Source organism: Netta rufina (genome assembly GCF_964035555.1).
Source record: "Netta rufina genome assembly, chromosome: 2".
In the NCBI taxonomy this organism is placed as follows: Eukaryota; Metazoa; Chordata; class Aves; order Anseriformes; family Anatidae; genus Netta; species Netta rufina.
This window is the reverse complement of record NC_140124.1, coordinates 110,396,829-110,541,007: the sequence shown is the minus strand read 5'-3', so window position 1 is coordinate 110,541,007 and position 144,179 is coordinate 110,396,829. Positions and strand designations below refer to the sequence as shown.

The 144,179-nt window shown below is 39.4% G+C and overlaps 2 protein-coding genes across 2 annotated transcripts in view; both read right to left on the bottom strand.

Annotated features, from left to right (window-relative positions):
- TTC39C (tetratricopeptide repeat domain 39C) overlaps nt 1–8,738 on the bottom strand; it is a 32,535-nt gene extending 23,797 nt beyond the window's left edge. Inside the window, exon 1 of the mRNA XM_084281443.1 lies at nt 8,591–8,738. The gene's annotated coding sequence lies outside the window, so the exon portion shown is untranslated. The remainder of the gene's footprint in view (nt 1–8,590) is intronic.
- A 16,362-nt stretch (nt 8,739–25,100) lies between these two features.
- Nucleotides 25,101–136,166, bottom strand: LAMA3 (laminin subunit alpha 3). The gene is given in 78 exon segments (XM_084282759.1): nt 25,101–25,715; nt 25,899–26,018; nt 26,381–26,474; nt 28,017–28,144; nt 28,265–28,424; nt 29,228–29,368; nt 30,015–30,204; nt 30,607–30,770; nt 31,048–31,192; nt 32,713–32,844; nt 33,393–33,523; nt 34,018–34,158; nt 34,795–34,915; nt 35,279–35,403; nt 36,041–36,160; nt 36,904–37,054; nt 37,852–37,985; nt 38,472–38,634; nt 38,731–38,882; nt 40,299–40,475; nt 41,460–41,602; nt 41,771–41,950; nt 42,034–42,150; nt 42,511–42,610; nt 43,195–43,336; nt 44,390–44,544; nt 45,102–45,218; nt 46,177–46,373; nt 47,502–47,669; nt 48,250–48,361; nt 48,465–48,575; nt 49,107–49,258; nt 50,590–50,640; nt 53,244–53,350; nt 54,791–54,871; nt 56,955–57,064; nt 60,558–60,671; nt 64,401–64,631; nt 65,603–65,686; nt 66,726–66,827; nt 69,845–70,009; nt 71,458–71,598; nt 72,355–72,499; nt 75,420–75,624; nt 77,267–77,478; nt 77,994–78,109; nt 78,465–78,604; nt 78,692–78,818; nt 79,223–79,388; nt 81,595–81,692; nt 83,805–83,913; nt 85,544–85,704; nt 87,139–87,292; nt 87,401–87,501; nt 89,036–89,178; nt 90,667–90,805; nt 93,869–94,025; nt 94,787–94,886; nt 96,685–96,790; nt 97,159–97,211; nt 97,730–97,829; nt 99,469–99,515; nt 100,643–100,777; nt 103,513–103,647; nt 104,458–104,518; nt 104,522–104,589; nt 104,721–104,762; nt 106,054–106,116; nt 106,896–107,027; nt 108,006–108,096; nt 112,409–112,527; nt 115,503–115,618; nt 117,530–117,627; nt 120,051–120,221; nt 121,788–121,906; nt 122,513–122,630; nt 130,627–130,779; nt 136,053–136,166. Coding segments are annotated over 77 exon segments (9,810 nt in total). The 5' UTR covers nt 130,675–130,779; nt 136,053–136,166; the 3' UTR covers nt 25,101–25,569.
- Between the last annotated feature and the right edge of the window lie 8,013 nt (nt 136,167–144,179).

The window sequence follows — 144,179 nt, the reverse complement described above, 5'->3', positions numbered from 1 at the left end:
ATATATTTATTATTATTATCACAATGAGATGTCAGAGTCCTTATTCAGCATCTGTAGACAATGAATATTTCATACTGAAAACCATTCAGAACAGGATTTTTCTCCAGATTGTTTATCAGCGTGAATTAAAAGCAGTCAACCACAACAGCCTTCCAAAAAGAGGGGAAAATAAAAGAAAAACGCGTGACATAGAGAGCTAATTAGGTTTGCACTTTTCATTACAATCCCTGGAATGCACTGCTCAAATATTAAGCTCGCATCCACGCCGAAGATCTGCCTTTGCTATCAGGCACGGCTCTGGAGAGGGCATTCAAATGACGTAATTCAAATCCAAGCAGCTGAACACCTGGAGAAAAAATACCTGTAGATTTGGTTTTACACTCTTAATAAATCTTTGTGCAGCAAGACCAAGGTTTTGAGGGTTTGTTGACTTTTTTTTTTTTTTTTTTAAGCACGTAGAAGCCAATCAGATATGCTCAGCAGCACACATTTGGCTCTCAGAAGAAAGTAGCCTCCGCACATTCCTTAGGGCTTGGCAAGGAATACACGAATCTTTCCAGCAGAGCATAAATGAAAATTAAACATTGTGGAATTACAGACCAAACAGTAAAATTGTTGCCTGTGAAAATATTTTAAATTCGAGCCCGTTATTCATTTTCTATGAATATTTATAAACACGGATCCTTCTGTTGCAGAAGTAGTTACTGACGCTTTAAAAGCTTGAAATAAAACAGTTTTAGAGGTAAAGTGATCCCCTATCCATGGGAGCAATAGTGTCAAACAGAGCAGTGTGGACAAGGGCCACATTTAGGGGCAAAGCCATTAAAACAGAACAAACAGTGAGATACTGGAGAATGAAACTGCGTGATCTCTTATTCAGCAGCTCAATACATACACTACTTCAGGCACGCTGATCAAACATCTTGAAAAAAATCATTTTCCTTCAGGACTTCAGAACCTGTTCTTTACAGTGTATACGTATACCTGGAGGGATCAGTATTTAAATACACATTTTGAAAGCCTTTGTAATTTTTGTTTGGTGTATTTTAACACTACAGTGGTCCGATGGCTAGCTACAGTCGAGTCAGCTGCTTTTCCACGGTGACAAAAGATACTGATGTGTTTATAACAATTAATAAAGAAATATTTAGAATAGATAAATCTTCAAGTATAGCTGTTTAAGTAAAATTGAGAAGTTTTTCTCACAGCTCACTTCATGTACAATTCTTCCCCAGTGCTTCTGCCATATTCCTGCCCAGCCACTGGGCAGAAACCGTAGTCGCAGCTTCATGCAAAATCACCAGGGAATGCTAATTCAGCATCCTAAGGGCGTTTTCAACAACCCTGCTTAGTGCTCAATCTTCACAAATATTTTGTTGAAGGACAAATTCTTCACCAGCTTAGGATTATCTTCTCCTCGAGGGTTAGGAATGAGTCTGTAATGGCACCGTACAGCCGCAGCAGCCACTAACACATGACTAACGATGACAGGAAGTTTCTGAGAAGCGCACGCTTCCAAGAAAATAACCCTCAGCTCCAAACCTTTATCAATGCGTGCTGCAGTGACCTTCAGCGGCAGACGCGATTTTACGTCTTTCGCCCAAACCCCAAAGCTGTTAAGATTTACAAGAGGAAGCACTTGAGATAACACTGACAGCAAAACATCAGCCACGCTGACACCGACTGAGTTATACAACTGGATACAAGCAAATGCCAGGACATCATCACACTACTCAAGTTGCCTTCCCCACCGGAGGCAGCAATTATTACCTCCATCGAGTGAAGAGAAGTCCCTGGGCAACCAGCGGCCCTGCCTGAGCAGGAGGGTTGGACGAGACGACCTCCAGAGTTACCCTGTGATTCTCCACCTACCTCAAAGTACCTCCCGATGAGCACCTCAAACTATTTCAAAGTACCTTCCATGCCATAGTGCAACTTTTGGGAGTCCCAAGTGAGGTTAACCTATTTAAATTCACCCCAGTCTGGAAGAGCATTTAAGCTCAAGGCTCGTATCACCAACCTGCCAAAGCACTGCTCTCAAAAACTTCAGCATAAACACGATAAGCAGCAGTATGAGCAACTCCAAACCACTAAGACCTTAAAATATTAGATCTCCCTCTGCCACGATACTTTTATTCTTACCTGTGCCAGCATACAAGTGTTTACTCAGGAGCCACCTGCGCAGGGCAAACACTTTGCTTCTGGAACCAGCTGAGCTTATATCCACCACCTGGCTCCGCTTGGGCACCTGGTTAAATACTGTGTGACCATTTATTTCAACAAGGCCTTCTGCAAAGGCAATATTGGTCTTTGTAGCTACGCACCCACTCCACTGACATTTGAGCATCATAAAACCTTAATGATGTCTGTCACTGAGCTGGACGTTATCATTATTTTCTCTGCACATTTAAATGACATCACGTTATTTAAACATGTCATGGCCGTTCAGATGACAGAACGTGTAGCTGCCCTGTGAATGAACCAAATAAATAGCAATGAGCAAAGCTGGCTTTAATTACTAACTACTAATTCAAGACAAATTCATCACACTTTAGGGTTAAGAGAGATGCTACACAAAAAAAGTCCAAACCGAAATGCACGTTATTAAATGCCCTAAATATTTTACGTAATTGATTGCTTTTCTCCAGCTTCGAAAAGAGCTGAAGTACCCAAGCATTTTTAAAGGGCTGAAGCAGGCCAGATATACCCATCTCTTTTCAAGGCATAAGCGTCTGGAAGATCAAGTCTGTGCAATTTATGAGATGAATATAAAGCAAACAATACCAGATAAAGAGCAAACGCTACTTCAGCACTAAGATATTGTTCCCTTAAATCCCTCAAGTGCATTCAGCAGTAGGGATTAAGAAGTACAGTCATAGAAAGAAATAATTGAGATAACGTACCGATGCTGGGTGTTTGGTACGTTGTGGTACTTCAGCAGATGCTGATCCTGATCCAATGACAGGTAGGCTCTTTCATTGCTGTTAGCACCATTTGGGTTGTAAGCATTGGTATTATGGCCAAATTCCCACCTTGGCTTTCTGGGAATACTAGCAACTCAAATCCTAAGCTCTTCCTTTAGCATAGAGGTACCAACATCAATACTACGACACCAAGCCTTTTTCTTTCCTCCACGTGTTACCATACTGGGAAAATTGCTGAGTTTTCTACACAGAAAGGAGTGGCAAGTGAAGAGAGAAAGGGCCATAGCTCGGATGCACTTTTTGAGCAGATAATTCAACAGATACTATAACTTTTTTTTACTTTTTTTTTTACATTGAAATAAAAATTAGAAGCAAAATGTGACTTACTACAGAAATTCAGAAATATCTTTGAATATTGTATCACCCCTATTCTCTCCAGATGCATTTTGTAAAATAATGTTTGAACTTCACCTGTCAAACTATGGCTAGGAAGATACTTTTATAACTGAAAAGGGTGTGCTATGAACACTATTTTTACAAGATATCACAATAAAAGCTGCTAGACACAAAATCAAGTTGGTATGTACAGCAAAACTTAAGTCTGCCAAAGTAGATCTTTTTTCCAGCTATATAAAGTGTTGTTACATGAGGCAATGCTTCTCCCAACAAATCTCAGGTCAGTCACCTCATTTCGTGGCGTATCCTTAAGATGCCAATCCCCCTTCAGAAGAAAGGTGCTCCCCATGCCCCTTTTTCACGCGTGCTGATAACGTTCAGAAGTGTTAAGCCTCTGTTTAATAAGACTGAGATAAATGATAAAAGAGGGCTGTGCTAAAAATAATCAGAATTGAAGCACATCAAAAGAAAAATCAATTATTTCCCAGTATTTCCTTTTTTGTCAACATCTATTTCCATGATAGTATTTCACTTCAGAATATATCAGCTTCCAAAGCTACTATAGTCTAGCTCAGGTTTATATTTAAGCACTATATTATAATTAACCCACCAGAATAACCCCTGGCTTTTCTAGGCACTGCTGCTTCAGCCACGACCTGTTAAGAAATCCAGCCATCACGCACATGGGGATGCTCAAGATGGAACAAAACAAATCGTTTTTCTCCAAAGTGGGAGAGCAAAGCATAATGAAAAATTAAGCATCATGCAAGTTCATAGATAAATATAGAAGCAGCTAATGAATATTTTAAAACAAGCAGCAGCACAGCATACGCAAAAAGGTAAGGAATTCACTGCAAAAACATACAGATCTTCTGGTCATTATACCAAAAATTGTTTTAGAAGAGATTCCAGAAATGATGTGTGAGACTACAAAGGGTATGAGAAAACATTGAAGCCAACACTGGTATGTGAAATAGCTCATGCAACATAAGGGACATGAAAGAATTATAGCATTAAGATAGGTTGAGAACTGCAAACGTCAGATTTAGGTTTAGCTTGCATTTCGTAATTAGGATAACATTATATTTTTTCCCAAATTTTAAATGAACTTAAGATGTATTTCCACTTCCAGTAGAAATATCCAACCAGAAGAGAAATTCAGGAATACAAAAAGAATGATTCTGTGGCCCTGTCCTATCCATTTTTTTTTTCCACCTAATTTGTTTTGTCATTCTGTAAATTAATGGGTTGCTGTTTTGCTCTAACTCAGGCTGTTAAGCCTGGACGTACACGAACATTAAATCACTGGGAATTACGAGAAGCATTTTAAAATTCCACATTTGCTTTGAAAAGTAGTTACAGGGCTGAGAGACAAGCTGGTTTTATTAACTCACTTGTACCAACTGTCCAGCTACACGTGCTTAATCTGTAAGAACCACAGACTTCAAAATCTTTTTCCACTAGGTAGGTTCAACCAACCTGACCCGAATTCCTTTCGAGGACAAACCATAGCAGCTTAAGTGACATCAATCACATCACTTCTTAGCGTCTCTGATCCAAGCCATCACAACAGGCTGAAATAATTCATCAGGACAGCAGACCAAAGAGTGGTTATACTAGCAAGAGCGCAGATTCCTTGTGCTACCCGTCTTTTGCAAAGTTAGCGTCTTGGGTTTTAAAATAAGATCCACCTACTACACCTCTTCTGCAGTCTCCACCAGCTCTGCCTTCTAACGCCCGAGCTACGCACTCGGGTTTTCATGTAGCTTTCTGTCATCTTCCCATGAACTTCCAGCCACCAGTTTTTTTCTCTGTAAGGCACACGGGTCTGTTTCCCTCCCTCCACCCTTTTCACCACTTGTTTTGGCAACACCACCCGTTGCCACTCTGAAGGCCACAGAGCTGTCACCTTCAACGTGGTCATCTCCACGCCTGCAGGTTTAAAATGCACAACACGAAGGTTTTTGTAACCCAACCACAACGTGAGAAAACCAATCCTAGTTTTATGCGCCTTGTTTACTGCAATGCACTCTGGCTGACCTCAAGAAACGACACGGTACCTCGTTAAGGCACACGTTTACTACACACATATGTTGCTGCAAATGGCTTCCCCCACACAGAGCCCTTTTTCTGTCACCCTCACGAACGACGGCTCCCAGGGTTGCTATCAGGGCACTCGTGACTGGTTTTCGTGTTGTCAGTCAAGATGCCATCATCCTTCCCCAAGCGACCGACCTCGGCGCCCGCCCTTATCTTTAGAGATGCTGCTGAAATCTCCACAGGCTCGTTCCGCTTCTGCCCTTCAGGTTTCCTTTGTAACACACGCTTCAACAACAGCTACCCCATATCCTACCTGCTGAGCGGTGCTGGCTTAACTGCACCTTGTATTCCCATTATCTGTTTTCATCTCTTGTCTTTGGATCAAAACTATCTCAAGCCACGTGTTCTACCTCAGTGACATTAGTTTCAAGCACCTCTCACAACGGAATTTCTGGTCACTGCTGGAGGTTGTGTGGCTGTCAGTAAGCCGACCACAAAACATCATTTTAAAAAATCCACCTTGTCAAAATATACGTGCTAAGTATCTCTCTCATTTTCCGCTTCATTCCTTCCATTTTTCTTCATGTTCTCCTTTACCACAACAGGTCACAAAGTGTGTTTTCCTACCCCAGTCCCATTCTTTAAACCTGTACGCATTTCGTCGCAGAATCATGTTTCCTTTCCTGTTTTTTGTCCTCATTTTCTTCTTCTGAGAAGACCTTAGCATATACTTATCCACCTCGCACCATTTCTCCTTCTGTTTACACACAGGTTGAAAGCTTTCCTAAGCCTTCTCAGAAGCAAGAGTCGCTCATGCAAGAAGACAAAAGGTTCTGCAGTCGGAGACAGAAGGCTGCTGGATTTGTAATATCGCTAATCTTACGCTTTACGCTGTGAGTCAACATCCAGCTAAAAGGCTTCTGATTATATTTGACACAATCCTCTCTCCTCTTAGCTGAGGGAAGTTTTTAAACCATTTTTGAATTGCAAATGCACCTAAAAAAGCCAAGAATCAGCAAAAATAAATGCTTTTTGACAGCTTCTTCCTTTCTGAAGCGTTGAGGAATCCACAAAGCCAGAAAGCAGAAAGAAAAACTCCCTGCCAGCTTTCTCGCCAGCGTGGCCCACCAAAACGCCATCCCACGGGCCGACTGCAGGCTCCATCCCCAGTGGCTTTGTCCTTGGCCAACCTTCACGTCTCTTGCAACTTTCACAGGCTCAAGCTTAACCCGATCACGACTCGGATGCCATCGGTACTGTCCAAAATGAACAGAAATTGAACAGAAAGGTTAATACCTGGCAACTTCAGCTATCAGCTGGCACTGCGGTGACCTGGCAAAGCTGCGAGCACCGAAGGCAGTGCTGCTGTCTGTTGCAGGTTTATGAAAATACTTGTTTACTTTTGACTGATGTTCAGATGGGTCTCGCTACTAGCAGGTGGGGAATCGAGATTTCCTGAAAACAGCTCACAAAAAACCTTACGCAGATGCTTTTTCAAACCCTGTTACCTTTTCTCAAGTATAATCCAACAAAAATACAAGTCACAAGCTACTCCTGACAAAAGAGTAATGGCTTTGCAGTGGCCATCAGTGCAGCTCTAACTACATGTTGCATCTGACACAAGAGACACGTTCATCTTCTTTAGTTTCTAAATCAATACATATCAGCTGTAAACACCAAAAACCTCCATATTTTCTTAACTATGCCTCAGCATGACAGGGAAACATTGATTCTGTAAACAAACAACCCAAAGTACCACCACTCTTCAAAGGCACGACTTCACTGTTGCAGTAAAACAAAAACCAGCTGCAATTTCTACCTTTGCTGCATCGAGGCCTGCATTACGACCAGTTTTCAGCTTTGGGGTTTGGACAGCTTTCTGCACAATCTGAAGACGTAGAGGAGCAAAGAAAACAGACTTAGCCCACTCTGGAACAACAGCTGTCCTTAGGCTCCTCAAGGTTGTCTGCCCACTGTCCCATGGCAGCATCGATTGGAATTGATTTTTCACAAGATCGTTCAGGTGGCAAGTGAAGGAGTAACGAAAGCAATAGTGAAATAAGTAATAAAAAGCAGAAGCAAAAATAGTAGTTTCTAGGGAACGATTTTAACTGTTCAAATGATGTGGCTAACGGAACTGAAGTTTTGCTGTGTAATTGAGTTTCCAAATAAATAACCTCATAGGGTCTTGAGGAGTTTCCAAAAGGCATTTTTTTTCCACCCCTCCCTTCACTTCTAAGAGTCATTTGCTAACTGTTAACCTTCTGAAACGGAGCTACACGATCTGCAAAGACAGCAGTCTCTAATAAACGCTTTCAATGACAAAGGTCACTAGAAAAACAGACAACACGCACGTGGAGTTAAGCTCAAAAAGCTGCGCTTCTTCACACAGCTTTGAGCTCTAATGCTGCAAATGACAGCCATTCATACTGCACTACGGAGAGCTCCCAGAAGCTGCTCACTCAGCCTGCTAGTCCCATTTAGGATGGGTTCTACTTCGTAAGTTCGAGCACACACCAGCAAAACCATACTCACTTGAGGGCACATGCAAATAAACATATAACAGCATTACTTAAGTCCCACAAGGACTTAAAGATGCATCCAAAACCAAGTATTGGACTGAGAGCTGTTGACAAAAGTGACCTTCCCCACGTCACCAAAATCCAAATTTACAGGACACGAAGCACATTTTGCTGCGTTTTCTTTCCTACCTGTACACGAAATTGCAGCACACACCTCACCTGCAATTCAATAAAGGCCTGCTGGTTCTCAGTAAGCGGATCCCTGCTACAAATTCCGGGATAAGGCAGGCAGGGCTAGAGATCTTCACAGTCACTTAAAAACCAAGGCAGTGATTATTAATTTATGAATCGCAAAACCACTTAACCTTACGAAGGAATTCCTATTTACTCTCCGCGGCTAGCGTTTGAAGGCCAAGATCAAACAGCACACTCAACCTAAAGGCACCTCTGGATAAAAACCAAACACAAAGTCTGGACCTGAAAAAAAAAGATAAGTTTCTGCGCTTATGAGGTAAGATTTATATGGGTAAGAAAAGGAACAATTTGCAGAGCGTATTCGCTCCTCCTCCGTAGGGAGGACTAAACAGCACTCTGAGAGCAGGAATCTGAACAATTTTACTCCCTGGCACTGCTCTGCAGTGTAAAAGCACCGCATGTTTAGCTAGGAAGATGGCAGCCGGCGGCAGGTGCCCGCCGCCCCTACCCTACCGGTGCTGCTTGAAGAGGCGGTCGGACTCGCGGAAGCCGTTGTTGAGCAGCAGGTTGATGCCGGCCAGCGCCAGCTCCGCGTCCTCCGCGGGCAGCGGCGAGTCCCCGTCCTCCCGCCCAGGCGGCGGGGGCTGCTCCGAGCCGGCCATGGCGATGAGGAGGAGGAGGAAGGAGGAAGAAGAAGAGGAGGAGGAGGAGGAGGAGGAGGAGGAGGAGGAGGAGGGAGCGGCTCCCCCTGCCCCTCAGGGGTACAACGGAGGCGCCGGGTGCCCGCGGCCGGGCCCCGTCCCCGCAGCCGCCCGCCCGCCCTCAGCAGCGGCGCAGGCGCTGAGGCGGCCACGCATGCGCGGGGCGGGCCGGGAGTTCGTACCTCAAGCTCTAATTGTTATTATTTTTTGTTATTATTTTATTTTTTTTTCCTTCTTTTCTCCTCAGTCTGCGCGGGGTGTTGCGTCATTTCGCATCACCGCGCCGGGGTGTGTGTGCCCGCTGCCCTCCCTCCCTCCCTCCCTCCCTCCCTCCCTCCCAGCAGCCAAGCGACTGGGGCTGTGCACAAAGCCCGCTGTTTCTTTTCTTTCTAGCAGAAAAATAAATAAATAAATAAATAATAAAAATATGTTTGCCATGCCGGTCTTAGCTGGTGGCAGAGCTCACTCCTGCAGAGACCGGAGCCGCTTATTTCTAGAGCAGGGACTTGGTGACTTCCCCAGTGCAAGCCCAGCAGGGTCTAAAAACCCGTGTTTATGCCCTGCCCCTCAACACCCCTAGTAACTATAACGTGAATTTGTCTGTGAAACAGACAGACAGCCTTTTCCAAGCCCTGTTGGGATACAGCCCGGTCTTGCTTCTTGTTCCAAACACTGGATGTATGAGAAAGTACACTTGCATAAATGTACCCGTTCTGAGCAAACAGCCGAGTATTGCAGTCTGAAAATATACCCACAATGTTTTCACCCCCACCCCACCCAACCCCCTTTTGAAGGAAGAGGTTTTATTTGTTGTGCTTAAATTTGGGTAGAGACAGAGGCTATTACAACCTGGTCTGGTTTCCTGTCAGCTAGGGCAGTGCCACAGATGCTCTTGTGAAAATTTCAGGATCAGTTTTTTTTTTTTTTTTTTTTTTTTTTTCCCCTCACTAATATGCAAAAGAATGGGACCACAGTCTGCTTTTAGAACCAGCCCCTGTTCCCCATCTAGAAAAAAAAAAAAATCCATCTTCCTGTGAATCAAGGAGCAATATTTCGATAGTATACATCCTACAGGAATACCTACCACCACCTAAGGAAATACTCTGTACCAAGAACATCTTGAAACAATTCTCTTTGAAAAGCAAGCATCGTCTGATGCTGGCAGCCTTCTCAAATCTTCCAGGTATGGTTCAGATGCTTTTGCTGATTCCCAGTCTCTCTGTCTTACCCAGCAAAGCTTGATACTCAGGTGGATGTTTAAAGAGAATGCGCCTTCTGTTACAGTGCACATCTCCAAAACAGCGTGATCTGCAGAGTCTCTGAATCTTCAGGGACTTTTAGGAAGTCAGTGCAGACGGAACTACATGTTCTCCAACGTACTCACTGCTTTACATGTGAAATTTGGACTCCACAAATTCAAACAGCCTCGAAAAAAAGGAAGTTGCAGCTTGCAGTAGCACCGCCTTTATTCTGTTTCAGTTGTGTTCAGCACACTGCCTTCCAGATAACCTTATAGCAATAATTTTTTATTATTATTATTTTTATCACCCATGCAGGTTTCTGTGGGCAGGAGTTCATGGTGAAGTGGTTTATATTACAATTTCTCTTAGCCATATGTAACCAATTTGATCAAGAGGCAATGAATCATGGATTCCTTGAGAACCAGGGACAGCGAAGGCAAACTCCTACCTCTGAGTACCAGCGAAGAGCCAAGTCCTTTGTGAAACACCTACTCCTTTTCCAAAGCTAGACTCCGTTTCCTAGCCCCTGTGGTTGGATAATAGTGTAGCAGGGCTGTGTGCTCTCTACAGCTTTTTGGCCCCATGTATAAGGAGCTAGAATTCCTTGAGGTCTTCTTTCTAGCTCCCTTTTTCTCCAGGCTCTGCTCAGGGCTGGCACTGACGATCTGTTTTCTGTAACAAATGCTTTTACAGCTCCCCGGTAGCTAGTTATTAATTTTGAAACACAAGGCGTGAATAGCTAAATCAAGTCTCCAGATACATGGCTATAAATCCATGGAAAAATCTTGGCAGAGCAAATCTGCACTTCAGCTGCTCAAGCAGGAAAATAACACATTTGAACACCAATAATGAAGCAGCATGACACCTGCAGTTTGCCTCCAACAGCTTAGCAGCAGCAGTTTTACAGTGCCCATAGTTATGCACTGCATCCGAGCTGCGTTCTTTCTGAAGAACTCGATCAGAAATCAGCAGGGCTGTAAGTTTCCCTGCCTGCACGTAAGGGCAGATGAGGTCTTGTGATGGGTCACTCTTCGTTTGATTTAAATGGAGGATGTGGTATTGCTGATTCAGCCTACTAAATATGGTTGGGAAGTGAGGAAACAAAGTGAACAGAGCTATGTGAATGACTTGTAATGGCTAATCTGAGCTAGTATGTACTTCTCATTTCACCAACACTCTGGACATCTTTCTTGTTATATATATATATATATATATATATATATAATTCCTGAGAGCACACTATCATGCTACTATTATCTTTCTTGTGAAAAGAAATTGAGGAAACTGGTTTGTAATTAAGTAACTCAAGGCCAATAAAGTAAGTTACCAATGGGGAGCAAGAATTGTAATTTACATAAATCAAAGGGCCTAAAATTTCCAAGACTTTACTCTGGTTTCCCAGCAGTTGTTAAAATGATAAAAGACAAAGTGGCTACAATATTTGCATCCTGTAAGAGACCGAATGGTGGTGTTTTTACAGCTGCTTTGCAGGACACTGCTGTCATACTTCAATATAGTCTGTACCTTTGAATGATGAATTGCTCTTCCCTTTGACAAGCTTTCCAAGCTTCTGCCCTGCCTTTGTGCTTCTGAGAGGGAAAAGTCCTGCAGTTGTCATCCTCACAAAGTCCCTGAGTCAGTATTTCTTTTTCATTGGTAATTTTCCTCTGTAAGTCTAATAGGAATTTAGCTCTACTATAACCTCCATGAGCTACAAAGAATGGTAAAAATGATAGCAGGAGAGATTTAAAAAACAAACAAACAACAATAACAACAATAAAAACATATTGATTTAGCTAAAGGCTTGGAGAGAAGGAATTAAAAACAATAAAAGACCTATATTCTTATTTTTTGAGTATAATTTCTTTACTCTGTAAATTAGGTTTCAGTTGTCCCAAGGTCCCTTTCTGCTGTGTCTGGGTGAGGCAATCTAACCCCTTGCTTCTGCCTCAGAGTGCCCTAAATCTGATTTTGATGGGTTTCTTTTTACCTATTTTGTTCCAAAATTCTACCTCTGTCTTGGAATACCTCAATAAGCCGGGTGCAATTTGCACTTCTTAAGATGGAGATGAAATTTCAGCAGCGGATTTAGAGTATTTGATCACCAGCAATTAAGTTAGAGTCACTGCTCATTTAAGTAAAAAGAAGTAAAATCCTTCAGAATTGAATTAACTTTCTTTCCTGTGTTGCAGAAAGCCTGACTGTATTTGGAAACACCAGTAAAGATCATGACAATGTCTCCCACATTTTTCTGAGTTCAGATGTAAGCCTGCAGAGTCAGGTGTTGTAATTTTGAATTCCTTTCAGGGACTTGCCATTCTGGTTAAATACCAGGTGCAGCCCCATTGTGTGTTACATAGGGGTGTAAGAATCCAGGACGGAGCTCTCTGTTCCTCACCAGCTGTCAGAGGGACTTGCCCTGTGTCAGTGACTGCCAGTAACAGCGAGTGAATGCATAAATCTAAGTATCCTCCCTTCCTGAATATATTGTATTTTGAAGGGAAAAAAAAAAAAAGCCTAAATTCACAAGTACATTTCTAAGGAAATGTACATTATAAATAGCTAAAGCCACTTATTCTTGCGCTTTGTGCCTCGTAATGTACCAGTGACTCTTGCAACAATGAAGGTGCCTGCCTATTGTGTCTTATCACTTAAATATTAATGAATGGTGAGCTCTACATCTGTTATCATCATGTGTTTTCCATACGGCACAGCAACTAAGCGATATTACAAAACTAAGCTAATCTTCAGAGCTGGCTCTTCACATTTTCCTGTTAATATGCATGGTCATTTTAAGGGCTACACCCTGCCTAAGGACAGGCACGTGTGTTGAAATAACTATCCTCTCCTGTCAATAGACAGGGACTATGCATACACATTGTGGTAAAACAAAACACACTTCCTGAGCCTCTTCATCCAAAGTCTTCCAAGGGTACTGAAACTGAGTCTTTTGACTCTTTCCTCTGATTAAAGAGCTTTACAGTAATAACAGCTGGAAGAATAACCTACACTTGTGGCAGTGGGCTTTAGTTCAGAGTCTACCTCTCCTTCCTCTCACAAGCTTTCTGTTTTCTTTGCTTATTTTTCACAGGTAGCCTTTCCTGTATGGAGAGCTATTGGTTGGAAAGTGATTGATTCCTCTGTCCTGGTCTCTTGAGCATTCATTTGCAGATGCTCTTTTCTGTTTCCTTGGTATTTCCAGTCTGTAACTGTGGCTTTTCTACACAGACAAACCATGGGGATGGCTGGGGCCGAGCAGGTGAAGTTCCTGTAAAGTCTAAAAGGAAAGTGAAAGGTGAGACAGAGCAAGTAAAACAATTTCTAAGCATTCTTACCTGGTGCTGATCTCTTCCAATAGCTTTTTAAAATATTTTGGTTATATTTAATAATGTTTGGTTTTATCTACACGTATAATTGCTCTGGACCCAGTATACACTCAGTCACATAATGGGATAAATTCACAGGCAGAGACACAGTTATTTTTACTCAGGCATATGAAGGTGTGCAATTTTTGCTATATAAAGCATGCTAAATGACACAGCACTTCGGTGGTGGTGGTTTGTTGTGTTTTTTTTTTTTTTCTTCAGAACTTGCTAATGGCCAAACATATGCACACAGAGTTTCAGAGAAAACAAAGCAATGCAAAACTATTAAAGACTAGCAGCTGCTCTGCTCAGGCGGCAGCCACATGCTGGCCTGCTCAATGAAAATTAATTGGAAAAGCTTCCACACAAAACAATCATCATCCTACTTGAATTTTTAAGAGCCAATTTAGAATGTTTTACTTTTAGAAGAATAATTTCTTACAGAGGTCATTTGATTGCAAAAATATGTGCTTAACCTAATTGTATGGGCAGTGAGTGTGAAATGCAAAGCAAGAAGTGATTGCCAGAACTGAGCTAGTTCTAGTCCTGTCCTTTCTGGGGAGTCAGGATGAATTCCTCTAGATCATAATAGACAAATCTTTGCCTAAATGTCCTTAAAATATTTTCACTATGGAGAGTCTGCAAATTTCCTACTTCTTGTTTCAGTGAGCAGTGAAAACAATTGATTGCATCTTAGTTACAGAAAGAGAGGGATAACAGCAAATTGAAACCAGTGAGCTCAATGGCTTCGTGTGTGAGGGAGTGAGGTAGGCCATCTTGCCCAAACAGGAGTATATAAACACTATTTGTCCCACATAATACACTTGTTTTTGTCCTATGGGATCTTGTTTGGGTCCCTATTAATAGTTCACATTGTAGAACAAATAACAACACATAACCCCATTCACTTTGACCTTTCAGGAGCAGGCCATGTATTTTAAACCTCAAATATTCTTGCTGATCTGCTTTGGAGATTCCCTCTAGTTTTACTCTTTCTTTTTTTTTTTTCCTACATTTTTTTTTCTTGGTGCGCGCATGAAGCCATTTTAAAGACCTGATGCATCTGAGAAGGATTTAGCTCTATATATTCATCTGTATATGCATATACATTTCTAGCTCTATGTATATTATTATAGTATTCATGAACAAACCATTTGCCCAGTTACTGAGGATGTGCCTTTGTACTTCCAAGCTTATGATGAACAGTGAGTAGTCAGCAAGGCCACAGATAACCTGTGGCAAACATAACAGCTTTACTAGACACCCTTCATGTTAGTGCTCCCTCCTGGTCCTCATAATTTAAAATAATCAGAAACCCTTGTAGATTGGTGTATATTTAAATGTTTAGAATGGAATAAATATAATATCTTGCTAAGGTATATTTTCCTTTTACTAGTTTAGCAGTAAATATTTTCTTGCAGGTGTCATGCGGCTTGATGCATAATGCAGTTTGAAATGAGATTAAGTAAAGATTACTGGTCAGAAACATTCTTATTTTTCTACTTTCATTTGGAACTTTTGTCATTGTATATATTTTATATGCAGCATTTTAATACTTTTCACTAGCTTATTCCTCTAGAAAAATAGATTGTCCAGTACTGGATTACAGAGGTTTTATTTTGGCCATGTTGGTCTTAAGGTTTGTTCTTCAGTTTTGAAACCTGCACTCCTTGTACCTCATCTTTCTGAGAGTGGGAAATATTTTGTTAAAAATTCTAGTGACAAAAAAAAATCAGTAGACCCCATTGACAGGATTTTTGTGACACAAAACACGGGATTATGTAGACGCTTTGCTATTTCCTATGTTCAGGTTAATTGTCTGAGTCTTTTTCATGAAAGGTAGTCACAACTGCAATGACCAGTACTTGAAGTAAAGAGAAAGGAAGGCATGAAAGAGAGATGGGCTGCTATTTGGGTGTGAAAGGCACCAAGAGCTCAACTTGAGAAGGAGAGGAAGGCTCGAATCAGCTGTGGTAAAACCATGAGTCTCCTGACATTAGTAAAAGTTGCAAGCAGTAATTTCCACACATATGTCCTTGTCCCATTTTCACAGTTTCTTGTTGATGTAGGTTTGTAGGTGTACAATACATCTGCACCTGTCTGTGCATTGACATGGGTGGCTATGCTACACCACAGCATTCAGCAGTCTACAACCACCTCAGACTAAAGCATCTTGACTTTCTATAACTGGAATAGACCACACAAATTACTTTTGTTTGAGCAGCCCTGTCAGCAGTGTATATGCCTACAAAGATGGTGAGCTTCTTCCCCTGCATATATGCTGTGGTAGCTACTGATATCTCTGTCCCTGATTATTTCAGTTCCTTATGTTTTCGGAGTTTAATCCTGTCTCCTGGAACATAGTGCTCTGTTCTTTACAAAACTCTTCTCTGAGGCTTGCACACACAGACATGGCAAGTGGCTTTTAAAAGAAGCAGTATGATCTGCAGCATATATCATAAGACAGAAAAGAAGCCTAAAAAACATATTGAGAGACAGATGCTACCCCAGACATCGAAGTTTTTATTTCTGGATGCTAGCTTTTCATCTGTGAAACTTGTGCTTTGGTCTGAACACTTTTGCTGCACTCTAAGCAATATAACTAATTGTGCCATTTAATTTAGAGGATGTAAGGAAAGTCATCTCGTCTATCTGTATAAACTTGAAAGGATCATCTTCTATTACGTGTGTATTCAAGCCTTATGTATATTTATATTCACTCAGGCTACAGGATTATCTAGAGGCAACAGCTAGACAGATCCTTATGCTTATGTCATCTTTATTCTAGTAGTTGTTCCATAGTCATAAGTGTTTGGTCGAGTCCATACAACATTCTTCACATTTTGACGTGTAAAATTATAAAGCAGACATTAAAAGTATGTATTTGTAATTTGATGGCGTTATTTTCCATAGCTGACATTTAATTTAAAATGCAGTTTAAGAAACTGGTAGCTGATGTTTGACTGGCTAGAATGTGAATTGACAGCTCCAAAAAGGAAATTAAGCAGAACCAAGAATGTACGGTACCTCCTGGTACTTAATGAAATAAGCAGCAGCATACAGTTATAAGGTTCAGTTCTCTAAAATAAATAATGTTAATGCTCACCAGCAGGTTTTCCCACTTTTCCACTTTTGGAAACCTATGCCATTTTTTTGGAACGCATGCTCTGTCCAACTGTTTTGTAACATGTTTTTATTGGGGCACTCGGCAGTCCAGGTATGTGAATTAGGAAACGCTCTTGAGAATTAAACATTCTCCTGAACAGTGCCTATCAGAACTTGTTCCCGCTATCAGACGTGGCAGACAGCATTTGCCCAACGGGTGAAAGGCTGCATTGCAGATGACGGGAAATGGCAAGCCGAGATTCTGTGTGCATCTAATGATAATCGCAGGAGCAACTTACAAATCTTACCATGCATCAAAGTTCCTATGGAAATAACTGCAGGATGACAAATCTAATAGCCCTCTTTTTTTTAAAATAAGTGTGTTTGGATTCTGAAAGCATTCCTGCCCTTAAACAGCACCGTGCCTTTTAAAACCACACATCAGGTGAATTTTTCTGTATTGACTCACTATTTATTGTTCTACCAACAGGGTTTCCATGAAGCTGAGAGCTATGTACCACGTAAGCATCTTCAATTGAGTTGTGTAATTTCAGCCATTATGAGTTATGCACAGCAATAACAGGATAATACAGTGAGAAAAGCTGTGCTTTTACTGCAGGCCATTTCTTCAGAGTTCCTCTTCCAGACATAGCACAAGGAGAAATCATCTTTTATTTTCTCAGTGCACTCTCCCATTTTTCATTCCATTAGCATTTTTCTCCAATGCTCTTTTTCTTTCTGCTGCAGTTCATTTACCAAGAGTTCCTCTCTTTTTCCTTCTATTCCTTCTATTTTATTAACAGTTTCACTTACCTATTTTTGAGGGTTGTAAGCACAAATAAATACGCTTCTATCTCACATCTCTTTATTTTATATGCCTTTCACTTGGGGTTCGTCCTACATTGCCCTAGGTTCAAGCTTCGAACCATATAAAGCACAGAAAAAACAGTTCATATATATGAATTTCTTTGGTGTAAGGTAGAAATGGATAAGATGCATATGAACCCACCAGTGTGCCTGGCTCATTGTGAAAACAGTGAGTTCAATAGAGATTTCTTCCAGTTATCACCAAGACACTGAAAGCTAAGCAGGTGGAGAGATGCTGGCAGATCTACTGCCATGGATCCAAGCGCCGTACTATCATCACGATGAGTCAGAGTATCGTAATACGGAGATGCCAGGAGCTAACCATGCTGTATCTGGGTAACTCAGCTCTGAAAAGGATGAGTGACAGAAGCAGTTATAATGACATATCTTCCCTGTAATTGGAAGCAGGAGATAATTCCCTCTGGCTTGTTCCTTTTTTCAGGGAGGCCTGTTGACAACTCTGTACGATGGCTTTTGTAAAGCTAGGTCGTAAGGCAGTCTAATTAGTCCGTAGGACTGTAATCAAGTGCTGCATTCATCTTCAGGGAATTTGTTCCGTGGGTTTCTTGCTGCTATTCCAGATGGTGCCTTGGGAACTTGGAGCTGAGTTGGCTGCTGCCATGTCCTCTTACAGCTTATGGTCAAGATGATGTATGGGTGTGCTTCTGTTAGGGAATAACTAACCCCCCTCCGCTGGTTATAGAAAGCATAGAGTAGGCTGATTACAGAGCCTGGAGTTAGATATCCAACTTTTATGTAGCTGAAATTGTGAGATGAGTCATTACTATTATGGTAACAAACGTTGTGGGCCTTATTATTTAGGCAGATGTTACATAGCCAGTCCCAATGCTACTGGACAGTCTCAGATACACACAGGTCCATGTCTGGCCATTCTACTTGCTTAAAATCAAGTATCGTTGAACTTTCCGTGGACCCCAAATCAAAAATAATGAGTTCACCTATGCTAACAGTAAAAGCCTTAACATTTTTCTCTGGATTTGGTGGTGGAATGTGCTCCCATAAGCACAGCTGTGCCTGAATTGCAGGTGCATGTGACAGTGCTTGGTGGTGCCAGCCCGGCTTGTTTTCTGCATTGCTGTTTGTTATAGGCCATTCACAAAAAAACTATATTAGCATTCCCCACTGAAACACAGGAGACTTCATTTAATCTATATGAAAAGCAAACTTGTTTTCAACCAGGTCTCTTGGGCCTGAATAAGTTCCTGAAGCTGCAGTTATATTTTTATAGTGTGAATTTATACTTTATACAGTGTGAATTTATCAAAGTTGGGAATGCCTGCTTACTGTTAACACACACAAGTCAATCCATGGAAATGTTACCCAAGAACATCGTTTCCAACACGTGCAGGAATCCTCCAGCAGGGTCATCATGTAGGTGTGAGACGCCCACTTCAACAAAAGCCTTGATTGGGTAGCAAACACGAAGGGCCACATGGAGTAATCCCTGTTGTCCAGGGATTATGAAGCCATTCCATATCTAATCATTGCTCAAGGCACAGTGGTCCATCCCTTTGATCACACTCCAGCCCTTTCTTCTCCTACTTGTGCCTGCCCTATTACTGTATTCCATTTTAGCACACGGATAAATTAAAAGATATGATGCCGGAGGGTAAAATCCAGGAATATGCAACGCAGTCTTGGGTTTTCCTTGAACCAGAAGTTTGACTCTAAGCTGTGTCTCTTGACACAGAGCAACATCTGTTTTACCTGTCTGGAGAATCTGACTCTGTTACAAGAGAAATGAGGACACCTATGCCACCTCTGCTAGGTGACAAAATGCTGTCCTTGACTCTGTTGCCAGGGGACTCTTACAGCTCATAAGACAGGCATAGGATATATGTCTTTACTCAATGTGATAGTTTTAAAGTATGCCTTCTGTGGGTCTGGAGTAGAAGCTGTAGGGCTTCTTCACAGCTGCAGGGAGTGGAGATCTCAGCTTTTGCCTTGGCTGTCTGCAGAGGCAAAGGTCAGGCAGAGAAGCCATTAGCAGTCAGAAATGACATTTGGCTTCCTCAGAGCTGAAAGGTGCAACTAGGAACAAAACCTAGTAGGGAGGCAGACACAGGTGCCTGGTTGCTTGTAGGACATCTTACACAAAGAGTAGTTTCTACTAGAAGGTGGTGTCTCGGAGGAGGTTCATCCTGGTCACTGCTGTGTTACAGGGTTGAAGCTCAGCCATACAACCGCCTTCACAAGCGTAAAGCTCTCAGTGCCTCTCAGAGATGCGTGCTCAAGAGGGCACTCGGAGGGAAACAGAAGAAAAGGAGAAAGGGGTGTGAAAAGCTCTCTTATGACTAATTGCTGTTTGCAGCTGCAGATAGACACGTGTTTAATTATCTGCTATATGCATGCAAATTGCAGCTGCTGTTGCGAGAGTCCAGATGTTCCCTTCCAAAATACAACGTACAACAAACAAAAGGAGAAGGGCCAGAGTGCGAAATAAAAGGGGCTAGGAGTGGTAGCTTCGTGCTGTTTTCCTTCCTGCCATAGGCTGGGCCTGTCCTACCCTTTTTCTGCGTTCCCTGTGCAGAGATTTGTAGGTTCACGGGGAGGACATCAGCTGCCTGGCAGGGCAGCACTGAGCCTCGGGCTGGAAGGGAGCAGCAGCTGGGCTCCTCGCTGCCACCACACAGCCCAAAATGGTCCAGTGAAGCTATTAGGTATCACAGTTCCTAGCTAGCTTCTTCCCTACAGACATCCCCCTTGGCAGGGGTAAGTCCTCTCCTAGCAGGATTAAGGCTTGCTTTTCCTCACTTACCTTTCCTCCTTTAGCTGTGAAGTCTTTTTCTTTGCACCCAGCCTCTAGGATGGCCTGAGTCCTTCCTGATTTTTTTTTTCCCTACTGATAGAAAATATTTTTTTTCGTAGAAACTAAATCGAAGCATTCTTCATTGGACTCTTTGTAACAATCTGCTTTCTGTAGGATCTACACATGGTGTTCCCAACATCTGAAAACAACAGGTCAGACAAACAAGACTACAGCTTTTCTCCTATCAGCTGTAATCAGGGAACAATAAAGCCATGCTGATTTATACCAACCACGCACCTGGCCTTTGTTCTGTTTAATGGCATTCAGTCTTTGGAAGATTTAACTGATTCACTCCCATTTAATGAAATAACGATGGTCATCAGTGTTTCTGCGGAGTCTGTTTTGAGTTAGATTTGTTCTGAGTGTATACGTCACGTTGAACTCATTTTATCTTTCATGATAAATGCAATACACGTGGACTCAGTGATCGCATCTTCTCAAGTAGTTTGGCAACAGGCACGTTTCCTTCCTTTAACGTGGCAATATAAAGTCACAGGATCCCCACCACTTACCTCTCCTATGTGCAAAATGCGGATTTTTCCTTTTCTTTGGGTCTGGTAAAGGCATAGCAGGACCCAAGTGGTTGCTTCTGATGGAGGGGAGGACAGGAGAGGATGGAGGCCAGGTGGGCTCTGTGGGTGCTCAGAGGATTTGGCTCACTGATGATGTCCTTAGACCACACATCACTGCCACCCCTGGTATGCATCAGTCACCATGGGCTCTTTCCTTGGACTTTTCCTTTCCACCCCTGCTGCTGCAAATGCTATTTGTATTTATCTGAAGTTTACATTTACGTATATTTGCGTAAAAAAAAGGTCATCTCAGGTTTTCTGGAGACTGTGTCCAGCCCTTTATTATGTAACTTTTAATCTGCAATAAAAATTCTCTGTAAAACTTGGCAATAACTTAAGAGCACATTTTTATAAACTGTATTTAGGGTTTTCGGCGTGTTTTAATAAAGCGTATGAGCCAAAGTCCTGTGAAGTGGTTAGATCCTTCCATTAAGCTACTGAACTTTGGATGGTGCCTATGTATTTTCTTGGAGAGCTGCCCAGAGTGCCTTTAGCTTCCTTTGTACTAGGTTACTCTGTCCCCAGGGGTACGACATTACCTTTGATTTAAGCGAGCAGTTAGACCCTTATTACTCACTTGACACCTTTGCTCTGAGGTAAATTTTATGGGTTGATACCTTTGCCTTAGCTGGAGGAATTGGTGACGGTTTATTACTAACCCCCGAGGTCTGCAGGATCCGGATGGATTTTCTCATCAGAAAATAATCAGAAGGGTCTAGAATTAAGATTTATGGCCGGTGCTGTCACCTAACAGTGTAAATCTTCTACCCAAAGTAGTGTCTCAGAGGGATAGATCTTGGCTCAGCATCACAGAGCTGTTGGGGCTGGGAGGGAGCTCTGGAGGCCGCCTGGTCCAACCCCCGGCTCAGGCAGGAGGACCTAGAGCCTCTTGCTCAGGATGACATCCAGGCAGCTCGTTCCATTACGAACACGTTGTTAATTAAAACTGTCTACGGGAGCTGGACGCAGAGCCATTTATTTCAGCATACTTGGAAAGTGTTTTCTTTGTTAGCGCTTCAAGCTTCAACAGCCAGATCTGGGCAGTTCTTTCAGGACTGAAATTCTGATAGTGACAGCTGTCTTTCATACGAATTTATGAAGCACTGAGCTTCCTATGCACATAATTATCCATTCTTACCAGCACACAGTCCTTCTGTGAGAGGGATCTTAGACAGAGGCTCCTGCACAACACAGAAATCTGTCGCTGTTCCAAGCTTAAATACAACTGAACAGAGACAAAACGATCACGATGCCCACCAACTGCCTTTTTATCCTGTGTAATCACGCTCAATCTTCATCAAGGAGCAAGAGACATCTTCACTGCAGCTCTGGCAGTGACCAGCCTCTTGCAGTTTTGGGATGTCTGGGCCAGCTACACAAACCTCCTTTGTGCTTATGCCTTGCAGTCCTAATGCCTCGAGTGAAGCTGTAAGATTGCATCATGGCCCTATCCCTTTTTAACATAAAGCAATTCCTTTTGCCAGGGACATCCATTTAACGTATTTTTAGAAAGTGCAGACAGATTTACAGGAGACTGGACCACTGTGCCCTAAATTTCCTTACCTCAGTGGAGAAAGATGCTGAACTTTTCAAATGAAGAAACCACAAAAAAAATGGTAGGAGGCAAAAAGCATGGTAAGAGTTCATTACAAAGCCATAATGCATTTATAGAGATTTCAGTGAGACCAAGTTTTCCAGGCTACTCCACTAATTTAATGAGGGACAAAAAGGAAGCAGAGGGGAGTTTAAAAAATAAAATTAAAAAAAAACAAAATAAAAAAGGAAAAAACAAAAACCACACACAACAAATAATTCACCAAGGACTCCAGAAGAGGCAAAGCTACTAGCAGGAGCATGGGCTAAGATGAAATGGCTCACAGGTGACTCCAAAGAAGTGGTTGCAAAACCAAAGAGAATTAATCCCCCCGATTCATATTGCTGCTGACTGCAGGGCTTAGGGCTCTGTATTTACACGAGAGCTCTGCAGTAGCAAAAGCACAGGCCTTCAAGGAGAGATAGAGGAAGTCTGTTAAGACATCTTAATTGGAAGCTTTTGTTAATTAGAGACTTAAATAACAGTGTCATTTATAAGCAGTGAAGTGAAGAATGTTTTCCTTATATATACACACCTTTTTCTACGGTAACTGCACTATTTTTTCCCTGACTGCCGTGTGATCTATTTCATTTTATTTGGCTGCACATCTCAGTGTTATGTCTGTTAACTGGCTTTCAGCTCTCACTATAATCTGGCCGCGTTTTGTAGTCATAATAAATGGGAGCTCATTGGACTTAGTGTCATCCACCCCCAGATAACATGCTTCTATTAAATCCAATCCAAATTAACTGGAGAAGAACCCCTTGCCCTTGACACAGCTAAGGGAGGGGCCTGGCACTAGCAAAATCAATGTGGTTTAATCTGGAGAGGAAATCTGCTCTCCTTATGTAATTGATCTGGGATCCAGATGAGCCCATAACATCAGTCTGTTAAAGTGCCTCTTTAGCTATGCACTCGCAGTGTACTGAGTGTATTTGATACTCTTTCAAAAATCAAATGCCAGCACTGGAATGATGAAAGCCTTGCAAATATTACTTATAACAATAAAAAAAAAAATTAAAAAAAAAAAACACCAAACCACCCTTAAAATCAGAGGCACTTTTCAACTTTATTTTTAATATATTAGGATTGTACTGGAATTAATACTTACCAGCTATTACAACATACATTTACATAAGTCTTTATACATTTTTCATTTCTTTCCTGTCAGCATTACAAATATTTCTGACAAAATAAAATGAGGTGGAAGGAACTGAAGTCCAGGACTGGCTCCAGACTGTGCGGCAAAGATCTTTGCCATATTTGCTTATTTGATGGGGGAAGGGAAGAAGGAAAAGGCTATCTTGGGGCTAGGGAAAACCTGCTTCAGTGAGCAGCCTGATGGGCATGAGACATTGAAATGTTACGAGAAAATATCCTGATAAAGTTTAACAGTTCTTCCTTTCTCCACACAGAAATTATCAGTGCCAGCTCATGCCAGTAAACCAATTGTGCATTTCCACAGTTTTGGTCACCTGTACACCTGACAATCTACGTCAAAGGCAAGGGTTACTTCAAAGGCGTTATGTATAGAAAGGATTCAAGTATTGCTATCTGAAAATTTCCAAATCCTACCACCCCTAGGCATGTGGGTAGTTCCTTCCCAACTGCAGGCAGCCATACAGGAGGAGCAGTTTTTGCAGAGCACCTCTAGAGAAAGGGCATTTACCCGTGGGTGCCAATCCTCTGCTCCCTCAGAGACATCAACCCTGGCATGCTTTCACCCCATCCCACTCCACAGAAGTAACTCCATCACTGAGAGCCCCCTGTATGGACAAAGATACAAAGCTCGTGTGAAAAAAAAAAAGCAATGCAAGATTGTGCATGAGCAGCTGTCTGACACTTTTGTCACCCCAAAGACCTGAAGCTGCAAGAATTTAATAAGGGATTAACAAGCACAGCTGTAAGGGCTATTGATCTGGGATCTCCTGTTAATCCAGGCAGTACTGTGAGGCCATACACACTGTGAGGACATCCTGCTGCACCTGGGGCAAGACGACAGTGGAAGGTGGGAGCAAACATTGCATGAGGTGGGAAGGAAGGTTTGTTTGTATCACTGTCTCCTCCCGCCTAGTGGCCAGCCTTAGAAAAAGTTTTAATTTAACAAAAAAGGGATGGCACCAGTGAACTGGGAAAAAAATAAAAGAGCATCAAAATGTTGCTTTTTGAAGGACAGTAGAGGGTGAAGCCAAGTCAAGTATTTATTAAAATAAAGCAAAGTCGGTCCCCTCACTCCACCATGGGTCATGATCAGGTACAAAGATTTGAATGCCAAAGAAAACAGTTTTGCTGGTTTAGTCCTGCAGTTCACACTACCTAACTGTGCCACATGCAGCTGCTGTTCCTAAACTAACTTGTCTTCATTTAATCAGGAAAAAAAAAAAAAAAAAAAAGGTCTATGGAGGAAACTATGGGGGAAACTCTCTGGCTCTGAAGCTTACAACAAAAAATACCCTGAGGTTTTTACACAACCAAATTCTAATAAGCAGAGATAATGGACTCCTGCTTATTCAGGCAAACCAGCTCCGTAAAGCTACAGAAATATTTGTGTTAAGCAAGCAGGATTGAGTTGTCTGTAAAAAGGACATCAAAGAAATACCAGATTGAAATAACCAAACAGGAAAATGGATGGTTTTAAAAACATACTGTATTTATTTGGCCCCAGAATTCCTCGCATTGTAACAAACTCCCAGAGTTTCACTCCTTAAAGTGCTTCAAACTCCATTTATATTATTATTACTTTTAACATTAATGTACATTTCTGTATAAACATTCTGTTCATCAGTCCAAAGATATTTATAGTTTTTATAGAATTCTTTATATTAGTGGATCAAATTTGCTCTCAAGATGACCAGCATTAAGGCAAATTTCTGAACTTAAGTCACCGGAGTTACTTAGTTCCATGCTGTTGTGGGTGAGAGCAGAATTTGGCCCAGTAGGGTATATACAATTATATTTTCTGCATATATTTCAGAAGACACAATGGATTACCTTGGAAATCAATAACATTTAATAGGGAGTTTATCAAAGTCCATACTTTAAATTTGCTTTGGCGCAGTCCGCATCCAGAGGATGCATTTGCTCACCAGCTCTTGTGAATAACCAGCCTGATGACAGTGAGCCAGCGATCAGCAGAAGTGGGACTCACGCTGCATGAATTCACGGAGTTCTTCAGCAGGCCCAACCTGATGAGTGTACAAATACTGCAACAGCACGGTTACGTAGCTGGGCAGCCATGCAAACTCACTGCACCATGAACCTCTGAAATTCTCCTGGTGGAGACAGGTTTGTCGTTGATGTTAATATTCCGAAGACAGCCAAAAAATGAGTCTTTAACTGGAAGCCACGGTGTGTCCAAATTTGCTGCAACAAGGTAGAAAGATCAAGTTTAATAAAATGAAAATTATTTAAAAGATGAACTACATCAAGGCTTTTGAAAGAGGGAAGAATGATATAGTTCTGCAAGCATGAACAAAACATTTGCTTTTGAAAGGAAAAAAAACAGTAGCTACACACAAAAAAAAAATAAAGCAACAATAATATTACCTGGAATTTTGCCAAAGTAGAGTGGCTGATGCAGGCGTCTAGGAGAAACGGATGGGTGTCCAGTGGTATAGTTACTCTGTGTGCCTACATCTAGCTGCACAGCATTCCCCTTCTGAGAGACTGCAAAGAAGCAGGTATATGAGTACTCTTTCTTAACTCTACTGAAGAACCAGCCAGATACAGCACTATTTTTAGACAGCATCTGTTTTGAAATTCAACTTTATCTTTTTTTTTTTTTTTTTTTAATATTTTTATATTGATTTTATCTTAATTCAAAGTCAGGTTGACACATGTAGGTACTCTGGTGCTAAATGCAGCCCAAAAAAAGCCATGTAATGCCTTGAATTAACACAAAACACATTGTTCTTAGGAGTATTCTCAGAATAAAAAGAAGTGAAATGATTAGTAAAAATCTGGGTCTGCAATGCTTCGTGCTCACCCTTCTTTCCAAGTTTCTCAAGAACTGGTGTGATACAACATACCTGCAATTGTATGCCACTGTCCATTATACAGAGATTGCCTGGATGTGACTGTTGTCTGGAATTCTCCAGCACCACTATTTCCAGCAGCAATGATCTGTAAAACAGTTATCTGTTAAGTTACCATGGCAAAGAAATGAGGAACAGAAAAATACAGTACTTCTAGTAATTTACTGAACTTGTGGAGGGCTGGGTTTCACCTATTTTTAAGGGTCACAGTCATTGTATACCTATTCCAGAAATGATCATCTCTGGGAAGAAAGTAAATTTCCCTAATCAAATCCCAGGAGATGTATTACAGACTTTACAAGAATACAAGCAAGACCTTTGTCTCTTATTCCCTCTCAATCTTACAAAATTATGATAATTCTTTTGACATAGTCTCTCTGAGACAAAGTCTTTCCTACTAGGCCTCCCTTTCCTTTTTGCAAAGCAGTCACCTACACGCTAGGCATCTCCAGGGAGAATCACGGCAATATGTTTCTCCAACCCTTCACGTAGCTTTGGTCTCCTTGTATTTCACTTGAGAAGCGTGTAGCTTGACTATTTACCGTGATATTTCAAACAAGAATCTGCTTGTGTTTTCTTACGTCTTGCTCCTCGGTCCTTGTAAACAGACTATTTTTCTGTGGTGGTTACAACAAACTTGGTAACGCTCTGGTAACTGTTGTAGCGAGTTCCCTTCCTATCAAGCTCTGATAGTGTCAGGATTGATGGTGTCCCTTTGACCTTTTATCATCCTGCCCACACTGACAGCCAGCATGAATCGAAGTTACTGCTGAAAAGAGTGGTCGATCTTGTCCCTAAAGACTCCCCAGCTATTGATGGCCCTGCTTCAACGTGCTAGCTGTGTCTTGAACCAGATCAGTGACCTGGGTGAAGCTAATCAATGACAAGAAGATAAATAATAAAAACAAATTCCTTAATCTGGTCAGCTGTTGACCTGCACTAGGGATGGCCGTGAATGGATAGCCATGCCTAGGGAGAAAAGAGCAAAGCTGACCCTTTCTGAAGTTAGGTAGACTTATGCTCCTTTAAACCATGCCAGACAACAGGTTCTGTTGAGCTGAGATGTATTTTTATTTGGTGTCTATCTGGAAGCAAGCACAATGGTTTTGGGGTCCAACATACATTCTAAAGCTGTTACATTATGAAAATACAAGTGATAAAAATCACCACCGTGACGCACCTGTCAACTAGAGTAAAAGGTGCTAACACAAAAAAAGACTGCTCAAGTTCTATAATGAACGTTGTTACAGAGCTGCATCAGTGCAGCCAAATGATGACTAAAATAGAAGTGGAAATAAGCCATGGAGTCCTATAGCCTCTGGCCAAAAGCCCAGCCAGTTTCTGTAAGGGCTATGAAGCCTGAGAAACTGGAGACTGTGCCCTTCTGCTGACGGCTGTGCAAAGAACACGTGCATGCTAGTGTTCACACAAGGGAAGCTCCTACTGTAGGCACAGAGACGCGTTAAATGCTCCATTTTCCATGCAATGGTTTTAAACCATTCTGAAGAAGTTGTTCAGTCTTAAACCTTCAGACAAATGTTGTAACACCTAAGTCCAGGGTTCAAGCTCAGAACTCCTCCCTGCTGAATAATGGTAACATACAGGCTGTGATTCCATTTCAGGTACTTACTTTTCCTTCTTCCATGTAAACAGTCAAGTAGTTGTCCGGCTTGTTTCCAGAATGGAGCAATACACCTGTTGAACTCCTTGGCCGAATGGTAAATACAATCCTAAAATCCAAGCCCATTCGCAAATTGTCTGTAGAGAATTAAAGAGTGTGTAGATGAATGATCGTTGGAAAACATCACAAAAGTAAGTACAAAAAATCCTTCTGTGTACATGTATATACATTTAAACCATAATCTCTACACAGCTTACCAATGGCAATATATCCTCCTTCCTTAAAGAAATAGATCCCCATCTCCATGGGAATATCCAGACATGGAAGCACACCATTTTTTTGCTGAGGTGCATTCATGATTTTTCCATTCATCTTAAAATTCCTCAGGCAACCCTTGAAACTCTTCACTGGTATACTCTGAAAGCATATTTCAAAACATGAATACCAAAGCACAATGACCATCTTTTTAGTAAGACTACCTGCTAGTTCTTTGTATTGTTGGACTGTAGACAGACAATATTTATTTAAGGGCACCTAAACTCCATCTCTTATGCAGTGAAAAGATATTCTGAAATTAAAAGAGCTGAAAACATTAAATTGCTGATTTCGAGTTAACAGAACTCCTGCTTGCAAAACAGATGCTCCCAATGATGTGTCAGAAGGACAACACAATGGGAGTTGTAAGACCTCAAATACACCCTTTCTTTCCTAAGAGGCTGTTTATTTTAACTTGCCTTTACAAAATGCCCTGCATTGTTAATTTTCTCATTCTTGAAGTAATAGGAACAACTTCTATTTCAGATTAAAATCAAGTTCTGCATCCATAATTCCTTAACTAAGAGGAGCCTTTGCTCTCTACAGATTATCACTTAGCCCACTGAGATAAACAGTCTGTGGGAAAACACTATCCCTGGAATTACAAATGTGACTTCAGGATTTTCTATTTCTTAAAGAACAGAAATGAAAGTGGCACATGACTGTCAGCTGTGCCTCAGTAGCACATGTGGGAAATATGGGTCCAGTTGAGAGCTGTGTGAACAGCTGAGGAAAAAGATTTGTAACGATCAACTGCAAGCATCGATTACAGACAGTGCTCACAGTCAGTGCTTGGAAATATCTGCCAGACCTTTTCAACACAGAAACCCTTCATATTAACACTTCCACGTGTAATTAGTGCAGCCTGGGGAGTATGTGGAAGTGGCTGCATCACAGTTATTTACCTGTCTTTTCAGTGATGGCAGGCCTCCCAGATAGATGGGTGGCTTAACGCTGACAGGGGAATTTCTTGCTAGTCTTCCATGCTGGGCCGCTAGACCATCCACAACAAGGAGTACGTTCTTCCCATCTCTGCTGATGACCACCTTTGCAGGGTGCAAACACAACAGAATGTGAAAACTCAAGGCCAATGAAAGCCACTGCAGCTAGAGCACCAAACAGCAAAAAAAATAGGTGTTTAAAAAAAATTAATCATATACAGCATAGTCTTAAAGTGAGAGTGTATTCTTCAGGCTGGTCTGAAACTAGCTGAAGTAGAAAGGGAAGAGGATAAATAAAATACTTGCATCAAATATCAAGATGGTTTTTAAAATGAGTAGCATCTTGCACACCAGCCACTCTGACTGTTGGAGACCCAGATTCTGGCCACCCTTGCTACAGCCTGTGATTGGAGTAATTCCATGCTTTCTGTGTGCACGTGACAAAAGTCAGAATTACTGCCTTTATTCTGTATCTTAGTGATCCCTTAGTGATATTTTTTTCTTTAACTTAAGCACCATGTTGAAATATTTAAACTGAAAATAACTGGGACTATTGGTTTCTGTAAGCTCTCATAACAGACACCTGTCAACCACATGAGCTTTCAAGCATATGAATTAACTTCAGATGGCCAAAAGGAACAATTTCATTTTCTTCTTCCCTGCCTCTGCCTAATTACTTAGAAGTTCAATAGACCGTGCATGCTGAATGTCTGCTGTGGTTTCACCACGGTTCCTGTGCCACAATACTTACAGTGTGCCATTGCCCATCATTGTATTTAGTACTGGTTTTAAGTTTGAATCGTTTTCCTCCAGAACTAAGTGAAAAGACAAAATGTCCTTTTGAAATGTGGAGAGAGATATAAGAATTCTCAGATGTTTCCTCCATGAAAATTATTAATCCTCTTGATGATCGAGTCCGTATATCTACAGAAAAATGGAACCTGTAGGGGAAAGTAAGCATATTCATGCATAGGTCTCTTTTGTGAGATGTTGTATTCTTTCTGTTCTCCAGAAAACTGGCAGTGAAACTCAATTTGTGAAATGCAGAATAGGGTTTGGGTGGAACCACAGTGTTCTGCATTTTCTGCATTTCTGAACATAAATGAAGGTTTACATATTCAGGCTTAGCAGTTGGCATCAATATACTCTGTAGTTGTCTACCACATCTGTCAACCTACACAGTTTGGGAAGATATTAACAAAGGGAAAAAAATCTTGAACCTTTAGAACCATTCTTCTGTTGTATCCAAAAGCATAAGCAGGAAAAAAAAAAATCCTAGCTTTTAGCACCCAAAGATTCAATCAGCTTTGAAGATTCAAATATTAGCATTACATTTGTATTACCTGTCTGTAGGCGAAGGTGGAGAAAACGTGTAGGATATAAAACTGTTGGGGGTGTTTCCAAGGAGATACGCTTCACTGTTGGCATTTAACCAAGTTGATAAAGTGTGGTTTTGCTGGTCATGCTGCTCGTTATAATCTGTCAAATGATCAACGTATTTTTCATTCTGTAAGACAGAATTGGAACTTTTATAGAAGGTAAAAGGATAATTCAGTCTACGTGTTTAAGACTTCCCACCTGAAGCAGTCAACACCCTTCTCTAAATGACAGAAGTTGGTGTCATTCTGGAGCAGGTATGCATTTCGCATGGAACTTCAACACAGAAAGAACATGCTTCAGACGTGAGATGAAAGTAAAACAGTTACACCTGGTTCCACAAACCATGGCCATGCGGGCAAATATGCATCAATATGGAGTGAAGATGACAGTAAAAATAGGCATACCTTGAGCATCTTAAACCTGAGTGGATTTTTGAATTCTTTCAGCAGCATTGGTTCAAGGTTCTCATGTTGGTGGCAAGCTCCAAGGGATACACCACTCTTTTCAGTATGGTGAGTGAGATTTTGAACCTCGGGGTACTGACCTGTCCTAGAGTGAAGAAAACAGTAAGTGCTGTGGCACAGCATGCCTTTTCTCTAGCACAATCACCAACGCACTGTAAAACTGTTCTGTACAAAATGGATTTCCCAGTGACCTGATGTTAAAATACCAATTTTCAGTTTTTCATGGAAAATGTACATTCAACACTGCAAATTCACGTTTGTCCTGATTCTGGCCTTTTTCTTTTAGCTTTGGGAAAAAAAAAAGAAAAAAAGAAAAAAAAAAAGTTTTATTCTCATCTTTTCTAAACAAAGTCTTTTGTGCTCTACTTTTATTAAAAAATATTACCATTGAAAAAAGTGGTAAAAGTGGCAGTAGCCTTGATTGAATAACAATTCTGGATCAGGCTACAAAACTTTTCTGGTTAATGTATGCATAGCCAGTGGCAGATCAAGAGAAAATGGAAACATCAGGTCCTGTTAGTTCAATCATTCACCTCCCCTGTAAGACATTCTAATCAGATCTATCAAGCAGTAAACCCCATGGCAACTTAATATGCAGTTCTGGGATTACAGTCAAATTATCAGAAAGACCGTCAACACCAATTTCCTTTGCATATAAAGAATATTATTAAGTAATACTATCATCCTGTAGGTCATACAGAGCACCTTTAATGAGTAAATTACAAAACACTTTACAACTAAGAAAAAGCGATGGAGCTCCTTGCCTATGGTTTTCTATGAGAAGAGTGCTAGGGTTGGGAGCAGAAATTGAACTTCCTCAATTTTAGTCTAGTTCTCCATTCACTTAACTAACTACAATATCAACTCTCCATCTATGTTGTATTAAAAGCAATTCTCCAGATCTGGCTTCTGATGGGGAGGTTAATACTTCATTGTCTTACACTATTTTTAAAAGAATATATAATCACAATACGCCTTTTTAAAGCTCTATACTTGTATAAACACTAATCAAAACTTAGCTAAAACAAAGCCACAGTGGTAGATCACTTGTGACTGAAGGTGTGCTTTTCTTAAAGAACATTTTTACATCACATTTCTCTCCTAAATTTTGTCTGTAAGGTACCTCTAATACTGAAAAACACAAATGAAAAAGAGAAACATAAATCAGGCACCTGATTTTTATACACATGCTCTCATATTTGTTTGTGTAACTGTTTTGGTTCTGCCAGCAAGCTTTGCTCACTTCATTACCAGGCTCCCTGTTTAAGCTATAAGGATAAAATCTAGCAGATATTTTTGGATGCCTTGTTGGGACACTTCCAATTCACTATGTTGCGTTTATTCTTTGATTAAAACACTACTAAATGGGTATGATTCAGACTAAAATTCCATTACATCTGAACAACAGATTTAATTGCGACTTGATACCATATGTAATCTGTCTGGATAGAAGAATATTTTGGAGCAGGAAAGTTATGCATTCATGAAGGTTTTAGACATGTAGGAAAAAAAAAAAAAGCAATTTAGGAAAAATCAGTTTTAATGTGATTAAAGAAGGATGACAGGCTGAAATGCATGACACTAAAATCCTTCTAGGCCAAATACCTTTCTATAAAGACGTTTGAGATGCAGCCTTCAAAATCACCTCCACCAAATATTATAGGCTGCATTGATATCTGTGATCTTGAAGAGTCAACCAATATCGATGTGGGCTTATCATCAACCAGTAGACTTACTCTGAAACAAGGTGAAGGAAAATGAGCATGAAATCTAAAGAAATACAGTTATGAATTTGAATGAAATATATTATTAAAAAAGAAACATTTGACAGCTGTGTTTTTTCATTAGCTTGTAATTACATTACAGCTTTGTTAGCTCACTCTTAGCATTTTTTTAGGTATGTGCTTATACTGAATTCCACTTCTGTGAAATTAACTCTGCTTTTCTTCTTCTCTGAATCCTTAATCACTTATGTTAGATAGATTTATAACTTACAGTGACATACATAAAGGCTATGGGAAGGGGAAGAACTCCATATCTCCTCCAGCTTGACAAATAGACAAAACTCAAACAGTGTGTGAGACATGCATAGTGATGTACAGCTGAAACATTACAGGTACTGACACACATCTTCCATAAACCAAAAATCTCCTTTTGCTTTATTATTTCAGTATTCTCTGCTAGCACAGGGCATTTTTATCTGTGTACCCAAAGAACAAGTCACACAAATTTTTAAGCTTTTACCAAGCACAACATAAAAGAATTGGATGAAAGACTCAACTCACCTGTTGGCTCTTCTTCTTACTGTCACATAATGCATTAACCCATCTTCATATGTCTTGTTTAGAGAGAGTTCCTTCTCTCCCATCTTTGCAAATACAAAGCCAGGACTCAGAAAGATGGTAAGAATATCAGGCTAAAAAAGAATTGCACAGTAAGAGGTTTAATGCAGGTGCTTTTAGTTCTCCCTGTGTTATTGCCATTAATACAGTTATTCCCTGTGGTCTCTTGTGGAAGAGAAATTTTCTTAGACTATAATTGCATTTATCTGTCATCTAGAGGGCCCATTTTTCCTCAGAAATTTTCCCCAGACCACTATATTAGGCAACAGTTATCTTACTGGGATGGTGGTTGTGTGGTGCATAAGCTACTCTGCAGAATGCTCAAGGTTAAAGATCAGTTTCTCATGAAACTAATTGTTGGTTGAGTGAAGAAATGCCAGGATGAGTTTCTCTGGCCTATGACATGCAAGATGGCATGCTCTAAAGATGATTATAGTAGCTATTTCTTGCCTTAAAATACAGGCATCTATGTGAGACTTGCTTGTGATGCCAAACTGACAGTCACAGACAAACATTCTAACCAAGAAATAAAAACAATTATATATTGTAAGTTGAACGTGTTTCATACCCTTAGATTGTAATATAAGAGTGTTCCAGTCGATGCCATCGTGCGAAAGCCAAAGCCAACTTGGAAATCTTGGGGAAATGGGAAACCCTCCGCACTCAGGCTCAGTGTGCCCTTCTTGGAGAAAGATGCAGATCTGATGAGCTGAAAGAGATAATTTCAGTGATTTTCCTTCTAATTTGAAGAAATGACAGTATGGACCAATAACTGCCCTACTCAATGTAATTGTGACCAACTGCAGTCCAAACTAAACACAGGGAAAACTGCACGTACAAAATTTCAGTACAGAACAGACTGAATTGGTTTCACTAGCATTAACTCTGATGTGAGAAGCTCTACAGGGAGATGAGGCCTGCTGAGCATAACGCATTGGTCATCTCTACTATTTGCAGGATGGTTTTGAAAGTTTTCACTTTGCGAAACAGTTGAGAGGTGATTTAATTATGAAGCATAAGCACCTTGACAAGAAGAAAGATCCTGAGCAGTATTAAATATTCTGGTCTAATCAACAACAGCAACTGGAAGTCAACAAATCTACATGGTAAATATGAATTCTTAATTATACCCTGTATTAATTAAGAGGGTGGACCATTCGCTGGAGCAAATTAATCACAGTAGGGGTGGAGTCTCCTTTCTTTCATCTTCATACTAAATTCAGCTTCTTGCATTACCATCACATGTAACCAAACCTAATTTTTGACCTAAGAAAAATATCACATCCAACAACAAAACAGAATCTATGAACTCTAGAAAATGTTTCAAAATACCACTCTTAGTTACCTTCCAGTCATCTGAACATTTCTTGCTGACACCAACGGTCTCATCAAAAACAACAGATGCAGTCTTAGGGTTTTTCACATTCTTCATGCAGCCCCGGAATGGAGGTGTGGTTATGTTAAATCTGGTTTCAGGGAATGGAAGTAAAAAGAGTTTGGTAGTCTGATATTTCAAAGGATACACCAGTATAATAGCCTGTAAATGTTGACAATATAATAAATAGAAAAAAACAAAACAAAACAAAAAAAAAGAGCAACCTTTACTGCACAAACATACTTCATGCTGATCAAACCTGTTCTTACAGGCACACTCAAATGAAGAACCCACAGCTAGCCAAAAATCACAGATTACAATCATATCTTATACACTATTTGCATATCGCATAAGACACACAATACAGAGTGCGAAAGAAATTGCCTAAGGAAAGAATTTAGATGGAGTTACCATACAAAGCCTATTATACTACAGTCTTTTTATAGCTACTCACTGTTTCCGCAGAGAAGACGGAATTCCGCCTAGATAGTACGTAGTGAAATTGAAGACTTTTATGTCGGCTATAATATCATAGCTGACACGCACAATACTCCTGCTTCGGGCAAGAACCATGTGAATCTGAAATACGTGAATAATGAGAATTACTTTGCTTAATAGAAACAAAAATTATTAAGCACATTACACTCAGAGCAAGATTTAGCAGATGACACTGAGAGATCAGGACACTGAATTGTTTTTCTTCCTCCTGTGTACTAGTGCTTTAAATTCATAGTAACAGCAGTAGTTCAAAGGTACTTGAAAAATGTAGGTGTTTAACCAAAGCCAATGCCTAAGGAAAATGCTTTTCTATTCAAACACAAGGTGAGGTTTTACTTTTCTTATGAAGACTGTCCTAAAAGTACACTTCACCTAACATTCAAACATTGCTTTGCATTTGCTGTTTAAGATTGAGGAACTGCTGCCTCCTACAAAGACTAGGTCAGTCAGCTGACTGGAGGTAACTTGACCCAGTACAGCATAAGGACTTTTTCCAGCAGCACTGCTACCTACACTATTTAAATGGAAATGCCGGCAGGGGAAAAAGGAGAATGAATCAGAATCAAAGGCTTTAATGACATCTGGATGACTGCTAAGTAGAAGTCAAGTTTAAGTTTAAGTCAAGTGCTAAGTTTAGTTAGAAGACAGCAGGACACTTAGTTTCAGCTAATGTATATTTCTACAAATACTGATCACTTAATTGTTTAAAATTACTTACTTTTTTATATGTTCCATCATTTAAAGTTGCATTGCTTTCTATTTGTTTTGGAGGCTCAGAGCCAATTTTGTATCTAAAAACTGGATGGCCATCCTTAATGAGCACACTGATGAACTGATCCTGTGGTAAGAATAAAAACACACAAATTGCCCAACATTTTGTATATATTTCAGTGTCATGTGGATTATTTTTAATGAACCTATCTAGTTGTTCCAGTATTATGCCGAGGAAAAAGATGAAACAAAGCAGACTAAAACTTGTAAGAGTAACTGTAATTAAAAGCTCTTATAAACAGATCTAGTATCAGCTTAAGATATATTCCTCAACTCTCTGAAGGATTTATTCTCATTTCAAGATGTTTACTGATTTTTTACAGCACTGAGAAATTACAAGACAATGTCACAATGATCGCAAATATTCTTATAATATTAATAGATAAGCAGTATCACTACTGTTTTGAGCAGCTTTTACAGGTCTAAGTCACCATGGAGTAAGTCACCACATCACCTTCTAAATTCTGCCTTACTCTAGATTTGAGAAAAATGCACTTCCACTTTTGGAGGATTTCAGTACTTCAAAACTGGTTTGATTCAAATTACACTCCCCCTGCACCCCGCCACCCCAAACCCTCTGCAGTGACTAATGGAGGAACTACTTAGAAAGAATTTCAGTCAGCCTTGACAGAGTGAGTATTCAGCAGCCATTAAACACACAGGTGAATCTAATAATCTGCTGTATGGACAAAAACAACAGTTTTAAGAAATTTCACTGCAGTTATTACTAAATCTAATATGTTTCCGAGTGACTGAAGTTCTTAAAAAAATCTGGGACCCTTAAACAGGCGGAAGCATTCCAAGAATTACCTCATTTGCTGCAAAAAATATTATGCCTTCATCTGCAGTAGTCTGAATCGTCTGCTCATAACGTATTGGCGCATATGCATTTGTTTCTTTATATGTGACACTGGCATAACCAGTGCCTTCGAAGTAGCTTTGGTCAGACTCTTCTTTGTATCTGTAATAATTAAATGTCACAGGTGTGAATTATGAGAATAAAAACTACTACCACATGGACTTACTATCATTCACGTTTTAAGAAAGCTTAACTTAAGGTGTTTAGTATAGGGCCACTGGCAGTGTCAAATTCTGATCTAACTCAAGGGAAAAATAAACCTTTCACTGGCTTCTGTTGGTTTTGTATATGGTCTCCAGAGAGGAAAAGTCTGATTTTAAGTAATTAGTGGTTGATTTTTGAACATCCTCCTGGCCCTTCTCTGGACTCGTTCTAATAGGTTGATGTCTTTCTTGAACTGGGGGCCCCAGAGCTGAGTGCAGTGCTCCAGGTGTGGTCTCACAAGAGCAGAGCAGAGGGGGAGAATCAGCTTCCTCAACCTGCTGGCCACTTTTCTTTTGGTGCAGCCCAGGATACAGTTGGCTTTCTGGGCTAAAGCGCACATTGCTGGCTCGTGGTAAGCTTCTTGTCAACCAGTACCCCCAGGTCTTTCTCCCTAGAGCTGCTCTCAATCCATTCTCCACCCAGCCTGTATTTGTGCTTGGAATTGACCCAACCCAGGTGCAAGACCCTGCAAGACCTTGTAACATTTAAATTGTTGGCCAGTGGACTGAGATTGATACAGATGTCAGTTATGCCAACACTGACAATTTTCTCTAGAATGTGTATTAATGACCAAGATTTAGAAAAACAAAGTAAATCACTGGTTTAGCGACAGTGCTTATTCTTGTTGTGAAGAGACAAAAAAAAAATATAACGATAAAATCACAGAATTGCAAATCACTGAGTCTATATCATACCTTCTGCAGGGTTGCACTTCAGTGGTATTGAGATTAAATGTCCTCTTGAAGTTGTAAAGGCTGATAATGTTTTCATTTAGGTTATCTAATTCAATGCAGCCTTCATAATGAGGATAGTCCAGACTACGTGGAGGCTGCAAAATAGCGTCATTAAAAAATATCCTGTCAACACCAGCTGACAAAATTTTACATGGACATGTAACTGCTAGGATCTATTCCAAATATTAGTAAAACACAGAACATGATATTCTAATATCAAAGAATTATTACATCTTTGGATATAATGTCTAAGCCACCTAATAACTCCCCAGGAGTAATGCACAATTTAAAGCAGAATCATATACGTGGATTGGGAATAGTACTTAGCAGGGCTGGACAGATTTCATGACATTCTTGGCAGATGAAAAAAAAACATCATATTCTCTGCTTTGAGTTCTAGCATACTGCAAGCCAGGCAGCTTCGGTAGGAAGAAGCATTTCCTTGCATTCGGTTTATTCCTGCTGGCATGGATAAACTTTTATACATCCTTTGAAAGACTACTATTTCCAACTTTTATTTGTAAGGACAACAGAATGATTAACATGGAAATCTCTTCAAAAGAATAAGTGGCTCTTTGTACCCTAAAATCTGGTGGGTATCCTCCAACATAAAAGACAACACTGCTGGGATCAAGATCTAGGAGAGTGTCTATGCCTTCACTGCTCATAGTCACAGGTCCTGCTTTCTCTGGAGAAGTTGATGTTGCTGCTTTGATGTAATTCAGCTTTACGTACTGGTAGATCCTAAAACCAAACCAGACAGACAAAATATCATATCACCAATAAAAGATAATCTTAGCAGATTTGGGAAAAGATTGTTGTGTGCTGTGGGTCTTATACCTTTCAAGCTTAACTTGATCCATGATGGCCTCCTCAGTGTTGCTTTCAATCACCAGTGGCTGCACAGCTATTTCTGCTTCGTAGTCTCCCAGGTTATAGACACAAGTAAGGTGACCATTTTTTACAGCCATACCAATGTAGTCCTTGGAAGCCTAAGAACAGCAAAACATTAATAAATGATTAATGTTAATGAAGGTACAATACAGCAGCACTTGCTCAGGGACATCATCATACCGTGAATGAGTCATGAGCCACTCATCTACCTAGTTATGAGAATTGTTATTAAGTTTATCAGTTCTGTTTCTGGGAATAATAAGTAGTTTGGAGAAAAAGAGGCTAGCAGGTGACCTTATCACTCAATACAGCTTCCCAAGGAGGGGAAATGGACAAAGATGTGCTAATCTCTTCTCACTGGTAACCAATGATAGGTCATGTGGGAATCCACAAAGCTGTGCTAGGGGAAGTTCAGACCAGACTTTAGGAAAATTTTCTTTACTGTGAGGATGCTCAAACACTGGAACAGGCTTCCTAGAAAGGTGATTGATGCTCCACGACTGTCGGTGTTCAAGAGGCAATTGGATAATGCCCTTAATAATATGCTTTAACTTTTGTCTAGCTCTCAAGTGGTCAAGCAGTTGGACTGGGTGACCTTTGTAGGTCCTTTCTATTCTATTCTATTGTAATATGTGTTGCACTGATTCAGTGAGTATAGTTACAAATTGACTGCAGTCATGCATGACTTTTTATGTTTATAACATCAATAGTTAAAATAGTTTCCACTGCTGTAACATCTTCTAGATAAAGCCATGAAAATGTGACACATTCCATAAAAATTTAGGCACAACATTTGTGAAGTAGAAAAGATGTTAGGAACACTCAGCCAATACTCTATCCGTACTGAGGTGACTGAAAGCTGTCAACAGGTATGCTGGCCAGGCATTTAGGGGATAAAAAGGTGAAAGCCAGTTTAGTGTAACTACTTTTAAACAGCTTTCTATGTACGCATGGCACCCGCTACAGATAGAGCTGTTGTCAGATAACAAGACTCAAAAATACATAGTTAGGAATCTCATGCAGGAAATTTTTTAAATGATGCTGCTTAAGCAAGTATGAATGCACAAGCAGCTCTGCATATTACTCTGCATATTCAGAAGAGGAAAAAAAAAAAAAAAAAGAAATTAATGGCTAAGGGGCTTAATCAATCACTTTTCAAACTAATAGAGAAACTCACAGTTACTAATACTGTGATAAGAGTTAAAGGTCTGAAGCAGGAGAACAGCCGAGTTTGTGCTGACTACTGCAGAAACTGACAGTTCTGACAGGACTGTGTGATGATATCCATGACTCAGAAATAAATTCTAAAGGAGCAAAACAGCAAAATATCAGACAGCAAAGCAGTCAGTCTATACTTCACAAAACACTTATTCCATCACATAATGTCAATTTAAAAAAAAAAGAAGGGGGCTATCAGTTGCTATAAACTTCAGTCAAAATAAATCCTCTCCCATCTGTTTCTCAAAGCATATCGCCAGTTCTAAAAATCAGATTAAAACTCAAAATATACGTACATCTTTATTACCCAGGTACAGGACAAACCTATCTGATGCCCTCTGAGGCATGTCTGATCTCTTCTGAGGTCTTTGGAGAAAGAAAGAAAGTGAAGTATAGGCTTTCAAGTCTTCAAGGTTGCTTGGAGGTCGAACCTCTACACCGGAGCTGCCGTTGAACCTCATAGGAATTGCAACCTGGTAAGAAAAACAAAGTTCACCACTTTAAAAGTGTCTATTGCTACTACTTGCTTTATTGTGTAGTAGATTTCTTAGAAATTAAACACACAACCTGGTCATGTTGCAGCCATCAGTTACTACAGATGTGGACTCTGATCCTACCAAACAATATAACTAGGAAACAGAATGCATAATACTGTATTCTGTATTGTCAATGCTTATGAATTAACACAGCACTTTTTTATTCCAGACATTAATGAACCTTTATTTCGCCTCCTTCAAGTAATTGTTACCTTCACTACGTGTAATGGAAGGATGTGCTCTGCAGCTGTAAAGAGCAGGCCCGTGAATCACTCAGATGTCTACAAATATATCTTGATGCTTCAGTTAGCTGGATCTAATCATAATAAAGGCATATCCTATTCCTGCTATTTACACCATGGTCACAAATTCTTTTTATTCATTGTAAGGACTGTATGCTAGTTGGGATTACCTCAGGGATGCTTCTGCTACCACCTGAGAGCATATTATCCCTTTGATAATACTGCTGCAACTACAGCAGTTCCTTAAATGAAGAAAGAGCATTTTGATGCAAAACATTTTTTTTTTTTTTTTTTTTTTTTGGAAGTGCCAGTGTTCCACTGAGTGGAGATCCCTGCCCCTAAGCTGCAAAACTGCCTCTGCCTCTGCTGTCAAAGTCACTGCAATGTTACTTGGAAGCGTAAAGGCTATTGAACAAATAAGATTTGAAAGGTGACCTGGAAAAACACCCTTCTCACTACAGGAGAAGGATGGAGCTGGATGTTACTGTACCCTCCCATTCTTATGCATGAATTATGCTTCCCATAATCACAGTTACTTTAAGTGCTGGGTGGTGCAGTTGAATTAAATTTATATCTGGTCTTTCATATTTTAACACAATTATTTATAAAGAGAAAGAGGAACAGAAACACTGCTGTGTGTCCAAATGACTACAGTCAAGTACGATTGCTCAGGACAGACCTTATTTGCAGCATCTCTTGCCTGCTGAATCAGTTCTCTTATGCGGTTGACATTCTCAGAGATGTTGCTTATTGGCATTAGTTGTTGGTTGATGCTCTCAATCTTGCTGAACAGATCTGGAAGCTGGTTTGTCAATTTTTTAACTGTAACGAAAGAAAAAACATTATTGAGGGTAGAATGGAAGAGAAAAACCGGCAGAAATGAGATATGACTACACCATTATTGAAAAAGAAGTAGGGTGATGACAGAACTGTTTTCATTAGTCCACTGTATGAGGCAATGGAAGCCAACAGTTTATACAGAACAGTTACCTGAATTGTTTGCCTCTGTCAGTGCTTTATTGAAACCAGCACTCTGTGTGCTTCCATAAGTAGTCTTGATTTTTTCCACATCTGTTTTAATTGGGAGCAGTTCACTCAATACATTAGTTGTGACATCCTTGGCATTTTTTACCATGTCCTTTGCACTAGTGATGATGTCGCCGATGTCATCTGAAACACACACAAATACATGTGCAGCTTCTTACGGTAACAGGTGAAAGAAGCAAAACAGAAATGATAAGCAAGTAACTGACCTCTGTTTATCCCATTGAGGTCATTCTGAAGTGCAATGAGATCAATTTGTAGAGTATTCTTCTTTCCATCAGCAACACCAAGTCTTTGTGTCATGTCTTCAAGGGTTGGACCAATAGCTGCAAAACAGTGAATATCCTCCATGAATTTTATCCAGAAATACCACCGATCTGTTGGATGGGTGGTGTGGCAGCACTGCTCTGCACTGTTACACAGCTCATGCTACCAATGAGGTTTGAATGCACTGTAAAACAAGTGCAAGGATAAAGATTTGTTGGACACGTGTGCTGCAAAGGTATATTACACAGCAGAGGCAAGAAATGCACTCTCTCACCTTTTTCCTAAGAAAATAACCATCACAAGATGTCTCATGGTAATGGAACTAATCACTCCCTATTAAATGTGTATAAAGAGCTTTGCTGAACCGCGAAGATTTGTGGTTCAATGAAAGCTTCTACAATCACTTTCTTTCTCGGTACCTTTTAATTTCCCTTCGGTCTCCCGTGCTTGATTCAACAGTGTACTGCTCTCAGCTTTTAACTTTGCAGCTTTTCCTGACAGGTCTTCTCTCTTCACAGTCTGGTAATAGAAGCACAGTATCGTAAGATTGCTTTAAGATTGTTTTAATAGTAACATTTAAAGAGTAAAAGGGATAGCCCAACCCAGTTTAAAAATCAGCTAGGGCAAGATTTCATGCAAAAAGCAACACTTAAACAACAATTATTAAGATTTAAGTGTGATGCAGTTTTGGCCTTTAGCAAACTTTTGATACTTTTGGGGAAATTAGGCAGAAATTATGAGCACATAGCTGCTAGATGCTACTCTGCTGAACAGCTCATGGGCATTACTAGTGGAAAGTAAAAGAGAATGGCTGAAATCACCCCCAGTGATTACTGCGTTTGCCTCACGCATATCTCTTTATTTTGTACTGAAATGAACAAGAAGTATTCAGATGGACAGCCTCATCAGAAAGGCAGCAACCAGCCTGTTCAGTGCTGCAGTAAGACTAACACATGAACAAGCAGAATAGCAGCCTCCTCATACAAGGGCCACAGACAAATACTGCATGCCAAGACACAGAGCTCTTTGATTTTGGTGCCTCTCTGATAGTAAAAATATATATGCCCAGCTGTACCATTATTTGGCTGCTTATGGGTACTTACTGATAAAGCTGAGTCAGCTGCAGTCCCAGCTTTATTGGCTGCTTCTTCTGCTGCTTTGATGGCATTAATAATATTGTCATAGGCAGTAGAAGCTTCCACAGCACAGCCTACCAACTCATCCTTCCTGGCATTGTTCTTTATTCTGTAGGAAAGAGGGTGACAGTCATTCTGCAAAGACTGTGGACTACGAGAAGTATTCTGAATAGACCTGAACCTGGTATTTTCTAATAAATGCCTACATAGATTTTTATTTTATTTTTTTACTTTGATTTCAAAATAGAGGATGATCAATACGAAATATTCTCCAGAAGTAGGGATGAGTTCAGGTAACAGGAAAAATACAACTGTGGAGCTCCAAGCAGTCGTTAACTGATTCAGATAACAAGAATTCCCCAAGGCACAAGGCCAATAATCCACCTCCACCACAGCCCCCCAAATATAGTTCAGTTCAGAGGAATTCAGAGAACTGCAGCTTCCAGATAACCTCTGCCTGCTCCAGTGTTCTGCAGAAGTGGTAGACGGCACTGATGGAGCAAATACAAGACCACTTCTGCTTTTATCCAAGAACTGGGAGCTGCAGTAGCTCTGGAATCAGAAATAGAAAAAAATCTCTTATACCCATTCCCCGTGAGCTATGCAACTGCCCAATATTAGCTGCCTTCTATTTGTGACAACACTGTCTTCTTAACTGAAACAGACATACCAAAAACAAATAGAAAATTAATTAAAATGTTTTTTACCAAGAAGTTTCCAGCTGCATTAAATATTTTGGAATTTAGCTTTGACATCAAAAGGTATCACTGAGTATGAATACTGGAAACAACACTACAAAAATATATTCTAAACATCTACCTGCTCTCTACATGAGGACTTTCTCTCTTGAGAATAAAAAGTTAACAAAATGTTAGTATAGTAATATAGAGCTATATTCTGGGTGATCCCAGTGCTGGAAGGAAAAACAAAACAAAACAAAACAAAACAAACAAACAAACAAACAAAAAAAAAATATAGAAAGACCTGGTTTGGGGGAAGAAAAAAAAAAAGACAACATCTTTACATCATGAAAAAGCAGAAAAAGACAAAGTGATTTTTCTTCTAACTTTTCAAATGGTCATAGAAGCAAGAGAACAGACAGATCTTTGCACCCGTGGACATTATGTACAGTAAGTGCTCATTTACAGAAACAATAACGTACTCTTCCAGTTGTTTTGCCAAGTCTTGCAAAGATTTGGCATGTTCCTCAGCTCTCACCACCAAAGGTTCTTTGCTTGCTGATAAGGAGCTATTTGTCAGCTTTCCATTCATATCCTTCCTTGCTCCATCAAGCTGAGCAGCCAGGGTTTCATATTCCTATGGGTTCATAAAGAAAAATTTTATCTGTATTCATACGTTTGATTTTGTCCTTGTCATCTTCAGTGTTACATATACCTCACACCTGAGGAAACCAAGGGGAAAAATAATCCTTTCCAACTTCGGAGTTTGTTGGAAACAATTGTTAGCCATTAGCCTCTGTTTTTACATAATGGATACAGAAACACAAAACCGGCCGTACTAAGTCCGAACAAAGGTGTCTCTAGCCAGCTATTCTTTCTGACAGTGGTGAAAGGCAATTACCCAGAAAGAAATACAAGAGCAGCACAGTCACTTACAGTATTTCTCACAGATACTGTCCCAAGCTTCAGATACCTGCAGCTGAGAGTTCTTCAGATATGTAACAACCCTCAAAACAAGGTGCTCTTCCAGAAACTTGTCCAGGCAAGCTCCTCTTGGACCCAAAATGGGCTGAGATCCTTCCTTTTTCATGAAGCTCAGCTAAGCCTCACATCCTAGCCACTGAGCTATGCTACCACTACAGTGACAGCAAAGTATTTTTTTTTTTAATCTTAACCTAAACAGGTTAACTATACCTCTTTGCTTTTCTGCAATAATCCCAGCATACTGTTAGCTTGAGTCAAGGAAGATCGGGCAGAGCTCAAAATATCCAAGACACTGTTCTGTTGTTCATTTGTCTCCTCGATCCGTTTCTGAGGAAAAATAAAAGATGAGTAACGTGTGATTGGGTTAAAAATAAGAAGCAGGAAGAATCATATTTACCTAATCTAAAGTGCAGGAGGAATTACCAAAGGCACCATTGCTGTGTTAATTAGGTGCCTGTAGTGTTTAGGATCTAGATGCTATCTGACTGATTATAACATTGAGAAAACTCAGCAGTTTGCAGTAGTATAGCATAGCTCAAGACAGCTGAGTAGGAGGCTACAGTAGTTCAGTTCTTAGTGCTCAGACAAAATGAAAGTAGTAGGGGTCCATTAGATGACCTGTCAGGGCAGACCATCTAAGGGTTCCTTCTCACAAACTTGGAAACTTTAAAAACTGCTCACAGATGGCTCCTCTGATCTTTTCTGTTCTCACAAAGGCAGAAATAAAATCTTTACAATATCCCTTCCTCTGTAGATCTCACTAGAAAAGGGACTTGAAAAATAAAGCAGAGTTCAGGGACAACAGCTGTTTCTTGTCACCCTTTTCATTAGACCTCAAAAGCAGTTCTGCAGACATAATCCCAAACAATTTAACAGTATTGCACACGTTATTTCTCAGATCTTTCATGGTTGTTAGAGCGCATTACTTTAAGAGAGTTACTGTGGGAAGTATCAGAATCAGGAATTTGATCTAGAATAGGTAACAAAAAGACTAGTGGTAGCTAAGGAAAACAGCCATGTGGAGATTCTTCCTGCCTTCTTATCAAATATATGTCCTTTTCACTCTGTTCTTGTCACATAAAAAGGTCGCAAGTGGGAGTAGACTACATTTATACATGGCCCCACATACATACATCAAAAGATGGAAAGAAAACTAAAGAAAACTTGGAGAAAGTCTAAGAAAGACTAAGTTATGAGTGCTACTTGGCTTTGCAAGGTCAAAAGAAGCAAGCAAAAGCACTTCTCTCCTAAGATTTAACTTTCTTCTCCCAAACCCCAACATTACCTTAATATCTTCCAGTAGAACTCCATTTTCACTGTTCAAGTTTTCAGCTTGTTTGGTTTGTGCTGTCGCCTCATTCAGAGCTTCACGAAGGTCAGTGAGTTTGGATTCAAATTCATTCAATGAATCCCTCACAATTTTAACAAGCCCATGATTTTCTTGGTGGTACTTTTGTAGTTCATTCTTGACACGCTCCAGTACTGCATTATCGGGACCAGAAAGAAACGTTTTGTTCAAAGAAGGCAGCAACTGGAACAAACCTCTTTCAAAAGGTCCTGACATTCAGGATTAGAAAGTTGTGGTTGTATGAATTACTGAGCATCCTTTGCAGCACTGGATCCATTGTTACTATAGCAAAGATGCTATTTAGCATCTCACTGGATCAAATCTGCTCACAGATTTACTGCTGCAGACACAGAGCACAGATAAAGATGTACTTGACTATTTCTAAATTAAATAAGGGTGAAGATGGTCTTCTGCAAATTCTGAATTGTTTTATTTTTCAATATGAAACTAACATGATTTCATCACCAATTTCATCTACAATGCAGAATCTACATCTGAGCTAGTCATCAAATCTTCTTCTGTAATCAGCAGAGAGATACAGGCACATTTCATCTCACAGAAGGTAGTAACATAAAAAAGGTGCACTGTATCACTTTTATGAATGTCCATTTCACTGCCTACATGATAGGATACTGAAGAGTTACTGAAAGGACAGTATCAAAGTCCACGGTTAGGGGAAATTAGCATCACTCATATGGTCTTTCGCACTTCTCAATTATATTCCTTGTTAAGGAGATGAACTTGTGACCTTGCTATCCCTGTGGTCATTAATATAAGGTTTATGGTGTGCCAGCCAAACACAAAGAAAACATAAAATGGTGTGCAACTAGTACATAAGAGAACAGAAAACAGAAAACTAGCACTATTCTCGTATGGTCTGACCCATGTGCTACTCCAACAGATTCTTAAAATCTGTTATTAAATTACGAGTGTAATTTCTGTAAAACAGACGTATATATCGTAGCCTATGTATTAGAATAAATAGAAGTGCTAAGTATGCATGATTGGCTACATCTTTATTTTACTGAGATTCACCTGGCTATTAAGTAAAGCTTTGACTCAGCTCAACTGAATTTCTTTGTAACAAAGCAAAAATGCCTTTAAATCCCGTCCGGAACTACCACTTGGATTTTGACTAACAGCTCCTACAAATCCCAGTGATACACTGCAAAATCCTACCCTTCATCCCAAACAATCAATAATGCTACAGATTTAAGATAAATCTTTCTAGAAAGTAAAGAGCTGAGAGAACAAGCTCTTACACAGCTGAGCTTCCTTTCTCTCCTTCACTGCATCTGCTTGCAGTTGGCTAAAGTTGCGGTTTCGCATCTCTGTCATCATTTGTTGAGCTTCAGCCAGTTCTTTGGCAGCATCACCCAAGGGCAAATTGTTGCCCTCTGCATTTGTACCAGCTATTTGTTCCAAAAGCACTGAAAAAAAAAAAAAACAAAAAAGGAATTGTCAAATTCAAGCAGAGGATGCACTTAAATGTATGCAAAAGATTCAAATGACAGGTCTAGTCTCTTTTCTGAAAAAGCATGCCTATTCCTGAATTCTTTAATGAAGTAGATCCATTTAGCACTGATTGTATTAAGCTAAAAGATATCCCATGTCACATGCCCAAAGTTATCAAGATGACATTAGGAAAGAAATTTGTCCCAAATGACCAAACTTACAACAATTATTTTAAGCTTCTAATTTAAAAGTCCCTATGACAGCAACTGAGTTTGAAGTCAGGCTGAAGTCAGAATACTTAATCAAGTGGTCTAAATTTCCCTCTGGTAAAGCTTTTCTGTACCTATTCACTCTAAAGACAAGGTACACTCCTAAGTTAGTATTATGTACTAGATTCCTGATAGGAAGAATTAATTCTACAGCTATGTCTTAACTTCTGATTTTATGAAGCTGCTTTCTAAAAAAAAAATCTCTCATGCTTAATTAAGAATATTGCAAATAAACTGAATAGATTCATAAAACAAAACATATTATGGAGCTAGAAACTAGTTTTACCTTGTATATTATTGACAACTATTTGTATTCTTGAAACCAAATCCTTCCCTTTCTGATGAGTTTGGCCAAAATTATTAAACAGCATCTCAGCTGCTTTATAGTTCACTTCAGCCTAGCAAGAGAAAAAAAGTAATCAGATTAAAAATACCTAGATACAGCAAACAAATAATATTTAGTCAAGAGATGTGCACTTTTAAATTAATTTGGTAGGTCACCTTTTCCTGGAGAGCACTGATGTCATGATTTAGTTTACTGAATTCTTTCTCCAATTCATCTGCCTTTGAACCCTGATTACGAACAACAGAACGGTAATTGTTCAATAAGACCTGAAAAAAAGCAAACAAAAAAAATATATCCAATAAATCACCCGGACACAGAAGATAATGAGTAAAGATTCAACGTGCCAGATCTTTGGGAAGGTAAATAAAGGCAGCCTTACTGATATGAAAGCTGGCCAATTGCTGCCCAAAAGCTGGGCTTTTGTTTCTGTGAGCACAGCAACTGCTATTCCAACTGAATAAAATTCCTTTAGAATAATTTTGGCATTGTTAATTTGAAATTTTTAACCTCAAAGATGAGCTGTTCATGGTGAGCAAGCCTCAGGAAAAAAGAAAAAAGAAAAAAAAAGAACAGAAACAACAGAGACATTGATTCTCTTTCAGAGAACTACATGAAACCAATAACTTTCTTCCAAAAGGTGCTGTGGATTCAGTATTTCAGTGCTGTCAGGCTTCAGTATTTGAAATTAAAAGTTCATGCATGTTTCCTTGCAAGCTCATAAAAAGACTGCATAAATTCCTAGGTTCAGCTGTTATCTGCTTAATCTCAGATCAACTTTTCTGTTTACTTTACGGTACCTTTAAGTCTTTGATGCGTATTTCCAAACGTCTCATTTGCTCCAGTGTGTTGGTATCCGCACGGACATTCTGCAGCTGAGACTTAATCAGCTGAAGTTCATCACCTATTGTGCTCAAATCCTTCAGCAATGTAATTACACAGCTATCACAAGCTAAAGGGACAATGAGCAAAGGGAAACAATACGTATTATTGATATTAGTGAAGAGAACATTTCACTGAGTACGTTAATAAATGAGATGCAATGAAAACTCTTTGATCCTTGTCACCTGGTAATTCCATAAAGAACAAAGACAACAACAAAACCCACAGTATTAAGAAAAGTGACCAAACCCAGTAAGGAGTAGAATGCGCCATCTGCATCTGGCTAGATGACTTCTTATTGTTTTTGCCAAGTATTTGGCTGATTCTTTGCTTTTAAGAGATTCATTACAGGACACCACTATTCCTTTTTAAACTGTCACTCTTAAATGAGCTACCTGTATATAGCCAAAGGCTGCAGGCAGCAATCTAAGTTTAGTTCTGTTTTGTTACTGTATTCAGTTTATGTGGCAAGGCCTTGGTAGCAGAGTAGGGCTGCAGGGGTGGCCTCTGTGAGCAGAGCCCAGCAGCTGCCCCGTGTCAGATCAGCGCCAGCACCAGACAGCTCCAAAAGGGACCTGCTGCTGGCCAGAGCTGAGCCAGTGAGAGATGCTGGGTGGGCCTCTGGGATTTAACAAAGGGAAAAAACTGCTGTGCAACAGCAGCTGGGAGAGAGGAGTGAGAAGCAGCCCTGCAGACCCCCAGGTCAGTACAGCAGGAGGGCAGGAGGTGCTCCAGGCAGGCAGCAGCAGTTCCCCTGCGGCCTGTGCAGGGAGAGGCCCCTGGTGGAGCAGGCTGTCCCCCTGCAGCCCATGGGTCCCACATGGAGCAAATCTCCACGCTGCAGCCCCCCCATGGGTGGAGGAGCCCCCGGTGGAGCAGGTGGATGTGGCCTGGAGGAGGCTGCGGCCCATGGAGAGCCCCCGCAGGAGCAGGCCCCGGGCCGGAGCTGCAGCCTGTGAAGAGGAGCCCACGCAGGAGCAGTTCAGGAAGGACGGCATCCCATGGGAGGGACCCCCACACTGGAGCAGGGGCAGAGTGACTGGAGCGGTGGAGATGAAGCTTTAGGGACTGACTGCAGACCCCTTTTCCTCTTCCCCTGCACCTCTTGCAGGGAGGTGGTAAAAGAGGATGGATGGGGATGAGGGGGAAGGTGTTTTTAGTTTGCTTTTAGTTTCTCACTGTTCTAGTCTGCTAGTCGTAAGCAATTAATTAAATTAATCTCCCTGTGCTGAGTCTGTTTTCCCCATGACACTAATTGGTGAGCGATCTCCCTGTTCTTATCTCAACCCTTGAGACCGTTCCATCATATTTCATCCCCCTTTCCTTTGGGGAGGGAGAGTGAGAGAGTGACTGTGGTGGAGTTCAGCTGCCCAACAGGGTAAAAACGTCACAGTTACTTACAGTCACAATCTTCATTGGGATCCACATCTTTTGGTTCATTGTTAAAACATTCTGAAATCAGAAGGCAATCATCAGTAACCAAGGATTTCTTATGGAAATGCTACTGCTGCCTTTTTACCTTCACTGATCTTGGCTGGCAGCCATTAAAACACTGTACTGTCCTTCCATAAATCCATGTCCGCTGTGAATGTGCTAGAACATCCAGGAGGCTTGAGTATGCTAAAAAAATCAGCTCTCACCTATACCTTGACGAGATGAACACTTTTTTCATCCGTCAAAAGAAATTAACTGTAACCCCAAATACACGCCACTTGTGTAGCAGCAGGAGGCCTCATATGTCAAAGTGTGATGAGTGTATTCCTAGAATTTGCCTAGAATAACAACACTGTGACTGGAGCCAAGCCTATGTTGCCTTCTAGTTAAACCATTTAACCCAGGACATAGGTTTAAAACAGCTATCTACTTTAGCATCCACGTTGAAACCACAGATTCCAACTCACACAAGGATGTCTTACCCACTAGGTACTGGGAGACATTCATGACCTTCCTTTACACCTGTTCCAGCTTGTTTGATTAAGGGATTAATCAGGCTTGAGTGAAAACCAGGTTGTATGCATGGAAGGAGGCACTGTGCATCACCTAAGGCACAGTGCCTGGGCCATAGTTACAGGTAGTGTACAACAAACATTGCCCTCAGACTTTCCAACAAGCTAGCACAAGCAACTGCCAGTGCAGTGCACTGTTTAATTTGTTTGTTTGTTTTACAAACCCCATTACAAGAAGCTTGGCACTTTCCAGGTGTATGTAGGATTTCAACCCAGGATCCTAATTTCTAGGAGGCAGGACTGGAACTGACTCCTAAAACGCCTTTATATAGGACAGGAATCTCCCTGTCTTGGTGTCCATATCCCTTTTACAGATCTGGTCCTATTGGCTACTGCAAAACTCCCAGTGCTGCCAGCTCCTGTTGAAAATGAGAAGGGTTGTGGACATCATCTACACTGAATTAAAAGGACGCACTCAGCATAGGCTGCTGCTGCCCAGAGTAAACAACAGCTTTCATCTATGAAAGGCTGCAGTGATAAAATTGGACCTGAAATTTAACAGCAGCATGAAACAGCCTGGAACAAAATGCCCAGCTGTGCCATTTCCTTTGGCACTTACACATTAAGTCATCAGAAAGTTAAACAAGATTGGTAATGAGCACTGATGCCAAAAAGAAGACAAGTCACAAAGAATATATTTGTAAGAGAATGAAGGAAATTATTCTGAATGCAAATACATGTGTGGTTCTGCTGTTGTATAATTCAAGCTAACACCAGACACATTTCAGCTGTTGCCACGAAGTACCAATTAAATAAAACTATTATTACAGCTTGTGCACAAACAACATCAGCCAAGAAATGATGAAATGAGAAAATCTGGCCAAATGCCGAACATCATGCACACAGAAACCTGCTAGAACATGCTGTGCTGATGATCACAGAGGGTTTTATTGCTAATGTGGACAAAGAGCGGGCTGATCAGAATATCTAGCTGAAGACAAACTGAAAACAAACTGGCTTGTTGAATTTTGCCCTACGGATTAGTTTGTCCTCTTGCTTCAAAAAGAAAAGAGAGATAAAACATCAAACACTGCTTGGATCTGTTCCACTTTAAGTATAAAAATAATAAAGATGTATTACTTCAATGATGAAATACAAAATGAGAATTGCTTATTGAAAAAATGCACCAGGTGCCAACAACAGTTCACATTACTTGCTGTTTTTCTAGTTTCTGCGACCAAAGAAAGAGAAGGTGATCCTCGCAGTCATTTGAATGCAGTAAGAACAGCAGTGCAGAGAAATTAATAGGATGGAAATATTAGGAGTTACTAGTTTGACACTTCACTAACATGTCAGAAGGAAAGGATGGCTACAGGGAAAGAAAAGTATAATTTTACTGGGGAATGAAAACATAGAAGAATCCAGGTCCTTTTCAAGCACTGTGGCCTACATGTTTCTGAATAGAAACGAATATTTAATCTCAAGAGACTCAGGTGAATCAAGGTAAAGCCAGCAATGTAGGACCAGACCCTTTACTTCAGAATGGTAATTGATAAAGTGAATGCACAGCTATGGCATAACATTACTGTAAGAGCTTAGTAATGGTGGAGTACATGTGTGATTAATACTGGGGAAATCAAGGATGTCTCTAATTGCATATAGGTGTATAGCAGGACTTATAGAACTGCCTTCTGAGTCAGTACCACTGCAAACATAGTTAGCTGCGATACCTAAGATGGCAGTGCCTGATGCAGACTCTGAATATGTCGCTAATCTGTCCCAGATACATTTAAAAAAGACACATTGAGAGTGCTCTGTAAGATCCGTTTCATAAGTCTATAACACGGAGTTGCAAGATACGACTTAACATGTCAGGAGAAGCATCATAATGCATCTGAATACATACCGGTGAAATTGAAAAGCAAAATACAATAAATATTACTTATGAAGGGAAATATATGAAAAAATGGCTTAAAAGGGTCAACTCGATGGCTCAGGACAGCCCTTCTTTTGCTCTAGATCTCTCCTTTGGTTCAACTTATGTAAGTGCCTTCCCTCTCTACTTCCCAGAGAGAAAACAACACTCCACGTCCACAGGCTCTTACATACCTCCAGTCAGGCGGTCACAGCTAGCCAGCTGTCCATTATTATTACAACTACATTTCTGACAGTAGCCTCCGTACTTTTGTGGATTTCCAAAATATCCTGGAGCACAACTAGATAAAAAGATACAAATATTGTTTTCATTAAATATTTGAACCCATTTTTGTCAAATATACTTTCACTTGACAGAAAAAGAAACAAACAAACAAAAAAACCCCACTCAGTTCTACTCCTGAAGAAACTGTCAGGAACTTTTGATTTCATGTTTTGACTTAGACAAAATGGGTGTATTTTTGGTTTACAGTATCCTCTGCACTATGTTAAAAATATCTTTCCCAGTACTGCAGAAATTTTTCTAAAAATAGAAGAACTCCCACAATGCTCATATAAGAGTAATTCAGTTAATGTGTAAAAATACAATGCACACAAATACACGCATAAACAGAGAATTTTACAAGACTTAATCAAGACAACCACATCATTTTGGTCTGTGATCCCACCAGAACTCACATATTAACTAGGATCATACTGCAAGCACACACTGAGTTTTCAAACAGCAGTGGCACTGAATGTTACCACCCTTCTCTGGGTGATATTTCCTCTTTCCATCTGTCAGCAAAACAGTTCGGTATGAGTGCTCCCTGACTATTTTACAGGTAAAATACATTATCTGGATTGGCTGACTAACAATCATAAAAGTCATCCTGCTGTAAGATGTATCAGGGTAATAATGTGTAATCTAGAGACCATAAAGAGGAACTGAGGTATGGCTAGATCTGAAAGAGAAAATCTATCTTTAACCTACAGCTTAGATGTCAAAGGTAACAGTTGTGAAGTACAAGACAATGTGCTACTACTGGAGGTACAGTCTTCAGGAGAGACATCATAACTCATTTGCCTCAAGTTTCCAAATCAGACAGCTGCTCTCCATTATGCTTTAAATTCCTCCTGGATTTGAACCTCAATGAAATTGTTTCCTCTTCCTGCCTGAAATTACTTTGCTGTACCTATTTTATTTTGCCAAACTGTTGTAGTGTTGTTCCAGCAAAAGAGATGGCTTCAGTATTGTGTTTGTAAACTCCACCTGTGGAGCACATCAGAATGATTTGGGATGAAGGGTATGGTGTTAAATGTCACATGGTTGCTACTAGAAACTAATTAGGAGCACCAAAGCACCATTGAGTACACTGGAAGAAATAGTAAAATGGAACAGGGACAGGGACAAAGTAAGTGGGAGCTGTTATTATCAGAAAGTGAAATATAAGACAACGCACAGGGCACTTCTGCAAAGAGGCTGTCACTTCTCCTTTTGGTAAAAACTGTGTATTCACTGAATAGGCTGTGGAGAATGGTTTACATTTTTTCAGGGAGTGTTGGGTTTACACCTCGCATTATACTGTAGCACCACACTACAGCAGCTGTTCATAGAAATAGATCCTCCTTAAGCATTTGCATATTACTAATATCCATACACTGACATACCACATAGTGCAGACATACCTCCTTATGTGGTGCCTCTCAAAGACCTTGGTCTTCAGTATCAAGTCACTTACCGTTCACAGTGAACTCCAGTATAGCCTTCTTTGCAGAGACACTGAATTTCCTCACCATTTGCCACGCAGCCAGTTGCAAATCTTTGAGAAGAAACCAAAATGTTTTTGTGAATACATAATCAAATGCATTTTACACTCCAGAAGCTAAACTCACTTAAATGACTTTCTGACTTAAAAGATTTATACCACCAATTAAATTCTCAGCTAATTTAATTGCCAATAAACAAGTGATGTGATTAATTCTTTAAATTATTTCATATTTTTTCTCTAAATTCTATCCTTAGACTACAGAATTACTCCCTAGATTATTATAATTCACTACCCAAAGGAATGCCTAAGGAAAACCTTAACAGTGATGTTGTAAAATAAAACAACACCATGCAGCTATTTTATCTTACCAGGCAAAAACCAATAGCCTGTGCTAAACAAAGTTTCTTCCTGTTTGGATAGATTTATATATATATATTTTTTTTTTTAAATGGATGGAAACATTAGAAATTATTTTTTATGTAGCTAATATCATTTTTCTTTTTTTTTTTTTTTTTTAACCTAAGCAGAATACAGTTGTGCACCAATTTGGGAAGCTCTAGAGTATATCTGATTAACAGAACATATTTTTGTCTGATATTTCTAGAAAACCTGACTAGATTCAAATTTCTCTGGGGAGGAAATCCATTACTTGGCCAGTGTTTGGTAAGGAGAAGGCAGGTGAAGAGCAGATAGGCCATGTTAGCTATTTCCTTTTTTTTTTTTTTTTTTTTTTTTAACTTATGAAGAGCTGGATAAAGCAAACCCGCACATAAAATACAGATGTCTGCACTAAGATTACATACATTTTGACTAGGTTGAAATTGCTAATTCCAATGGTGCCAGGTGGGGTGCACTTCCTACATAATGAATAGTATTTACCACCCTAACATGCAGCTATGAAACTACTGCAGTTATCATGGTCTCTTTAGATATATCAACACTCTTAAAGCACAAAATGAGTAAAAATATGTTCAGTCAGCCTCAGGCAAGCACCTGCAGAAGAAGTCAATGCTGTCAAAAACAGATGTATTGAAGAGTTCTCTGATAAATGAAAAACCTGTCTATTGTCTGCTGGTGTAAATCTCTCACTTAAGGCTACCTGGCATTTGCTAATGCACCTGGCAAATTCTATGTGGTGCTTATAGCAATTTATTGCTTATGATTTTTTAAAAATGCTTGCTTTTGTTTAACACATTTCACATTACAGAACCTACTAGTGATGACAAACAACGTGGCTCAACATATTATGTATTTTAAACACAATTTGCTGCCCAATTTTAAGAGTCTGGCAACCTTATTGAGGGCTTATAAAAAAGATGGAATGACTTTTGCTTGGGCAGATGATGACAGGACAAAGTGGAATGGTTTTAAACTAAAAAAGGGTAGATTTAGATTTGGCTTTAGGAAGAAAGTCTTCACTCTGAGGGTGATGAGGCTCTGGAACAGGTTGCCCAGAGAAGCAGTGGATGCCCCGTCCCTGGAGGTGTTCAAGGCCAGGTTGGATGTGTCCCTTGGCAACCTGGTCTGGTGGGAGGTGTCCCTGCCCATGGCAGGGAGTTGGAACAAGGTGATCTTTAAGGTCCCTTCCAACCCAAGCTGTTCTATGATTCTATTGGATCCAAGGAGATTTATTTTTTCTAGCTCAGTATGTTTGCACTTCAGAGCTTCCACCTGAACAGCCACTTTAATCTTTCAGAAATTTAGACATAGTGTCTAAGTGCCTATGAGCTTTAATTTTAAGTTATTTTTTTTTTTATCTTACTAAATTTTCTGAATTCATAGAAAAGGCTTCTTTCATCATTGTCACCTACCTCCTAGCTATATGGTATTAAATGTGAGATTAAAGATAACTTACATTTTGCATTTCACTAAATAAAAGAATGCTTTTGGATATGCTCAGTAAGGGAAAAGACTTTTGTTCTATAGTATTCACTATGAAGATGTTACTGGAGGTTTGGTAAATAGTCACATTACAAGTGCCTGGGGATCCCCCAGGTGATCAGCAGCACACCTTTGTGTTTCAGCAACTGAGTCAGAATTGGAATATTCAGCTTATTAAAAAAGGCAATGTTTGGTTTTGGTTTGTTTTCTCTCCCTTCCCCTCCATTTGGCTTCTCATGACATTTTACGTTACCTGTTTGTATAAGGGCAAGGACATATCCGACAGGAACCCTGAGTGGCATCTCCAAAATAACCGTCTTTACAGCGCTCACATTTTTCCCCAGCAGTATTGTACTGGCAGTTCTAAAAAAGGAAACAAATAAGAGAGTTAACAGTGCTTTCCCACTCAACAAGGCTTTATTATTATTTAATAATAATTATTTAATAATAATTATAGGAAATTTACGCAGAGGATATGTTCTTTCCCTTCCACATAATTAATTTTTGTGTGTTTTCGTTGGTTTGTTTTTTTCTTTATAAACCAAACTACTTTTGCTTTCTCTATCACGATAGATTGATTATAATTTTTCTCTAACTGTAGGAAGTACATTTTGCTCACCACTGTGGAAAAGCAACAGATAAATAAGCAGTACTAAACACATTTTAAAAGACATTCAATCACATGCATGGTTTGTTAATGAAAATTGCCTTGATACACTGTAATGATATTTCAGTGGCATCCAAGAAAAAAGTCACTGTTTAAATGTGACTTTAAATTTTTCATATTAACACTAATTAGAAGTCAGATCTCATTTAAAAGCAGGCAATGAATTGAACCCAAATGCATTCTTTAAAATCCCACAAAATTACTATCAAAACTAATTATCTTTGTAAATTCAGATTGGAAATGAATTTCATGCACATTTCCTAATGTACATGTAGTTTGTATTTTCCTGGAATAACTCAATAAATAATGAAAAGCACAGAAGAATTGAAGCTAATAAAACTGAGCTACTTTTCTATGACAAAACTGTTCCTAAAATATGATTCCCAACATTCTTATTCCTGTGTTGCCTGACTGTCACACACATTTATACATTATGGGGAGAGGAGAAGCAAGTTGCTTTTGCTTTACCTAGGGAAGTGCTGATTTAAAATAGAAGCTGTTGAAATACATTTTGAGCAGCCATGAAAATACAGTGTAGATAACATCCACCGGGTATTCATGTTCCCTAAATCTACAGCTGAAGAAAACAATGTGCAGCAGACTAACTCAGCGTCCCACAGAGCTGAGGGTTACTAATGAAGTAAAAGTCTGAAAAAAAAAAAAAAGTGTAAAATTGGCTGGAAGCTGTCACTGAGCAGACTGCAATGCCATTGCAGGAACTCTGACTTAAAGCTCTGGCTGAAGGCCCCACTCCTGTGATTTGCAGCACGAGGGCATTTTTCCTACAATGAGCAACAGTTCTGCCTTTCCCATCTCCTCTTGTACTACATCTTCCTCCACATTTCTTTACATCCAGATTCTCTCAGCCGCATCAACTGCCCTTCCACCAGCCTCTTCACATAGTAACTCGTAATTTGTTTTGGTTTTGGTTCAAGAATTAATTATGTGGCTCAATTGTGAAAGAACAGGAAAAGCTACAGTTCACATATGAGCCAGGTAACTAGGGAAAGCAAAAGAAATACAAGGGGCTGCATCCCCTATCCTAACAAAACAGGCAGAGGGACTTGGGGTTGTTCAGCCTGGAGATGAGAAGACTCTGGGGAGACCTTATAGCAGCCTTCCAGTACCTAAAGGGGGCCCACAGGAAAGCTGGGGAGGGACTTTTTGTCAGGGAACGTAGTGACAGGACAAGGGGGGGATGGCTTTGAACTAAAAAAGCGTAGATTTAGATTAGACATTGGGATTAAATTATTTACTCAGAGGGTGGTGAGGCACTGGAACTGATTGCCCAGAGAAGTGGTGGATGCCCCATCCCTGGAGGTGCTCAAGGCCAGGCTGGATGGGGCTTTGGGCAACCTGGTCTGGTGGGAGGTGTCCCTGCCCATGGCAGGGGGTTGGAATTAGATGATCATTAAGGTTCCTTCCAATCCAAACCATTCTGTGATTCTATGAAGACACCATCCATTTAAAAATGCCTATAGCCATTGAAGAAATTCCACATATAACTGAAAGAAGTTTAAGGTATTTCACAGGTAAGCCACACTGAATGTGCCACGGTGTTCCTCTAGATACATATCATAAAAAGAACAGAGAACATAACCCAGTACTCCCACAGCACTGCGGAATGAAGCCAGAGCAGCAACTCCCTCACACTAAGTCTGCTGGGGCTTAGCCTCACCAAGCCTTCCATGGAGGCCATCACTGGGGAGAAGCTGACATGAGAAGAAGGTACTGCTCCAGGTGAGGAACAGGAATCAAAAGGCCAGGCTTTACACTTTGGATACGAAACCTGACAGAAATTTGATGGCTCTGTTCTGGAAAGCCTTGCTGCCTTCTCTGCACTACTACAGGCCTTTGCTTGATGGCTCCTATAGAGAGAGAAATTTGCTCTTTATTAGATGGAGGCTCATTATGGAAATACAGGCCCTCCAGGCTTTCATTTTTCACTGCATTATCCTGAATGACTTTGCTTGCCTTAAATTTTGTCCCAGGGCCACGAGTTGATTTAGCTCTATCTATCTGAGAGTTAACACAGCTGTGAGGAGGGGATAAAGAGAAACCTAAACCATCTATTTCATGAGGCAAATGTGAAATTTGCACTTTTCCAGCTTTATAATTTTCATCTGAAGTAAAACGTCTTCATCTTTGTAGCTCTCTTTCAGCACTTTCCTGTCATGGCCTGCCCTGCCTCAGCAAAGCAGCAGACTGTAAGTCATTCCTGAGAATGTGCTGAATTACTTTATTGCTTGCATCGCAGCGCTAGGGTTGGTTGAGACAAAGTCGAGGGGAATTACGTAAGGCCCAGGAATGCACCGCAGGCAGAATGGATTCAGAACGAACAAGGAAGAAATAGAAGAGAAAACAACTCATGAAAAGATTTTGGCAGGGTTCTTGTTTACACAGCAAGTGAAAAATTAGTGAAAAAAATTGAAGTGGGAATTTCTTCCGAGCAAACTGTTTAAAGAAGTGTCATGGACATAAGCTAAAGAAGCACAGTCGGCCAAATGTCACACTCCCTTGCTACTAGGGCTATGCAGCTCCCATGAGGCTGCTTTAGGTTTAATATGGTATGTCAGGGAGCAGACTCTGCCCCACTGTATCTCCTGTAACAGCTGTAACAGCTGACATTTTCAAATTAATCTACCTTTTATCCTCTTTATCTCATTTTATTTACTCTGCTATTTTTTAATCCACCTAGCTGTAAATTTAGATTAGCGGACATTTACTGATGCTAATTAAACAAGAAGTTCTTCAAAGACTAAGCTATGCATGAATGCACCGTTCATCAGCACTGGCAAACCCTAGCATATATGTGCAAAACTAAAGACTGCATATGCGACGATAAGCGCCCACGTTTATTATAAGTAACTGCAAACACTTACATATGTGCAACTTTGGTGACTTTTTGTACTGTGAGTTAACAAAAATTAAAAGGGAAAGAAGGAAACAAAAAGGGCACAAATTGTTCTAGCCACCCACAGTTATGTTAACCATACAAAACATGAAAGTTTATACAATTCATGCTCCTTAACAGCATAAGATACAGAGAATGAAGCATGGAAGGAATATTTTAGTTGCTAGGAATTTAGCAATGCTGTACAGTCCATACTGCAATAAGGTATGTGGTTTTGTTTTTTTTAATCCCTCATTTTTTTCAAATACATTTCCTGAATGTTAATATTTACTTACAAAACATTTTCCAGTACCATCCTGGCACCTATTTGAATTTCCATTGCAGTTGCAGGGGACACAGCGTCCAGTAAATACTCCTTTATTCTCACGATAAAATCCAAGGCCACATTCCTAGACAGTAAACAGAGAGGAAAAAAAAAAAAAAAAAAGTGAGCGTTGGTGGAAGGTAAATTTTACAGGTTATAAGTTGGGTATTTTGAAATTGTTTGCCATTTCCAAGGAGTAGTAGAGATGTACATTTCCTGGCAAGCTCTTCTACACCCATATTATTGTTTAAGTAGTAAGTATTTTAACTCAGAAAATGTCAGTGAAGAATGGCGGTGAAGAAGCTGGAGCCTAAGCATCTATCCTTGTGCTCTACATTTTGTGGTACGGGGATTTCATCATTTTTACTTTAACCTCTGAGCAGAACACGTTTCCTGTGGCTATGTACAAAGATGTAGAATATGACTTTTAAACCACACAAAGAGATTTGTTCCACACCACAGTATTCTCAGAGAAGAACATATGGAAATCTCACATATTAGCTAGTGGTTATATGAAATCTTGATGTTAATTTAACCACTGTGTATTGCTTGGAAATACTTCTAATGAGATATCTTTTACATGAATTCATCATGACTTCCAAAATAAGTCCACCTGGAGCTATAAGAAGCCATGCTTAGACAGAGAGCGAGATGATCTTACAAAACATACAGTGGTCTAATTTTTAAGTACAGGCTTGTCCCAAAACCCCAGGAAGCACGAAAAGAATGTTCAGCTATTGAAAGCACACAAGCAGAAACACAGCGTGTCAGATCAAAGTTGGGTTTAAACAGGGGGTTGAACCAGAGGATGGAACATTATGAATGAAGCAAGAGACATTCAGTTAGCCTGAACCACCTAGGTATTAACTAATATGTTAAAGCCAGATTTTTGCTTGGCATGGGGACAGAAAGTACAAGGGTAGGGCAAGTACAAGGAATTTCTCCTGGGCATGGAGCCTTTCCATGTAAAGACCAGTTCAAACATTCACGCTCACACTCTCTGCTAAAGACCCTCTTAGGACATCCACCAAAAAATCCCTCTATTTCCTAAGCTCTTTTTCACTAGTTACTGAGCTGGCATGGTGCAAGGAAGATGAGAGGTTGTTTGAAAGTGAGACAACCTGTCTGAAAGTGGCTGGGCTCCCCATGAAGCAAACACCTCCTAAATACTTGCCCCAGGCAACGCAGTTCTGCACTGTACCTATGCCTTGCCTGTAACTCACACTTAGAGGCTGGCCTGAATGACATTCTGTAAACAAGTGAGAGTTGAACTTGAAGACTGTAAACCTTTTCTCATAGCAATTGCACCACCAAGACCAATGGGATTAATCTGAAGCATAAAGGGTTTCCAGGACAGTGCCTCAAATCTTATGGCATGTGGTTGAAGCATAAGTATTCATGCAGGGACAGAAATAATCGGTAAATTTATCAACGACATAACTACCAGAGGAAGGGGGAAAAAAAAAAGAAAAAAAAGAAAAAAAAAAACACCAAACGCCTCCTCCAAAGCAGATCCCAAAAGGAATTTTGAGTTATTGCTGTTTAAACAACAGTTGCTAGCAGCATCTTTGCTTTCTTCACATATGGGATAAATAGAAAAAGAAACGTGGGCAGAATACTAATAACATCAACAGCTCTTTTTATATTGACTTTAATGTGAGCACGGACTTTATTTAGAATAGGCATCCTCACTTGAAATTTTTCAGATATATTTTTAAACGGGAGAGTATGTTCCTTGAACAACAGGGAGTCGGTATACCCTGCTTCTAAAGAAACCAGGGCCTGAAATACATAAACAGCATGACTAAGTAAAATACAGGTTCTAATATGCGTATAAATTGTATTTACCAAAAGCCTCTTTTTATGAAAGCAAAATGAATCACTCATTTCAGACAGATATCAAAATGTATTTGAAAAAAAATCTATGCTTTTTTTTTTTTTTCTTTTTAAACTTGTGTTCTTTTTAAACTTGAAAACAACACATTTGGAATGTGTGGGCATGTTGTTTTCAAAGAAGCATTCTTGATACTGAGAAATTTATTCCATATAAAGATAAAGCTCTAGAAACTTTCAAGTGCTTAGGAGTTCAGCTGATCGTTTGCAAGTAAACAACAATTTAAAAGAATCTTCTTGCACATACTTTTGTTAGCAAAAGACTCTGAGATAAAAGACTTGTGCTATTGCCTTTATATTAAGTGATGTATAAATTACTATAAAAATGGTTCATTTAAAAAAAGAGAAGGAAGGAAGCAAGCACGGAAGGGAAAATGAATAAATTACCTGTCTTAGGTAAAAATCCCTTTGAACTTGTTGCTGTTGACTTCTCTCCTGAAGATGAGGAAACAATAGCCTCTGCTGCATACCCTGTGCTAAACTACACCCCATAGCTACTAAAGTGACAACTAGCCATCCTACATTCTTTGGCCCCTGTGTTTGGGCCATCATTTTACTTCAGCTCAACTGTTAACATACACTATTCTTTCACTATTTACACGTTCCCTTATACTCTCCCTTACTCTCCAGCTTCTGACTCAGATTAATGAGGCTATGTGCTGAGATGGGCCCCACCTTTAAACTTTATACGTGAGTCAAGTTGTACAGCACACATTACAGTTCCTGGAGTTAACAAGTAACTCCGCAGTTCCTGTAGCTCAATATATACCTAACTTAGGGTGTGGCAGGCATCACCTTCTCCCCACCTAATGCAGTCAGACAGAGCTAGATGATTAGCACAGTAAATCACTGCCTGAGTAATACTGCATAAACATACTGCATAACCATGCTACCCAGGTTACTGTCTTGATCACTTCCTTTGGCTATGTATTTTCATCAGTTTATGTAAAAAATAACCCACCTTAGTTTAATAAAGGCAGTATGTTGAAAGCAATGGGATGGCAGTATGACCTTCAGTCAGTTCTCATCAATTTGAACATGACAAGGAACACCTTATGTGTGAAAATTAAGTTTCTAGAAATATTTCCAAAATGACTTTTGACACATGACAACTGACCACCCTGAGCAGTGGATGCACATGGGAGACATAAGCCAACTGTGAACATTTTGTTCACCACCATCTCTGCAGCTACTGTGGTCTTTCATTCTCTTTTCAAAAATGTTTGCAAGGCTAGCACAGCAATTGTTGCTTTATCCTTCAACCATTTTCTGAGAGAGTAATTCTTCATATTTTTATAATGTTTTTTATAATTCTTCATATTTTTACACTGCTTACCTCTCCATTATTTGTACACTCTCCATTATTTTATTCTGATGTTTTGGGTACTTACCCATTGGAACAGTTGAGCTCTAAGCTAAGCAAAGCATCAGCCAAAAGAATTAGAGCTAGAGGAACAGCATCAGGGATGGGATACACAACTAAGGCTAGGATTTCACCATAGTAATGGTATTATTTTGCAATGCTTACATTATCTTTCATAAAAATATCTCCAAATACTTTGAAAAATATATTAATTTCAGCTTTGAAACATTTTCCTATAAAAATAGGAAAAGTGTTAGTCAGTCTATCAGAATAGGAAAGTATTCAGTACTATCTTGGTTTGGGTTACTTCCCCTGGACCTCATTATAGTGCCTTAAACATGCAAAATGACATTTATAGTTCCACAAAGGCAATCAAGAGCTGAATGACCTTACTGTGCCTTTTAGACAGTGAAAGTGTTTGAGCCATCAAAAGTGCACACACTTAAAAGAACCGTGTAAGTACCTTAATAACTAGCCTGTTCCTCTAACTAAACCAGTATGTATAGCTGTAGGCAAGACAGAAGGTAATGGTGAAGTACAGAGGCAAACATTTCCTACCTGACATGAGTCACCGGAATACTCTGGAGGGCAGGAGCATGTCTCTACACTGTATGCAATGCTGCCACTTCCTGTGCTGGTGGTTACTTCCAGCCCAACCTCACCAAGGGTTAATCGTTGAGTCTCCGTGAAGTAGAGGCCTCTGATGTGTAAACCATCTAGTCTAGACAGGATTATCATCAGTTCTTCCCTGGATACCTGGTTATTGCTGCTGGCGTGTCTGAAGTTTCCCTGCACATTAAGGATACAAAATGAGCACAGCTCTGCAGTTTCTTAAAAAGAGAATGCGCAGAGCACACAGCATGCCAGAAAAAGAGGGGGAAAAAAGGACCTCTATAGTCCCAAGTGATGTGGGGTGAAACAGATGTCAGCAAAATAAATATAATTAATGTAAACAAAGGCAGGAAAAGGAACAACGAGCAAAAAAAGGGTTCTATTCTGTACTTTGCAAGGTATGTATGGCTTTGAGGTATCAAAAAGTGAAGAAGCATTTAGGTTCTTCTTCAGTCATCCAAATTTCTTTGAGGGATTACCAACTAAAATTGCTTTTATTTTTAAGAGTAACTAAAATACTAGAAATCCAGTCTTGAAAGCTGCCTTCACATGCTTACAAGCTACTAATACACATAGTGTAACTGAAAATCTAATTTAGCTGGAAGAACCATTAACTTTTTTTTTTTTTTTTTTTTTTTTTTTTGCCTACAGATGAGGCAGAAATAACTTAGTTTGACTTTCTGAGCACACATTTAAGGCAGGAATAATCCATGCTAATTTAACTCCCCTAAATGTTGGAAACCCGTTCTAAACTAGGCACCTGGACTCCTTTGAGAGTCAGAGGAAGAAAACAGATAACAATTCATTCCATCCCTATTAAGTACACATTTGGGGCTGTGATGAGTCATATTCCTTTGGTGACTGATTCAGTATTACTCCACTGTCTCTGGAGAGAATGCTAAGGACTAGGTTGGACAAGATGCCTAAATTAGAGGTGCTAAAATTAGGTGGCATGAACCAGAACCTAGGTTCAGTGTGACAGTAAAGAGAGAAGAAAATGTGGTCTATATTTATGGTCTATAGTACTGAAATTTACGTTCATTAACATTATCCAGTATCTGGTATTTATTCATGTATTGTCTGCACATCTTTTTTTTAAATGTACCACAGGGAAGAAAAGGGAAGGCCATTCCATTTTCATTTCTTACCTCAACTAACTGCACACGGCCATAATATTGACGGTCAGGCAGTGGGTTGTTAGGATCCACATAAACAACTTTCATCTGCTGGCCCTATGTAAGAATGAATACATAATATTAAACCATTTCATCACATTTTATGGTAGTGTTCGCATGCAGTTCATTTGAAGAAGCATGTTAATCCTGTTATTTGGGGAATTAAACCCAAGTAAAAGTATCTGTATGTCATTTTGTAAGCACTGTGTTTTAATGTCAGCAGGGTTTTCCCTGCCTTTGCCTTTTAACAACCTTGCTTGCAAATAAAACACAAAGAGAATTAAATTAATGCTTGCCAGTTTTCACAAGAATTAGCGTAGCTTCTGAGTAAAAACATTTTTGATATTTTCAAAGAGTCTCCTTTGCTGTCCTCACCTTCTTTTTAGAAAATGAGATGCCTCTTGATACTATCTTTAAGAGCTTACTTACCTTGGAAATTTTTGACTGGCACAAGGAGGGGAATAAAAACAATTCTGGACTGAGGAACACTCTTTGACCTTACATCCTAGTGCACAAATGACTTTGGATACCAGCGAAGTACCTCATGAGGCATCTTTCCCAGAATCCTAGAACACTGAATTAATATTTTTGATGTGCTCAAGAAACAAAACCACCCTCTTGGGAATGTAAACAATCAGTAGAAGTTTCTAAGTTTCACCATACATAAAATGCATTTTTACCTCAGTCCATTCAAGCCTTATGATTATCTTTAAATTTATGCCGAAGAAAATTCTCAAAGAAAATGAGATAAATTAAATATGGAATCAAGGACATATTTTGCATAGCCGAGGCCATACTTGTTGCCAAGTGTTCAAGACATTAATTAATATTTTTCCACAGGTGCATTTTACAGGGAAAATTCTGTTTTATCTTTTCATTTGCTCTGAAGTCAGTTATGTTTAATAATATGTTACTTTGGCATCAGAGTGAGGTGTGTTGATAGCTTTGAGCAAAATGCAGTAAAATCACTTTTATAGAAATGTAGCAAGTTGCTATAAAAGTTAAGCACACTTTAGGAGCAAAATTTGCCATAGTTGTCAGGAAACAAAAAAATCATGGTATTGCCTGAAAGAAAATACAGTATTTCAAAACTTACTGTTAGTAGTATATCAGGTTTCTTATCCAGTAGAACCATGCCTTCACTAGGTAAGCCAAAAGATTTCACTTGGTAACTTAGGAAGCCACCATATGAAGAAAGCTGTAATAAAACGCACGCAATCAGATCAGTGATACTCTACTGCACTGTTGCTTGATATTAATATAAATTTGTATTCAAGTTTACTCCACCTTAATACATTAATTCTTTAGGTTTTAGACCAAATATGTGTTGCTTGGAAGAAGTTCTTTTTAATCTATTTACTTTGTGTATCCAACATCAGTCATATACATGACTAGTCAGGCACTGGGACGGGTTGCCCAGGGAGGTGGTGGAGTCACCGTCCCTGGGGGTGTTCAAGGAAAGGTTGGACGTGGTGCTTGGGGACATGGGTTAGTGGGTGACACTGGTGGCAGGGGGATGGTTGGATCAGATGATCTTGGAAGCCTTTTCCAACCTTAATGATTCTACAATTACTTTTTGAGTAGTACTTACTACTGTTCTCTGGGTGGTTACTGGCACTACTTTTTTTTCCATACTTTAAATCACACCATCTGTGTTGTGGAGAAATCACACATTCACATGAATGCTGTTCTTCCCCAGGCCCTACAGAACAGCTTTGGCTCATCAAGAGCAGACATCAGACTGAGAATGATATTGGTAGTGTATACCCCATGAACAGACATGAATAAAAACAAAGTAAGACTAAGCATGTTTGAAAGGGGCTCTCACTGCCCAGAATTTTCTCAGCTTACTGCAAAAAAGAATCTAATCAGGAAATCTTTGTTTCACTTTCTGGAGGACAAGAGTTTTACTGGTATCAGCTCTATTGCAGAAAGGTGATAACAGACCATTGTTGCAGGTTGAGCTGAGACCCACCGTCTTTTGGCTGAACTACAAGTGAACACAGAAGGCCTTAGCCCCAGCGAAATAAACACACTGCTGCATAAAACTAAAACTGAGGCAAGCAAGTTTGAATCATTTGTCAAATAGCTTCCCTGGGTTGTGTATGAGTGATTCAGTTCAAAATATGTATAGACAAAATCATGCTCCAGGAACAGCCTGAACAGTTCTTGTTCCAAGAAGAGTCTGTCAGCAAGTGCTAGGTGAGACACAAACCTTGAAGAAGCTACTAAGTGCCTCTTGTGGCTTGTTCTCTCAGTGCCCATGCAGGACCCTCTGCAGTCTTTGGGGACAGAAAAGATAGAATTCAAGAAAGTCCTATTTCCTTTACCAACTTCTCATGGAGCAATCCTTAACACTTCAGATTTCCCTTTCTCTCTTGGATTATGGGAGAAAATATCGTAGTCAAGTCCACTATATAAATTAGAGAAAATCTTATGCCTGAAGTGTATATAGGCAATTTACCGTCTTCCCTTTGGAAGTGTACTCTCTATAAAGAAAATTAAGGATAAAATCTTCCAGGCACTTTGAATTGGAATGATCGTCAGAAGAAGCACTTACCAGAACTGAAAATACTTCACTAAATCATGATTTTGTCTAATAAATGCTACATCACTAGCTGTAAGGGAAATCTGACTGACCTGAGGGTCTACAGAGGTGAGTTGTTAGCTTAAAAAGAAAAAAAAAAGGAAAAAAAAAAAAAAGGGCCAAAACTTCAGTTGAAAGAGCACACAGCAAACAGCTAAGCTAGAACCAAGTGTTTTGCCACAGACACATTACTTTGTTTTGCACCCTTTGCTGTTTGCCCTTATAGCTTGTGCTTGTTTTGGCACGGAAAGAACTGCTTTGTCAGGTTCCAGTGTTCTGCAGGTAAACATCACCATTTGCTCTGTTTGTTTCTATGTATTCTAATGTATTACAAACAAAACACGGAGATCTCTGTGAAGAGAAATTTGTTCCTTGGATCACAGGGCTGTAATTAAAGCTACTCACTTTTGCCAACAGCATTTTCAAAATCATAATTTGGAACATCGGTTATATTTTGCCAACACAATCAAAATGATCCTGTATATTTTTAAAAAAATATAAGAAAATTCAAGTTAGAGCTCATTTCCTGTTTAACACACATTTTAGGACTGTGCCATACGATGAGCTGTTATGGTCGTGCTTTTTTCTTTGTTTTGGGAAATGCAAAAACATTGGTATTATCAACTGCCCTCTGTATTCTATATGTACAGCATTTTTTTTCTAAAAGTGCTCTACTAAACAGAATGTTAAAATACACAGGAAAAGAAAATGGGGGTTATGTAAACTGAATTTCTCATTCACTGTTAGTTTCTGCACTGCTACACATTTTATATTTGATTCCCTTTTAACTTTGTAAACAGAGAAAGAAATATATTATGCTAAGTATCATGTTGCAATTGAACTAGTTAAAATGCTGAAGATACTGGAAAATAGCATTTACGCTCATCATATTGAACAATAAAATGAATGACTGGTGTATTTATGAGCTTGTAAAACTAGCATCGAGATAGCATTTCTTTAGTTAGTTTTCCTACTGGAGTATAGCTAGTATCTACTAAAATATACACTTGCACACAGGGCACGGTAAAAGTAGGATCAAACAAGCTATTTAATTTACAGTGTTGTCATTTTAAATAAAAGCAAATCATGACATGTCTGGTTTGACAGTGTGACATGCAATATAAAAATCAGCGCTGTTCTTAACAGTTGTGTTTAAGAAGGCTATTGACTGCTTTACATTTTGTTATGGGAACAATAAGAAGTTCTTCTGGTTTAACATTACAGTAGATAAAGTATGACTTATCATAAAGTAACTCTGGAAAATTATTTTTTGACGTTGCAGCAGGAGACTCTATAACATAAGCAAAAAAAAAAAAAACAACCTAACTAAATGGGTCATTCAACTGAAAGATAGATCTCTGAACTATAGCTCCTGACCATGCTCCTCACATGAAGATCTCCCTGGCACCCACAAAAAAAAAGAAGTATTAATTCTGTTTTCCTGGTTATAGTTTTAACCTTCTACTCAGAAGTCAAATGTTGTGATTCCTGGCATGTCAGGAAAGAGAGAGAAGACTCTAGTCAGGGGAGAGGGAAAAGTATCTAACAAAGACTAGGAGACTCTTTATCAACAATGCTGACAAAAACAAATTCATTTTATTGAAACAGTCGAGTTAGGTGTCATTTACCTTCTCTCCCAGGTAAGATGGTGGCGCTTTCCAGTACAAACTATGCACTGAAGTAGGTAATTCTTGAACATCAGCCACTACACTATTACTGACTGGATTGAAAGTGACTGGAATATCAATATTTCCATCCATTGCCTCCAAGCGCCAGTTCCTCATGTCCACAAACTAAAGAAATAAAGGAAATTAAAGTTTGTTTCATCCTTTATTAAACTTCACCAACACTAAGTAATGGGGGGAAATTGTTCAGACTGTCATTCCCTAAACATGAATTCAACTCCTTTAAAGGCAGCCCAAAGTCTTTGTCAATGGATGTTGGAAGGATCTCAAAACAGAGCTTAAGAGGGACAGATGTGCAAAAGCTACCTGGGATGCCAGCATTTGGCTTGTCAGCTATGAACTAAACTCTGTCTTTCGTCGCATGAAGACATGCTGCTTCTGGAGGTGACTGGGAATTATGTACATAAACCCAAGGACACAATTTGGAGCTTCATTTTTTACGTCCATTCTAAAAATCAAACCAAAGACACTAACCTGAAAGACCTGATACCTGTTAGTGATAGGTTACATGGGAGGAAAGGGACATTGCAGGATATTTTGGGGGAGGCAGGCAATGTAGCCTGATATTCTGGCTCTTTAATAATGCACATTTTATGTTCTTGGCTCTTGTTTTGTTAAAGACCATACATCCTATTATTTGTCAATATGCTGGGGAAAAGAAAGCATAATGCATATGTACCTGAACAGCTCTCAGAACCACAGCACAAAAAGACAGATATGTTTTCAAGAACAGTCTTTCCTAAAGACAAGTAAACTCCAAATGAAATCTTCCTAAAACCAATGGAAGTTGGCTACTGACTTCACTGAGGCCAGATTTTCATCTCTGCTTGTAAAAAATACAGTGCCATGATCTGGATTACATCTAGTCTATGTCTAATCCTAAACTTAAACTAAGGTCAACATCCATCATTCTAGGGTGCTACTTCTTCCTTCTCTTTCTCTTGCATTGTTTCAGACAGTTATTACTTTTATTTATTCATTTACTTATTTACATCTTCAATCATCTTACCTCATTTCTACCATTCATTCATGTTGCTAACACTTTAAAGCCTATTTTGGCTTCTACCTTTTCTCACCCTTGATAATATCTTTAATATCTTTTTCTGTTTTTTTTTTTTTTTTTTTTTTTTTTTACAGGGACAGAAGGACAATTTTTACTTCTCTGTGGAACCCTCCACACACTTCTTAGGTTTCAAGACATACCTGTGATATAGATGTGAAATGACGTGCATTTATCAAAGCATGATGAACGAGACCATTGACTTTAATGACGAACCAGTGTCTGAAGATAAAGCACTAGATAGCTAGCTTAATTTCAGTCCAGCTAGCAATCTGTAAGCAAACAGGTGAAAAGGGCCATTTCTGCTGATGGGCACATTCAAACTACGCCTAAGTCCTAATGATGCTGCACCAAAACTGCACCATTACTTGCAAATTATTTCCCATCCTTCACAACTAATAAAATAGCATGTAGATTTCTGGAAGAAAAATAGCATTTCCATAATGGAGTAAAGGTAGGTTTTTCTTCTTTCAAAGAAGAAAACTAATGAAAACACCTTGGTTCTACGACGATTTGTGCTGCGACAGTCGCTGGTTGCCCCAAAACAAAAGCAAGTGGTGCATCCCTTGGGATTAGAAGGGTCCAGATAAAATGATCCTGGTCGGCAAACACTGCAATCTGCACCTTCTACATTCTCCTGTCAAAACACAGTTGAAAGAATTCTCAGAGTTTTCCTTTTGGTTTTGTGAGGCCCCCAAAGCCTTCTGCATATAAATAAATATTTAAACATATGGAAACATGAATGAAAACGTGTGACTGTCTGTGTACACCATATTCTAAATGCAAATAAAATCGACTTCTTTGAGACTATCTTAGTTATGAGCTGTCTTTCCAGTTTATTAAGTGAACCACTGAGTAATAGATATTAGTCAGAGACAGCTGGTAACTTCCCTGCCAAAGCCCTCCTGCTGGCTTTTCAAAACCTACAATATAAAAGGTCACTTGTGAAAGTTCACATTTATCACATTTAATTATGCAGATCAGAACAAAAGAAGATTTCCTGGATATAATGATGTGGTGAAATGTCAACCGACATAATATAGCTAAAAAAAGCCTGGAACCTGGTTAACATCCAAAAACTGAGATGCAGATGCATAAAGCAGATCTGTGCAGGGTACAAACCGCTTCAGGGAATCAATGGACATCTACATTGTAGCACTGTCAGATACTGCAAAGACTAAGACTACCTGTAAAACAGATACTGAACTCATTAAAAGAAAAAAAAGTATCTGCTATTATGATAATCTGTACACATATTGCAAGGTGTGGTGCTTTTCTACAGCTACATTTAATTCTAAATGATAAAATCATTTTAACCATGCCATTAAATATGAAATGATCACTGATGTGCAAACAATGCTTATGAATGCAGAAATAATTTGATTTATCTGACCTTGCAGAGGCAAATTCCTGTATGGGGATCACAAATATCTGGTTCTGTTCCATCTCTGTTACAATTACATGGCACGCAGTTTGGGAAACCGTAAGTACCTGGAGCACACTGATCACACCGCCGTCCTTTTATTCCTGGTTTGCATCTTTATCAACAAACACACACATAAGAGAAAACCAATGAGTTAGGCAGGAATAGAAAGAGGGAAGGAGGAAGGGAAGATTGAAACAAAGGGCTGGTAGCTTTCTGAATAAACTGCATGGCTGTGAAACAGCTTTATGACTTCCGAGAAGAAACAGCAGCAGGTTAGTACTGATCTCAGGTTTGAATGGTGAGAAATACTGCAATGTTTCATAGTGCTCATAGAAATTATTAGGAAGGGATTTAATTTCGTAAGACAAATGCTCACAGTATAATTAGATTTTTGCAGCTAATCAGTCCTTGCAGCACAGAACTACTGTCACTATACACCAAAGAGTGAAACATGGATGTTTAATACAGGTAAGCACAACTGGAAGAGGATTTACAGCTGGAGGATGTGACTGGGCATTTCTCAAGGCACTCACCTGCTAACAAAAAGGTGGGGAAACCCAGGAATATGAATAATTACAGGGACTTCAACCTGCTACAAGTCTTGTGTTAGTTTACAACTGTTCAGAAGAGACAGTGAGGGCTGAAACCTTCGGATTTATTTAGGAGAAATATAGATGATGCAAAAACCACTATCAAGCTACGAACAAAGCTTGAGACAGCAGAAAACATCTTTCCATGGCAGCAGCTCCTTCCTCCTGCCTTTGGAACAAACTTCTTCATGAAATGTTCAGTCTACAACTTCCTCGTAAGGGGGTGTCGAGAGGCAGGAGACCTTTTCTCCATCAACACTAGTGACAGGACCCGCGGGAATGGGGTTAAGCTGAGGCAGGGGATATTTAGGCTGGACGTCAGGAGGGGGTTCTTCACAGAGGGGGTGGTTGCACACTGGAACAGGCTCCCCAGGGAAGTGGTCACTGCACCGAGCCTGTCTGAATTTAAGAAGAGATTGGACTGTGCACTTAGGCACATGGTCTGAACTTTTGGGTAGACCTGTGCGGTGTCAAGAGTTGGACTTGATGATCCTTAAGGGTCCCTTCCAACTCAGGATATTCTATGATTCTATGATTCTATGAAATCATAGGTCTGACAATCTTTCTTGCTCCTGTCTATACTAGCCTATTGTCACAATCTATCTTTACTAGTCCAAAAGTCTCAAAAGAGTAAGGACCCACTGATAAAGAATGCCAGCCACCACCACCACCACATTTTTAAATTATGTAATTTACAACTAAACTGTAAAAATGCTCAGAGATGTAGCGGAATCTTCTTTTGCTCTCAGCATCAAGTTTATGTGTACTAATGCTACAAACTTAATGGATATAAACAGTTAAAGTGTGCTGACAAGGTGCACTTCATGTAAAATATGAAAACAATTACTCAGCTCATCAAACAATGGGCGAGGTTTCTCAGAGTCTCTCTGAATGCATTACCCATACACAGAGATAACTGGAACTAAACGGGAACTTTGAACTTCATGTAATCCAAACAAGGATTAATCAGAATCTAGTGGTTGGCTATATACTGTAGAATCAGTCCAAAAACACTGGCTAAAAGTCAAATTTTGCTTCAGAACTATTGTACTTATAAGGTGAAATTTCATTTATCTTATCCATTGGGCTGTATGTGAAAAAATATTACCATTATAATCAGGCAATACAGCTTTTCACTGAAACAGGAAATCTTACTATTTTTGCAAACGTTGCCCTCAATTTTCCACAAGCATAAAGATAGGGCTTAGCATATCTAAAGTAATAGATTTTATTTCACTGAATTATTTATTTTATTTATATTTTGTGCAGCTTTGGTTGCCTTGTGTAAGAGCAAGCTGTGGGGAAAATGAAAGCAGAGACCAACCAGATGTAGAGTGCACCAGGACGTGCAGAATATGGTACACCTTAACCCTGAATCCTGACTTCTATCTATGAAAGAAGTTTCCTGTTTTGTCATTGGTATAAAATAATTATTCAGATCATATGAAATGGACAGTTCAGTTCATATGAAATTATTTTAAATTCAGGAAATAGAGTATTCTCTGAAAATGAGTATTCTGTCATATCTACAGGACTAATGGCAGAGCAGCAAAGACTATATTTCTCTTTGTTTGGACACTACAAAAACATAGTCAGTCCAATCAAAATGAATTAACCTTGGCCTTAGGCAACATATTGGCTTTCACATATTTGTACTTGCTATTTAAGGACTCACCTCTCCAAGGAAATAATAGGAATGTTCAACAACGCTAATATAGACAGCATCTGAATTTAAGAAAATTCCCTACAGTTACAGCTGTATGCTGTACATATTTTAGACAATACAAATAGAATACATAAAAGAATCAATTTTCAGCTCAGCATGCTGAGATACCGAAGAACAATCATATGTCGTATAGAGGGCATTGAACAGGGCCCTGTCTGTAACTCCAATTGAACAGTAGTTTCCATACACACAGCACCTATCATCAGTTTCTCAAAACTCATTGCAAATATTCAAGCTTTACAGTACTTCAAAATGTTACTGGACTTAAACCCACACATTAGATTGTGGAAGGTCAACTGCAAGGTTTTAACAATTTGGGAGATAACATACACAATTACAAATGATGCACGTGCCAGAAGCCAGAAGTTCTGGTCCAAGGTCACTAATATCTGGGCACTGGATAAGCTATATGAGACGAACAGAGATTTGGTGACTTACTGCAAGTGACATAGCATGTCACTGGCAAACAATGCATGCTTGGGTATCCCAAAGCCCACCATTCGTTACTGCACAAACCAAATTGTCACTAAACATTGCATGTATTCCTGTAACAACTGAGTTCTAGCTACCACCAAGCACTGCTTAAATCTTTGCTCATTATCGTAAAAGTTCCCCAAATCCTCCAAATACCTGAAAAACAAACAAACAAACAAAAAAAAACAACTATGAAGCAAACCACTCATGAACCATTATTAATGCATGTAGTCCAAACTTACTTGCATTGCCCGTTGTTTTTTTCACAGTCTGGGCTTGCCACATTAATAATGCCTCTTTCTGAACAGTTGCAGCTCTCACAGCCAGCGAGAGGGTGATAGCTGAAGTAATGTTTCTCACACACTTCGCATTTTGGTTTCACAGTTTGAGGAGGGCAAATGCATTTACCAGTTATGTCATCACAAAGACGCTGCCCACAGTTGCACGCTAGGTCAAAAAAAAGTTCCACAAATTAACCACGTCCCAGCCCACAATGATCAACTTTTATTAAGATTTGTATATAAAACAAACAGAAACAACATGTATTATTTTCCCTCTTTCATTAGTTTTAAACCCAGGTGGCTTGTTTAACTCCAACTATCAAAATGATTTGAGATTAAGACCAATCAAGGTCACGGAAACCAATTATGTAACTGTAGTTTCAAAAAGTATCTTGAGAGCCTGATTATTTTCCACAGAATGGTTGCTTAAATTCACCACAGCAATTATTAACACTTCTCAAACCTGCCAAGTATTAAACAATGAATAGCTTTGGTTTCAAGGGCACCATTTTTACAAAGAAACATTAATAAACATAGGGTATTACATCATTACACTGAACGCTATGCTATGCTAAATGTAAGACTGTAGTGGGGTTAGGTGGCAAAGCTTTGGTAGCGGTGGGGACTTCAGGGGTGGCTTCTGTGAGAATCCAGAAGCTGCCACGTTAGATAAGGGCCAGTTTCAGCTGGCTCCAAAGAGACCCACCACTGGTCAGAGCACAGACAATAAGCAATCTCGTTTGCGCCTCTATGGGAACATATTTAAGAAAGGGAAAAAAACTGCTGTGCAACAGCAGCTGGGAGAAAAGAGTGAGAAGCAGCCCTACAGCTTCCCAGGTCAGTGCAGCAGGAGGGCAGGAGGTGCTCCAGGCACACAGCAGCAGTTTCCCTGCGGCCTGTGGAGAGGCCCCTGGTGGAGCAGGCTGTCCCCCTGCAGCCCATGGGTCCCACACGGAGCAGATCTCCACGCTGCAGCCCCCCCATGGGTGGAGGAGCCCCCGGTGGAGCAGGTGGATGTGGCCTGGAGGAGGCTGCGGCCCATGGAGAGCCCCCGCAGGAGCAGGCCCCGGGCCAGAGCTGCAGCCCTGGAGAGGAGCCCACGCAGGAGCAGGGGGTCTGCGGGGAGCTGCTGCCCACAGGGGACCCGTGCTGGAGCAGTTTGCTCCTTGGGGATGAACGGACCCTGTGGTATAGGTCCACATGTGAGCAGTTCTTGAAGAGCTGCTGCCTGTGGGCCGCCCCCACAGGCTCAGTTTGGGAAGGATGGCATCCCGTGGGAGCATCCCGTGGGAGAGACCCCACAAGGAGCAGGGGCAGGGAGTGACTATGAAGGAGTGTCAGAGACAAAGCATCAGGGAGTGACTGCAGCCCCATTCCCCTGCACCGCTTGGGGGAAGGAGGTGGAAGAGGGTGGCTGGCAGAAAGGTGTTTTTAGTTTCTTTATTTCTCACTGCTCTAGATTGTTAGTAATGGGCAATAAATTTCTCTAATCTCCCTACACTGAGTCTGTTTTGCCTGTGTCAATAATCGTCGAGAGATGTCCCTATCCTTATCTCAACCCCTGAGCCCTCTTCATCATATTTTCTCCCCCTTTCCTTTTGAGAAGGGGGACTGAGAGAGCGGTTGAATCTCAGCTGACCACCTAACTAAAACCACCACACTATGCTAAACCTAAGATGGCTCAACCAGCCTGTTACGGGGTCAAGCCCTACAAAGAAAAGTGAGGCCGCAGTGCCTGTGCAGTGTAATCTGAGAATTAAATAACTAAGGTCAGGTCAGGCACTGAATACATCAGAGCATGTACTTACGCTTGCAGAATGGAAATCCATAGTAGCCAGTTTGGCATCTGCTGCACTGACGACCGATGACATTAGGTCTGCACATACACTGCCCTCCCAGGGGGCTGCAAGTGGGGCTCGTGGCACCTTCCCTATGGCAATTACATGGCACTGCTCCGTTGTTGTAGAAAGCCACAAGTGACCTTGCAGAATCCTTACAGAAGGCTGATGATCTTTCTGGGCTATTTACATTGAAATATAAATCACGTTAGTAATGCCACTTGAAAACTGCTGGGAGAATGCTTTGCAGTGATTCAGTAAGTTGGGGTCCTGTCTTTCAAACAATTCTTTGAAATATGGAAGGTGTCAGTACACATGCAAGGATACAAACAAAGTAATTGCATTAGTAGTAAGTGGCTCGTGTAGGTAAGATTTTTTTTCAAAGAAGTGCTCACATTAGTCTTATCAGTTCAGACATGCCAAGCAAAATATGAAATACCAAAGATGGAAATACCAAAGACAGAGAGATGACACAGATTTTCCTCTTTTGTACTGTGAGCAATAAAGCTCTACCCTTACATTTCATCTACAATAGAAAGTCATGCAAAAATGACTCATGGAAAATTAAAAGGCCAGCATAAGCCATGAAAAGCATTTGAATGTAGCAGAGCGATGGGGATTTTATACGCTTCTTTAATATGGAGTGAAAATAATATTAAATCCTAGCTTGCTCAGTTTTTCAGAGAGTGATGCTTACTCAATATAAAAACTGTTTCCTCCACATTGGTTGATAAAATCAAATGACTTGTCCACAGTCTTTTTGTCAAGAATTTTGTAACTGTAGTTGTCTGCTGGAACAACTAAGACATTTTCCTTAAAACAACAAAAAAGCTAGATTGTACATTTCAGAGAAAAACAAAAGAAACAAGCTAAGGCATTTATATATTTAAACATTACTTCATTATGAATTCTGGATTTTCCCCAAAATGCTAACACTTTAAGCAAAAGGGTAGGAAAATGTACTTCATTATCTATCTCCCTGAGCTTAGAATACAAGCAGCATACAATAAAAATACTGTATGATATCTTAAAATTTAAAGTAAAAACAAAACTAGTGTGCAAGATCCTAAAATATTGAAAATTTGAAAATTGATAATTTAAAATTGTCTCTAAATGGCTGGTGAAACTGAGAAGAATACTTCCAAGTATGTTTATGCAATAAACTTACCAAAACCAGCATTCTTCCGTCAGGTATAATGAGTGTAACAGAGACTTCAGGTTCAGAAATGTCAAGCTCAATTTGGTTTTCTGCAATCACCTGATCCCGACATCCAGAAGTATGAGGGCAGAATGAAGCATTGATGGAACCTGTAAGAAAAAGCATAATGCCAAATAATGACCTATGTGCCAAAAAGCCGAGAGGAGAATGAAGTTAGATCAAATTTGAAAGCCTACCTGACCACACACGTCCTGCATTCACATGCACCTGCACAGGGAATGTTGGATGTGCTGGCTGATAAAAATGTAGCACAAATACGTATCTGCCCAAGTGAGGCACTCTGCCACTCATGGTAATCTGGTTCTGCAGAAAGAAGAACAGCTCTAATGGTATATATGTTTTGTGAAATATTCATCATTTCATCAACTGTGCTCTGTATTGCTTAGTTGCAACAGAAGAGAGGGGGCTTAGCATTTCTCAGGAAGTTAACAATACCTTCAAGGATATGGCATTGCATCTGCATGCTCCTATCTGTTCGCATGCCAAGCATATGTAATTCACTTCTGCAGTCTGTGAGACTACTACAGCTTTAGAAAGAAGCTGGCATTTTTGTTTCTCTTTCTGTATATTATATTTGTGGCTTATTCAATCTGCAATATTTTGATCATATAATTTAGTTGTGATTTTCTTAGAATGCTTGATCTATTCACCTTTACTAAGAACATAATTTGTGACTTAGGAAACAGTATTTTCAAAATGTGAGCTACCTGCGATGATGTCAGGATGACTCTGTTAACTGAGTCAGAAGGTAAAGGGGCATTCAGCGGACCATGGAGTATATTTCTCTGGACTTCAGAAATTTTCCCATCCCTGAATGCATCCAAAACCAAAGCCGCTGGTGGAGTATCATACACTGATGGAATGCATGTTATGCTAAAAACAAGAATTATATTAATTACTCTTGTGGTCAGGAGCATTCCTTAAGCATCATGAAAGAAAAAAAAAAAAAAAAACAGTCAACTCCCAGAAGTTAATACATTAGAATGTAATATAATTAATAACACAGTAGTAACCACTGTTACTCTTTGGAATTTTATGATCAATAAATGGAAAACAAGAGGTATAGATCTAACGCACAGAGGGGAAAATGTACATGACTGCTTTTATTCACTCAAAATTTCCATAACCTGAACAGTTTCAACAAAAAGAGTTTGCTAAGGAAACCAAAGGTGTTAAAAATGCAATTGTTAGTGAATCCAGTTAGTTACATTCACCAGTTGAAATTTCACTTCTACAAATATTTATGTAGGTGTATCCCTTAAACATGCGAGTTTTCCCATTGAAGCCAGTGGGACTACTTAAGTACTTAAAAGTTAAGTATACACTCAAATATTTGTAGAATTGAAGCCAAAATAAATAACAGTGCTCCCTGAAAACATCCCCTTTCATCCACTGTTGTTTTTAACTATTTCTTCCTTGGTATATTTATGTCTGAAGAACTTGATTGAGAGAAGTAGTTTCCAAGACTGCAGGAAAAAATGTTATTTGGGGGTTTCACGCTAGTATTTATTCACTTCGTGTAAGTACTCAGCAGACAATGATTAATCTCTGCTTAAGACAGGCCCAGAACTGGAATGGCAAATACGTTTCAGGGCCAGGACTGAGATGTATTTGCCAGGCTTGTGTGGGAAACCACGTGCAGCATCCACTTATAATACTATTAAACTGAGCCAAGACCCTGAATCTTTCAACTTGGTGAACACTAAATACTTTCAGGAAAGCAAAAATGCTGCCAGATAACGGTCTTAATAACAGACCATAAATATACAGTAAACTATGCAAGTACAGCAAGTGATTTAATAAATAAATAAATAAAACCAAATAAAATAAAAGGTACGTATATCTACATTAGCTTGACTTTATACCATGCTTTTCACCCAGCCTCCTTTCCCCATTTTACTCAGAGTACAAATACCCAGGAATGCCAAATGTCTTTCATGAGAGGACAAGTATCTTCAGTGTTAGAAAGCTGCTCTCAGTTGTAAAATTCTGAACAGCAGGAGAATTAAAGCTGCAATTCAATGCTATGCCCACTTGCAAGCCAAGTGCAGTCACATGCTTTTATCCAATTTAATATCCAAATTCTTCTGTTTCCTATTTCAGTTCAACCACTGAAACTACCATTAGAAATCACCATCTGGAAAACCATTAGACCTAGTCACCAATTCTGCCTCTGAAGTGTTACAAATGTAATTTACTATTACTTTGAGGCTCCCTTCATTGTCAGATCAGTTGGGGGTTAAAAAACAAAAACAAAAACGAGAACAACAAAAAGCTTAGGACTAGAATCACAAGGACATCCAGGGAGGTGCAACAGGAATTGAAATGTGGGGCTTCCTAATTCAGGAACTGCAATATTTCCTCTCTGGTGCAAAGAACGAAACACGTGGAAAGAAGAATGCCAACAGGATGGAGCAAGTGCTCTGCAGAACCTGGAACTGACTAATTAGGAAGTGAACATTCAGGTTCAAATGTTCTCAGTAACAAGAGGACATTGACCTGGGTTGACCCAACTGCACATGAGTACTCCAACTACTGGTACTACTCAAGTATAAAGGAGGAGGGGAAGGATCTGCTGTGAGCAATGAATGCTGAGGGCACGCTTAGCATCACCTATCATACAGGACCCACAATGAGGGGGAGGAGGGAGTGGTTTGTTTGCGAAGAAGGGGTTTACACGTTGCGTAGTTTGGGGCTGCTACATCTTGCTGGTGTAGCTGTGAATTTGGGATACCTGAAAGGAAATTCATATTCCTTACCAATTAGAAATTAAAGCCATTCTGAAACAGGTGAAGCAGTAACATGCAGAATGAAAGTCCAAGCAGAACAGTGAGTATTTCAGGCATGTTAATTCATGGCTTGCCACAGAAACAGCAATATTTTTCCAACTTGGACACCTATTATACTAGAGAGCACATGAGATACTTCTGTATTCTAATGCATTAGCACTCGGTAGTTCAGATAGGAAAGGTTAGTATTACCAACATCCCACACAAAGTCTGTCTAGATTAACACTAACACTTCAGCTTCTAATTCTTAGTATAATATAAAATATGAAGGATAACAACAAGCAAGTTACCTTCCATCATGGGTACTCCTGTAAGCAGCTATGCAATGTACTTTAGGATTCACATATTCTGGAGAAAATTCTTCAGCTGATATAATACAAACCTTGTGCTGAAAAATAAGCACAAGGTACAATTAGCAATTAATACTGTAAATAAATAATAGGGCCAAGCCTGAAAGGAGAACAATGTAGACTAACATTAGCATAGGGAGATCTAAGTCCCAACCCATGTACTGTCATGGATTTTGTGAGCAGTTTTGGATCCCTTACCTACCTGCACCTGAATGCCTCAGTATTTAAAAGTATTTTTCTGTCCTTCCCAGGGAATGTTAGCTATTGGGAAGTTAAATAAATTAAAATGCAAGTATATGTATGGTAATGGGAATCACAGAAGACCAGCTTGCAGGGTCGGAAGCTAGCCAAGGGTGAACAAGATTATACAGAACAAGGGTCAGAAGGAAAAGCCCTCATCAGTGTTGTTAAGACTTCCAGACCCTGGGGGAATTCCTAGTCCTTCTGAAATGCAGGCAGTAATATTTGCTCACACAAAGTCCTTAGAAATGAGCTTTGGTGACTATGAGATTTCTTCCACTGGATTCAGAATTCAGTTTAAAAAATGTTGGTCTTTTTTTTTTTGACATAAGGCATGGCTTGTAGGTAGATACAATAGTTAGTGCCAATAAAAAGATATTACTTGCACTTCCGAAATATGTAAGTGCAGGTTACAAAATGTGTGCATGAACTACTTCAAAAGGAAACAGAAAAGCACTTGATAAAGATAACTAGCACTACATATTAGTATAAATAGCAATTAAAAAAAAGGGAGAATGCATTAATGTGCAAAGTGATTTGCTTTAGAAGCAGTCGTAAAGGAGCTCAACTTGTGTTTTAGCATAAGTGAGCACGGAATATAAACCCTTTATAAGCTAGAAGGCAGAGTGCCAAAAATCCCTTTTCCTGGGCAGCAAGTATTGTGATTATTCTGCCTGTAATGACCCGTAGATCTCCAGCCTATTGCAGCAGAACAAGGGTAGATTCTGAAGATCTGCACTGTACTTCCAGAGCAGCTAAAAAGTTACTGTGGAACATCATTTGGATTCAGACAGCTCATTTGCATCTGTCTGAGATAAAGTTGTTAGAGCCCCTCTTGAAAGTTGACCTCAACAATCCCATTCCCCCTTTACTATTTAGACCAGATTTTTGATCTCCAGCACCGAGGGTAGTTTCCCTTTGCCTCTCTGTTCTATGCAACAGGGCATCTTTAACTCCAAAGCTGGACACTGACTGCATAAATAATGTCCATTCAACAGAAATTCTTCTTTTCCTCATTCTCATCTTTTGGTAAGTGCAGCGTTTACGTTTAACGAAGGGAAATATTTTTTTGTATCTCAATCTTGAAGCAAGTCATTTAGAAAAAGGAAACTGTAATTTGGAAGACAAAATATTATCATGAAACTTCCATATGTGGAGATACAGCCTAATAATATCAATATCCTTTGGGTATGGATCTTGTTAAGCACAGGAACTGCTACCGGGAGCTACCAAACAATTTAAACAGTATTTGTACACACTGAATGCTGCCTCAGGAAATGAAGTCCTGACAATCCTAACAGTGCCATGGAACGACTCTGTGTTTATGGTTTGGTTTTAACTTTAGATTTAAACCAACTGTGTGACTGGCCTCATGTTTCTAAAATGGTAAACACTGAAACAACTTAGAAAAAGAAGTCAGCATCTAGAAAAATGTATTACTGGTGTGGGCCAAAAGATGGCAGTGAAGGTTTTTTATTCAAAGCATTTAAAAGTTCTATCTTTTCTAAAATGAGTGCACTTATTACCTGAAATTTTTGCAAGAGACATCGAAAATGCCTGTGTTTTGAAGATTAAAAGAAAAGAAAGGGAAAAATACAGTAACGAAGAAAAAAAGCTACCAGCGTATTTTTCAATTAAAGTTTACATGCAGAAAACAGAGGGCAACTGAAATAAAGCATAACAGAATTGGAAATACCCTTGCAAAGATCAGAGATAAGAAAGATAAACAGGGATTTGCCTTTCTTGTTTGACTCAGTATCTTCTGAGTATATACAAACCAACATCTTGAAGAATCTAATATACATCCTTTCACACATCACCACAGAGCTTTTTAATATACTTAGAAAAGTGCATCTCTTTACCTACTTGGGGAACAAATATTACAAAAGGGAAAGAAAATGGAAGCTTACCAGAAGAAAATTAATTGATGATGCCTTAAGATGTATCTTTGTATCTGCTAGAAGATCGTAGGCTGCAATACGATTTCTGTCATCCACAACAACACTGCGACAAAGGAAACTGAGACAGAAAGCAGGATTAAAAATTAGCCTCCTGGCATTGCCATGTTGTTTCTGCTACTGTGTAGCTCAGTGGAGGCCTAGTTAGCCTCACCACAGGTACCCAGTCATTCTGCTGGATCGTAAGTAACAACTATGTTTGGCCACTGGTGAATGCAGTATCCTCACCGCAGAGACAAAGGAAGCACAACATACAAAATGTGGCTTGCCCTTTGTAGGTTGCCTACACAGAGTTCAAACCTCCTGACCTTTGTTTAGTTCTCCAGTTGAGCTACTGCTAGCGGTACACTGAGATGTAGGTCTGTGCCTCCAATCAATTACCTTAGATCAGCTGCTTAATCTTACTAAATCCATTAACTACCATAAAACTGCTCTTCTGTTTCTCCTGTAGGAATCAGAGACTGTGAAAGTTTCACTGCTGTTGCACAGCTCAGAAATAAGGACATCTCAGGGCTAAGGACACTTAAGAAGAATAGAGGTCCCTCATTTGATTTTCACTAGAAACTGGGCAACTGAGAATGTCTGTGAATCTGGGATCCATTCTCTTCCTATGTTTTATTGGGAATAATCAATCTGATAGAGCTGCAAGTAGACCTGGCGTACTTTATTCATGATTCTGTGACAAACTTCATTATGCAGTTTTGATTGTTTTCTTTTTTAACAGACACGTATCTTCCTGCTCAGGATAGATGACACAGCAGCTTATTGCAGTGGCACCATTAGTTTCAGTGCAGAATGGCAGCAGAAGGGATTTACTGAGTCTTTTCACAAGCAAGCTTTTAACACATGCATACAAACAAGTTCAAAATTAGTTCATAAAATGTGTTTAATTAAAAAAATAAAAAAAAAAGAGAGAGAGTTTGGGGTTCAAAGTGTTTATCAGGCTAAAATAAGAGCAGTGACCTGGCAAAGTCACATAGATCTGTTCTGCATCACAAACATGCTGATGAAAATCCTGAATATCCCTAAGTCTACAATCTGTCAAACATTTGGCTCACAGGAAAAAAAATATGCATGTCAGTAGCCTTCTGACACTCCTAGGGGCACAAACATCTGCGGGATCACAATCCTAATTTGAGTCCTACTCTGAATTGCTCAAGCGTTAAAGACAATCTCACTTATGACAGACAAAATCCCTGGAACATCTGCAGTAACCTCAGTAGTCAACAAGGATAAAGAAACATAGGGCTTGAGGCCTACTCAAGATTTCAGAGAAACGCATACCTTTGCTTCAGCAAATCTTGTTAGAGGGGTGGAAACACTCTTGTAAAACTGGCTGCTATTTTTTTTTCTTTTTATAGTCAAAACTCTCAGACATGCTTTTTACTAAACAAGCGTAAACAGTGCAAACGTCTGCAGCCAACAGAGCTGCTGGATGCTCTGCTACTGGACTCTATAATTAATAGTTTATAAGGATTTACAAGTGCATATAAAAACCCCTTTGTACAGAAAAAGTTCACTAAAGCAGTAGCAATATTTAATGTGCCGACTGTACAATACCCAAAGAATTATGTATTTGCTCTTAAATCACCCTAAAATTTGAACAACATAACAGCAGTAAAATGGATTCCAATATATAAAAAGTATAATTATATTCAAAATGGTTATTTAAGCACTTTGGAAATTCTTACCTGTATTTGCAACTGTATATTCTTACTTGGCCTTCTGTGACAGGTCCCGGGCTATTTATTTTTACCTCAGCAGTGTATAACTGGTCATCTTCATTGGCATATTCAAAAACAAGAACATAGCGACCAATTTGAGGAACATTTATGGTCATCTGTAAATTGACCTAGGTCAAGCATCATTAAAAAAAAAAAAAATTAGATTTTTCACTCTCTTCTTCTTCTTGCAGGAAGCTCCCTTTGCCTGCCCTGCAAGCTAACCCGTCTTAATCAGCCCAGGGCCAACCCTGAGCTGTCTCAGCAAAAGGCAGTCCAGCAGGATGGAAGCAGTGCTTATAAATAATCACTCTGTCCACTAGTAAGAGTCAACCAGATTCAGGAAACAGCTGCCACTATAACAGCTCTAGGAAGATAACAGCAGATCTGCAAGATAAGGCTAGGAAATGAGGCTTATTATTTCTATTCTTGGCAATATAAACTATCAGTGAGGAAAATCTGATGTTCCTAAAAAACTGTCACCCTCATCTATAAGCTATCTTTAAAAAACAAATCAAAATTGACTCAATTCTCTGCTGAATAAACATTTCCATGAACAGAACTCCTCGTACCGCAGCGCTTTACACTGATTCCCTACAAAGACTGAGAGCATTTTCTCCAGGAAATAGCCATTGCCACTTTCTGAAACATCAGATTTTTCTTTTAGTTTACCTGTGCAAGTTGGTTAAAGTAATAGTTTACAGAAAATACTTTGAAGTAGTTGCATGAAAAGTGCTGTGGTTACACAGGTTTTTGTTACAGGGGGCTATATAATTATTTTCAAACATAAGATGTTTTTCTCAAGATGTCCTTAGGCTGTGAACTTTTCAACAAGCAAATAATTCTGTCAACATCCATCCTGACTTCACTGCAATAAGTCGTAACAGTAAAAAGTTTTGCACACACACCAGTGATGAAGCACCAGGGCCTGTGACATTTAAGTATCATTGGCACAGTTGGTATTTTTAAAGCAACTGTCAGAACACAGTAACAGAGGACACAATCGCTTTACATTTAATTATCATGGATTTGATAAAAATAGCTTTTTTAAAAAAAAAAAAATATATGCTTCTAGTATAATTTTTGGTTTCGTGAAACATGTTTCTCTTTCAGTGGACCCACAGCAGTATCATATTTGCATCTGCTTGTTCTTTACTAAAGCAAATATTTTACATAATTATAGCTCTTTAAGCAACAACAACAACAAAAAAAGATGAATTTGGAGTTACATACATACTCCATTACTGCTGACAAACCATTTTGCCATTGTTACTACAATTAAGCAATATGCTGAACTAGACAGTATGCCTAAAACACAGGGATTTTTATTTTATTAAATACTTTTCTCAGAGCAAAACATCCTCTCTAGTCATAGTTATACATCTGCCAATACTGATTTGTTTACATGGATCTGTATAAATTATAGAACTTAGTACACAGCCTGTTTTAGGGATGAGTTACAGATCTGCAAATCCTGAGCCATGAATCTGCCACAGTTTTTTCAGTCCAGTAGTTTTGTAGTGAATAGTGCAGATGCGACTGTGATTAGCATGCAGGAATCTCACCTCTCTTCCACTGATATGGGACATCACTGGTTGATCAGGAGTTGGCTGCCGAACAGGTATTCTTCTGTATTCTCCCCCACGTCTGTAATATGCTACCTCTGAACCCAGGACACAGGAAAATCTGCCCAGTGGCAAATGCTGATAGAGCAAGCAGCTTACACAAAACAAAAACACAACACAGAATTATTATTGTTTTCAATTGCAGCAGTATAATAACAACACAATCCGAGGCAATGGTTTATTCTGTGGCATAGATACTGACTTCTCTGTTGAAACACGTCCAGGATAGGTGCAAGGCTCCGTAACTTGTATCTGCAGGATGGATGCTTCATAATAATCACTAGGTAACAGCACCATATAATCCTAGGAACAAATGTAACAAATGCAAGACCATGCAGAAAATTACAAAAGGAACCTCTCCAGATGTTCACAATGTAGCAATGCACAAAAACAATCACAGAATCACAGAATTTTTTTTTCTAGGTTGGAAGAGACCTCAAGATCATCGAGTCCAACCTCTGACCTAAAAACACAAATAATTCATAATATCACATATAATATCACACAAATAATTTTTATGAAGGATATCTGCAATACACATATAGATTTTTTTTATTGCTATATGGGTCAGCAACATCCCTATGTGTCATGGTAAATGCTTATATCTTCACAGAGACAGTTTGAAGGCAGCTGCCTTGTAAGCAGGGAAACTCTGCATCCACTATCCCATCATGTGTTGTACAAGATGGTGCTCATAAAGGAGGTTCCCCACTACATCTATGCCTTGCAGGACTTGTCAAGTCCAGAGCGTCTGAATCTAAAAGCACAGGCCCCTCCTACTTAAGCTTTAAAGCTAAGTAACACAGATCTTCTAACCCAAAGTTGTTCTTGCTTTATAAGCCAAATGGTCCAGTCAGTAGAGTGGAAAAAAGAATCAGTTTGTATAAGCTTGAGTTGCACAGGTGCTGCTTGGTAATACACAGCTGGCTCTGCACAGTTTTCACCCATGTATGCTATTCACCTGCATACAGCTCAACTGTGTTTGACTCTGCAAGGGAGATTCATGTATCCCAGGTGACTTCATAAAAATATTCCTCATAATCTATTAAGCTGTGCTTCAAGAAGCTGGTATATTTTTGCTCTGCCTTTTCAACTTAAAAGAGTGGAGTTTTTTTATAAAAATTTTCTTTTATGAATACATACTAGGCTAAGATCATTAACAAATTCCTTTCCAAAGGTGTTAAAGAAAAAGGCACAATAGTACTGTCACTTCCAGCAAGAAATACGCTGCAAGCTCTTTAGTAACATTCTACATGGCGTTCCATAAATTTAACAGAGCCCCAGGGTTGATGACTAAAGATAGCGGCTACTTGTTAAACGTGTATCATATACACAAGAATTTCAGTATAGCATCTTTGTGATCACGCATCTTTAAGGTTTTCTATAAATGCTCACCTCAAAGACTTTGTCTTTTTATAGCAACTCACAACAGTTGTCACAGAAAATTTTTCAGTAAGTGGAAGGAGAGTAAAGATGGGAGGATAAAAAGCTTTACTTATGTTATGTGATATGCAAGAGTTACTAATTTCTATGAGCTTTTATGCTCAACCAATTGTGCTGTATATTAATATTACTTCAACATTTGAAGGTACAGATTCTGGACAGACTGAAAGTCTGTAAGCACATGAAAAATTACAGAAGATGGAAGTCAGAGAAGGGAAAAAAAGTGAAATTAGAGGCTGAACTGTATATTTTCATAGTGACATTCTGCCACTCTACTATTTTCACTACTACTGTGCAATTTCAATTGCTTCCAGGGTTGTTCCTGACAAACAACTCCAGAGCAATATTATCATGACAGCCTTCAAGCACTTGTTTTCTTCAATTGTTTTCTTACCAAGAGGACTTCCTCTGCCATTATACTGACAATCCACATTCCTGGAACCAATGAGAAAGATTCTGTGGAGCTTTTTCCTGGGATTGTGACAAAAGCTGGCTCCTTGCTGGGTGGGAAGACAAATTCTTTGCTCTGAGCAGCCCCTGCCAGAAAAAAAGGTTAAAAAAAAAAAAAGGTAAAAAATAAGGGACTGAGTAAAATGTCTCTACTTGGTTGGTACTCTGGACTTTAGATTTAATCCACTAAACTTGGTGTAATAGGAGCTGATCAATGCTCCTCTGACAATATGTACTGTAAGTAAGCTACAGAGCTGTGTAATTACTGTCATCTTGTTTTTTATTAGTCTTGAGCAAATTGGTTCAGAAGAGCAGACTTTTTCCTTTGTAATGGCCAGTTTTGTATTATTCTGAATGTTCACTTCCCTTCCCTCTTCCATTATTTTCCATTCAATATTTCTCTCCACTGACTCAAGACATCTTCAGTTGACACAAAGCCTGTTCTCATGCAACCTTCAGCTGTATATTTCAAATACCGGAGGTTCTCTGTAGCATTGAAAATGTTATGAAAAGCACAGGTTTCCTCTTGAGAGCCCCTAGACAAAGACAAAAGCTTGTTCTCCAAGCTGGTTCCCTGTCTCCCCAGCAACGTAAGCCAGTCCTGACTATAAACTGCTGCTCCCCTGCTGAGAGGTACCTGTTATGTCTTCAGTTCTGTCTTCTCCGAATTACTGAAGGATCTATGACTAAATGCCATCGACTCCCAGCAGTGTGATACTATTAGGCATCGTAAGAGATAATGCTGAGCATATCCTTGAATGATAGAGGCATACCAAGGATATGGAGTACTTATCTTTTACCAGGGACCAAGTCATGATATGCTGTTGAGGTCTGTCATCAGAGCTAATTTGGTGGATTGGGTTCATCATTAAATAAACATTATTCATGGAAAGAAGGCAGAAGTCACCTTTAAACTGAAATATTAAAGGCAACTAAATCAAGATAAATGCTGTTATTCCTTCTTTGAAAGCTTTGTAAAACACACAGTTCAAATCTTCCGAGTACAGAACTGAAAGCCCTGAATTTGGCAAACGTTTAAAAAACAAACGTTGATTACTACTGTTAGCAGAAGTTTCATGCAAACACAGACACATCATTTACAGGAAAATATATTAGGAAAAGCACAAGAGCATTGACATTGTTAAAAGCAATGCATTTTAAGCGACATTACGAATCCGAATTAGTTGCTTCTTGAAAAGGCTTCTCTAATCTAACATTCATCTGATCTGTTGTGCCGTTGGGTTGTACCTACCTGTTCCAGGCCGAGATTGAGAAGCAGATATGCGGCCAGGTAACGAATCCCCTCCAGGGTTAATGTATCTCAGGATAATGCGAAATAAGTAGTGGTTTGATTTTTCCACATTCAAAGTTATCCTCACTTCGTTCTGAAAAATTGAAGTTAATAAACAAAAACAGCCATAAAGTGCTGAATAGAGGAACAGTTAGAAGCCATGCAAGCACCAGACTAAATGCCTACAAGAAAAATGCACATGCAGACAAGTGTACACTGGAATGGCAATGCTGTGTATGACAGATGAAGACAGGTAAGCCTAGTGAGAAAATTAATTCACTTACAAGTATAGTTAGTGCCAAAATGTTTTCCCTCAGCAATTGAGATCTTCCCTTTAGAGCTTTTTGAACCCAGGGTGACATAGCGGAGGACTAGGTGGAAGAGCTTAGGGGAAGCCACAGTGACAGGTACAACCACCTCTGGCTGGGAAAAATAAAAAGAAAGGGAAAAAGGAGGAAAGGAAAGTATATTATTTGTTACTAGCACCCAGAGAAAGAAAAACCATTTGGCAAAAGACATACTCCATAACAGAAAAGAAAGGCTCCAGCAGCTTACAAGAGAACATGGAACAAAATCTCCTGTAAAATAAAACACTTGTTGAATAATAACTTACCCTGAAACACATGGAATCTTAACTAATATGCATGTTGATATTGCACCTTGAAACATGGACAGTATTTTACTGGTATTCTCCCTGCACGTGCAGGGAAAGATAAGGTATCAAGGGCCGGAATCACTGGTCTTAGTCTGAGATAACACACAATGCTCCACAGCACGCAGACATCTCCGACTGGCACTGCAACTTCTGCTCCTCCACCAGATCCCTCACTGCCTTAGAGATGTGATACCATGCTTCTTTTGCCCTGGGGCTGAACTCACATCTCTGGAACCACACAGTTCCCATCGACCCTGACTGGCACAGGAGAATGAATTCACACAGCCCCCATTTAGTTGCAGAGCAGAAGTATCAGCAGAGACTTGTTCAAAGGTTGGTGGATTAGGAAAAAAATAGGCTTTGTGCAGTCTCAAGGGTTTGGCTTCCTCCCTTCCGTCCTAAATCATAAAGCTCCACCACAAACCAAATCCCACCAGATCACCCATCATAACCCACTCACTGTCCCATCCCAAGATGCTTCTGGTACAGTAACCTCCCTACCACTATGGTCCATTCTGCATCCCCAAAAGCACACAAATTTTCTAAATTGCAAACCTGTCAGAATGGGGCACAAAGCCATATCATCTCTTATTGCTAAAAGTTAAAATAAATGCCAGAGTGCCAGCTCGCACATGCTAGTTAGCATATTATTCAATTCTGTCATCATCATAGAGACCTTCTCTTTCTAAATAGAAATGCAATGTAGAAAGCAAAGACGGATATATAACAGATGATATGGATGAGAGATCTGCAGAGATTAAATGGCTAAAATCTCGGTGACTGCAGAAGGGCAGTGGACCAGAACACAAAACACAGACACATGGGGGAAGGTTTTGCAACTGTTGTTTTAAATGGAGAAGGATGACTGCTGAAAAGAAAAGACAGGCATTGAGGGAATACCTGAAAAATAGATAGGAACAAAGAAGAAAAGGTGAAAGAAATAAAGCAACATGCCTCAGAAAGTATCACAAAATGGTTTCTAAGCTTTTATGGGAAGTCTAGAAGACACAGGTGAAGAGAAAGAAAGAAGACATTAATGAATAATGAGGGAGGAAGAGATGTCAGTCCTCAATTTCAAGCAAAAAGCAGGAAGCGAGGAGAATTTATTCTTTGAGCTCTATCACCAACCTAGGCAGCTCTTGCCAGTGCTTTAAAATCTCAGGCAAACTGTTAGCTTCTCAGTCTATCAGAGACCCCCATGTTAGCAGCATGGGTGAAGCACAGCAGCATAGGGCACTACTCATGGGTTATTTATTTCACCTGTGTTTGTTGTTCGTTTGTTTTTTTAATTGTATTGAAATATTTTCACAAAAAGTTTTTACATTAGCCTTTTGTGTGGTAGATATTGTAATGCTAATTTGTCTTCCACGAAAGAAATGTCAGGAGTATTTCAGGGCCCTGCAAGACACAAAAATGCTATGTGAAAATTCTGAAAGTTTCTTGAAATGAAGAATGTGACTATGAAGAATGAAGACTATCTATGCAAGGATCTAACTGTGGAGGGCCTGGATCTGGCAATTACTTACATGAATTAAAAGCTTTATTCAGATGAGCAAAGTAAGGCACACTTTCAGCAGGATTAAAAACTAAGCCTTTTCACTACCTCTTTACAAAATGCCTAGAGGGAGTTAGAAAGCAGAAATTTATGAAAGCACAGTTTCCAAAGAGTTGCCTTCATTTGTGAATGTGGAGTAATTCTGAAAAAGCCAAAAAATAAAAAGAAAAAAAAACGTCTTTGAGATTAAAGAAACAAAAACAAACAAACAAACCACAAACAAAAAAGAACACAACAACAAAAAGGAAAGAGTGAAAAGCAAAGAACAGAAAGAAAATCACTATACTTGCACAACAGTTATGTGCTTATGTCTGTCTGTAGTTGACCCATTGGTCCTTGGACAGGTTACAGAGGCTGGACACAACTATATCTGTGGACTAAAAAATCTAATCAGCATCAGAGTACTACAAATATCATTGTACCACTTTTAAGAAGAATGAGCAAATCCCATTTATTGCTCAAATCTATTCTTTTCAAATTTTGAGTCACTTGCTCAGCAGTTCAGTCCAAAGTCAAACAGGTCCTTTCTTATACAATTAAATTATGCTATGCAATTCCTGCAATGTATTTATTCCCTCTGTTGGTTTTTGCTTTATGTGTAAACAATCATGAGACTAAAATAAATGTTGCTGAAACACTCTTGCTCGCATCTTGTTTGACTGAATCACACGTTTTCTTGTTTGCTGTAATGTAAAGGTATCATTCCTGATAAATTGGAGACTTTCTCCTCCTTGCCCAATACAAGTTGCAAGTGTGAAGGCTTCACCCCGGCACTATGATGAAACCTGAAAATCTTAACACAGACTGCTATGGAACTCTATAATCAAGTGATTTAGCCAAACATCAATCTTCTCCTGTCCTTGTCATAACAACAATTTCTGGATTTAGTCATAGAGACTTTAAAGCTACCAGATCTTAACTTTAAACCTACAGCAAAATGTATTCCTAAAAAACAAAACAAAACAAAACAAAAAACAACAACAACAACAACAGAAAAAGCCAACAACAACCTCCCCCAAAAAAAGAAAAACAAAACGACCTCTGTAGTTTCTGAATGTCTCTGAAGAACACATATTTGGATTAGCAATGACCAACTTTAAATAATGCCAATAGTCACTAATCCAAACAGTGATACAGTGCCAAAGTGTTCAGATTAGTGAGATCCTATCCTTTCTGGTTCCTCTATGACCTTGTACACACATAACAGTACAACGGGGGCATACATATCATACATCTATGTTTTCACCCCAAAGCCTTGAGCAAAATACCAGCTTACTTGTATAGAAGACATCCGGGCATATCCTCTCCAACTGAAGTTAGGAAATTCCTGAGGATCATAGCCAAACCGAACTCCCCTTCCCTGGATGGTAGTGCCATCTTCAATCTCAAACTTCATGTGGTGCAGATCAGGGAAAAAATAGTTTTGTTCAGGCCTTTCAGGGAGACAAAAAAAAAAAGGAACAAGCATTCAAAGGACTATTCTTTTCCTCCAAATTTTCATTTTTTGCTCTGATTGTCAGCTTGGATATCCTTACCAGTATAAAATACAAATATAACCATTGATTAAACCTTTGATATTTATTTGTGAGCAAAGACATTTCAGGCAATGTGCCTAAATCATGTCACTCAACAGCTAAAGCAAATTGATTCTGATATGGTTTTTCATTTCACAACTATGTAAGCCAAAAATGCCTGACGAATTTATGATATTTCCAGGTAGTTCGTCATCTGAGTATAACCCCAGCATCCAACACTTTTTGGCAAGAATCCTCCACCCACTCACCATTGTAATCTGAAAGAATTACCATTCATTGTATAGTCTACATCTAAAGGAATAAAGCAACGGAAAGGAAGCGATCTACTGATCACTGAGAAATCCTGATAGTAGCTAATAAATTCCAGGCAGCAAATAAGACGGATGGAATGAGAATTCTCTTTCCAGAACTTTTACAGCTGTACCTTACCTTATGTAACTCTTGATATATACAGGTACATGGATATATACACAATGTGATTGCAAAAAAATCCCATTAAAGTAAAGAAAAAAACTGTCAGGTGAAGTGAATATAACTAATACCACAATTTACCAGCTTATTTATCAACAAATAAAGAATTTCTTGTGAAAAGCTAGCAAGATGGGCAGTTTCAAATGATCTACTTTAGAGCACAAGCTCTTTGTGACAGTCTGACTCACTCCTGACAGGTCATCCCCACAACGTGCTCTCTGCACTGGCAGGCACCCAAGGGCTCAGCACACGCAGAACTGATGGATCCTCCGACATCACACTGACAGCCTGCCAGGCAAAGAACAGAAGCCAAATATCCCATCAGAAAAAGTGATAAAGGTTATCAGAAAACACACCTCGCTTCCTCTAATTAAACACTATTATCAACTCATTTCCTCCTTCCGGAGCCCTTTCGACTCCCCTCAGACTCTTTGAAACACGTTAACACTCATGGATAAGGTGCAATTACTTCTGGCTTTTCATGTTTGTTGTTGTTTTCTTTTCTTTTTTTTTTTTTTTTTTTCTGCTTGTAACATGACAAAAGCCTTTTGAATTATTATTTTTTATTTTTAAATCACAAGTAAAAAGCCACATTTACTAAATGCTGGACCACAGTTTTGCAGAACAGCCATTCTGGTACCACCAGAAGAAAACCATATGTGTTTACATAAGAGCATACACATATTTTTAACTGATATCGGACAACTGTATTGAGTGACTTCCTATATGAGACAGGATTTGTGGCATAAAGTAAGGGACACCTCTAATAATGAGGCATAATGTATCACACTAAAGAACAAGTATGCCTAGGTTAAAAATTTCAGAACTGACTTGACAGGTTGATTGTTCCTAAACATACTTATAGCACACCAAGTAATCTCACTGAAATCAAAGAGAATTAAAGTAATTTGCACCTTCGTGAAGCCAGATCTATTTCATTAGATCTTTGGTTTGAAAATTAGGCACAAAAAGTTTGTTTGATAGACTAGACGTTGTTTTTAAACTTTGCACACTCAAAAGGATTGCCACAAATACGTCAGTAAAAAAGTAAATCTCTTGCATCATCCTTGTACAGGTGTAAATCCCACTAAAGGCAGTGAAAGTGCTTTCAATAATTTTAGCAAACCCAAATCTACAGGGAGGGCAAGGGAGAAAGGGGACCACTGAAGTAGTCCTATGCTCCTCAAAACACATGGCAGGGTGATGACCACTTCCACCATATCAAAGCTACATCTGACTGTATATCAAAGCATCCTGAGTCACAGTTTATAGCAATACACAAACAGAACTGAAAATAAAAATAAATCAAGTTACAAGCTGTTGTAATCTTTTAAGTTCTTATTCCAGTGGACCTTAGAAACCCACTAAACAGAACAAAGAGCTACCAATCTTTGTTTGCAGGAAAAATCAAACCTCCCTGGCCCCGTATCCTGGTGGAAGGTGTGAAAGGAGGAATGACTTTCAGTTATTTGGAAATCTCTTTAGCTATGATACATACATATTTTGCTGGACGAATTGCATCTCGGTGTTACGTACTGCATTAAACTTTTCATTGCATTTTAATTTCTGACTCCATTGAAACCCTCTCAGAGTGTGAGGTATTCGATTTTGACAGGGATTAGTGAGGTGCACAATGCAGGAATGAAGGCTAGGCACAGAGCTCAGGATTGCCCAGGCTTGCACTGGCTCTGTGCTGGGCAAGCTTCAGCAGCTCCTCTTGCTATCTCACAACAGGCTTTGATGGAGAAACCTCAGACAGGTGGTGGTAAACAAGGCACTGAGGATGGTGAGGCAAAAGCCGATGAACTCATACAGGAACAAATTTTATCAAGTGAATGAGCCACAACACTTCTGGGAGCTACCGTGGTAACGTCTGCCCTATTCTTTCTCCTTTTGGAAGGCAAAGAAGGAGATTTCAAATATAGAACACATCCAGCTCAAACTGAGACTTGTACATGTTACAAGTAATAGTGCAAAACACTGCATAAACGATTCAACAAACACATCCACGTTTTAAAAATATGACCTGTGGAATCCTAAATACTTCTGTGTTATGTGAAAATTTGCTGCTAGAAATGTTCTTTACCTTGGCAGCCAAAATAATTATTGTTTTCAAGAGCATAATAACCAGCTTCACAAGTGTCACAGGAATCTCCACAAACATTGGATTTGCAGTAACAATGTCCATTTTCCTGTGAAGAAAATAATTTCATCAAAAATTTCATCAGCACCTTCTTCAGAACTTCATTCTTTCAATACTTTGAATTCCCTCCAGTTGTGAAGAGGAAAATCATTCTAATTTGAACAAAAACATTTTATCTGGACATAACTTAGTTATTTATCACCTTTAATGAACAGACAAGAAATCCCTACTTTTAAGGTGATGAAAACTTTTCATAACTTTCATACATCCCTAGGATGTCACCTGTCATTTCATGTGTAAAAATTTCATGTGTAAAAAAGCAGTAATGAGTTCCAAGATTTCCATCTTACTATGTTACAATAACATATATTTACAAAAATAAATTGAATTAATGTTTTCCTTATAATTCCACTTCACCTGTCGACATTCTCCAACTCCACTTAGTGTTCCACTCACATCACAATGGCACGCTGCACGGATTGAAAAAAAAAAAAAAAAGATAATCTGCATTTCCTCTTTCCAATATGCTTTGCATTAATAAATAAATAAATAAATAAATAAATCTTGAGTCCTCAATTTGGAGTCAGTGCAACAAAGTGGATTCTACTCTGGAAGGTTCAGAACAACAAATAGATACTGGTGCAAGGCGAGAAGATAAAGCAAAGAAGAATGAATGACTTGTGTATGTGCAATTTACTGACGTGTTTTGAAGTATCCTAATTTACATCTAGCAAAACCAGTCTTTTCTGGGTGTTCTGACAGAACTGCTTTCTGTCAGAGTACAGAACTAACAAACACTCATGAAATTGTGGTCTAATTTCTAAAAATAACTTTTGCTATTATAGGTAATTTGGTTTTCAAATTAAGTAACGTGAAAACATGTTCTTAATGAGTTGTTAAAATCACTGAGCACCACAGCTAACAAAGACAATATTCAAAATAATTTAGCGTATTTCATAACCCAAAGAAACATGTCTTAAAGCTGTACCTGTACATCCTTCAGGGTTTTCTTTGGCCAGGTTCCAGTACAATGGTTTGCATTTACTACATGTAGGACCTTCAACATGCTGAAGACATTGACAATAGCCCTAATGACAGAAAGAAGTTGATTCATCTGTTTCATAAAAAAACACACAGCTCTTTAGTATTATGGAAAATTTAATATTATAAACAACTCAGGCAGCTTACTGACTTTCACAAAAGCATGGAATCCACAGCTGATTCAGATTTCTTGGGTTTTTCTGTCTCACACTATCAGCACAGGATTGTTCCATTTTTCCATATCCAATTTATCCTAAATATCGTAACATACTTTCCAATTCTTTCATAGCCTTATTATAACTGCTCCAAAGCATTAACAGTTTTGTGTGAAGTTTAAAATACAATTTTTCCTAAAAGTAGTCATTATTTTTTATATTTTCTCCTACTTTTATCATTCTGTTTTTCTTAGGAGGGCAAAGTAGAAACAACAGTAGTAAAGTGAACTAATTCAGATTCAAAATGTTAATATTAGTGTTTGTTTTGTTTTTAATTATGGCAATGACACACTTTTTTTTCTATTTTTTATTTTTACCAACAACTTTTCTGTACTTTTAATCTTAGATAATTTATGTTCTGAATCACCCATATAGTAGCATACAGCACTGTGAAGTAGATATGATGTCGACGTTTTTTTTTTTTGTAAAATTGATTTAGGTAATTTTTGGTAGAATTTATCTGTTATGTCTCTTCTTCATATTTTCTTACACTTCTCCATTTATTAACTATTGAAAAAATAATTATACAAAGCTAAAGCATATTTCTCTGAGGCAACAGAGACTTTTCAATCCCCTACACATTATTCTTAGGGACAAGCATAGGCAAATAATAGTAAATTCTGCTTTTCTTCTTAATTCTTTTTCTATCCTTTTCCATAAAAGAGAATGGATGTCTCTCAGCAGGGCTATTTGCTCAGGCGCATCAACATTGTTTCCAGGGAGTAACTGGTTTACATGTGGCCAACTTTAAAAAAAGCTGTAAGACAAATACAGATGTATGCCCGAGCCTACCTCTTCTACTTGCCAGATTTATTTTCTGGGTCTTCTTTGCAACCCATTTATATGGAATGTAACTTAACAGTTTCTGATCTGTGATTTTTCATAGTATATTACTAATATAAAAATACTAACTACTAATACTAGTATATTACTAATATCAATACTAAAATGCTAGTATATACTTTCATATAATAAATACTAGCATATTACTGATGTTAAAATACTAAATACTAAAATACATTTTTTTGGAAATAATTTGGTACTGAAATGGTCCAACCCAGAACCAGAAGGTCTTCAAAGCATGCATAGGTATAGATGCACACCTGCATGCATGTATCAGCATTCTAGCATACCAAGCACACACAAACAGTATGCATATTGCACATATAAAAAGATTCAAAGAGATCTTGAATCTTCAAAGGAGATTCAAAGAGATCTTGAATCTTCAAAAAGTTTAAAACAAACAAACAAAAAAACAAACACCATCCTAGACAGGTAATTGCATTTGTTTTGATCAAAGAATAAAACACAAAGGTCATTTCCTCTCTTACTCTGCAAATAAGCTTGTGCAATTCTTTCACAGATTATGATCAGGCTTCAGGCACTTAAGCGATGGAGTGAATGCGTTCAGCAAAGGCTCAGACCATACATGAATTATGAATATTGCTAGCTGCAAAGACAGAATACTTACAGAATGAGAACCAACACTACCTGAAGGGTCACATTCACTGTTGATTCCTTTAGGAATTAAAAAATAAATACATTAAAAGATCTTTTGAAAACAGAGCTATGAAATACAGTAATGCAAAAAACTACAATGTAAGCTCTGCAACTTTCAAAGCGTGTCTTAATAGTCACCTTGAAGTGACTTAATTACTTCAATCTTTAAGACCAGAAGAAGCCTTTAACAGTGATTGTTCAAATATGTATTTAGCCTAGTTTGGACTAATTGTTTTGGTATACAAAGTAGTCACTTGGAAAAATGTAGCACCAACCTACGACTGAGAGATGTTTTCTTAAAGTTTCTGTGGCATTGTTGAAAAAAGGTTTTAATCTTACAATTTACTTCAGAGAATATACAGAAAGATGAATGACATCCTCGAATATCTAATCCTGGTGTGTTCCTTCCTTCCCACACTTCAGCGCGTTTCTATGAAACTACACATAGCAAAATGTCCTGAAGCACCTTACAATAAAAATGGGGGAGATATGAACTGAATGCAGGATTTTCTATCACAAATGTTACCTTCACAGTAGGGGAAACTGTAGGCTGCAGAAAGGCATCTGTCACACTGTCTCCCCGTAACACCTGGTTGACATTCACACTGCCCTGCTGTTGGCTCACATGTATTGTGCTGGGTACCAAGAGGAGAGCACTGACAAGCTGTATAACCAAAAAACAAACAAACAAAACAAAAACACATTGACAATATTAGTAGAGTTCACCTTGAACATACGAAATAATAACTTTCAAAACTCCGGTATTGCAGAGGTTTTGAGCACCGTCTAGACTGCCCTTCATTTTTCTTTGAAACAAATCACAGGGTCCACACACCTGCTTGGAACCTATGAGTTTGAGATGATCTGTTTCATCTCAACATTGTTTATCATGCTTACATTAATCCAACTTGCACAGATAACAGGAACAGAGATGATGTGCCAGGTGGGGCTACCAGAGTGTGTGCCTGCCAAGAAGCCTGGACACTGGCTTGATCTTCAGTGTCACTGTTGCCAGCTTTGGAAGGAACAAAACTATCATGCTTACATAGTTTTTGATGGCAATATATATGGGAGAATATATTTTCTTCTGTGCTATAGCAGTAAGATGGCAAGCCCCAGTAAAAGGAGGAAAGGCTGGTACTCACGCAAGCAGCTGGGATAGCTGTAATAACCTGGAGCACACTGGTTGCATTTAAATCCAGCAAAGTTCCTGTGGCACAGACACTGTCCTCTGGGACCACACATACTGTCCACTGAGCCAACTGAATCACAATTGCATTCTGTATGGGGGATAAAAAACCAGTAATAATCACTAAGTATTCTGACAGACACATGTCTAAACAAGTAGTTATTTAAAAGAGAATTTGCCCCAAAGACACCTTTAAATGTTAAACAGTCAGGAGGAATCCAGACAAACTTTAATATCACCGCCAAATAGAAATATCCTGAAATAGATGCTTATAATGTAATCGTCTCCTCAACCACTGATAATCAGGTTCTTACTGCAATGCCATGATGTACAGCTTAGACATTTAATTTGATTCCTTGCAAAATATACATACAAGGAAGAGAAGTCTATCTTAAAAGGGAAAGAAAAGTCCCATGAGAGAAGTACTCATCATCTTTACAAAATAACCTCTGACAAAAAGCATCCACAAAGCGAGGCTAGGTCTAACGGCTGACAAATGTACTAGAAAAGCAGTTAATGATGCACAACTTCATGATGGACAAATAAAGGATACACAAGGTAAAAACTGCTGACCTGTTGTAATTCTACAAGCTGGCAAGCAGTGCACTGCAAGAATCTGCACATGATACGTGAGGCACGCTGTCAGACTGTAACAGCTAGCTGCGTGGTGCTTCTCCTGGATTTATCACTGGCTTAGGCTAACAACTCTATCACAGATATGATGTGCTGTTTTGTTGAAACGATGCTGGAAGTTACACAGGCCCACATTTTATAGGTACATGAACAAGAGCCTGTCCAGGAATCCCAGCTGCCACGGGTTTTGCAGTTAAGGCTAAGGTTTGCAGTTAATCTCTTACATTATTTGACTAGCAAATAGCTGACTGACAAATATAAAACAAACACTGTTCAAATACTGTCTTTCTATTGCATGTTCATTTTCCTGGTTCCCCATTTTGATTCCTCTTCATGCTGAAGCCAAGGATGTCTGGCTTTGCTGTGTTTACGTCAAAGCTTCATGGAAAGACATAGGACTTGCTAGCAAGTTGTGTAAGAACAATACGAACACTAAAGCTTCCAAAGACATCACCAACACTACAGTCCCCTCCCAACTGAATATTAAATCACAGTCCCTCCTCGTTTTAATCATTTTAGTTTAAAGGCTTTGTTTGGATCCTGCTCCTGTTGAAGAAAGCTTCTATATGGTACAACAAGGTAAGACCATAAAGGACAGTTTTAGCTGCAGTAGCCAAGAAATTATAAAGCTACCTCCCTTCTGAAGATGACAGCTCCAAACAGGAGTAGCACTGTTCATCTTCCACCACAGTCTGCAGTATGCTGCATTGGTTTAAATTTAACCAATGGCAGCTTATTTTGATAGAACAAGCTGTGAACTGCAGCAGCTTTGAGTAATCCCACTGGCTGTGTTTTCAACTATTTTGTCTGTGTTTTACAATTTGTTGTTGCATGCTCTCTTAATCTTGTATGTCTCTTTTCAGCTTTTGGTGTTAAAAGTTTAAACATATTCAATATGGGTTTGATTTGCTCTAAGATTGCTATCTAATTCAGTTCTAAGAAAAGAAAAAAAAAAAAAAACACTATTTTAAAACCACTGAACAGAGTGTACCAAGGCAGAATCCTGATTTTATGTTTTTAATTTTAAAAAGTTAATCTACTCCAGACCATAAAAGCACAGTCACATGGTATTTCTTTATTCCAACCATTGTGTTTAGTAACACAACATAATACATCTTTGTACAGCATAAAGAATTCTGCTGGCTATTCATTGGACATGAACATAAAGCCCAAAAGGAAGAAGACTGCTATAGTCAGCAACTAAAAATAACGAGAAAGAAGAAAGTTAGTCATAATGTTCTAAATAAATCCTGTTACCCTATATAGGAAAGTATATTTCAAAATTCAGCAATAGACTATATTCTTTTTGAATGTACAATTCACTAATCGTAGAATGGTTTCAGTTGGAAAGGACCTTAAAGACCACCTAGTCCCAACCCCTCTGCTACTGGGGGCACAGGGATTTTCAAGGATTATCAAGGACTAAGAGCCCCTCTCTCATTCACTGCAAAGGCAGACAAAACCTAGGGGCCAGATAGGACTTGATGGCTTCTCCATACACACAAAAAAGGATTCTGCATTTCCAGGTTATACTTCTTCAGTACTGATCACTCTTCATTTTACATAAAAAGCAGGCTAGTCCTTGGTGTCATCTACACTGGTGAAACCCCATGTAGATCAATCATGTTTCATGATTACATGAGCAAGGCCTGCCATATGATGTTAAAATTAGTAAGAAGTCATTATGAAGGGCAAAGTGTGAAAAATCACTGTGAAGGGCAAAATCACTTTCAGATTTACAGAACACACAGAGTGCAAGGTACTACACAAAGATCCTCTGCAGAAGTATATTAGTTCTTCACCTCTCTACTGTTTTTTTACTATGCCAGTTCCTTGCCAGCAGTCAAGCATCCTCTGCTGCTGTAGACCTCCATGATAAAACAGTTTTCAAATCCTTTGGTTATTAGTAAGACAGCTGTGCTAACTGAAGCTAAATCAAACAGTCAGACCCAAGAAAAAAAAGCCCATGGGAAAACAGACTATGTAATTATTTCCTACTGTAGAAACATGCACGGAATTAGTGCTTGGAGAATGAAAATATATAAGGATTTCATTGTAAGGAACAGAAGAGTCTCTTTCTCACCTAGTGCAGTGAACATGGCTTCAACCCCTGCAAAAGCAGTACCTTAAAAGCATTAAAGCTTGCCTACTCAGGGGTCTGTCTGATGACATACATGTAATCTGCAACCTTACCTTCACAGACAGGGAAAGAGTGGTGGCCAGGCTGACAGCTGTCACACTGAAGTCCATGTACCCCTGAGCGACAAAGACACCTTCCACGAAAATCACAGACTTCAGGACGGGTACCCGCTGAGTTACACTCACACGCTGCAACCAAGCAAAGAATTTTCAGAGGCAGTCTCTGCAGAAGTGCTCTTTTATTATTACACAAATAAATAAATAAAAGCCACTCCCCAATGATCAAGAGGACCAAACTCTTCTCCTCACATTCATTTAGTTTCGTAACAGCTTTTATTGATCGCCAGCATCAGTAAGAATTCAGTATTGAGGGAGATATAAAGGAAAATCTGTTAGAGAGGAAGAATCTGGCTTAAAGTAACTATTGCATTCAATGTCAGGGTTGAAGCACACTTAGCCTGTCCCCACTCAGGACAGATGCATCAATATGGTATGCTGACTACTGAAAGTAGCTCCAGTCTTTTTTAAGACTAAAATTAAACTATTTATGGTTTGGATTTATAGTCTCTGGAGGAAGCAGTTAATAAAATCAGCAGTATAGAGCTGATTAATTGAAATGCTTTAAAAACAGTCAGTTTTCTGGTATTGATTAGAAAGGGCAGCTTGATACATGAAAGTGAGGTTGCAAACTAAAGTTAAACATAAATTTCCCCCCAAAAAGGATAAGCAACAGGAATGCTTTCATTGGTATTCTAAATTTCATCAGGAATAATATTATTAAATTCACTCTCAAACTACAATCCAACAGCTGCATCACAAAATAGACAGCAATCAGTGTAATAGAGGCATTTTTAGATAGGAATCACTCCTCATCTAGTTTTTCTTTTTTGACTTCTGTGAGTTTTGGAAGACTCCCTTATAAACACATCTCCATAGCAAAAGAATTTCATAAGCTTGGATTTTTGGATATGCTTGCTGAAAGGGAATGTTTTGGCTTACTCTGGCAGTCATGAAAAAAAGCCATTGCACAGGTATCACAGGAAAAACCCTGAAATCCAGTTCAACATCTGCACTGTCCTGTATTTCCATTACAGTCACTACCAAGAACTCCTGTGCCGTGGAACTGGCGTGCTGAAGAGCACATTTGTAAAGAAAACATTTGCAGCATTACAATCTTAGAGTTGGCATTTCACTTGGAAGCTAAATGTTGGCATTTACACCAGGGCTCAGTCTCCAAGAGTAAAAGAAATTATGGAACTTACGCAGACACTGGGGGCCAAAATACCCTGGTTTGCAGCCACCTTCTAGTTATTACAGGAAATAAAAGAAAGAAAGGAACAGAAGTTAGTGCACGAAACCATGCAACTCCTTGTATTTTTGCAGGGAAAAACAGATCAGTACTTAGTAATTATTGCTCTTGAATCACCAAAATTATTCATATGACCTTTACGTGCAAATCTCGCTTAAAAATAATAAATTGTTTAGTTTGCCAGAAGTAACATACAACTTCTAGACACAGAAGCTTCCATTTAGAGATACCTGCCTTTCCTAAGCCTTCAGATTGAGGTGCTACTTGTTGAAAATGTAAATGGCTTAAGCTCTGTTTACTCCTGATTATATTTACTTGTTTTATCAATGCATTTTTTTTCTTCTTCTTTTTAAAACACTGCAAGAGAAGAAAACATGCAACAGAGCACACCCAGAGGCCTACCAGGGCAATTATTTTTGATGCCATATAAACAAGATGATAGTTGGCTACAGGAGACTAAAGTTTTGTAGGCTGTAACAGCAACTGCATACCCTTTCAAGCAAACAATTAGAACCTGTAGATACATAAATGGATGTACACCGTCTACTTATATCCAAGGGCCTGCTACATTCGCAGAAGAAAAGACTTTCATTTGCCAGTGTAAACACCAGTTCTATTAAACTAATAGAAAATAATGGGGAAACGCATTGTTTTTAGGATATGACAAAGGTTGCTAGATTTTTTAAAGTTATTAATCCTGAAGTACGTTACTAGTATGTATTTGATTTAGCACTGGCTGTGAGATGTCTCGGTTCTGCAGTACAACGATATACACTAAAATACAAAAGCCCACCAAGGGAATCACTTTATGCATTTCAGACAGCTTTGCAGTGGGATAAATAAGAAATATGTAGCCCTCTTAGAAATCCAAGTTCTTCACAACGTACAATTCGCCAGGTGCAAGAGGTGAGTCCATAAACAGAGAGCAATTAGCCTTAAGAAAGAGATTTACACTGCAAAGCAGCTGACAAGTTGTACGTGTCAGAAAGCCTTGATGGATCTATTCACAGGCATCAAACAGGATGGTCAGCTTCTTCTGCAGATGTTTGCCAGAGGCTCAAACTTATTTTGATCCATAACTCTTTCTGGAAGTATCCCACTAAACTGTTTAATATGAACAAGACTATAAGATGAACTTCTGGTGAGAACAAAGGCTCTCTGAAAGATAAATATCAACACTGTCAAAACTACTACATAAATCTCCATGAAAGAACACGCACCACTAAAATAGTGAAAAGTTGTGACAGGGGAAAAAAAGTGGTAGAAAAAAAAAAAAAAGAACTTGCCTATTATGTCACCAGCTATAGCATCACTTGGATTTGGAGAAGTAAAAGGATATACAGGAATACCTTTAAAACAAAAGAAATGATAAGGTGTATTTGAAACAGACACATTTATTTCACTAAAATTCTTGACAGATAATGAAGGTCTGTCCTGTCAATACAAAGAGCATGATTAATTTATCTTAAATTAATCAGTGGCATTAGATCTCATTCTATTGCCATTTTTAGTAAATGGAAGCACTCAGAGATTCTATCACATCATTTTTCTCATTCTATTTTCTTTGGATTTGCTAATTCCTTTCCCTCAATCACTTCTTTAAAAAAAATGAAAGAAACTGTAACCCTTCCTTCATGGCTGACAGTTTTATACTCTGCCAGGAGGGTCTTTCCAACATCACACTGGCACCATTTTAGAATTATTTTTAATTATTTTAGAATCTTCTGAAATCCCACAAACATGGTTTATTAGGCATAAAAGTTCCAAACCCTTGGAGGCCTCAAGCAAAACACACAACCACTCTCTCCCCCATCTCTCACTAGTCATGTTCTACTTTTTAGTCCAAGTGAGTTATAGACTCTAGACTCTCTGAATGTCTTAAATGAATTCAGAATTCTGAGAATGAAACACAATCTATCTGATTTTCAAGTAACCACTGTTTTGCAAAGTAGACCAGACTACCTTCTGTGTTATGACAACTGATTTATTGGAATGCGTATGCTTGAGAATCTGAAACACCAGATGTTCAAATCAAACAGTTCAACCAAACCCACTGTAATTAAAACATCTAACTCTTTAAAGCACGTTTAAAATTCTGGAGAACAGACATTTTTATTTGCATACTTACGGATACAAAATGGAAAACTATAGAAACCATCAGCACAGCGTTCACAGTTTTCTCCCTGGAAATTCTGCTTACAGAAACAGCGGCCAGAGCCTTCTTCACAGCCCTCTGCATGCTCTGAGTTACAGCTGCAGGCTAAGCAAGTTTGAGAAAATAATCACTTTGGGGAAAGGTTTCATTTGTCTTCTATAGAAGTGCACAATGGCATTGTAATGTCATTTGCAGTTGTGAATGTGTCGTTATTTAAAGAATTAACATTCACATTCTGTTTCATATTTTCTGAGTACTCTAAATCACAGAATTAATCTTTATGGTATCCCTTAGAAATAAGATTTACACCATTTTCTTAGACTGTTTGTCTGTTTGTTTGCTTCAGAATTCAGAATGCTGCGTGTTATTGCTCCACAGCACTGCAGCATCTATCCTTTCTGTGGCTTCTGCTCTTTCTCTCTCCATAGTCTAGGCAGAGCACCATGCTCTTGTACACCTTCCCTTACACACTACATATGACATTATAGCAGCATTCCCACAGCTCTGCTGACCTCCCATTTATTTCAATACCCAAACACAACAAACCATAGCTTCCTCCTACTTGTCACAAAGTTCTGTCAGCCTGTTTGTTATTTAATCCTTAGTTCTTACCTATACTCAGTTCATCTTTTTTAAAAGCTCTATTTCTAATCATCCTATTGCATTATTATTATAGATGCTAGGTTAAGCAGTAGATAGATTAGGAGTAGCCATCATTATCACCTTTGGAGCTATATGGTAATATTTTCAAGTGACCAAAAGCCAAAAGATACCTTATATGTATGTGAGAGAACCAAGAGAAGCAGGGTCATGAGGATATGAGATGAGAGCAGCTTCTCAGAGGTCATGCCAGCTCACTGTGGGGTGTGTAGGGTCCTACCTCCTCATCAGCCTTTTATGGCTTACTTCCTCCCATTGTCCTACTGCTAGCCTGAAGCTTTAGGTTCATATGACACATACGTTGAGACGATTATCATTAAAAGAGTCAAAACCAACACAGGAAGTGGTTTGCAGTTGTTCTCCAACATCTTTTGGACATTTTATTCTTCGCTATGAGAAGATGCCAAATAGAGAAGGACTTACGTATACAGCCATCAGGAGCAGTTGCTGGAACACCATATGGACGGTAATAACCTCTTGCACACTTCTCACAGTTAATACCAGCCGTATTATGCTGTGCAAAATAAAGCAAAAGGAGAATATGAGATACAAAGGGGAACTGGGAAGGAGAATTAAGAAACAATAACATCCTTAACGCTGTCACTATACACAACTAAGAAAGGACCAGCACAGAAAAATAAAAAAAGAATATTACTGCAATAAAGACAACATTTGTCATTTGGTGTACTTTAACAACATACAGCTTCCTGAATCATGGTATTCTCACATAAAGTAACAGACTTTTAACTCTAAAATATTATGAAAATGACATATTTAACAAAAAATTAATTTCATTCTAGGAAAAAAAATCCCTTGTACACTATTACCAGATATTCATTGATTTTTATAATGCTTTCTTATAGTGTGTACATCATTCAGACAACTGCATTGTTAATTTTTCCTCATCCTGTATATTACTTCTTGAATATCCTTTATCCAAAATCAGCAATGTCAAAATACACCCAAACCTGATCAGCCTACAGGAAACAAAAGTAAAATGAACAAAACAGATCTACCATTAGGAAAACAAACATCTCTGTAAACTTGTTTTAGACACACAGAAAAAAACATCGTAAGTAATTTAAGCACAGCAAAAATAAATATATCTCCTGTGAACAAAGTCCTGAGTGTATTTCAACTCTTGCTCTAAAGCTCTCTCTTGTGGTGAGGGTGCCAGGAGCATGCAGCAGTGATGGCATTCAGAAGTTGAGCAAAGAGCTGTCACAAGGCATTCTCGTGGGCCAATTTGTCTCATGAGCAGGGGACAAGAAATAAGGATAAACCCTGCCCTGGAACAACAAAAGCAGCAAGCACCTGCCCCCAGCTCCCGCTTGCTGTTCACTTCCTTCTTAGGGAGTGTTGCAACACAGGGCTGCAAACAGGACTTCACGGGGCAGCTGGCAGGGCAGTTCATTAGCAGGGCACCCAGGACGTTGCTGTTTGTGGTTGGTGCTCTCCGTTTGGGCAATAGCTCTGGGTTCTGCTTCCAGCTCTGCCAGGAGCTTCCTCTAACATCTCCAGATCTGAACTACTGCCGAGAAAGGCTAATGCTGGAGTAGGGGAGGTGATGCTCACATCACACAGCAGGTGGAGATACAGTATTTGTTGCAGCACCTAGACCACAGAGTGGCCCAGCATCTCTGCTCAAGACTGTAGGACTCCTCCCAGAGTCACAGGATGCTGCTGTCTGGGTCTGGGGTTACACAAGAGGGTCTGGCTCTCTCCCTGGTGCTGGGGCAGGTGATGAACCTGTGCAGAGCTTGTGGGTAAGGATCAGAGGATGTACCAGCCCAGTTGATCACAGAATCACGGAATTGTAGGGGTTGGAAGGGACCTCAAGACATCATCGGGTCTAACCTCCCTACCTGATATTGCAGTAGGTGTCTGTTACAGAGAGCCTGAACAAAAAGGCAAATGAAGCCTTCTTTAAGCAGCTACAGAAAGCCCTGCAATCACAGGCTTTTGGTACTCATGGATGACTTTAACCACCCCAGTGTCGGCTGAAAGGGCAATGCAGCTGGGTGCAGGCAACCCAGAAGTTAATTTGAACATATCAAAGGCAATTTTTGGGATGCCAGGGCTCTTGAACCACTTAGAGATACTCTGTTCAAAGTGACACCGACAAACAAGGAAGAACCGATAGAAGATGTGAGGCTGAGGGCAGCCTTGGCTGCAGCGACCATGAGACTGAATTTTAAGGCCCTTAAACAAGTAAGCAAGACAAATAGCAGAATTACAATCTTGGGTTTCAGAAAAGCAGATTTGGGCTTGCACAGGTATCTGCTTGGCAAGATCCTATGTGAAACTGCACTGAAGGGGAAAGGAGTCCAGAAGAGCCAGCTGACTTTCAAGGACAGTCTCCTTAGCACAAGAATTGTCTTTTCCAATATGCAGAAAGTCAAGCAAGGAAGGCAGAAGGCCAGCATGAATAAATACTGAGACCCTGATTGATCTCAAACTAAGAAAGGAAGTACAGAGAAGCTGGAGGTAGGGACAATCTACCTGGGAGAAACACAAAGACACTGCCCATAATAATGGAGCTAAACAAGCCAAAGGTCACACGGAGTTAAAATTAGCAAGGGAGGTGAAGAGCAATGAGAGGTTTCTCAGAGGTGTACAGGAATAGGACAAGAAGCAACAGACCCAGATCAGAGCATGGAAAATTCCAATTAGATATTACGGGGAAAACATTACCATGCGGGCTGTCAAACACTGAAGCAGGTTGCCATCAGTGAGCTTGGCAATGCTCAAGGCTTGACTGGACAAGTCCCTGAGCAGCCTGATCTAATCAGACCTGCTCTGAGCACGGGGTTGGACTATGCGATTTCCAGAGCTCCTTTCCAACCTCAATTATGCTGTGATTCTATGTTTATTGTCTCTCCTGAAGCTGTGAAATAGTTAAAATAAAAGAGACTGTGAAAAGTACAATATTCAATACTATTACTGTCTGACACATTCAATATTCATTCAAGCATCCATTTCTTTTGCTTTTTTTTCCCCTGACGTAAGCAGAAAAAGTAAATTAAAATCCATGTACTTTGCTGATAAAAAAAAATATGCTATAATTAGATTTATGGTAAACTCATTTAATCTAGCACAACTCCCACAAAATTAGGTTACAAACAACTAATATCAATCATACAACCATAGACCCATAGACTTACAGATTTAAATTAATTTGGGTCTTTTATATCCTGGAAGCAATTTACGAAAAATGCTCTTTCATGAACAAAGAACTGACAGAAAGGACCAAGATGACAAATATGACCAGACTGCACGAACAATTTCTGCAAAGAAATATCAATTGGAAGACAAAGAGCATTTATTTCACTCATGCTAGTAAAAATAATTCTCTCTTCTGACTGCTTCTTGGACAATATCTTATACTGTGGCAATAAGATGGAAAACACCCTAAACATTTTACTGGACATCCCCTTTTTTGTTGCTTAAATACAGCTGTATTTTAAATGCACAGCATGGTAATAGACAAATCATTATATGCAGGTGTCATAGGAGTATAGGTTTTATGATAATTTTCCCTCCAAATTACATTCTGGTCAGCTGTTTGTTATCAGACAGACCTGACAACAAAAGGAAGACAATCTTTAAAATCAGTATTTAACTGTATTTAACCCTGAGATTATTGAAACAATGACTAATTTAGATTGGAAGACACATCAGGAGGTCAAGTGGTCCAATCTCACTCAAAGCAGAGATATCTCCAAGATTAGATCAAGGTGTTCAGAGCCTTGTATGATCTTTCCTGAAAGTAATTAGTCATACTAGTATAAACGTTCCTTACGATGAGAGACATTCCTTCTCTTTACAATAACGTATTACTCATTCGTGACATACAGTGTAAAGTCTCTGACTCCAAATTTACATTTGTTGATTCAAACCAACTGAGTCTCTAGGGTTGTTAAGAGGCTGAAGCACACGACATGTAAGGAGAGACTCAGGAAATGGCTTTGGTTGGAGAAGAGATGGAGAAGAGATGTTTAAGGAAGGTGGGTACCTAGTAGCAGTTTTCTACTACCCAGGAGTGGGTAACAGAGAAGACAGAGCCAAGCCTTCTCTGACATACACAGCAGAACAAAAGCCAACTGTCACAAGATGCAACTGGGGAAATTCCCACTGAACAGTAGCAAAAATCTCTTTACCATGGAAGTAATTAAGTGTTGTAATAAATTACTCAGAAACTGCATAATCTCCACCCTTAGAAATTCTCAGAACTCAGTTGGGTGTTTCTTTGTGCAAACTGATATAACTTTGCACCTATTCCTGATCTGAGTGGAGCACTAGTCTGGATGACTTCCAGAGGTCCCTTCTACAATTCCATATGTTTTCAATACCAAAAATTTCCTTCTTGGTATAGCCTATGCCCTCCTTTAGTCCTTCTGGTGAGGCAGAGCTCTCTGTGTTTTGCTTCAGTAAAGAACCAGCTGGACTGAGTCGGTATTTTATTTAGGAAATTTTACTTCCCTTTATTAAGCAGGGAAACGTCAGAGTTCATAACAGGAAAGGGGATTTTTAGAGTTCATTTAATTGTTGTATTGTGTGGCTTTATTTGAATCACGCAGGACTGAGTGTAAATATAATTAATGCATCATTTGTTTATTAACAAGCAATGTTGTATGATGCAAATTACTTTCAGACATCTTTTACTTTGTATGATGCAAATTACTTTCAGACATCTTTTTCCCTGCTTTGAGTACAAGTAACAATACCAGAGGAATGGAGCTATCTAGACTGGTCAGCCTCCAAACTATCAGTGTGGACACACTTCTTCAAATGACAATTACTTAAACAGACCAAAACCTTTTTACCTGGCAGTTAATGCAGACTCCTCCACCTTCGTAATGCCCGTGAATGTTTAAGCTTTCTCGACGCCGATCAACATCAGCATCATAGTAGCAGTCAGTGGCATGCCCATAGCAATTGCAGGCTGAAAAAGTTAATATTCCAAGTCAGCTTTCATTGTGATGCTGGAATTTAGAAATGTAGCAGCGGTGAGAAAGAAACCTGGAGTATTTATTTATCCATACACTCATGTATTTGGAGTGTTCTCAAGTGCACGTATTTACTTATCAGCAACTAGATTTTCACACCAGAGACCTGGGAAGATCATCTAGACATGAGGAAAACATGGACTGCTAGGTTTGTCAGAAGAGTCAACAGCTGTACCATTTCAAAAACATATATTTATACATAAAAGCAGAACCAGGACGCTCCAGAAGAATGGTTTCAGCAGTCTTTTAAAAATAATGAAAAATATGTTCCAATGCTTTTTCTATTTTTCCACATCCAAAAATATATCCGGGCTGAAGCTGTGTGCACTAAAACTTTGTTTCAAATAAACAGTTATAGATAAGATATACATATTTGTGCATAGGAAACTTTATGAAAGAAAAAAAAAAAAGCTGAAAGCATAAAAGGCTTCTGTAAACATATGGTGCTAGGTGAGTTTTAATTATAAGCGTTCCAGCACTCCAGAGAAACCCTCCTACAAAATTCCTAAAGTTACAACTTTATAAAGCTATGACTTCACACTTGGGAAATCCTTCCTTCATCTAGACCAGGGGATAAGATACTCTGGAAGACAATGGATTCCTGAAAGCATGTCAAAATAAAAATAAGAGCCCCGACCCTACTTTCCTTCCTTGGAAGGAAGCATGTCCTTCCAAGGTCATCTACCAAATGCTCCTTGGCTCTAGGGCCAAAACTTCTGTGAACTGCAAACAGCTCACAAGTATGCCTAGTAACAGTGATGGGAAATTATTTTGCCTGGTCACAGTAACAGCATTTTCTCTTACAGGTGAACAGAAAGCCCTTCTACCTCACAAAGTGTTTTCTTACGACTTTGAGCCATTTGCTGACCCCCACTGCTCTAGGAAACTCAGAGCAAAGATTGGCCCTGTTTCTATCAGCTCCTGCCGACCTCTTTCAATCAGTTTCCCCAAAGGGACCTCAGGCTGCTGGAAAGCTTAATGAGGCTGCTTTAATTCCTCCACTACCGGCTTCCAGGAGAAGAGGCCTGCACCTGGCCAACACTTTCAACAAATCACCTTAAACAGCTAGAAGCAATCCAAACTGAAAAGGGTATTTTTTTCAGAGGTAGTTAGAAGCTAAGTTGTCTTGGCTCCAAATCCTGTCGATGATCTTTTATAAATTCATTCTTTCAAGAACATGACGTTATTTATGCTCTTTGTCTCTCTCTTCCTGGCAGAAAGTATTTTTCTTTCAAAGAGGGGAATTCAAATGAGGTTTCAAATATTGTCCAAAAATTGAGTCCCAACATGCCTATCTCTGATCAAATGTTTTAATCGTCTTTTTTTTTTTCCCCCCAAACACTCTGTCTTAGTGCTGCAGTTTTGATTAAACAAGCAGTCTATTTATTCCTCAAACTAATTATAAAGGTGCATCTATTTGGCTTTCAGGTAAGGTTCCCTTGTTAACCGTTTGTACCCACTGGCTACAGTACTCTCAGGAAAGGCAGGTAAGTTAAATTAGGCCAGACACAAGGGAATCGAGAGGCTGCCAACACGTTTGCTCAGAAAAGGCTGTGCATGGAGATGGCTAACACAGCCGCTGTTTTCTGACAGAAGGATGCAAACACCCATGTGAGACTTTATGTATCCCTGAGGAAAAAGGGGGTCCATGTGGTCGATCTTACAGTATTACCTTTTCTTTAAGAGAATGAAATACAGGTAAGGTAGAAGAAAGCTCAAGGGGCTTCTTCAGCTTGACTATTCAGTCTGTGGGTCTAAAGCACACGTGTGGAGCAAACTCCCCACCAGGAAAACGTTTGCATCCATTTATGCCAGGTCAGCAAGAGGTGAATTCCAGCATGAGAATGAATGGAGTGCAGCTCAGACACCTGTCAGCAGTAGCAGCCTTGAACAACTTCCCACAGCAGCATTCAGATGACATGAAGCTCAGAGGACCCTGCTTATGGGCCCAAGACAGGAAGGGCAGAAGAGCTGCATTGATTAATGAGTAACATGTGACAAGGCTAAGGCAGGACTCCACTGCTGAAAGGCTTTTTCAGACCAAACACGATTCACAGTTATTAGACTGTAAATTCAAGAATGACTGGAGAGATGACTTTTCACCCCGGTTCCTGAAACACTGGAGCATGCTTAATTCCCCCAAAAAAACAGATTTGCTTCTAAAAATCTGCTTTATGACGCAGACTTTTGAACTGGGTTCCTTTGCAATATCAAAGATACAGTAACTACAATGACATGAACAATGAATAACTCAGCTCCTCTTCCCAATAAAAGATAGCAAAGACTGAGTTGTTACTTCTCACAACTCCCAGTTGCAAATTATTACTAAATACTTTGCTGTTTCGTAAGGGGAGCTGACTGTATCTTGCAGTACTGCACTAAGTACTCCTCATTCCCTCCGGTAACAAACAAAAAAGCCACATAGCTAAATACACAGTCCCTCCCCTTCTGCCAACAGGACGTAAAATCCAGAAGTCGGAGCAAGAGTTCTCCCTGTTTGAAAGTTTAATATATGCAGTCTCTACACTCTGAATACAAATAGGTAATGGGGAAGCAAATTTCAAGATGCCTGTAATCTCTGCTCTGCTAGGGAGCACCCACAATTTGTCAGCAGGCAGCTATGACTGGGGAGAGATGTTCACCCACCATGCTACAGGAAGGTTTCCACTTTTCTCAAGGCAATATTCTGACATCTGTGACTATTGTCATTGTCTAATGAGATGAGAGAAAAACATAAATAACATTCACTGCATCATTTAGTCTGTGTTACTGTATGGAAAGAATCTTCTCAGTAAAAACAAGAGGTGTCAAAGCCTAATCTGTTAGTTACAGTCCATGAACACTGCACTATGGCTAATTTTCACCCACTTGTCAAAGTCCTGTTTAAACTCACGTATTTTTAACTACTCACGTTCACATATATTTGTGCTCCCCGCTGTTGCAGGTTGCCACTGTTTTTGATTATATCCAGGACAGCAGTGGTCACAGGTTTCCCCACAAGTGTTATGCTGACATTCACACTGAAACCTACAGAAATAAAAGCTTCTTAGTCCACTGAAACTGGATTTAAACTTTTTTTTTTCTTAATTTTATCGCATCCCAAAACTGACACATAATGTGAAAAAGACAGGACGTAAGTTCACGTGTAGAGAGGTCAAACAGTGAAACTAGAATGTTTTAGAACTTCCCTAAAATTATTCATGATTGGTTACTTTAATCGTGATTATGAGCTTATTAACACAAATTAGTTATAGAAAATACTTACAACTGAATTCATTAGACTGGATTATGAAACTTTATGCTAGAATATTAAATCAAACTGATATATAGCAGCTTACAATGTACCCTATTTTAGCTTCATTCCAAGGCTCAAGCTTGTTGACCTACAGTAAATCAAAATATTTATCAACTTTCTATGCATGTCTTCATCATTTTTAATTTATGCTTTGCTTACAATAATTTTATTACTGTCTTTATTAAACCATAATCATAACTTCATCTTGTTACATTTAAAACAATTCACGTTAATCATCAAGAAAGCATAGTTCATATTTATTTTGATTTGAATAGCCTCCATAAGGACAGGCTCTTGTTATGGGCTAGGTCTTACTATCATGCATAGTAACTGAGTCCCAGGAGTAACAAGCAGACCTTGAGACGGGAGAGGCTTTTTCCAGCATTCCTCTGTTATCTGTGTAGCCTAATAACCAAGGGGCAATCTAATTTTCAAGTACAACCATTCTATTCTGGTAGATTTCACCCCTTCTGCACTTAGTTTTCTCTAGCATAGACATCTGAAATGGAGGCACCCATTTGCCCACTAACTCTTCATTAAAAACCAGGTTAAGAGCAAGAGCTGTTTTAAACCTGGGTCTTAAAATGTGTTTTGAATGGCCTGAATGCTCACAGTCATTTTCCTAGAACAGATGAGCCATAGAGTTTGATCTAATTCCTTGTGAAATCAACATGGATATCATAAATTTCACAGGGAAATGGAACTTTCCTATAGATTTCAGGTAAGTGTGTGACCTGTTACTATCCCTTTTTAATTCAAGCTCACTCGTAAAAAGTAACATTTGTAAACAAAGGGTAAGATAACATATTCATTCATTAAAATGAATATAATCCTGCTGCAAAGTTACTGAAATAACATTGATGTTTGCTAATAGCTCCTGTAAATATCAATAATAAGAACACAGTCAAACAATTATAGAATGTAAAGACAATTGTAAAATATCTTAGATCTACTGCAAAATGAATGCAACTATTTTTCTAAACACATATTAGTTAGAGCCAAGCGTCCAAAGGACCTAGACAAATAGTCAGCAGTCCCAAGTTCTGCTCCTACAAAATATTCAAGTAAAAAATGCAGTCTGAGTTCTACTAACTTTATGGCTGTCTTCTTCATTAATATACTAAGAATATGATACCAAAAGTCATGTTTTTCTCTTGTATCTTAATAGTCAATTCAGCTAAAATGAAGTATCATCCCACTGACAACAGGATATAGCTCATTCAATTTCTGTTTTTATTTTTTTCTAGTAGTGATCAGAAGTATTGGATCCTGTCTGAGTTCAGTTAAAATGCTCTTTACCTCCAGAAAGTTCACTAACTTTGTTACTGAGTTGGCTTTTTAATTCCTGTTGTTGCGAGATGATATCAAACCATGTTTTCCAAAAAGAATTAAGGGTTTCTAATGAGCTATTAAATTTTCCAAGCTCTTAATTTCAGTTAAAATCTAAACAGACCTTTTTATTCTTGTATTTCACATACAATAGCTCTTGACGTGTTTTCATGTCAATCATTAGCAGACTCATTTTTTAAGTATAATAAAAATTTCTTCCAAGGCTACATTCGATAATAAAAAAGTTCATTTGAAAATGTTTGTGGATTTTTTTTCTCCTGATATTAAATTAATGTGATGCTCAGTTTACTTACTGGTATTGGTTTTCAGCACTTTTTGCGTTACATACTTCAGCATGGCCATGGCAAACACATCGACCACCAACACTGATGTCCTTTATACTGTAGTAATACTACGGAAGAATCACAAGAAATCTATATTTGTCTTTTCTTACTTGTATTATGGCAGACATATCAACATCAGTTATTTCTACGTGGTTAAATCCTGTTTATGATAATTTTAAAGGCACGACTTCACAAAAGGCCACAGTCAGGCAACCAATAGTCAAACCTGTACTGACATTATGTCTGAGTCCCAGCAAATCAAGCCAATACTCATGGGCTGCCTGGTAGCAACAGAACACAATTCTGGGCTTGCGTGGCTCAAACCAAATGCATACTGCTGTAGCTCTCCATTCCCCAGCTGCTACAAAGCCACCAGTGCCCAAGCCTAAAACTTGTTCAAAGTCAGCTTGACTATGGAGATGTACAGGTACAGCATCAGTTTGGGAGACCATGGTCTGGTCAACAAGTAGGACACACTGGTAGGAGCAGTAGTTTCCCTATTCAGTCACACATGGTCACTAAACACTAGAAACCAACAGAGATCGGTGGCTCAGATAAAATCCCTGTGACTCAAGCTGGATTTGAACCTGTGACATGAAGCCGAAACACTTTGTATCTCACTCTGACGCCTTGCAGGCATCCAAGGCAACAGTAGATAAAAATTTCATCAGTTCAACTCATTGAAAATCTCAGCAGCATATACACATCAATAGTAACTTCTGCATACATTTCTGCAGCTCAGAAGTTGCTTCCTTGCCTCTTTAGTGCACCAGGCAGAACAGAAAGCTGGTTGCAATTCTGGATCTCTATGCACCCCCAAAGACAGTTAAAGGGCCAGAGAAAATGCCACTGGGGGACAAAGAGAAAAAGGCTCAGAACGTTTTGCAGTTTTGTCTCCTGTGCTTACTCATTCACAATATAGCTTCTCTAAGTGGTATAAACACTTTCTTCTTTTATGTAGATGAAGTTGGCTGCCACAGATGAGATGCTTTTCCAGGGCAGAGAGCTTTTGAAAACCTCTCTCTCTGGCTTCCGTAAAGCTACTTTGCTCTAAGCAGGAGAAGAGCAGTAGGTGGGATATATAGACTAGGAAATAAGATCTGTATTATTTTTCACTTTCTGAACAATCTCTACTCACATATACTCACTAATTTTTTAACTATGCCTACCATAAAACCTGTGCTTTCAGTATTTTCAGCACAGCTAGAAGTGACACTTTTGACTCCTGCCATCATAGCTGACTGTTGTGTTTTTTTTTTTTTAATATAGTAAGACCGTCGATAGTTACGTGCAGCTTTGCAGAACTATGCTGTACTACTAACAGGAATAGTCCTGTTATTGGCTAGTAAAAAGTAAAATTAATAATAGGCCAAAACAATTAATAGGCCAAATTGCCACAGTTTAGACATAAAACATTCCCTATATAATTCAATGTGTCATGAACTCCAGCCATTAACAGAAGTCAGGCAGTTACTTGGACAGGAGAACAGAACTCGTCTGGTTTTCATCTGCTTCTCTAATAAGTTTAACACACAGACTTTCCTTATGTATATTAACTCTTTCCTAGACTTTGCAGACCTCTACAACGAAAATGTGTGATCTCTTTTAACAATTCAATAAAACACTTGTTGTTTTATTCATCTGTCCTACATCCCATGGCCATAACATCAGAAGTTTCTTACATTAAAGCTACGCTGCTTGCCAAGGAAAGTAAATACTTCTTTTACATGTGCCTGTGAGCAACACTGTAAAATTTACATAAGACAATAGAGGTGCTTAATGGGAGTGCTATCAAGTAACTGGAACTGTTTTATGATTTTCAATACAGAAACCCACACACACTTGTGCAGTGCCTCACCCCAGGGTTTCCTCCAATTGTTACTGACTCTTCATTTGAAATAAAAAGGTTTAAAATAACAATACAATATGACGCTTGCAATCTCTCTTGATGCACTGGTCCCTTGAGGGATCTGGATTTCCTTATATTTCCCCACTAAATGAGAGTGGAACTTTGGCTATCAAGCCCCAGGATAGCCCAAAGTCCACTAAAAACACCTATGTATCTCAAACAATACGTCTACAGCTAGTAAATTTTGAGTAGGCCCTCTGATTCCTGCTCCTTCAGAAACTCAAGTAATATTTTCTGAAATCTCTCTTTGAATAAATAAGGGAAAGCAGTGTAAAATAAGGCTGGTGAGACAGCTTAGATTTTCACATTGACTCCTTATAGCTCTCGTGATGCACTCTGCTTCCTTTACTATTCAAAGTCAGCAAAAGAAGATAGCCTGTTACAAAATCATTACTTCCCCTCCATAACTACCTGCTATCCCAGTTACCTTCTCATGTCAAGCAGACCTGGAGAAAATACAGGGATTTACAGGTGGGTCCTTGTAAATATTGATTGTTGCAAACCTAAATGATTCAGATCATTTTTGGTCTCTAAGATGCCGGATACAGCTGTTGAATATACCTCTGTGAAAACAGTACTTACTCTACGGGTTACAGTAGGGTCTCGTTGAGCTTTTGATATCAAGTGTCCAAGAAGTGTATTAGTTCTGAGAAAATGAAGGCGGATGTTTGTTGCTTTTGTGAATTCCCGAAGACTAGGGGAATAAGTGAAGTTTTTTGCTCCTGGGCGGCCATTTACCAAAGATACTACAATCTAAAAAAAATAGGAAGTATATTTTTGTTACACCATATCAACTGCAAGTATCAGTAGTGGGCACAGAGTCAAATGTTTGAGTAATAACAGAATAAAAAAAAAATACTATTGTTTCTGAGCATATTTGCAATAGGAACTACACATTTCATACTGAAACCAGAACGTCAGGAAAAAACATGACTTGGACCCTCCTGAATTCTTATTACACATATTACACCTAAGTAAAAAATAAATAAATAAATAAATAAATAAATAAAAGAGTGCCCCTATCTCTTTTGAAAACAGTGTGTACAACACACAAAAAGAACACATTTTAGTCGGGGGGAAAAAACAAACAAAAAACAATAGGTATAGTTACAAATAGTTACATGAACAGTTGATAGTGTCAAGGGGAGTTTTGTCAGAGTAATAACACCAGGTTTTGGCTCTTTCCCAAAGCACATTTATTTTTGGGTTAAGGCACAAACATTCCTGGAAAATATTATTGTTACCAGGTCCAATGCCTGGGAGCATATTAATGGTCTTCTTGAAGAAAGTACACAGTGTTGCTTTAGAAAATCCTTTCACGTGAAAGCAGGTTTATCTAACTTCCAAAACATGAGCTCCAGTACAATTTTAATTTCTTAAAGAAAATTAGCAATCATGAATCTCTATTAAATCAACAATCTGGTGTGCAACCGAGTAAGAGACTTCCATTTATTTATAACCAGCCAGATAACAGATTTCTATTTTCAAATAGCTCCTATAATCTGAAACATGTAAGAGCAGACTGGTGGCAGTTCTAATTGCAGTACAATTATTTTAGGAGAAGTCATGCAGCATGTAATAGGGCATGGTAGCAGCAATAGTCTTCTACAGAAATTGTTCTTAAAAATATTTTATCTGGAAAATTTTAAAGATGTGTTAATAGGCAAATTCTACTTTAATTCTAAACTACAGCCCCAGATCCATACGCATAAAACTCTGCAGGAGTTTAGATGTAGATTCTAACTGCATCAGACATAAAACAAGAACGTCAGCAAGAGTGAACAGCACAGCCAGGAGTTTAACATCAAGTCAAGTAACACAAGCCACATTTCTGCAACAGCAAGGATCAAAATCAGAGTAATGCTTTTGCAAGCACATGTACTTCATTACAAGCATGTAGTATTTTGTATATTTTTTCTTAAATAGAAACTTATTCTTGAATGGTAAGTATCTGTTTCTATGGCCTTTTCTCCCATGAGGAATTCTTGTGCAGTTAAGTTCTTTTATGTACATTGAAACTATTCAGAAAATGCAGTAAATATCTTCAAATGCATATGCATAAAGTGAGGTACCTAAACCATAATAAAGAATCTATGCAGGCTGCTTTGAGCAGCCCCTATCCCCTGGTGACAACTGGGAGATGTCAGCCCACTCTCCAAATATCTCACCAGCTACTTAAATGCTTAATTGTGGATTTATTGTCATTTCAAGCAATCATAACTGAAAAAAATACTTTCTTTTCTACATTTTTATTGAAACAGTGAACTTCCAAAACTGTTCACTTCCAAGATTACACTGTATTTTTCTAAAAGCACTTACCTCCCCATTTTCAAGAGGCACAATGCGAGAATACTCTGTAGTGCAAATGACATCGTTGTCCCTCCTCACAGGAACATTAGCTTCCTTCCCGAAGCGTTCCAAACAATCTGCTTTGGAGTCTAGTCAAGTCAGAATGAAATTAGTTTTATATATGAAAATATATAATACCGTATATCCTAATTTGAATTAACAAAGAAATATCCCCTGTGCTTTAGGTAAATTCTCCCCCTTACCTAAAAAATAAAAAGCAGCGATTGCTTCCCTTAGTGCATAAAAATGGAAATTTCTAAAACCAAATTTTCTTGTCCTAAGCAATTCAGCGGTTCCTGATAAGACACTACACAATCTTTCCAATGTCAACCCAAAAAAAAATAATAATAATTTATCTACTCCAAGATTTTGTGCTTGTATTTGACTTTGACATTTGCAAGGAACTCTAGAGTCCAATGGGATAAAGGACACTGTAGTTCTGATATACTAAAAATCAAGACAAAAAAAGCAAAACAAAAAATCCCAACAGACTGAAAAACATTGATGTGCTGAGTTAAAATTTCCAAATATCATACTCACTTTCAGTTACACTTTTTTCACTAATTCATCATGGACAACTACGATAAGAGAAACGTATTTGACAGTCACTGTCTTCACTACACTACAGCTGAAATCTTCAGCAATACCAATGGCCTGATTTTCTTGCTACTGGGTGAAAGATTAAAGATACTTACGAGCAAAATATTGCCAGGGAGTGTAAGTTTTTCCAAAGTCCACTGATCTTTCTAAGATCCAGAGATCTGGACGAGGAGAATTTGCAAACTTGATAAGGATATAGGCGACATGGAAAAGCTGGTAACAGAACACGTAGAAATATTATCAGCAGCTTTTTGAACTCTATCAAAGTCATGCAATACTAAAATTAATGCCAGTAAAACCCCTTTGCTTTTGTGTACAGTGAGAAGGTGATCTGCAGTTTTACTTCCATTCTATTAACAGTCCAGCTTCTCAGCGGGTAGCCTCCAAGCAGCTGTTACCAATGTACTTCACCTGACAATGTGCTCCAATACATTAAAAAAGCTGCAGCAGAACTCTGCTGTAAGCCATCTGGTACCTTGCAGAGCAGCTGTTTCACATCCAACTGATTGCTTGGGTGTGTTCATGGTCTATTACTTAACCTTGAGGAGTTAGCATCTCAACTCTTTACTGAGCTAAGATACATTTGCAGCATCCTGGTACATTCTCTAGAATGCTTGAGGCATTCTAGTCATGTAACTGTGCATGTAGGGAAAGAAAATCATGGATATTAGTGAAAATGTACATATTTACCTCGGGGCTCCTTTGGCTGCATTTGATTGTAACCAGAGGCACCTGTTCCCTCACTACAAGAAACTTGCTAGATAACTTTGCCACTTCCCAAGTAACAAAGCAACTCTCCCCAGGGCTTTATGTATGAAGTACCACGGGAGAGCTTCTTATGCTGGTAGATCATTCACTGTCTGAAACTGCTCAAAATGCTTCATCAGTTCCAAGGCTGCCAAGGCCAAGAGTCCCACCTGGCTCCTTTAGGTGCTCAATGGGTATCACAGAGACAGAAAGCTCCTCAATGCTACAGTAAATATGGATTTGACAAGAACAGAAATTTTACTACAAGCCTCTTGAGATAGTCCACAGTCATAAAAATCTGCACATTTGTGAAATTAACCCACACAAATGGCCGAATACAGATTGAACCCTAAAGGCCATCTAGAATTTAAACAACCATGATGTGGATATGAGTTGTTGATAAAAGAGATCAGATGCTGAGGGACAGGCAATACCCGAGTGCAGCTGCACTGGAATTTCTCACTCAACAGCATAAATTCAGTAACCTCTGCTTGCCAGAGTCTTACTTGGTTAGGGTACTTTCAGACTAGATCTTCACACAGCCATTCCAGACATCAGCTTCTGAATATCAAAAGCATTCAAAAAAGAAAGAAAAACCTTCTCACAGAGGAACATGAGAATTCAGGGACTTCATGGAGCACATTCTCACGATGCTACCTCACATCCCAGCAAAAGAAACTGAAACTTTTTCATTGTGCATTCAGTTCATACAGTATGTGCAACTACATCCAGGGCAACTGCCTGGTCTACACACACTGAGGCATCACTGCAGCAGGTGTTGCACCTTGAAACCTGTTTTAGAAACTGTTGATTTGATGAATGTTACTGACCTCGGTCAGCAGGAAGGATAACCAAGGGAAAAAAAAACATCATGATAGTGGTGGGATTTACCCTGCCAACTTAACACCACCTCACAAGCACCAACTTCACTTCCTGTGATACTAAATTAGGCAGTTAATTAGCCAGACAGTACCTACATTCAGGAAATGACTTAGTAGGTAACAGTATGAAGGAAAGTGAGCGGCAGTCACTCTGTTGGCAGAACAGCTCTTTTCCCCAGAACTATTCACAGTGACTGCACGGCTGGCACAATGTCCTTGAATTACTGATTGAAAATCTCCAAACCAGTGGTCAGAAACAGCTGAATACTTCGGGCACTGTCGCAAGCTTTGCTCTTATTGAGTTTTTGATACTCCACCTATGCAACTTCTGCTACTTGACTGGCAAGTTTCAACACAGGGATATTGGCCATACAGACCCTACATGTCATCCAGCATGGCCATTCAGTGCAAAGTCTGGTGTCCTCCCAGGGAAAGGTAACAGTTGTGTAACTCCTAAAAGAAATTGGTTTACGTTCTTGCTTTTTAGTGTTAGGATCTCTTAAAACCAGGTCTGCACCATGCAGGCAACTGCCTATCCATTGATATTCTTGTGCCTATGCTTTAAAGTCTTTAAGAATTCCATTCTTACAAGCATATTAACAAGGGCTGACAACAGTCCACATGCTCATCAAGCCAGATTTCATCAAGACAAATGTCTTAGAAAGCTCAGGGGGACAAAAAGAAGCACACATAAAACGCAGACCGCTCCTCCAGGACACCGTTGCTTGCAGTCATGCTGTTGAACCACGACGACAATGACCTTCTACCTACTCTCCAAAAAAGCTGACGGCACCTGCCTCAGCCTGTCATGCAGTTCTATTCTTTTCCTGAGATGCTCCTCAGACTGCTGACACAGGGAGTTTCGTCTCCTCTTGTCTCGTAGCAGGTGATGCCTTCTCGTAAGCGTGAGCAAAATAGAAGCGGTGAATTCCATTCCCACTGTGCTTCCTCACTGCTGAAGAACTGAAACCTGAAACATGCTCACTTACCCATCAGCGTCACCCTGGACTACAACCTTTCATACACATTTAAAGAAAACTGTGCCCAAAATGAAGACACACAATAGTATTCTGTGTAGCACAGCTGAATCAGCACGCGGTGCCCTTCGAACACCTGTATGCCAGATCTGCTGCGCAGCTGTGGAACTGATTTAAGCCCGTGACTACTCAATGTGTGTGAAGCTGAAGGAGTCAAACATGTGCATTAAATCAGGAAAGCACTCTTCTACCAGGCCTGCCACTAATTAAGGCACTGCCTCACAGCACCACACTTGGCATACTTCCATGGAAACCACAAAAGAAAAAAAAAAAAAATGTACGTCAACTTCAAACTACTGATGCACACGAAAACCTTCAATTGATGTGCATTCTCCTTCCATTTCATAGTTTTAAATGCTGCTCAGGTTTGTACGATTGTATTCAGAAAGTAGAAGGAAATAAGTCTTGAGGAGTGCTAAAAATACAACAAAGCAGTAAAAATAACCATTCTTTTGTTTTTTGTTGCAAATATCTAATAGAATTTATCCACACAAAAAAAAAAAATAATTGCAGACCAAGCAATAAAAACATAATTAAATGAAGTAAAAATCCCATGATCATGGTTAAAAAAAAAGGCTTTTATGGCTTTTATTTATTCTTGTTGCGAAGGGGTCAGCACCTCCTTTCTTCAGTAACCTCTCAGTAGGGCTTGAGGCATCCTTAGAGACCCAGAGACCTACTAGTCACTTCCATCACGATTTAGCAACCCCCAGCCATAGATTTTTGCAGACAAAATTGTAATACAAAGAAGTCAACTAGAGAGAACTGAACCAGACTTTTTGGTGGTTACCACCTGGAAAAGTAGTTATGGTAAAGGTGCAGAGAAAAGCCCGTGTGCACAGTGTGTGAGAGGCATTAGATCTGTACCATTTAATCCCGAACACGTAAATGCAGCAGTGCTAACGTTACATACACAGGTGACTGGAGAAGCTCATACGACTTCTTTGTTTAACCAGCCACCGACACCGAGAAGCTACGCTTGTATTTAGTTATCCACGTGTCTGTGAACATGCCTGGCTGACACAGCCGGAGATGTTAAGCCCTTTCTCTATGGCAGTCAACGTGCAGGACCAGAAGGGAAAAGCTCTCCACGTTTCACAGGCAGTATTCTGGAAAGAACGCTTTCGGAAATGAAAGGGTGGTCTATTGTCCAGGTTCTTGGTCTTTCTGCCAAGACTGCAGGCAAATACATCAGTGATTGTCAGCTACAATCCTGAAATTTCTCATGCAGCCACTTTTCCATTGGGAATTGGACAAAGACCAACTCAATGCTCATAATTATTTCTTACATTGGGCCTATTTCTTCAAAGAACACTGAAGTTATTCATACGGGAGAGGATTTGTATGGTCCAGACCTCAGTTGTCCAGGAGATAAACATCCCCTTATGAAGGCTGCAGTGCAAAGTACAAAGAACACAGCAGGACTGTCAGCATTAGAAGAAAACATGGGGAAGTGTGGAGGGTTGAAGGCTATCGTGAAGGCTATTTTACTATGTTGAGATGAAAAGTGAGGTAGTTAGGGCAACACATCACAGATGAAGGTAACGTGTAGGAATGGACATAGGGAGGAAGGTGGGAAAAGGAGACTTCAGACACTGAGGGAGTGAGATCAATGAGTGGGAACAAAGATCTTCCTAAGAGGATGCTGAAGAAGAACCAGAGGAAGATGGTGTCAGGAAATCTAAGGAGCGCAGGCCTTCAAATATCTCTCTGTAGGCTCTAGGAATAAAATCTCTCAATACCAAATACACACAATAATACAAGCATAAAAACAAAAAATCCAGCCATTCAAAACGTCTTTTAATTAAACCTGTAAGAAAACACAACACATTGACTACTTCTTAAAGCACAACATATGAGCAAGAAATGGTTTATTTAGGGTGTTTCCCTGATTAAATCTGGCAACTGGGCTAAGAATGTACTTGTAGTGGGAATGAGGAATAAATGGAGCATGTTCCTGTACATGTTTACATGCTTTAATTGGCAGATGATATAAAAGCATCAAGTCTTCCACAGGCCATACTACTAATCTTAAAATTATGTTTCAGTTTCCCTCTCTCCCTACAGAAAGTAATTTATTTTTCATCATGCTATCCTGAACCTTCATCTTCTACATCTAAACACAGAGTTCAGAAAAATAGCTGGGGGAGTATTGGTGCAATATTTGCTGAGCATTAAGGAAGCCAAAGATGAGGGCACACCTGCTAAAGACAGGCAATCCAAAGAGTCAGGGGATCAGCAACGAGGTTCAGTCAAACAGTCTGCATTCAAAAGATTAAAATATATTGAAAACTATGTTGGGAAAATCTGGGCCAATTATAGGTCTCCATTTGATCCAAATATTTGGAACAAGTCAGGAATAGCCACAGCATAAGTAGGTATGTTAACAGAATGGAGAGAATGCCCCAGGGATCAACATTATAATTATTATTCAGAAGGGCTGTGATTGATTAGAATTATAACTGTAGTAGAGTTATAAGGCAGAAAGGGACATAAAGCAGAGTTTTTGCTTTAAAGTTTTTGCTTTTTCTCATATTACAAAGTACAACAGAGTGAGCATTTTTTTTAACATAAAGATTTAAGATCCTGAAGAGATTTTGACTGTCAAAATCATCCCCAGTTCTTGTGAAACAGGATCAGCAGTGGGTGGGTGTTCTAACGCCAATTTAATGAGCTCTCAAACTTTCATCATGGTGCAACTACTCAATTAAATATTGTCTTCAGAATACTGACAAAAGGCTCCACTGGGACTTACACTCTGAGTCTTAAAGATATAATGGCAGGAACACAGCAAATAAAAGCCTTCTGGCATTCTGCTTCCTCTAATTGTGATTATTTGATGACCAATTTACAACTCAATCATTGCTTTTCTGCACACATACGTACCTTACTCTGTCCTATTTTGCACATACATCAAAATGCGAAAGTATTTCCATATTTTGTTTGAAGAAGGTGTCTTATGTTAAAATAAAGAATATGACAAACAAGCAGCGAGGAAAACTACATTTCTGATATCTTCCCAGTATTATTGCATGTTGTTCCGCAGGGTATTTAGGCACAAACCTGATTTTAAGCACATTCATTTTTCTTTATGGAAAAAAAAGCCTTATTTCAGTTCATTTAACAGCCAACTGCACTCTGAAAGTGTTTGTCTGTCTTTCTTGACTACTGAGAAAGTCTGCATGACTAACTGAGTAAGCTCTTAATTTTTAGGTCCCTGAAATAAGGTAAGGTGAGTTGAGGTCTCAGTGTTTACTTGTTCACTTCAATAGACTTACTCTGTCACAGTATTTACTTTTCTTTTTTATGATTAGTATTGTGCATTACAGAATGAATTTGGGATGGGAGAATACCAGGCAAAATGTCAAAAGTGAATCTCAGGTTCAAACACATCCTGAAACCAAGGTTTAACTGACTGAACACAGATACAAGATTATGTCTGTTTGCTTTTCCCTTCACAAACACAAACAAATGAAAAAAAAAAAAGCACCACACACAGAGAAAACCTAACAAACCATCCACCCTCATTCATCCACCAAATAAAAGGATCCCTTCTCGATCACAAGTCCTGAAGTCATTTTGACCTGTGTCTTGGATTTCCTTCATTTCACAGTAAGGGAGTTCAGAGTAACCTTTCCAAATAGTACCAGAGTAAAGAGAAAGACACAGCCTCCTGCTGAGAAATCTTTTAATAACTAATAACCAGCACATAGCTGGTCTCCAAGGAGTCCCATGAGAAGAGGGCACTCAATCCACATCCTTCCTCTGAAGGAAGGAGATTTCTCAGAAGTTTACTCAACCCATAACAGATTAAGTGCCTGTCAGTAGCTCCTCCAAAGAAGCTAACAAACACATGGTGGTAACACTAGTGATGGATGGAGCAGCTTCACGGGTGTTACACAAGGTTTTGATGATGATATTCCGGTGTTGGTCACAAATACGCTGGATTATACTGCAAGGCAAATTACAGACTTTAGTCTGCAACCTAATTCTGTCTTACCGAGACCATCAAGGAAGCAAGCAGCTCAAAATGAAAGATCTGCTTTACTGGAAGGTGATTGTCTGTCCATGCCTATTCATAGCGGCACCATGCTCTGCATTCAGTGTCCCCCTGCTCTGCATGCCCAGCCTAAAAGCCACACTTCTCTACAATTCACTGGGAGTGAATGGCTAAGCGACTCAATTTATGGGAGCAAGAAGTCTCAGGGGATGCAATGCCCCTCCACGGTGCATTTTATCAGAAAGAATGCATCTTTACCAGAAAGAGATCACACCATTGTGTGCTAGGCTAGTGTGGATACTATGGCCTAAACATTAAATGGCTTAGACATAACTCCTTTTTTCATGGTACAGTGGAGAAAAAGCAAACACGCGTGGCATTCATTTAAACAATAAAATGTAGATTCAACTATCACAGCAGTTTAGTTTAACTACTGAAATTCTCCATTTCTAGAGTTATCTAGTATTTCTGCACTGCTGGTACACTAGATTAAAAAACAATACAGAATGAAAATATCCTCAAAATGAGATGCATTCCAGCCACGTGAGGCATAGGAGCATTAAAACCCCATGTAGTAGAAGAGGCAGAATTATTTGCACCTGAATCCCCAACAAAACAGCAGCTAAGTCTCAAAGATAATTTTTTCCTTTGTTATTGTTTTTTTCTTTATGATCCTCTTGCTATTAACTAAATTGAAAGCCAATTTAAAAAAATAATCTTGGCCTATATATCACTAGTGTCAGTAAACAGTTACCACTGTCCAAAAAAAACATTTTATATATATATGTATTATTGGAGGCTGCAATACACATGTATTTATAGGCATACATTTTCAGCTGGTGTAAAATTGCAGAGCATAACTAATTTTGCTGGATCAGTGCCCAATTAGGGCAGCTGAGAATCCAGCCCTGTGACTTAAAAGCTACAGTTACAGATGCAGAGGCTTTACTGTTACCTATTTGCCTATCACCTGCAGAAGAAACACGGGTGATCATGTCACTGTCATCTCACTAATTCCTATTACACTGTTTTTGCTGACCCTTCTTTTTTAGGTCATGTTATCAATATTATCCTGTCTACCTTGAAGATCTTGCTGGATGACAGAGGAACCAGAAGGATCCTCGAGGCAAAAGCAGACTTCAAACATTATTCTCAAGATGTGTACATGGAAAGTGATTGTGAAATCTCTCTGTACAGACCCATGGAAAAGGAGAATATGAAATGTAAGGCACAGCCCTGGTTTCAACTGGGCAATTCCCTCTATAACCTCTGGTTAACAAGTTACAATGTCTGTGAAAGAAAGCATAGTCTTTGAATCAGGATGATACCTGTGGCAAAAACACACATCATTAAAATTTTCAGGGAAGATAATCACTATAATAACATTAAATCAGTTAACAAGGAAAAAAAATGTAATATAAAACAGACAAAAAAAGTATGGGGTTGGAAGTTAAAATAATTAGTTCAAACATCCTTCCCAATTGCAAAGCTTTTATACAGAGGCAAGAAATGATCAAACCTTAGGCAACAGCTCACACACTCACCTGTCCCAGATCTAAAGTGACATTGACTTCGTTGTATTTTAAACCCATAGACAGAGGAGGACTTTGCCACCAACGCTCCGTTCCATCAATCGCGTTAGTTATGGGGTGAGCTTTTCTGGGATCAGCAGCATTGCAATAATCACAAAATTGTCCCTGAAACACAGTTAATTTAGAAGATGGCATCAGTTGAAATCTTATGCACTGCAGATGCATGATGAGATTCCGATCAGAGCTTTGACTAAAAATGGAGTTAAATTTTACTTCTCTATAGTGCTTTTTTTTTTCTGTATAATGATTCCCCTTGTAATTAATATACACACTTATACCCTGAAACACACACAATTCTATGTTACAAAATAAAATTCAGAAATTTCTTTAAGAAAAGATTTATTGTAGTTTTCCTTCTCAATAAGTTTACTGATACCTTGCTCCAGGTACCCTTATGACTTCTGCAGGCACGTCCACGGGAAATTGATGCAACAAAGATTCTTATAGCTGGATTAAGACCAATACAAGAATTACCCTCTGTTCTCTTAAAGACTGTGAAACATCAGCACATGCACACAGAAGACCGGCAGTAACACAACCATAAAAAACACTCAACTACTTGTGGATGTGTAAGATTGGTGTTATAATTTTATAACAAGGATTTATTTCTTTTTCCATGCTATTGAAGTACATTCTGAAAAAGAAACTTCTGAAAAATACATACCCACGGAAAATGCAATGGGTTACACAGAGTATTCCCTTTAAGGACAACGAAAGAATCCCATTAAATCTTCATTTGCAGAAGTCACTACCCAATTTTTAGTCCACAATTAAAGCCACATTCTGGAAATGCTCTGAAAATCTCTCTTTGACAGTTTCTAAAGATCTTTGTACTGTTGCGAACAATAACAATGAATAAGCTTCATGAAACCAAATTGTCTTTTTATTTAGCATCTTGGCTTGCCCCACAGCGGTATTTTTATCTTCAAGAAAATGCATTTTAACTGTCTACTAAGATTAGCGTTGAAGTACTGAAATTAGTTATTAAGCAATCTTTTTACTGTCCCATTCACATCTTACTCCAGTCACTGGGTGTAAGTGATTGATGTGATAAACCATGCCAGGTACAGATCTTCGTAGAACCCCAATAGAAAAATGACATTTTCGTTACGTGGAACTACCCTCTTAATAGGTTCTTCATTCAGGTGCTTAATCCATTCAGCCTGCAAGGTGCTGACCCTGTATTGGATCTGTGTTTTAAGTAAGGTGGTATGTCATATTTAAACCATTTCTTTTATAAACTAAAGAGAAAAAAAAGAGAAATCAAAGAAGAAAAAAGTCATCTTTTGTTGTTTCCACAACCCATGACTCCTGGCATCAAGTATATTCCTATTTCTGAAGTATTAACAATCCTGTATAGGTATAAATTTGTTTGCCACTGCTGTCACACTAACCAGTGCAAACTAACTTCAGCAATCACACTTGTCCCCTTTTAATACAAGAATGACATTAGGGCTCTCTCATTCTTGCTGGATACACTCCTGTAGATCCACACTTGGTGAATCTAAGATGTTTCTCTCTAGCAGAATTTGTTTAACCTCTTCCATAGTTACTAATGGTTGGCAAACTACATCATTCTCATGTGATACAATCGCATCCTCTTGTGTCTTTCAAATTGAAAACATGGATGTTCACTGAATATTTCTGCATAAGTTGTAATTATTCCAGTATCTGCACGTAGCAGTGGTTCTGTCCTCATCCTGCTCTTCTGGCAAGACCAGAAGATGCTGTTGTTGCCAGAAGACGTGACCACCGTTAGTTGTTCTGAATTAGCACTGCAGTTGTCAACCTGGCTGAGGGTTAAGAATTCAACAAGTGAGAATTCAGCAAGTTATTCACAGACTTAGTAAATCCATACATACACAGGTTGGTTAACTACGTCAGGGGATCAAGCTATAACACGGCTCTCCTCCAGCTCTGTCGGAGAAGGTGACTTGGCTGATTTTTGTACAAACAGCTACAATAGGCCAGGATACTTGTGTTCTGACACAGCTGACACCACCTCAGGCTGTGCTAGCTACTGGCAACATTGCCAGTTGCTGCAATGAGGACCCAGAGCACTGGGTCACAATTTGCAGCATCAATACACTGAGCAATTAATCGGTGCAGTTACAGCTGCAGCTGCCACCACATCAGAGCATCTTTATAGGTAATATTTCCTGACAGACGCATGCTTGAAGTGGAGTTCCGACACAGGGAAGCTTGTGGTGTTGTAATACCTAAATAGTTTTGCAGCATGCATGAAACATGGTCTTTAGATCTCAATTCACATTCACAAGGATCTGGCTGGAAATATACAGGAAACAGTTGCTGCCACAGCAGTTTCAGCTCCAATCTGGCAACAGCCCCGCAGAAAGGCAGAATGAACAGAAAACAATGAGGAATATTGAACACAAGCGTTACATTTCCATACACCTATGTTATTTCAGTATTCCAGAGCACCTGATCTGAACTCAAGACACCTCCTTTTTCTTTTCGGACCCATAATTCAAAGAATTTCATTGCAACTGGAGTTTCAGTTATTTAAAGTACATTCCAGCAAACCTGCCAAAAAGGCAGAAAAAGAAACAAAAAAAAAGGAAAGAAAATAAGTTATTGGATTGAGCAGCCTTCCCTGCTTCCCACTGGCAGTACCTGCAGGCACGCCACCCCCAGCCTGTCTGCCATGGGACACGCTGCAATTCCTGGAGGCCGGGCATCCTGCCATCCTTTGATTTTGGCTGCAGTTCATCACCCAGGCAGGTGTGCATCCGCTGGTGACCTTGCTACCCTCCTTTCCCTCGGTTCTCCTGAGCAGGGGAAAAAAAACTGAGACTGCATAAAGCAGTGGGGATCGATGACATCAATGAAAATGCCTCCTCACCTGTAAATTACAGACAGCTAGAACGACGAAGGACTTGTTCACACGTTAGTAGCTAGAAGATCTGCACCCACTGACAAGGCAAGGCAGGTATGCAGTTAAAGTTTAATTCACACCCGCACACCACTGTGGACAGATCTGCAGGCAAAACCAGGCATGTCATTTATCCGTCAGGGTTGCCAACATATTTTGCACGGCAGTGCATCTGTTCACTCAACGCTGCTCTTATTAAGCCATGGCCCCGCTCGCCAATGTGCTAAACAAGGGAAACAAGCCGCTCTTCCACAGTGTACGTCCAAGGTACGTCACAAGCCTCAGGCCGCAGCTGGTGGCTGAGCTGTACCTGCAGGGACTGCCCACCCTACCTGTCAGCTCCTGGAAGGGCTTTAATGAATGCTCCCCCTGGATTTTCTGGGGACAACAGGCTTCACCGGTGGACATATCAAACAACAAGCTGAACAAAAGAGGTTGATGAAAAAGCAGAAGTGAAGCTGGGGCTGCTCTTCTTCTCCTTGCTGTATTTTAAGTGCTTGTGACAGCACCGCAACAGAGCCACGTGCTCCCTTTATAAAAAGGGCAAGCACCCTCTGCACCTTCTGGTTTCCCTCCTGGCAGCACAACAGCCACCATCCAGCTGTGGATACTCTCCAAAAGTGAGTGACTCAAGCACATAGTGCAGCTTTAACTTGGAACTGGCCTGACAGTGGCTATTAGATCCATCACTGCCACCTTGCGTAAAAGCCATCTGACCCCCTATCAAACTGCTAAGAAACAACACATGAATGATTACGCTGATCTAAATCCTTCAAGATAAGCTCAGCTTCTGCAAGAATTTAATGCATGTCTGGCCAGTTTTTCACCAAAGAAAAAAAAAAAAAAAAAAAAGATTCTCTTATTTACAGTGTCTTTGAACTTGAGAGGTGGAGTGGCTTGATAATATGCACATTGTGCTGCTATCACATTTTCCATGGCTGGATTTCCCTGGCCTTCAGAAAGAATTTTCCAAGCCTTCTCAAGCCACAACAACTACTGGTAAACTACAGAAGTATTCATGTTATGTATTTCAATGGGGCTTTGTTAAAACTGGAGGGAGATACTGCTGCATCCACATTTACACAACCGCTTCAGGAGGCGCACCAGGCTTCCTTGTGCCAGGGCTGAGCTGTCAGCAGTCCTAGGAACGTGAATCAGGAATGAACCATAACTGCTTCTAACCCGGGACCTGTAAGGCAAATATTTAACAAGAGGAACTCTCCCCTTGCCAGCCTCTTCCCACATACAGAAAACCCTCGTTTCCAACTGGATGTTAGTATAAAGGGAACAATTAGAAAAATAATCAATGGCAACGCATCACACTGCATGCCTTGTTCCACTTGTTTGACCTGTTAATCCCATATTTATTGCTGATTTTTGTTATACTGTGCTTTCTGTTATTCTAAAGCATGTTCGTATGAGATCTTACTGCAGCAGTGGGCTATAGTGTGTGCTGCTGAGAAAGCAGCAGAGGTTATTAGGCTTGCTAGTACCTAAAACAGCCATACCAGCAGGTGAATTTCAAACACAGGAGTGCTCAATGTGGAGGGACAGATGCCTAAACTTCAGAGACATGGTAGAAGCAGAGGGGCAAGCAGCTTCCCTGCTCAAAGCAACCTCGCTTTGTAACCTTAGCTGAAGCATTTAACACCTGCAGCCCTGTTTTACTAACAGGAAATCTGCGTTACTCCACCTGTAAGCATCTCCAAAGCACACTCAGCTTGCTGTGACGGAGGGCACTACACAGATGCAAGGTAAATGGAGATATCGTGTGAGGCAGGGGAAGAATTACCGAGGATTTGGGCACTGTGCACCTTGCTGTGTGCCAGTGCCGAGCCTTCCAAGCACTCTCCCCTCTCTCGAGCACCTGTCCCTGCTACCAAACAAGAAGGAAAAGCTGGAAGCTCTTCTGAGACCAGATCTTGAGGGTTATTTCACTGTTAAAACACACAAATGCCTCTGAAGTCCTGGAAACGCTAACCCTTTTCCCAGGACACCGAGTTAGATGCGGATTCTTTCTGTATCGCCTGGAGTCACGAAGCAGACCTTAAATCTTTCAAAATCCCCCTCAAAGTGCGGTTTCATCCCGCCTGTCTCCTCCTCCCACCAAGCAGAGCACAAACAGCAGAGCTCGGGGAGGTCGGAGGCTGTAGGAAAGCCCCCCTACCCCTCCGTGCTCTGACAGAGCCGACTCTGACCACCAGCCCCAGCACACCACGGAGCTCGTGGTGTGCACAAAAAAAAAAAGCTCAAAACACACTTCCACCAACCTTTCGCGAGGATTTTTGCTTTTCCTCGCGGCATGACTGGAGACGCCAGCCACCGTCCCCATCCTCACAGCCCCTACCCCCCTCCCGCGAGCCGCCGGGGCTGCGGGCAGGGTCGGCGGCGCCACCGCCCGTCTCGGTCCCCCACCATCGCCCCTCTCGGTCCCATTACCCCTCTCCCGTCCCCACCATCGCCCCTCTCGGTCCCCACACACTACCTGGATGGCACGGCCCAGCGGGGCGGCGGCGGGGCCCCCCACCAGCTTGCAGTACAGCTCCGGCCGCCCGCCAGCACCGCCACCACCACCACCACCCGCCTTCTTCTCCTCCTCCTCCTCTTCTTCCTCCTCCTTCTCCCCGCAGGTGGCCGTAGCCCAGATGCCGGCCGTCTCGGCCAGGTTGAAATAAGGCGGGTGGAGGCTGAGCCCCAGGGAGCCGGGGGGCTCCGTCTGCGCCGGGCAGAGGGCGAAGAGGGGCGGGAGGAGCGCCCAGAGGAGCCGCCGCCGCGCCGCGGCCATCGTGAGCCCGGCTCTGCCCTCGCCGCCCCGAAGGCGGCCCTATAGCTGCGGCGGGCCGGGGCTGCAGCGGTGTGCGGGGCGGAGAGAGCCGCGAACACACCCCCGCTGAGGCGAAAAGCCCCAAAAGCCCCGGGAGACAGCGGAGATCCCGGGCACGGGGCGAGGGCGAGGGCTCTCAGGGCCGGTGGGGTCGGGGCCAGGTGCGAGCCCCGCCGCCATGTTGAGGGGTGGCCCCCTCAGTGCGTCTGGGGGTGGTTTGGTTAAGGGACTGCGGGGAAATCTCCGGGCATCCCAGCCCTGTAAGCCCTGCCGTGTGATATAAATAAAATCAAGGTTTTCGCAAAAGGTGTGCTGCTGGGGAGAGCGACAGGATCCGAGGGAACGGCGTGGAGCTGGGACAGGGGAGGGTCAGGCTGGGGGTGAGGGAAAGGGTCTGCACCCAGAGGGTGGTCAGGCACTGGGACAGGCTCCCCAGGGCAGTGGTCATGGCACCGAGCCTGACAGACGTAAGTATTTGGATAACACTCTCAGACACATGGTCTGATTTTTGGGTGGTGCTGTGTGGAGCCAGGAGCTGGACTCGCTGTCCTTGTGGGTCCCTTCCAACTTGGTATATTCTAAGATTCCATGCTTCTACCTACAGGTCACCAGGATGGCACACAGACAAGCTCCATGTGCCAGGGTTGTGCTGCTCAGCCGGGGCAGACAATGAACCTGCTGTCTTTTTGAAGGTGTTTGGCACAGGTTTTGGATAACACAGAAGGAGGGTTGAGGCAGGAGAATGAGAGCTATGAACTAAGTCCCTCTTATCAGGAGCTACGCTGCTTCACAGCATTGCTATCTGAAGCTTCATACCCATTCGCGTTTCCTCCCCCATGCACAGTCACACATCCACTGCTCAGTTTTCTTAATAAAATTTGCAGGATTCAGACACAAAGCTATGCTTAGATACACATACCTCTAATATTTTAATAGTGATTCATGTGAGTAGCAAAGTACTTAATAACTTTATGGTCCTTGATACATGCCAAATAGCACTAGCAAGGGAGATTCCTGGTATACTATTTCAGGAAGTACCAACCACAAGCTATGGATTCGGTCTGCAAGTAAATATCACAATCCCTAGTCTTGTGTCACTATGACTTTAGCACACCATAGAGAGGCATTTTTGGAAGCAATTTTTGTGTCCTCCTTGGAAGAGTTGTTTTCCATAAATGCTGCATACTGCCAATTTAGATGTATCAGGGTTGGGTATTCTATCCATAAATTCTTTCAATATCTGGAGCAACTTGAAAATATACTTCTTTTCCAACTGTGGTGTTATGGAAAGGAAATTATTTTATTGCACATATCACTTCCTACAATATTAAATACTTCATAAAAACTATGAGAGGTGTGAATACAAATAAGTAATACCGTCTTCAAATATTCTACTGAACAAAAATTATATTGAACAAAATGCTACATTGTAATATAAAATTTACACAGGTCTTTTAAAACCTGTTAAATAATAAGGGATCTAGAGTATATCGTTTTTTACAAATGGAGAACCAGAAGTGTCTGATATAAGTGGCCTTTAAGTTCAAGGCAAGCATGCTCTTACAAAGGCTTTATATCCATTAACTTGCTGAGTGCTCTTGTCCTCTTTATTCTTAGAGAAATCAAATCAAATTGAATGAAAGCTGAGCAGAGCACGTTCCTGGTGGAAAATAAACAGTTGGGCACTTTAAGGAAAATGCACTATAAAGTACAATATTAAGAGGAACCAATTAAGATTATAATTATGCAGATTACAGAATCATCACAGATTCTTTCTGAGTAGTCAGATCACCTCCAGACTGGGCATTCATCTAGCAGTCTCTGAAAGATGTTGCTTCTGTATATACCCAATAAGCCATGAAGTATTTTCTTCTTTTCATCCAAAAAGAAAGTGATTGTTTTGCACATCATGTGAAGAAAGTAGTTTACGCCAGTTATGCAGTACATTCCTACAAATTAGATTCCTGTGATGGGATTGTTGTTGATATTGAAAAGGATTCTTTTGATATGAATGTTTCAAACTGAAATAACTGCAAAAGAAGTAACTTGTATTTTCTTTGGACACATTTCTTGCACAGAACCCTGCCTATTCTGTTCAAACACGTGCAGGGATTGTGAATAACATCTCTGTGTTTTGAGTTTTGAATTCTTCTCTAGCACCTCTGTCCCTGGTCTCCAAAATAAGTACTTAGGAAGAGTTTTCTAAAAAACATAAACCTAGAATAACCAGGTGATTCTGCTATATTTGATAAAGCTTTCAAAATGCAGAATGAAATGTGAAAGTAGAGAAAATAACTGCTTAAACTAAGAATCTATGTTCTGTATCTACTAGAGTCTGTTTTACACTTTCTTTGATTGCATTTGTGTAGAATATAACACCTTACAACTTTTCCTGGTACAGTTTTGTGGGTAGTTCAGGTAAGGAATCTAGATTCAGGAGATCCTTTACAATTTTACTTTAAAGAAAAGATTCTTGTAAGCTGTTTGCTACATTGCACAGCATAAAAGGCAGCGCTTCCTCACAAGAGGTGCTGTTTCTTAAACAGGGAGTATCAGTTAATTTATTGGGGAGTATTTGCATTAAAAAAAATAATAATAAAGAAAGGCTTATTTGAGCAAGATCCCAACACTTTAATACCATCATGACATGTTCTTGAATATGCTTTCTTAAAAACATGAATGAAACTTTACAAACACTCAGAAAATAAACCTATCAAATAGAGAAAGAGAGAAAGAAGTTCTCCTGTTCCTTTGCTCATAAAATTATGCGCATTTTGCTTCATATATAGCTAAATTTAAAGAGATTTTGCTGGCCTTGCAGGTGATTTTTCTGTACTTTTGTTAAACACTTATGCCAAACAAACATATCTTATTCAATGTGTTTTCTAGAACTGGAGCATTTGAAATGTCACAGTTTAGATTTTGTTGAGAAATCCATAGAACTACCTAAAGATGTGGGAAGATTTTAGGAAAAATATTATAGTAACTTTTGCTTTTGACTCAAAGCAGATGGAAAAAGTGTTTATAGTGTCATGGGTACTGAATAACTGGGTAACATGGGTTACGTGGGTACTGAATAACTCGATTTTAATAAAAAGTCAGCAACCAAAAATTTCAAACAGAGACTTGGAGTTATGTCAAGCCAAAGTATGTGAGGAAGCAGACAGGAGAAGACATGTGGATGTATGTATAGAGATGGTAATGGCAGAGTGACTTGTTCCTTGCAGATGGACAACTGAGAACTAGTCCTCTTGTTCTGATAGTATTGTGCAGGCTGTGGTATGGCCATGTGCAGCCATGAGTCTAGCCTGACTTCTATTGTGGCTTTCGGTCCACAGGTAGAGTGAGGACTGGTTCCCAGTGAAAATATAGAGGAGGGAGAAACTTTTCCTTGAATGTAAATCTCAAAATTTATGAATTCCATTTCTCTTTAAAAAATAAAAAATAAATAAATAAAAATAAAAAATAAAAAATTTGAACCAAATCCAAGGCTGGCAGAAATTCACAGGAAAGCACTTACTAACATATTTGATCTTATTATCTGTATCTAGCACAGAACTTCATCCTGTTAAAAAGGTCAATATCAATAATTCATGGTATACTACTTTATCTTCCCTTCGTGTCATCTTTTCATTGTAATTACAAGTTCCAGAAACTCAGATAAGAATTTATTAGCTGGCAGCTTTCAGGAATCAGCATTTGTAAGACAGTGGCCCTCAGCAGAAAATACTCTCCTCCAGCTGCCTGCCCTTTTCTCCCTCCCAGCAAGTCCTCTCCTCCTGTTTCCTTCAGCATTTATAAGGTTTGCTTTCCTTGTTTCTTCCTATCTGCAAGGAGTAGACTTTGTTACTTGACAGATGTCAAGCACTTTATTGAATAAATGTTAGCAATTGGAAGTGTTTCTGGATCTGTATTATTTTAATGTAAACAGATTGTTACATTAGTAGGCATTTATGCTACTATGATCAGAGATCATTCTTCGTGTTCACATTTTCTACTTTGAAAGATGTTCATTTAGGAATGGGTTTAAAATTTCGAGTCAAGAATGTTTGCTCCAAAATTGCAGATATAGTTTCTCTGTTTCATTCTCTTAGTGACACGTGCAATATAGCACGTCACATTTCATACTGCCTCATCTCAACTCATACTATTCAAGACTTGGCACATGCAGTTCACAAACGAGAAAGCTGCAGAGAAAATGGGAGATGGTGAAAAAATATTCTCAGTGACTAATGCTAATGGTAATATTTAACTCCTACCGTGATATGATTTAAGAGAAAAATTAGAAGGTGGAACCAAGTACTGTGGAACTTAAGGCACAGCAAAACTAGTGTGGTAGAGAGTTTGTAACCTGTACTATGTGAGCTGCACAAGTCAGTGAAAAATATAGGAATGAAACCTAAGATTCATCTGTAGGCACCACATTTACAATTGTACATTGCCACACCAGATGATGTGGGAATTCACTCTGTGAGATAATGAATCAATATGCTTAAAGTCTCTCAGATCAGATAGACCCGAGCAAATACTGAGTGATCATTGAAGATTTAGTTGTGCATCTCATCCCTCCATAGCAGTTTCATATCTGGCATTTATGTTGAGGCCAATCCTAAAGATTTAATATGTGGAAGAGTCTTCCTACAAAGTAGGAGCTCTCTCAATACTCTCTCTCAATACTCTCTCATACTGGAGCTCTCTCAACTCTTTCAAAGTTTTAATCAGTTAAACATATTTGTAGCCTAGAGTGTAAATATAGAACTGTAACACTACAAGCTCAGATTAGGCTTCTTACATTTATCAAGGAAGTAAGTCATTTATTATGCCCTGCGATAAATATTTATGCATGATTATTAGTCAGTTCATGTCTATAAGTAAACTTTCAGAGGTTTAATAAAAGCATTTTGCAGTACACCTAGGCTAAAAAAAGGATTGTCTGTACTCGCTCTGTCTTAATAGCAAAATTGTGCTTTTATGACCTGACAAGTCCTCTGTGTTCACTGGATTTCATCAAGAAAAATGCATTCTGTTAAGGTCATTTTGGCCTCCACTTTTCTGATGACATAATCTTTTCCATCTTACAGAAATTTCTTGTATACCACAGTATTTGAGGACCCTTCCATATCACTTTGAAAAAGAAAAGTTATCCCCTTATAGTTGGGATAATGAAGCACACAGAAGCTAGGACCCACACCTGAAAATGCTGTTAAGTCAGTAGAGATGGTTTAGATGCCTACAGTTCTTGGTGTAATCCAGAATTGAATTGTTAAGAATTGTACTTTCAGTTTGGTCCTGTTGGTAAGTCTCCTTGTGTCTGCTGTGTCTACTAGATCTTATTCTCCATCCAATTGGAGGTTCTTTTATTCCTCACCTGATTCAGGTATCTCAGTTGACACTCTTTCAGCTTTTTCATGATTGGCAGTTCGTTGTTTTGTGGTTTGCATAATGTTGTAATACTGTCAGGTTGTGCTTGTTGTACTGTAGCTTAGTGGCTAACATTTTTCTTAGCATATCTCTACAACTTAATATTTTCCTCTGCCAGCCAGCAATCTCATGTACCAAGATTTTCTTGCACATTCAGCTTCTTGAGTTTACTTGATATATTCTTGTCATAGAGAGCTACTGTGAATTCCTCGGTTTCCAGCGGGGCACTCCCTTGCTTGCAACATCCACAGCCACATTCTCATCATAGCTCAACCCTGAACCATTAAACTCTTGTGTAGACTTAAAATAATACCAAGGCTGTTTTCTCACTGTCTTGAGTGAAGCATGTTGTATTTTGGCTCACTCAAACCACCATCTTCTGAAGTAGCTCTTGATAAGTCTAGACAGTTCATTTTCATATTTGCTGCATAATATAATAAGAAAAGCTGGTAATAGGAAAGACTTTTCCTTAACTCTCTGCATCAGGCCAATCATTGCAGTTTTGAATAGGAATAGGCTAAACTGTGACGCTTGACTGAAATGGAGACTTTCTTGATGAACTGCAACTCAATACTATTATGCTCCTCTAATGGATGATATCTCAGTGCATGTCTTTGGCAGATCACACAAATTCAGGATTCAGCATGCCAGCTGAATTAATACCTTTTCCAAGTCTGTGACATGTGAGTGCAATTTTTTTTGTATCTTCTGTTCTCTCTTGGAATGTTCTAGCCACAAATATCTATGTAGCATGCACTCATGACACAATGGGATTGTGGACAAAAGACATAAAAATAGGTAAGTGTCTGATGCAAGACTTAGGTTTGGTATTTTACAGTCTTTTATTGATGAGAAGTACTAAACCAAAAGAGAATGGAAAGTGAATGTTGGTACCTTAAAAGACCTTTTTCGTTTAGGAGGAGGCAAATTGCATTTTCAAGCCAAAAACATAAATCTGTAGAAGTCATGCCATTCTCTGTCTTAAGCTTTATATGTTCAGTCACTCAGTACACTAAGGTCTAAGACAACCCTGGAAATAAGACAGAACATCTTTGCCATATGGTTCTAAAGAACAACTTAAGAGGATCACATTTTGGGGCATGCAGGAAAAGGTACAGATAATTTAAGACTCCCTAAGGAAATTACATTTCATGATTCTCCATTAAGTCAACTATAGATCCTGACATTAAAATCCATCCACTTTATTGTTTTACTTCGTAATGGATTTCCATTTTACTCTTGACTTTCTGTACTTTTTATAGAGCTGTGTAACTAAGAACTCAAACAAGTAAAGTTCAAGAACATTAAGATTTACTTTTTGTTTACTTCTGGAGGTTGGAAGAGATAGTGAATATAGAACAAATCTCCCATGAAAGTGTTGAAAATTTAATGGAGAATACCATTGATATGTTTCATTAAGCACAATTATAGATTTCCATAGCACAGATATAATACACCACCAAAATTATCCATGGAAGATTTATAACTCTTGTAAATCTCCATTTTTTTTTTCATTAATAACAATTGGTTTTAGCCAAATTAATTATCAGGCACTTTGTTAGGAGATAAGATCGTGCTACTCTAATATTATTTTGTGGTTTGGGCAGCTTATCATTCAGTTGTAGTCCTTTGGTTCTTTAGCTAAGTTCTTTTGATTAGTGGACTGATATTTTGACCAGCAGGGCATTAAACAGAGAAATCGAATAGACTGAGCTCTAGCCAGTAACTCAGCAAATTTTGTACCTGGCAATGTAAGTAGTGTATAAAGACAATTCCTATCAAATTTACTTATGCCCTGTCATCCTTACCTTCTACCTGTTATCCTCAGTTCCTTCCTCTGAGGACTTCTGCTCTCTCAAAGTGAAGACAAAACCAATCCACCAGGCCAGTTTTATGGAATGTGATGGACTGCTGAGGACACTCAGAGATGTCACAATGTCTGGACCCTGAAACTTATGCTCTGTAATGGTTTCCATTGTACAAGCAAGGTTTTGGAACAGGCAAGAAATACCCAAACTGATACTGTTCTGCCAGGCAGAATCTCTCACGTGAATGGGAAGGCAAGCATCTTAAGCTTCAGTGCTAACTGCAGAGGAGTCTTGGGTTCTTGTGCAGCACTAATGAGGTCATCTCCTCCCTCTCATTGAAGAATCTGTTTATTTAGGCTAGGGATGGTGATTAGAATTTGGCCCAATTTCTTATATTTACTCTTATTTCTATCTTTGTTAGTGAACATATGCAAAACTTTGCTTACAAGAATAGAAGCTGATTATATTCTGTGAAAAAAAAAAAAAGCAAACCTTTGATAATCTGCTGGGTTTTCTGCCCATTGAAGCACAGAGCATGTCATGTATTGTTCTCACAGTC